This window comes from Sarcophilus harrisii, chromosome 2, assembly GCF_902635505.1.
Source record: "Sarcophilus harrisii chromosome 2, mSarHar1.11, whole genome shotgun sequence".
Taxonomy (NCBI): Eukaryota; Metazoa; Chordata; class Mammalia; order Dasyuromorphia; family Dasyuridae; genus Sarcophilus; species Sarcophilus harrisii.
In genome coordinates this window covers 197745087-197863210 of record NC_045427.1, presented here as the reverse complement: position 1 = coordinate 197863210, position 118124 = coordinate 197745087, and the positions used below count along the sequence as shown (strand labels likewise).

Here is a 118124-nt window from a genome sequence, read left to right as displayed (position 1 = left end):
CTACGGTTTTTAGTTATCAACTCCATGAAAAGTATTCTCAAATATTCCCTGAAGAAAGGCATACTAGTTATAAATGGGTAAACTGGGCATCTTCCATCTGTCCCAAGGCAACCACTTAAATCTGTTCCAACACAGGGCATCTTTCTGCCAGTCCAGTCCCTTAACTCAATTTCAGGCCTCTTATCTCAGCTGCAACTGGCCTTTGAGAGTAAAGTAGTTGTGCCCTCTTTTCAGTGATGAACATTATCATACTTGATTATACCATCCACATCCTGGTCACTTAGAATTCCTTTAGATCATCATTCAAACTGAACTCCATATCCCTTATCACCCAATTCCTTATTTCCATCCCCTTCAACCCTCCCATCCCAAAATTTCATCCTAATCCCACCCTGGCTGCCTGCTTGTGTTCTCCAGAATACCTGTTTCACAGGCAGCAAACTTCATTGTAAGTTTTTACCTCATTTACTCTTTCCATCTACTAGCTATTATTGAAACCTTCAGTCATATCTGACTTTTTGACTTCATTGGGGTATTCTTGGCAAAGATATTCAAGTAATTTGCCATTTCCTACTCCAGCTCATTTTACAGATGAAGAAACACACAGTAAATGTGGTAGGCCAAATTTGAATGAGGAAGGTGAGTCTTCCTGACTCCAGAGCTGGCACTCTCTCCATTATGCCACCTAGCTTCCCTACTGAAACCTGACTCCCCCCAAGGACATATCCTCCCTGGCTAATTTTTCCAGTAACAGCTGCACCTTTACTCATTCTCAGATCACTGTCAAAAGTTGTTTTTAATTTTCACATTATCTCTTGAATATATTATCTTCTCAAAAGCCACAATTTTAGCTCAAGGCTCTATCATCTCTCTCCAGTATTGAAATAACTGGTGGGTGCCCTCCAATTTTCATCTGCTACTCTTCCTGATTACAACTCCAGAACAAGATACCCTCCATGCTTAGCCAACACCCCTGGTATTTCCTCCTATTCCCAAATCTTGACTTTCCCACCTCTTTTTGTATGTTTTCTCGTTTATAAGTTCTTTGAGGACAGGGAACTGCTTCCTTTTGGAGTCTCAGCTCTGTTTAAGGCTCTTTTCAAGTAACTCCCCCTACTCAGACCTTTTTTGATAGTCAACAAACATTAAACACTGACTATGAGCAAAGCATTGCACTAAGTACTAGAGATGCAAATATGAAAAAGATAGTCCTGCTCTAAATCAGTTTACAATCTATAACAGGGACAGAAAACACACAAAAGAATAAAAAAAGGGTATGTGTTGTGGAGATGAGACAGGTACCTAGTAGGCAGAGCATAGTGGAAAAGTAAAAAAAATACACATACACACAGAAAATCTAAAATTAGTATTTTGGGACAGGAAATGAGATTCCTGTCTTGCACTCCCTTCTTAAATGGAGGTTTAGGAATTCATTGTTCCTGTCACTGCTACAAATTACCTCTTCCCATCCTTGCTAGATTCCTTGTATATATTCTCTGTTTATCTTTGTATATATAAGATAAAATGTTAGAACCTCCTAGGTTGGCTCTAATTTCATTTTTGCCTATGTAATCCCAACACCTGACACATTGTCTGTATAAAGTAGATTATTTTATAAATGCATATAGGTATTGTCAGCTACTTACATATAAATCCTTGAGGTCAGGAACTATCCTTTAATTCTTTGTGTATCTATCAATTCCTAGTAAACTGAAGACATTTTAATAAATGTTGTTAAGGAATAAATACAGCTTTACCAGGCTTTACAATATTAAAAGGAGAGTTAGTTGCCTGCAGTGACAGAGATTATTAAGTATATGCATGGATAATTTTTCAACATTAACCATTGCAAACCTTTGTGTTCCAATTTCCTCCTCTTCCCCCCTCCCCCCCACTCCCTCCCCTAGATGGCAAGTAATCCAATTATGTTAAATCCAATATATGCACACATATTTATACAATTATCTTGCTGTACAGGAAAAATCAAATAAAAAAAAAGAAAACATAATGCAAATAAATAACAATGAAAAGAGGGAAAATATTATATTGTGATCCACACTCAGTTCCCATAGTTCTCTCTCTGGTCAAACGTCTCTTGATCTGCAAATGGACTAAGCTTTAAAACACTCAGCAGTTTAGGCCAATCATAATTTTAGTGGTTTTTCAAATACTGTCAAGGAATATACAATAGCTAATAATATTCAAAGAGCTCATCAGTCTAAGACTACAGTCAGTTACTGCTAATTCTAGTTTTAATGCAAGGAGATAGATGGAAATTCCCTATTTTCTTTATTTCTAGATTTTCCTTTTTTCCAAGGACAATATACAGAAGATGTAAAACTAAAACATGCTTACTTTGGAGTAAAATAAAGTTACATTGAAAAATCTCCATTTAAAAGTATTATTATAAAAGTACAGCGGATAGGCAAGGTAAAAAAATTAATCTGAAGGTGATAGTTTACTTACTTTATGCTAAGTCTAGTGAAAAACATCAACATTGACTATTTCATACTTTCAGGTTTTTCATTAAGATATAGTTCAAAAATGAATGAATGAAAAAACATTGTGTACTATTTGCAAACTACTGTGCTAAAACACAAGCAATATAAATAGAAAACCTTGTAGTTCCTGCTCCCAAGAATGTCACATTTTAATGAGGGAGATATTCAGTATATTTTTGGCTTAATAATGAGTGGTTAATTGATTAACCATGATTAATTCCCAGAAATTAACTGCCTTATAATATTCAGATTTTAAAATATTTCACGTTTAGAAGAACTTCTGACAAGTAGTAAAAGTACTGTTAATAAGATATTTGTGGATTTTCTTTTTAAATTAAGATATTATTTTTGTCATCTGGACTGTGATGGGAATCCCTCCACAAGACTTACCCTGTGTATCCTTGTGTGGAGGTGATCCTGTGTTCTTAAAGGCTATGCTGGCAGGGAGAGATGGAAGAGGAACACTAGCTCTGACAGATTTTTACTATATTGGGAAGGCTTTGAGTAATATCTTGGAATAGGTTATATTTACTTTCCAAAGGTTAACTACTGATTATTGCAAAATATGAAACAGAAAAATATAAAATTTTTCTTTATTGCTGAAGAGTGGTGGAAAAGGAAGGGGTAAAAGAATCTAGGAATTAACTCATTATTGGTATTCTAAAATATGATAGTATTATCCAATGAACAATAGATGGAAATATTAGAAGAACTGATTGGTATTAATTTTAATTTTTTTATTTTAAAAATATTTTTATTCTGTTTGCTATTATATTTCTTTAAAAAATAATTTTTATTTAAAGTTTTGAGTTCCAAATTCAAACTATTCCATATTAGCCATTTTGTACAAGAAGACTTGAATAAAAGAAAAAATGGGGGGAAAAAGTAAGAAATAGCTTCAGTCTTTATTCAAATAATATCAGTTCTTTCACTGACAGCATATGCTTCATCATTTGAACTTTAAGATTTTCCTGAATCATTGTATTAATGGTTCTTCATCACACACTATTGCTGTTACATATACAACATTTTTCTAGTTTTATTCACTTAATTATGCATCAGTTCATGTAAATTCAGGTTTTTCTGAAATCATCCTCCTTGTTATTACTTATGGCACTATAACATTCCATTACAATCATATATCACGGTTTGTTTAGCCAATCCCCAATTTATGACCTTCACTTCATTTTTCAATTCTTAGCTACCACAAAAAGAGCTGGTATAAATATTTTTATACAAGTAAGTTTTCCCCACCCCCTTTTTGTGATGTCTTTAGAACATAGATCTAGCAGTGGTACAGTTGGATCAAAGAATATACACAGTTTTATAATCTTTTGTGCATAGTTCTAAATTACTCTTCAGAATGGTTAGATCACTTCACAAGTCTGCCAATAGTGCATTAGTATTTAAGTTTTCCTACATCCCTTCCAACATCCATTTTCCTTTTTTTGTCAAATTAGCCACTGTGATAGGTGTAACATGGTACCTTAGAATTGTTTTAATTGGTATTTCCCTAAACAGTAATGATTTAGAAAATTTTTTCATATGACAGTAGACAGCTTTGATTTCTTCGCCTAAAAACTACCTGTTTCATATCCTTTGACCATTTATTATTTGTGGAATGGCTTGTATATTTATGAATTTGCCTCAGTGCTCTCTATATATTTGAGAAATAAGACCTTTATCAGAGATACTTCCTGCAAATTTCCCCCTCCCAAGTTTTCTGCTTTCCTTATAATTTTAGTTGCATTGGTTTTGTTTGTGGAGGCCCTTTTTATTTTTTATAATCAAAATTATCTATATTAATTTTATAATGCTCTCTATATCTTAATTTTAAATTCTTCCCCATTTAGTAGCTCTGACAGGTAAACTATTCCATGCTTTCTTAATTTTTTTATGGTATTATCCTTTATGTATAAATCATGTACCCTTTTTGTTCTTCTCTTGGTATACAGTATGCAATATTGGACTATATCTATTTTCTGCCATATTGTTTCCCAGTTTTCCCAATAGGTTTTTTATAAAATCAAGTTTTTAAAAGCTTGGACCTTTGGATTTATTATATACTAGATTACTGTGGACATTTACTATAAAGTAATTTATACTTAATCTATTCCATTGATCCATTTTTATATTTCTTAACCAGTACTAAATGGTTTTGATATTTATCACTTTATAATACAATTTGAGATCTAATACAGCTTGACTACCTTTCACATTTTTTCATTGATTCCCTAGATATTGAATTTTTGTTCTTCCACAAGGATTTTATTACTTTTTTCTAGCTCTATAAATATAATCATTTTTGATAGTTTGGCATAGAACTGAATATATTAATTTAAGTATTTTTATTATATTGGCTTGAAAGTATATTAATTTAGTATTGTCATTTTTATTATATTGGCTTGACCTACTATGAGTAATGAATACTTTTTCGGTTGTTTAGGACTGACTTTGTGTGAAAATGGTTTTGTAATTGTGTTCATATAGTTCCTGTATTCTCAAGTATTTTATATTGTCTACAGTTATTTTAAATAGAATTTTTCTCTTTATCTCTTGCTGCTGAACTTTGTTGGTAATATTTAGAAAAGCTAATGATTTATATGGGTTTACTTTGTATCTTACCACTGCTAAAATTATTAATTTTAAGTAGTTTTTTTTTTTAGTTGATTCTCTAGGATTTTCTAAGTATAATGTCATATTGATATTATTGGGCTTTTTGGTCTCCTAATCTTTAGGGGTGGGGGCTGGGTCAGGAAACACAGAATCTTCTGGCTTTGGCCTACCATCTTCCACTCTTAATTCACCTGGAGATTACACCTTAGCTTTTACTTTCTGGAACACCACCCTTAATTCACCTGGAGATTACTTATGGAGGTTGCTCCATATGGCCTCAGGTCATGGAATCAACAAGTACTCCTTAATCTTATGGGATAGGAGATAGGATAAAAAAATCTGTCTTCTGTCTCTCAATTCTCTGCTATTATTCTAATCAGGATCCTAACACCATGAGAATTCTCAGTGTCACAATAAACCCTTTTTTGCCAACTTAACTTGGAGATTGGGACTGCGAATTTTTTCACAAAAACCTTCAATACCGACCTGGGGACCCCCAAATGCTGTTAAGGTGTCTCATCCCTCAACAATAACATCAACAAAGAATAATAATTTTATTTCATCATTTCTGATTCTATTTCCTTTAATTTCTTTTTCTTCTTGCTATAGGTAACATTTATAATACAATGTTAAATAATAGAGGTGATAATGGGCATCCTTGCATGACCTCTGATTGTATTGGCAAGGCTTCTAGTTTATCCCCATTACACATATGTGCTGATAGTTTTAGATAAATATTACTTATCGTTTTTAATGAAAGCTCTATTCTTGTGTTCTCTTGTGCTTTTAATAGGAATGGGTATCTGTATTTAGTTTCCTGGATCTATTGAAATATTCATATAATCTTGTTGGTTTTGTTACTGACATGGTTAATTATGCTGATAGTTTTCCCATTATTGAACCAGCCTTGCATTCCTGGTATAAATCTACCTAGTAATAGTTTATGATCCTTTTGATATATTGTTGTAATATCTTTACTAGTATTTTAATTAAAATTTTTACATCAAGAGCCATTAGGAAAATTGGCCTTTAATATTCTCTGTTTTGGTTCTTTCTAGTTTAGGTATTAGCACCATCCTTGTATTGTAAAAGGAATTTGGTAGGATTATTTTGCTAATTAAAAAAAAACTTGTATAGTACAAAAATGATTTGTAACAATTAGAGTAAATTGTTGTCTAAGTATTTGGTAGAATTTACGTCTCCATCCATCTGGTCTTGGGGATTTTTTCCTTAGGAAGTTCATTGATGATTTGTTAAGTTTCGTTTTCTAAAATTGGTTTAAGTATTTTATTTTTTATTCTGTTAATCTGGGTAATTTATATTTTTTGTAGATATCCATCCATTTCATTTAGATTGTCAAATTTATTGGCACATAATTGTGCAAAATAGCTCCTAGATGAGTTGGAATGGTCTTCTGATGAAGAGAGCCATCTGCACCCAGAGTGTGGGAACTGAGTGTGGACTGTAACACAGAATTTTCACTCTTTTTGTTATTTGTTTGCATTTTGTTTTCTCTCATTTTTGTTTTCCTTTTTCTTGTGCAGCATGATAATTGTGGAAATATGTATAGAAGAATTGCACATGTTTAACATATATTCGATTACTTGCTATCTAGGGTAGAAGATGGGGGGAAAGAAGAGAAAAAAATTGGAACACAAGGTTTTCCAAGGGTAAATGTTGAAAATTATTCCTGCATATATTTTGAAAATAAAAAGTTTTAATTAAAAAACTCCATAAAATAGCTCCTATTGCTCATTATTGGTTGTGAATTTTTGATACTAGTAATTTGATTTTCTTTTTTTCTTTAAATGAAATTAGCCAATGGTTTGATCTATATTGTTTTGTATGTTTCAAGAAAACTAGCTTTTAGTAATCTCTCCTTTGATTTTCAGAATTTCCAGTTTGGTGTTGAATTTTTTTGATTTGTTCTTTTTCTTGTGTGTTGTTAGTTGCATGCCCAATTCATTGATCTGTTTTTTGTTTTTTTTTCCCCTACTTTACTGATATAAGCGATTAAAGATGAGTACTACTTTGGCTGCATCCCATCAATTTTGAAATATTTTTCCAGTTTTGATATTTTCAAAGTAAATGATAGACATCAGAAAGTTGATGCTAAAACATAGGATGGTTCACAGGTTCTCCTTGAAGAAGCAAATAAAGGATTTGTCACTCATCCAAAGTTTTCATCACTCATCCAAAGACAATAAGAAACATGATTTCATGGACTATTTTTAGTCAGTTTTATTGCAATGTTCCCACAAGACTAATGGGAAAATTGCAGTTTACATAACATCTCTTGTAGAAGATAAAGAAGAAAAGAAATTCTATTAAAAATTCAGTAAGACTTTTACTTTTAAAATTAAATTGATATATACTTTGATTTTTGGTAATCTTTATGAAAAGGTACAAAGTAGCTTTTCTATAGAAAATGTTAGTAATATGGTTCAGGAATAAAATAAGATGAAAGATTATTATACTTAGAGAAGCTTCATATGGGTCTGGCACATAGAATGCTTAAAAAATCTTTAGTGATTATTTGAGAACATCATAGGGTGCCGAACATGAAAAGCATTGAGTATCATCACAGAAAATTAGACAATTTTTTTTTTTATTGTTGACAGGAAATAATTCATTTCTGATGTCAAAGTTATTCCTGATTTGAATGGCTTTATATAGTCAGACCATCAACTTCCTAGAGAAAAGGTCAGGAATAAAACAATTAAAGTTTAGGTTTGATATTAAAATGAAATAAGATAATCTTAAGTCATTCAGCAGTTACTTATTCAAAGTATGGAAGGGATATTTAACAAGGATAATATAACACTTAGACTAGACTGGCTCCTTTTTGCCCTTCCCTATTCCATCATGCTTCATATGGCTTTTTTCTTTTTTCTTTTTTTGCTGAGGCAATTGGAGTTAAGTGACTTGCTCATGGTCACACAACTAGGAAGTGTTAAGTGTCTGAGGACAGATTTGAACTCAGGTACTCCTGACTTCAAGACTTGTACTCTATCCACTGCATATCTAGCCTCCCCATGCTTCATATGGAAATACATCTGATCATTTATGGTGATACATGTAACCCTGGGTCATCCTCCCTTCCTCCCCCATGTCTCATAGGCCCAAACTCCGTGGAGATAGCCCTAAAATTTTTAATCCCCTTAGGTGAAAAAAAAAGTCACATCAATGTAGCTAGAGACCACCAGAGAGGGGCATCAGCTGAGACGTGGCTTGAGCTTTAGCCTCTTGGATCAACCAAATCCTTAGCATATACTCTTTACTTTTTGGAGAAAAAAAACTATCCAAACCTATATGAGATTGAGGTGGGAAAGATGGGGAAGAATGATCCTTTCACGACATACAAGGAAAATGGAATATAGAGGAAAGAAAGGACAATAACATAGATTATTACAATCATTTTACCTGTGAGTTTAACTGAAAAAAGTTATTAAAAACTGCCATAGTCAGCAAATACTTTATTAAATAGGTGACAGCAAAGGACATCACTAGTTTAGAGCATAAATATTTGTAAAATCTTACCCAGAAGGATTATGAAAAATAATGAATAATAATGCCTCACAGAAAAAAAGAAAAATAGTGGAGGTAAGAACCATTCTTAACACAGTTTGCTAAGAACCTAATTTAGTAAAGTCACTGAAAGAATATTTAAGCATGAAAATGGAATATAGAAATAGAGGAAGTCTGGAAAATCAATCTATTTATTAATCATTGTCTCTGTTAAGTCACTGGGGATACAAAAAGAGGCAAAAGAGAGACCCTGATGCCAAGGAATTTACAATGTAATGGGAAAGACAACATAACCAAAACCAGATATATACAGGATAAATAGGAAGTAATCAACAGGGAACACATAAAATTAAGAGGAGTAGTGGAAGGCTTCCAGTAAAAAAAAAGGGTTTTTATTTGAGAACTGAAGCTAGGAAATTCAGTAGGCAGAATAAAAGAGGGAACATGTTAGCCAAGTTTTTTTATGATAAATTTTATCAAGGACAGAAAAAGAACAACAATCAGGTTAATCTTAGATGTATTTATGGAATTAAAAATAACATTGGAAGGAATAAAAATAAGAAAAGCAGTTAGGCAAGACCAAGTATATACAAATAAGGTCCGTAATATTGGAGGCAACACAATTTTGAGAGTATTGAGAAGTCAATTTTTAAAGTACCTAAAAGGAGAGCAAGATAAAAAAAAAAAACTTCTAGGACGTTTTTATTCCCAAAAAGGTGAACAATAAGACTATTTTACCATCTCTGCAAAATTTTTATGAGAATAATCAACATATGCCTCAAGGCCATCCTCCTGAGATTATCTGAAGAGAATAGGCAATATTTTATGTAATATTCCACAGTGAATTACATTTTTATCATCATGTAATTGACCAAAAGATGTCAAAAATACAAGATCCTACTGTACTTATTGACTAAAAGCGTATTTCATTAAGTACAGCAAAATACCTTAAAGACTTTCTTTACAAACTGTACCCAATAAATAAGTCATAATTATACGATTCCTTGAGAAATCAAAGATGTAACTTTGTTTGATGATCATTGGATCATTTATATCAGATCAGACAAAACAAGGAGATTGTTTTCTAAAGCTGTTCTAACACGTTATTGAGAAAACTCAGTGCTTATAATTGATAAGATCCTCTAGATACTTCCATCTGAAGATTACATATACCAAATGCATCAAAGGCTAGCATATTGCAGAGCCTCCTTGTTGATATTCATAAGTCAAAAGACCTGATTCTAACCATCCCCACAGCAAAAATTAGTTGAATGGAATGCCCATTTTCCATAATACAATGTCAGTATATATGATCTTGGCCAAAGGCTGGGCCAAAATTTGAATAGAATTGCTTTTAGGAATTCCATATTCCTCTTAATGACCACAGACTATTACATGAAATTAAGGCCCATCTTTTTTTTTTTTTTTTTTTTTTTAATATCAGTATTCTTACCTGTGTTGTATGACTGCATTATAAGTGCACTATTATTTTGTAAGGGTTGAAATTGAGTATCACACAAAAGGCAATAGAGAGTTCTTCTTGGACATAACAGGCTATAACATATTCTAAACAAAGAATTAAAAAAACAAGCACAAAGATGTCAAAGGAGCATGTGATTCGAAAATATGATGCACTAGTCAAGTGGAGAAAGCAAGAAATAACATGTTATGTTCCATTGGTTTCTTTGTAGTGTCAAAAGAAATTGAGTAAGACCTCAAACATGTTGTGTGGATCTCTTGTGGCAAAAAAAAAAAAAAAGATCATAGGGGTAAGAATCACCATAGGAGAGGCATTCACTGATACACTGCTCCACATCCATTTGCAGGAAAAATTTTGAGAAAAATGAATTACTGAAAGTCATCCCAAGAGTATATGCTAACATATTAATAATGTTAACAAATAAGTATGCTCAATAATTAGAAAGATGAAAATGACAGTTTCATCACATTATATGATCATGCAGATGGAAGTTGCTGTGATTTTTCAAGAAAATTGTCAGTTTTGCTATGCATGCCCTTTCTTTCATCCAGCCGTGTCTCTCCTAGGCCTGTATCCCCGAGAGATCATAAAAAAAGGGAAATGGACTCACATGTACAAAAATGTTTTTTGTGGTGGCAAGAAATTGGCAATTGAGTGAATGCCCATCATTGGATGGCTGAATAAGTTAAGGCATGTGAATGTAATGGGATATTATCATTCTATAAAAAATGACAAGCAGGCTGATTTCAGAATCATGAAGTGATAAGTGAAGTGAGTAGAACCAACTTCACAGCAACAAGATGATTATGTGATGATCAACTGTGATGGACTTGGCTCTTTTCAACAATGAAATGATTCAAAGCAATTCCAATAGAATTGTGATGGAAAGAGTTATCTGCCTCCAGAGAGAGAACTATGGGGACTGAATGTAGATCAAGCATGGTATTTTCTTTTTTTTTTTTTTTTGGATTGTTGGTTGTTTAAATTTTTTTTCTTGTTTTTTTTTTTTCTTTCATCTTTTCATCTGATTTTTCTTGTGCAGAATGACAAATATGGAAATATGCACATGCTTAACCAATATTGGATTGCTTGCTATTTATGGGAGGGGGTAAGGAGCAGGGAGGGAGAAAAATTTGGAATACAAGATTTTGCAAAGGTGAATGTTGAAAACTATCTTCACATGTATTTGTAAAAATAAGAAGTTATGCAAAAATAAAAGGGATAAAAATAGTTTTGCTGTAATCAAAAATTTTATTATTTAGGTATGGGTTAAAGGATTTTTTGTTTAAAAAATGTCTAAAATCAGGACCAGGAGATCATTATATACTTCAACAATACTATATGATGACCAGTTCTGATGGACCAGGCCATCCTCAGCAACGAGATCAACCAAATCATTTCCAATGGAGCAGTAATGAACTGAACCAGCTATGCCCAGAAAAAGAACTCTGGGAGATGACTAAAAACCATTACATTGAATTCCCAATCCCTATATTTATGCACACCTGCATTTTTGATTTCCTTCACAAGCTAATTGTACAATATTTCAGAGTCTGATTCTTTTTGTACAGCAAAATAACGTTTTGGTCATGTATACTTATTGTGTATCTAATTTATATTTTAATATATTTAACATCTACTGGTCATCCTGCCATCTAGGGGAGGGGGTGGGGGGGTAAGAGGTGAAAAATTGGAACAAGAGGTTTGGCAATTGTTAATGCTGTAAAGTTACCCATGCATATATCCTGTAAATAAAAGGCTATTAAATAAAAAAAAATAAAAATGTCTAAAATTTTAGTAATATCTCTTTTAAATAGATTAATTTGGGAAATTAAGGATTGACATCTCAGGTTTGTTTTTTTTTTTACCTAAATTTTGACCTAAAGGTAGATAACTGCTATTTTAAGGTATGTTTAAAACATGTTTAGGAAAAGGTACCCTTGTATAGTCAAGTCATATATATATATATATATATATATATATATATATATTCCTACTAAAAATTTCCCTTTAGACTCGTCAGGATGTCTATAATAAGAATTTTAGTTCTTTGAAAAGAGTGACTGTTTAACTTTTGTTTCTCTATTCAATGTTTTGCACAGTATATATGATACATGATAAGGATTTATTTATTAATACTTGATTTTTAAATTTATTCACATGGAAGTGACCTTAGGTTCTTAAAGCCATGCTATAGAAGAGATTGAACTATGGCAGGTTGGAAGCCTTTCTGGCATTGAAGTAAATTCTTCAATTTGAAAAGGCTACTATCCAAGACCATAGTGGAGACTGGTGCATGATTTTTTGTTTGCAGAAGATTGTACAGTCAATGTGACTGCAACAAAGTATGGATTGATTCTCTGCTGCTAATTTTATTCTAACAGTTAAAACCAAAAAAACACAGGTAATCCATCAGCCACTGTAGAGGGTCACAGTCAGTGAGGAAACTCTGGGTGAGGTATAAGACCCTTCAGCCCAGAGAGAACCTGCTAACAATGTCTGGTTCGGCTCCCCATCTCCCCTAAGGGCTCTCAGCCTTCCTGAGAAGTCAGGGGGCGGTGACAATCTGTGTTGAGATTGAAGCAGAGTGATACCAGGTGGCAAACTACATACTATAGCAAGTTGTTTATGTGGTCCCACATGCACAGTGTTGTTTTTCTTATATAATGGGGAAAGTCCTTGAAATAAATGGACTCCATTTTTCCACCATCCTCAGGAGTCCCACCTCATCACTTCTCCAGTAGGAAGATATATCTTAATCACCCTGGCATGGGGGCTCTAGAAAACAACAGTATGTCACCCCAACTTGGGGGCTCTAGAAAGCAGGATACATTTGGTGCCTAACATGGGGCTTTAGGTGGGTTCTATACAAATCAGCTCAACTGACAGGATCAGCTGAGTTCAGTGGAGAAGTCCTCGTGACCTGGAAGGGTAAGTATAGAAATAGGCAAGCGGAAGAATTAGTAAGGGATTAGTCTAGTTTTTTCTACCAAAATGAGGCAGACACTAAGAAAAGAGCCTCCCTCCTGAGGGAAATATGAAGCAGGATTAGCTACATCAACAGAGAAGCAAGGTTTGTTGGTTACTGGGAAGCAGATCACTGAGTTCTCAGATGCTCTGGAGTATCCGTGGCTTTGTAAGGGGGACAGTTTGGAGCCAGAGATGTGGAAGTTAGTGGGAAAACAACTGAATACAATGGAGTAAAATTAGTTTTAAAGAATCATACAAGTTTTAAAACAAGAAAAGATTTTAACTTGGGTGGTCAAACCAGGAAATATGAGAAAAACAAGCAGAGGATTGGTGCCTGTAGCCCTGGAGGATACAGAACCTGGGGCAGAGCTAAGGAAGTCCTTTTTAGTATTTTACTGATTTATATTGGTTTTTCCTACTCTAAGAGGTTTGCAGGGCATTGCTAGTTCGGTGAGGAGAGAGTTAAATATTGCCATTGCCTATTGGGCAGAAAAGGAATTAAATACCTTGCTGATGAGCTTCCTTTTCACCTTCAAAGCTCATTTTCAATTCTGCCTACACCTGAGCATGTGTCCTTAGGATAGTCCCCATCTGCTGATTCTCCTCCTTCAAGGGTGGGAGGAAGATGAGTAGGAGGGGTAGTGACACCATAAGCACTGCTCATGAAGCACTTTTGCCCATCCCCTATTTCCTCATGACAAGAAATAGGGCTTTGCTCCAGGGCCCCAAGGCAAAAAACACTTGGGGCATGACAGCAACTATTACACCCAGAAACTCTTTAAGCAAGCCTGTGGGGCTTGTAATTAGGGAGAATAGAGCTGTGTGCAGCTGGGACTACTGAGATATCCCCTAGAGAGCTGAAACCTGTCCCTGTACTGCCTATAGATCCCCTGCCTCCACACTCTATTGGCTTGACCATTTTACCTCCTGAGAGTGCTTACAAAACGGTATCTATCCATACACTGATCTGGGAAACTGGAGAACATGTAGCTAATATCCTAGCCACTGGCCAAATATTGCGGCAATATGTCTGGCATAGGAGGATCAATAGCAACTGAAATTGGTGCTATCCCTCTGAGATGGAAATTTGAAGACATCAAGATGCTCCTCCAAAAATGAGAGGGAGAGCCACAGATAACTCTAGAGAATGTCTAAACTTTATATTAAAACCTTTTTGATTTTTGATGGAAATGCACTGGCTGTGGCCAACAGGTTTCATAACTGGCAGGTAGGGCAGTGTATAGTTTGAGCAGCTCTACTATCTTTAGATAATAGCCAGATGAATTGGAGAGATCCAGAAAGTGGTGAATAGGAGACCAGATAGGTTAACTGCTTGGGGGAAGAGGGTTTTCTTGTATCTCAACAGATGGAGAAGGAACCTGAGAGGAGGAAAAAGAACCTATCAGAGAGAGACGGAAAAAGAGAAGACCCTTGAAACAAAGACCACCCAAGAAACATCAGATGGTTTTATTGCTGACTGTGCCCACCGCTGAAAAAGCCTAACAGTTAACCTTTTGTGTACTCATGAACATCAAAAATAATTCTCAACAAGACTAATGCAGGACTTCAAAACTTCCAGGGATTATTGGATTCCGACACATGAAATGATGGACAATAGATTGGCTTTGGAATGTCTCTTGTCTGCCGAGGGAGGTGTATGTGTGGTTGTGAATTTATAGTTATTTTTTACACCTTCCTTCTGGGATTCATGAAAATCTTATATGGTATTTTGATTATTCATATTGTTTGTTATGTTACTACTTGCTTGGATGATATTACAACTTGCCTGTGTGATCCTGCTAACAGATTTAACCACTGGTATATACCTGCTTTGATTAAAACAAAAAGGTAGACGTAGAGGGTGACAGTTAGTGGGGAAACTCTGGGTAAGGTGTAAGACCTTTCAGCCCAGGGGGAACCTGCTGACAATGTCTGGTTCGGCTCCCCATCTCCTCTAAGGGCTCTTGGCCTTCCTGAGAAGTGAGGGGGCGATGACATTCTTTATTGAGAGTGAAGCAGAGTGATACCAGGTGGCAAAGTACATAGCAAGTTGTTTATGTGGTCTCACATGCACAGTTGTTTTTGTTACAGTATATAAAGGGGAAAGTCCTTGAAATAAAGGGACTCCATTTTTCCACCATCCTCAGGAGTCCTGCCTCATCACTTCTCCACTAGGAAGGTATGGGGGCTCTAGAAAGCACAGTGTGTTTTGTCACCCCAATTTTGGGGCTCTAGAAAGCAGGATATTTTAATCACCCTGGTGTGGGGACTTTAGAAAGCACAGTACGTTTTGTCACTCCAACTTGGGGGCTCTAGAAAGCAGGACACAACAAGCCAGCATCACATTATACATGAAACCATCAGGTTACAGCAAAATGAGTAGTAGAATGAGCAATACAATGTACCATTGATGTACACATTGATAGAGGTTGACACGCATTCCAGAGCATTTCAGTTTTGGGGAGGCTCCAAAGGAAGATGTGGGAGAGGAAAGATATTACACTGACTACCAAACTGAAAGTCTTGAGAACCATTGTGCTGACCTCATTGTTGTATACTTGTGAAACCTGGATAGTATACCAGCCCCATGCCAGCAAAACTTAATCTTTCCCTTTGAATTGTCTTAGGAAAATTCTGAAAATCACCTGACAGGACAAAATACAAAAATTGAGATCCATTCTTTAACTAAAGTGCCAAGCATTCCAAGTCTGTTGTAGAGTTTACTTTGATGAGCTGACCATGTTGTTCTAATGCCAAACACATACATGCCTAACAGACAGAGAACTTACAGACAACTCACACAAGGCAAGTGCTCATAAGGTGGTCAGAAAAAGCAATACAAGGATACTCTCAAGGTCTTAAGAACTCTGGAATTGATTATATGACATGGGAGACACTGACACAAGACTGCCCAGCATGTCAGAGAAAGTACTGTGCTACATGAGCAAACTCAATTGGATTAGCTCAAAGAAATGTGAGATGGACAAATTTAGAGAGCCCATTCCCAATGTTCATATGAACTATTTGTGCCTAACCTGTGGGAGAGTACTCCAAGTGTATATTGGTCTGATTAACCAGTCAGACACATTATCATTTGACCCTAACATAATGATACCATTTTGGTCCTGTCAAGAATGAAGGAAAATAATACATACATATAAGCATGTATTTTTTAATTTTTTTTTTACCACAGCAACTCTTGAAAAATATCCTTCAAATTGTGGAGGGACTAGAATATGTTGTAGAGAGAATGCTACAACAGATCTTTGCAGTATGTAACTACTGTTTAAAACAAATGCTCAAATCCATTATTTCTCATGGGTAAACCACAGCTAATAGCAAATAGTTGAGATGTTAATAATCTTAGACTGTCAGCATCTTCTACTTACTAACTCCCTATAAGTTTGAGAGCTTTTACTAATATAATACACATTGATTTTCCCTCCATTCAAATATAACATACATTTTATTAGAGTAGAGCAATCTTTTTTACTTTTATTTTCAAAATATATAAATTGATAATTTTCAATATTCACCCTTAAAAAATCTTGTGTTCTCATTTTTTCCCTCCCTTCTTCCACCCTTTCCCCTAGATGACAAGTGATCTAATATATGTTAAATGTGTAATTCTTATATATATATATATATTTCCACAAATATCATGCTACCCAAAAATAAAATCAGATCAAAAAGGGAAAAAAATTAGAAAGAAAACAAAATGCAAGCAAACAACAACAAAAAGTCAAAATGTTATGTTATGGTCCACATTCAGTTCCCACTGTCTTCTCTCTGGGTGTACATGGCTTTCTTCATTAGAAGACCATTGGAACTGGCCCAAATCATGTCATTGCTGAAGAGAGTCATGTCCTTCAAAAATGATCATCGTATAATCTTGCTGTTGCTGTGTATAAATGATCTCCTGGTTTTGCTCATTTCACTTAGCATCAGTTCATGTAAGTCTCTCCATGCCTCTCTGGAATCATCTTGCCAATCATTTCTTACAGAACAATAACATCCCGTAACATTTATATAACATAACTTATTCAGCCATTCTCCAGTGATGGGCATCTACTCAATTTCTAATTTCTTGCCACTACAAAAAAGGCTGCCACAAACATTATTGCACATGTGGGTCCCTTTCCCTCCTCATGATCTCTTTAGAATACAAGCCCACTGAAGGTTTTTATGACCAAAGCAGAACTAGAGATCATTACTGATCACAAAATAGAAAATTTCGATTATACCAAACTGAAAAGTTTTTGTACAAACAAAACTAATGCAGACAAGATTAGAAGGGAAGCAATAAACTGGGAAAATATTTTTACAGTCAAAGGTTCTGATAAAGGCCTCATTTCCAAAATATATAGAGAATTAACTCTAATTTATAAAAAATCAAGCCATTCTCTAATTGAAAAATGGTCAAAGGATATGAACAGACAATTCTCAGATGAAGAAATTGAAACTATTTCTAGTCATATGAAAAGATGCTCCAAGTCATTATTAATCAGAGAAATGCAAATTAAGACAACTCTAAGATACCACTACACACCTGTCAGATTGGCTAAGATGACAGGAAAAAATAATGATGATTGTTGGAGGGGATGTGGGAAAACTGGGACATTGATGCATTGTTGGTGGAGTTGTGAACGAATCCAACCATTTTGGAGAGTAGTTTGGAACTATGCTCAAAAAGTTATCAAACTGTGCATACCCTTTGATCCAGCAGTGTTACTACTGGGATTATATCCCAAAGAGATTATAAAGAAGGGAAAGGGACCTGTATGTGCACGAATGTTTGTGGCAGCCCTTTTTGTAGTGGCTAGAAACTGGAAACTGAATGGATGTCCATCAGTTGGAGAATGGCTGAATAAATTGTGGTATATGAAAATTATGGAATATTACTGTTCTGTAAGAAATGACCAACAGGATGATTTCAGAAAGGCCTGGAGAGACTTACACGAACTGATGCTGAGTGAAATGAGCAGGACCAGGAGATCATTATATACTTCAACAACAATACTATATGATGACCAGTTCTGATGGACCAGGCCATCCTCAGCAACGAGATCAACCAAATCATTTCTAATGGAGCAGTAATGAACTGAACTAGCTATGCCCAGAAAAAGAACTCTGGGAGATGACTAAAAACCATTACATTGAACTCCCAATACCTATATTTATGCACACCTGCATTTTTGATTTCCTTCACAAGCTAATTGTACAATATTTCAGAGTCTGATTCTTTTTGTACAGCAAAATAACGTTTTGGTCATGTATACTTATTGCGTATCTAATTTATATTTTTATATATTTAACCTGTACTGGTCATCCTGCCATCTAGGGGAGGGGGTGGGTAAGAGGTGAAAAATTGGAACAAGAGGTTTGGCAATTGTTAATGCTGTAAAGTTACCCATGTATATATCCTGTAAATAAAAGGCTATTAAAAAAAAAAAAAAAAAAAAAAGAATACAAGCCCACTAGAAAAACTGCTAAATTGAAGGGTATGCAGCTTGATAGCCCTTTTGGCATAATTCCAAATTGTAGAGCAATCTTTATTAAGGAATTTTGCAAGTCCCTTTTCCAGTTTGATGCAAATTTGTTGATGAAATGATAAAATAATAATAATGGAACATAGTGTTTTTGGAAATGTCTGAGAAATTCCTGAGAAAAGTGGAAGTCTTTTTTAAGGATAGTATTGTGCTTAGTAAGGGTTCAAAGTTAGTATTCCTTATTAAAACTACAGATCATCTGTAATGCTGATCTGTAATGTGATTTTACATATTTCATCTTTGAAAATGTCTTTCCACACAGAAACAAAAGTTGCTATTAGTCTGAGCATATGATTTTAACTGAATAAATTCATCATTTGAAAAGCATTTAAGAAATTCTATAAGATTCTTCTTGACATCTGCCTTTTAGCATGGCAAAACATTTTTATTTATTCAATTCAATATTAAGACAAATAATAATTTACAATCTGCAAGGTACTTTGCTAGGTTCTGTGATTACAAAAATAAGAGGGAAAGGGACCCACATGTGCAAAAATGTTTGTGGCAGCCCTTTTCATAGTGGCAAGAAACTGGAAACTGAATGAATGTCCATCAAATGGAGAATGACTGAATAAATTATGGTGTATGAATGCTATGGAATATTATTGTTCTGTAAGAAACGACCAACAGGAGGATTTCAAAGACGCTTGGAAAGACATACATAAACTGATGCTGAATGAAATGAGGAGAACCAAGAGATCATTATACATGGCAACAAGACTATACTTCGATCAATTCTGATAGATGTGGCTCTCTTCAACCATGAGATGATTCAAATCAGTTCCACTTGTGCAGTGATGAAGAGAGCCATCCACACCCAGATAGAGGACTGTGGAAATTGAGTATGGACTACAACATAGCTTTTACACTGTTGTTTGCTTGGATTTTGTTTTTTCAGGTTTTTTTTTTTCTTTCTAGATCTGATTTTTCTTATGCAGTAAGATAACTGTATAAATATGTATGCATACGTTGGATTTAACATTTAACATGTATTGGAATACCTGCCAGCTAGGAGAGGGGGTGGGGGGAAAGAGGGGCAAATTTGGAACAAAAGGTTTTGCAAGGGTCAATGTTGGAAAATTACCCATGCATATGGTTTTGTAAATAAAAAGCTTTAATTAAAAAACAAAACAAAACAAAACAAAAACCCTTCCTATTCTTCTTGGCTCAGTCCGTTTGCTGCCTATTTTGTGAAATATTTCTTATTTTGTGAAATATTTCTTAATCTCCACAACTACAGAGCACATTTTTTTAATTGAAGTTACCATATGTTACTTTGCATTTTGTTAATTTGTCTCTATTATACTATATAGAGTTTAAAAATCAAGGATTTGTCTTTATCATCTTTGTAGCCTTTGAATTATTGCCTATACAAGGTTTTCTATTTAGTAGGAAGGAAAACATTTGTTGAATTCAATTAAATTAAAAGCTTAACAGTATTACAGATTCAAAGGTGAAAAGTAACTTAGATCATATAATTTAGCATCTTCATTTAAGGAGGCTTAGAAAGGATAAGTATCTAATCATATATAGTAAATAAAGTAGAAATGGCAGAACTGAATTCAAACTGAATCCTAACTCCAAATTTGGTCCTCCTGTCTTTGTCCCATGCTGCTTTCCCTAGTATTATTTACCAGGAAAAGTTAAAAATACTCAATGACCAATTAATTTTCTTATAAAAAAGTGGGTTTTCTGATGAAAGCACAACAATATAATCTATTTCCAGGCTGTCAGAATACAGACATCACCAAAATGACAAAATAAATTCCTTCTAACTAACTTTAGATAAAGTCCTTTTTTTCTGGGTGGAAAGATATGGCCTATTTTTTCTAAAACCACAGTTTTCTTAATGGAATTTCAAGGTCATGTAATCTAACCTATGCCTAAACAAAAATCCTCCCAACAAACCTGATTTGTACATCTAACTTCTACTTGAAAAACTCTATTGAAGGGAAATTTACCATCCCCAACATACATTAGTTTTCAGTTTTATATATGTGTGTGTGTGTATGTGTGCGCATGTGCACACAGACATATTAAAAAAAACTGAATGGGTTCTCTGCAAGTTGCTTGGCATCATTAAGTGACAATATCTTAAGAGATCAAATACTCAAATCTTTTAAAAATCTAACACTACAAAATCAAATTTGACTTCACAATACCTTACTTCACTTGAGAAATGTAGAATAAAAATTACTAGATAAATTATTTTATTTGGAATAAAAAAGTATTAATTTGTGTCACATCTTCATGTTATTTTCTCAATAAAATAAAATATTAAGATGCAAAGCACGATATTTCACAAACTTTGTGAACTATGAAAAAATTTTTTTTGAATCAACAGTTCTAGCAGAGCACTTACCATCACCAAATTATAGAGAAAAGATGAGATGTGAATTAACTGTTTCTTCTTCTTTCTTTTGTTTTGAGATTATTTAGGTCCAACATACAAAAAAAAAATTAACCACGAAACTTTGTATTTAACCATGTAAGTCTCCCCACCCTCTGCCCTTTTTTGCTGAGGAAATTGGAATTAAGTTTCTTGCTCAGTCACATAGATAGGAAGTATTAAGTGTCTAAGGTTGAATTTGAACTCAGGGCATGCGCACCATTTAGCTGCCTCTAACCATGTAACATTAACATAACAATCAAGTAAATTCTCAAATGCTGAAATGATTTCAAAGTGAACTTACTGACTGTATTTTAATCTTTCCATTTACTGCTTTTTGAAATAAAGTTTCAGAGGTCACAATAACTGAAAATAGCAACGTGAATCTATCCTTACTGAAAAGAAATGAGAAATACTAGACAAAAATAGTCTATTTTCCCATAGCAGTTTTTGCTATCTATATCTATATATCTAAATGTTGTATTCTTTATTATTCTTCTGGGTGTTCCCTGAGCTCAAAACGTGGTTGTATGATATGTGACAGATACAGACAAGTAGGCACTCTTTAGAAATGATCTTTCAACCTAAAGATACCATGAGTTAATGATTAGTTTGTTTCTTGCTTTGTCCAAACACCTGTTCTGTCCCACTGCCACAAAAGGTTTATCAATAGCAATTAAAGTCAAAAGTTTATTTTTTAATAAATCAACCAATGGGCAAAACAGAAAATCTCAAAAGGAGCACCATTTAAGCTTGATTTTAAAGTTAAAAACACCTGTTTCTGTTAACAAGTACTACAAAATGATTACTTGAAACAAACACTATTATGTTTTGTTTTGCTTTTTGTTAAAGCAATTGCGGTCAAGTGACTTGTCCAGGGTCACACAGCTAGGAAGTGTTAAATGTCTGAGGTTAGATTTGAACAGTCCTCTTGACTTCAGGACTGGTGCTTTCTATCCACTGCGCCACCTAGCTGCCCCCACTATTATGTTTTAATTCAGGTTTTGTAACATGTTTATGAAAAAAGATGCTTTAAAGTAAAATGGAAAAACAACCTAAAAATAAGAGTCATTTAGCATTAAAATATACTACAGGAGAATGTGATTTTTAAAAAAGTAAAAATAACTTCAATATATTAGCACAGTGATAAGATGTTCTGATATAAATACTTGTAATAATTTTAAATAAGAAAAAAAGGAAAGTTTTTTTCTTTTAGCAAATATAATTAGGTAAATGTCTGTATTACCATTAATGCATATCCATCCTATTGTAACTTAATGAAATGATAAATAACCATGAAGGACATCCAAAAAGGATGTCACTAAAAGGTATATTCATAGGAGTGAGAAATCAGAGAGACATTTGGGTATATTGTATATATTGTATTGTATATTGGGTATATTGGGTCTTCAAACTACTCTTGAACCCTTAAAAATTCAGAAGTATCCCTAAAATTAAAATGAATTGTTTGACACAAATCTAAGTAATTTTAAGATGCTTAAAACAATTAAGACAATGAAAATGAACGCAAAAGATCCTTTCAAATGCTGACTTATTTCCCAAAGTGCTAAGAGCTTCTTGGAAACTAAGGCTAATTGTCTCAACACATTAGTTAAAATGTAAAAATTAATTTGATGAACTTTAATTGTCAAAAAATTTCTATTATGAGATTCTGTCAGTTTCTATCACTTGCATATTATTGTTTTGAAACAAAAACTGTTATGTTATAAAAAATTAAGTGAGATTTCCTTTAGAGACTTTTTGAAAATTAAATTAAATTGTATAAGAATACACCTGTTCTTTATGCTAAATAGTGAGAAAATGGGTATGCTATATTAGAAGCAAATAATTCCAAACTAGTATCTGATGTGTTAAAAAATATTGGCTCTTTCACTTTATAATTACTATGATTACACCACCCAAAACACAGCCAACTAATTAAAGTCCAACTACAAATAGCTAATAACCATTTATCATCTACTTTTAGGTAAAGGATAATAGGAGAAAATCTTTTAGAAAAATCAAAAGTGTTTCATTAAAAAATTATATCTAGAGGGACAAATTTTCATTTTTAACACATGTATGTATAAATAAGTATATATTCATGACCAACTTCCCCCTGCCCGCATCCCCCACTCTCCAAAGACATTTTTCTAAATCAAGTATGATACTTCTTACTACAAATTTATTCTCTCCAGTTGTAACAATAGCATATAAGCACCACAGATAATGCTGTAAACAAAATTTTAACAAGTAAACTAAGGGCAAATATCCATTTCCCTTTATTACAATATTTAATAGATGATGATTTAAGAGTTTCTATTTACTACAATTTCATTTTCATAATTAAAAATTCAGGCATATTTATACAAACAAGAAACAGTTACATATATTTTTAAAAAAGCAGATTAGCTGGGTCTAAGACTTTTAGCATACAAAGTGAGCACATGAAACCTATAAAATGTTACTGTATGCAATGTATAAAAAAATCCAATACCTTTTATTTTAAAGCTTGGTTCAATAGATTAATCACTAGTAAGAATTAAGGATGGTAGTTTTGCTGGCTTATAAGTATTCCTGTAAACAGTCTGAAAGAAGCAAAAAATTAGAAATGTTTAAGTTAATAACTTACCCCCTTTTTTCCTCCTTCTAAACCAGTGTAACAGTAGTTAATGTTGGCTCTTAAAAAAACAAAACAAAACAAAAAAAAAACAAAACAAAAAAAACAAAAACGATTTCAGGAGAAACAAATTAGGACCAAGGAAAAGCACGGTTGTTGATTCTTTACAAATATATTAAAAGGAAAAAAAAATATTGTACTCCAAATGTGAATTGGGCTATAAGATGTGTAAAAAATTAAGTTACTACTTAGTTTTGCTGGAATTTTGCTGCTGTCAAACTGATCATTTGGTAGCAATATAGCAGGAAAAAATATAAGGGGTAAAAAAGTCCCAAGTGCTTAATAATATATTTACAGATTTATGCAACTAAATAACCTCTAATATTGAGAATGTTTTTTCCTATTCTTGTTGCATAGGGAAAAAGTTCATTTGGCACACTGGATTGAATTTTGAAAAATAAAATAAACTTACAGCATTTGGCATTCTAATTAGATGTTATAGTTAAGACAACTGTTGGATAGGGGAATGAAAAAAGTATGTTATGAGGAAAAAAGTGAGAAGACACAGGACCAAAGAAAGGGGCCTATGCCTTTTACTATTTGTGTCTCCGGAATACTTTCATCTGTAACAACATATACAAATTATTATTCACACCATGATTAAACTGCTAGAAGATCTTAATCACTTTTTATTGTGCTCTAATTTACAGTACCCAGCAAAGAAACCCTGACTATAAAGGCAAAGATGCCTTAAACAGCAAAAGTATTCTATTCACATTGTATGTTTTTATTCAAATTTGCTTTCTGGTTCAGTTTCAAGTTTAGTGCACAAATAGTTGTGAGAATCTGTAAGATCCCATAAACTCAAGCCGAATTTCAGCAGTTTAAACCAGCTGCTTTCACAAATGTTTTTTTTCCCCTTGGCAGGTAAACATAATCTCCTCAGTTTCACACAAGTACTTCTTTAAACTGTTGTATCTCCAAAGTCCTTGTTCCAACGGATGTATGCTTCTAGGGTTTGGGGGCTCACACTACGCTTTATCTTTTTCAAGGATTCAGTGAAATCAGATAATCGAATATTTCTCATCTGTATTTCAAAGAATAAGAACAGAAGATTTTTATAAATACATAAAGAATTATCACATATTTTCTTTAGCATGCCCACCCAAACCTAAAATTATTAATTTTGTTCATTAATAATTACAGACAGAGATATATTTAATTACAGATAGAGATATATTTAATTTTATATACTACATTCTTCAAAATATTATATAAAATATTTTTATTAACACTAATGTTCTAACCACACAAAGGGAACTTAGTACATAAAACTAATTCTGAATTATTATGTCTCTTATAATGAAGGTACATCTAAAAGCAAAGTTAAAGCACTTTTGTGCAAATCCATAATTTTAAAGATCATTATGAATAAAGTCAGCATGAACATCTGAAAAATATGGGAGGCTGCATGGCAGGTGGAAAGGATTCTAGACTCGGAGTCAGTAATTCTGAACTTCAAATTTCCTTGTATTACCTGATTCAGAAGGGTTCCAAAAGAAAAATAATTGTAAATTCATGTAAAGAGCTTCATAATCAAGTAGTATAGTTTCCCAAATACAATTATTTGATATTTAATTTTTTTAAATGAAAGCCTCATGCAAAAGAATAAAATCTGAAAGAACCCTATCTTTATTACTTCAGTTCTTCAAAAAATTTCTCCTGTGTGGGTTTTTCTTCTATCAAAATAGGCCTCAGCATCTCCTTGCTTTAGGCTTTAGTAAGCTGTTTACTTAAAGTTGCAGTAACAGGAAATAAAAAGAAAGAAAATCACCAGTGGCCATGGGGACACTTTGGACTATGCTGATACTGATACTCTGATTTTACAAGTCTTGTATAAAAAGATTCTAGGAGCATTCCAAAGTGAAAGCAAAATTTACCTTACTTGATAAAATGCTAGAATAAAATAATTCAGATAAGCCATTTGATTTTTTTTAATTTTAAAGAGAATGATAAAGCAGTATACCTCACTGGCAGACATATTCTTCACTTGTTCTGGTTTCAGTTCTACAAAATATAAACAAAATTTTTTGTAAGAAATGCAACTAGCGTATCTATTGCATAACAATAAAATATAAATATATATTGAGAAGAGACATTATAATTTTACCATTACATAAAATTCCTTGAAATGCTGAAAAAAATAATTCTTTTACTGAATATCTTTGAGGTACCCAGTTATTATGCACACTGCTAAAGCATGATGGATTGTTCTTTCCCTTTTATTAATTTTGGAGAGCACAATGTCATTCATTTGGAAGATCATTCAAATATTATTCTAATTTGTTTCAAAATAGCAGAAAACACCTTTGTAAATAATCTTGGTTCTACTGTGACAAGATTTGAGTTGAATAGTTAAGATAGAATTCTTTAAAATATCAATAAGTCTGAAAGTTGTCTCAAAGCTGTCAGCCTTCCTTCTCTTCAAGATTCATCAGAAGTTCAATGGCAAGACAAAAATCAAGATGACTATTGATGGCCCAGGATGCAGCAAATAACCTTGGTGTTTTTGATGTATGAACAAGCTCTAAACTCTCCACAGCACCTGCTTCAGTTACCTTTATGGCCATTTGAATAAATTATTCTCATCTATTCCTTCTAACAGGGGAAATCTTCCCTCTCCGGGGACTTACAAATACTAATGAAATTCATATTTCATTCCCTAAGGCCACTCCCTAAAACCTATCCATAAATTTACCAGGATAAAGAAATTCACTCATTCCTGATTTTGAGAATAAAAGCTGTAATTCAAATAGAAAACTTTCTACATTATGACCAAAATATCCAGAAAACATTAGTAGAGTTGTCAATAAGGGGTAGGAGATTTCCTGTTGACATCTATATAATGAATGATTAATATTAATCAAATATGGAACAGACCTTGCCAACAAGAAACTTACATTCTAAAGAGAGATATAGAACACATAGGACTGTCCTGGATGAAAAATTAAGTCAGCACATTAAAAAGACAGAAACCAGAAAAATGTGATTATATCTCTCCAGTCTAGAAAATGAAGAAAGAAGAATCCTTTGTTTCTTTTTACTAGTGGAATGTTCGTGTTAATGTTTTATTCTTTTATAGGCTCTTTTTGTTTTTCAATTTAAAAACCAGCTGCTGCTTAGAAACTATACCACATTTTCTACTCATGGCAATGCCATCTCTCAGAATGATCTTTGTAAGCAAAAAAAGTCTATTATTGGAAATTTCCTGTTTTAAATGCTTTTGGTGTCCATAACTTTCAATAGCAGAACATTTGCAAGGTGAATTTCAAAAGACAGAATAAAACAGATAGAAATGTTGTACATGTTGCCTTACCTCGTATGGGACCCAGGGCTGCATCTTTTGCAAGTGCTGTTAAATCACTTCCTGAGTATCCTTCAGTCATTCTTGGAGAAAGGAAAAGTAAAACACCAAAACACTTATACCAATGAAAATATTAAATCTCAATGATGACAAGTCTGGCACACTCTAGTATAGCTGTTTACATGGCATGATCATATGGTTCACCTGCCAAAAAAATAAAAATCTTCCACATTGGTTTGAAGCATCTCTGTTTACTTTAGGTTAAAGTATCTCTTCTATATTCAGAAAGGTCCTACAATATATGTTTACTGGGAAGGGCAAAATCTTTAAGCCACTAATATTCATTACCACATTAACAGATCTATTAACATAGATTAACTACTATTCTTGACAAAAAAGACTTAACTAGAAGGGAGAAGAACACAACTCAGAGCGGGAATGTGGAGAGAGAGAAAAAGGTTGTTATAAAAAGCTTTTAAGAAAAATTATAGGGTAACTAGATCAATAAAGCAGCACTTTTGCTTTGACAAAAAGTGTTATGGTGAATATTAAGTAACAGTATACTTTATCAAAAGGAGAGAATAATTTCAATTTGTCACAGTATTACATTAACTTTTTATCTACGACTATAAATTGGGGCAGCTAGATGGAGAAGTGAATAAAGAACACAGGCCCTGAAGGTAGGAGAACCCCAGTTCAAACCCAGTTTCAAATATTTAACACTTCCTAGCTTTGTGTCCCTGGGCAAGTCATTTAACTCAATTGCCTCACCAGGGAAAAAAAAAAAAAAAGACTACAACTGAAAAGCAGTGATCACTTCCTTAGTTGTCACCCTTTTTTAGACTGAGAAATTTTAATGTAATCTCAGATATTTAGGTATATAAAATAGGTATACAAATCAAACATTTACTGATAATAAATCACATTCTGTGACCCCCACATTTAATTACATGATTCCATATGGAGTTGCAATTCACATTTTAGCAAGCTTTGCTCTAGAGTAAGGAAGAACCCATTACTTCCAAAGTCAGACCATTTATTTCACAACTGAAGAACCTCTTTTTTTTTGGGGGGGGGGGAAAGACGAAAGAGTTTTATTAACGCCTTTTGTCTGTGTTACAGTCTTTTTTGGAAATACTCTTACTTTTTAGTTTCTCTGCCCACACTACTACCACTTAACCCTCTCTTATAACAAAAACAGATAAACAAACAGTACATCTGACAATAAAAAGATTCTGCCCCTAGGAATTCCTCAGCCTTCTGTCATATGTGGGAAGGAATTTTATGTTTTCTGGGAATATTACCAATTTTTTGAGTTACTCAGAATTGAGTCTTTTCAATTAGTAATTATGTACATTGTTCTTTTGATTTTGCTTATTTCATTCAATACTAGCTGATACAAATTTCCCATCTGTAGTAATTATGTACATTATTCTTTTGATTTTGCTTATTTTATTCAACACTAGCTGATACAAATTTCCCATCTTCATATGTCATTTCAAAGATTGTCTACTTTAAATCTACTCATTGTACCTTCTAGTTCTGTACTTGTGCCAGGTAGAATAAATCAAATTCCTTTTTTAATGGCAGCCCCTCAAATACTTGATATCTTGATAATACTATATCATCTTTCTGCCAGTTCCTTCAATCAATGCTCCTCTGTTAATAGCCCCTGGTTTGACTTGCTAAAGAAGTTCTTTAACTTAATAATCTTTTCCTAAAAGTCCTACTTAGGACTGAATATAATACTTCAAATATAGTCTAACCAAGGTAGAAAAGAGATCACTATTAATGTAGCCTAAAACATGCATGAGCATTTTATGCTTCCATATCCATAACTCAAACTGAGCTATCAGTTCAATAAAATTTCTAATTGTTTTTCAAAAGAACTGATACTTACTTTATGATATTCACAAGTGTGTTTTAAATAATTTCTTTTAAATAAACTTATCAGATTTAACCATCTTTTTAGCCTACTAAGCTCTGTTTGGATGCTATGACATTCAAAGTGTCTGCTCCCACCTTTGTGTCATTTGCTCATCTCACAAGAAAGCCAATTATTCTTTTATCCAAGTCACTGTAGAAATATTGAATACTATAGTTATGAATAGCTCCTTACAGCATCTATTATACCTTTTTCCAAGTTGACAATCATTCAACAAGTTCTGAATTAGCCTATCCATTAGTTTCAGTCAGTAAATAAGCATTTCTTAAGCACCTATTATATATATCAAGTACCATGCTAAGGATTAAGGATAGAAAAAAAGCCAAAAATATCAAAATGTCCTTGTTCTAAAGAAGTTAGCCTAACTGGAGAGATTATATGAAAATAAGCATACACAAACAAGATCTAGATAGGATAAATACAGGTAAGTTAACAAAGGGAACCACTAACAGTAAGAATGGGTTAAGGCTAGTTGAAGATAACAAAATTTTATCTGTGACTTGAAGGAAGACAGGAAAGCCAGGAGGCTTAGATGAGGAGGAAGAGAATGTTGGAGGGTAGCCAATAAAAATGCATGAAGACATGAAGTATCATATTCAAGGAATATGAATCAAGAAGCCAATGTCACAGGATCACAAGGTATATGGGAATGAATATGGTATAAGATTAGAAAAGTAGAAAAAAAGCCAAATTATGGAAAGCTTGCTGCCAGTCAGAGAATTTTCAATATAAGCCTGAGTGGACAGTCAGTGGAGTCTGCTGAATAAAAGGATGACATGATAAGAATTATAAGTCAAGAAGACCAATTTGACAGGTAAATGAAGAATGGAAAGGAGTAAGCAGAATATCAAAGTAGGGAAGTAAACTAGAAGATTATTGCAGATATAAAGAGATGAAGGCCTACAGCATGGTAGTGATGCTATTTGCGGAGAGAGGGACATAGGGAGGAGAGAGGGGGGAAAATGAGGGACAAGAAAAGGGGAGGGGAAGAGAAAGAGAGACAAAGAGATGGAGAGAGAAAGAGAGAGGAAATAATAACTGAGCAATTTAGATTCACTACTATAAAGTCATACAAAACATTCCTTTTGAGAAGACAAATATTTAGGTAGAGATTTTACATTATATAGAAATATGCATCTTCTTATGATAAAACTTATTTTAAATCAAACAGAAAACTACTTCTTCACAAAAATGCTTAAGTAATCCAAACAGAATTACTCACCTAGCTAGCTGAGCTAGCTCTTTTTGGGTCAATGGGCTTCCTTGTTTGCTTAATAGATTTTTTAGTAAAAGCAGTCTAGTCTGAAAAGTGAGGAAAAAAAAGTACAAGTCACAAAAACCATCAGCTTAAAATAATTCTAAGAAACAAATATTTCTAGTCAAATGATTTTCAGGTTTATATATCTAAACTTACTCTCTCTCTTGAGCTCCATTCCCATATCGCCAACTATTTACTGGGCATTTTGACCTGGATACCTCATTAGATATCTTAAATTCAAGATGTTCAAAATAGACTATTATTTTTCTTGCAAAACCTTCCTCTTTTCCCTACTCCCCCATTGAAGACACCAATGGAGCAATAAGCAAATACTTATTAAGTATTTCCTATGTGACAGGCACTGTGCTGAGCATGAGGAAAAACAGAGACAGAAAAACAAAGGTCCCTGTCTTCAAATACCTTACAATCTAATACGGAAAACAACATGCCAACAAATATAAAGCAAGCTATATACAGGATAACTAAAAAACAGTAAACCAAAGGAAGGCATTAGAATTAAGAGGGACTAGGGAAAGCTTTCTGTAGAAGGTGAGATTTTGGTTTGACCATTAAAAAGCCAGGGAGTTCAGAAGACTGAGTAGAGAAGGAGAGTATTCCAGGCATAGGGTACATCTAGAGAAAATGTCTAGAGCCAAGAGATAAAAGGTCCTATTCCTGAAACACTGAGGAGGCCAGTGTCACTGGATCAAAGAGAATCTATCAGAGAGTAAGGTATAAGAACAGTGGAAAGGTAGGTGGGGGATAGGGTTATGAAAAGTTCTGAATGCTAAACAAAGGATTTTGAATTTGCTCTTGGAAACAATAGGAAGCCACTGGAGTTTACTGAGTAAAGGATGACATAACTGGATCTAAGCTTTGGGAAAACCACTTTAGAGACTGAAAGATGATGGACTGGAGTGGGGAAAGACTTGATACTGGAAGGCCCATTAGGTGAGGAGGGCCTGAACTAGAATGATAGCGGCATCAGAGGTGAAAAGGGAGTATTTGAGAGAGTTGCAAAGGTGATATTCACAGTCTTCTCAGCAACAGATTCTGCGTGTGTGTGTGTGTGTGTGTGTGTCCAGGATGACTCCTAAGTTATGAACCTGACAGACTGGGATGACAGTATTGCCCTCTACAATAATACAATACAATAAAGAAGGTAGAGGGGAGGGTTTAGAGGAAAAGTTGAACTCTGTTTTGGACATAATGAGTTTAAGATATCTTTTGGACATCCATTTTGAAATGTCAGGAAGACAATTGTAGATGTGAGACTGGAGATCAGCAAAGAGAAAAGTAGATGTCAAAATCAGCATAAAGATGATAATTAAATCCATGGGAGCTGATGAGATTAAGACAGAATCCTAGAGGACACTTATGGGTAAAAAAGATAATCTGATTGAAGTTCTAGCAAAAGAGACAGAGGAGTGGGTAGAAAAGTAGAAGGAAAACCTGGAGAAGAGGGTATTCAAAAAATCCATAAAGAAGATAGAATCTTGGAAGAAAGAATGATCAACAGATCAAAAGCTTCAGAGAAGTCAAGGAGAATAATGACTGAGAAAAGGCCAATGGATTTGGCAATTCAAAAGTAATTATTAACTTTAGAGAGAGTAGTTTTCATGAATGGTAAAATCAGAAACCAGACTGTATGAGATAAGAAGAGAAAGAGCAAAGAGAAAATGGAGGCACCTATTATTGAAGGTCTTTTTGAGGAGTTTGGTTATAAAGGACAGAAGAGATATGATAACAGAGGTGGAAGGTTCAATTTTTTTCAGGATAGGGAAGACATGGCTATTTGTAGGCAATAGGAAATGAGCCAGTAGAGAGGAAGAGACTAAAAATAAGCCACAGACAGTAAGGGAAATATGTTAATAATGATCAATTGTAAAAGAGTTGGCTCCTCTGATCAAGATCCCAGCTTCTTAAATTGTGATTTGTGACCCCATCTGGAGGTCTCCTAATTGAATGTGGGAATTGCAAAATTATCATTTTTTATTAGTAAAAGTTTGATTTGTATACTTATTTTATATATCTATCTACCCAGGGTCATGTAAAAATTTCTCAGGCAAAAAGAGGTTGAGAGTGAAAAAGTTTAAGAAGCTCTAATCAAGACAATGATACAATTCCAAAGGATCCATGATGAAAAATGTTATCAACCTCCAAAGAGAGAACTGATGGACTAAGACTGTAAAACGAAGTATACTTTTTCTTTTGTGTGTGTATATGTTTTCTTTTACAACATAGCTAATAAAGAAATATATTTTGTATGACTTCATATGTATAATTAATATATTGGGGAGGAAAAGATAAGGATGGAGAGAATTTGGAACTCAAATCAAAAAAAAGTTTTAATATACATTATAAAAGAAAAACAAAGAAATGAAATAGTGGGAATAATTGAAGAGATAATCTGTTAGAAAAGATGGGATAGAATGAGACAGAATAGGTATAGGGGTTAGCCTTGGTAAAGAATAAGGCTACAACATCATGTTAGACAGGGATGAAAGAGAAAATAATGGTTGAAGCCTCAGAGTGACAAGAGATGAGGAAGAAGGAATTCATGGTGAATGCTCTCAATTTTTTTCTACAGAATATGGGACAAAGTTCTCAGCTAAGTGAGTGGGGGAGCAGTAGTCATGGGAGGTTTGAGGAGGAATGAAAAGATTCGGAACAAACACTATGCTGTGGAAAGAGGAACAGTGAATTGATAAGGCAGGTATAATAAGGCTATCCAGCAGCAATGAGGGCCCATTTGAGGTTCTGTAACATAAATTTTAGCGGATCTAATTAGAATGGCTGCATTATATTCTCCACCTTCATTTAGCAGGACTGAAGGTGGTGCATGGTAGCAGTGATCCAAGGCTAAGGTTGGTTGGACATAATTGGCAATATGACAAAGAGGGTTAGGGATTCAAGAAAGGAGGATAATAAAGAGTTGAAATGGGGAGGAGGAGAGAAGAAAGTGGCTGGTGCAAGGGAGATAGTCTGAAAAAGAATTGAGGAATCAAGGGACTGAAGGCTATAATTCAAATCAAGAATAGGGTTATGTTAAGATAAGCCTAGCAACCTTGTTGTCATCCTCAATTTCTCCCTCAAACTGATGTCATACAGCCAATCTATCACCAAATGTTGCCACTTGTAACTTCAAAACATCTCTCCTATACATCCACTTCTCTCCATTCTCTACCCTTGTACAGAACCTTGCCTTTTGCTTGAAGAATTATAACAGCCTTGTCTCTTGTCTTTATTCTCTCCAATCTAACCTCCACTCAGTTACCATAGTGATCTTCCTAGTGATCTTCCATAGGTCTTACTATGTCATCATCTTCTTATTCAATATATTCCAGTGGCTCCCTATTACCTCTGGGATCAAATGTAGAACACTATGTTTGGGCTTTAAAGGCCTTCATAACCTGGCTCTTTCCTAAATTTCTAATCTTCTTACATTAGATTTTCCTCCTGTACCATCCAATCCACTTATGCTGGATTACTTGCTGATCCTGGAACAGGAAACTCTTATCTCCAATCTCTAGTCTCCTTGCTTTTGCCCTGGATATCCTCAATGTCTGAAAAGTTCTCTCAGCTCACTTCTTTGCCTTCATTTCCATGGATCCTTTCCATGAGTCCTTCAGGACTCAGCTCAAATTCCACTTTCACAAGGAGTCTTTCCTTCCCCCCTCATCTCCCATCCACCTTCTTCAGTAAAAGCCTCTCTCCTATAAGTTTATCTTCCATTTGTTCTGCGCATATATATGCGCAGAACAAATGGAAGATAAATCTGAATATAAAGAAATGAGATAGTTCTTGCCCTCAATTAGTTTGCAAGCTTAATAGCTTTCAAAGCTAGACAAAACACATATATAAGTAATACAAATTAAAATATAAATGGAAAAGGAAGTACAGGACAGACAGATCACATCCAAACATAGGATGTATGGATGGGGACCAGAGAATCATCTTTCAGGAGACTATGCCCAAGGCTGAACCTGAAAGAAGGCAAGGATTAGAAAGGTAGGGATAAAGGATGGAAAGGCTTCCAGGTGTTGGGTATCAGCTAACTGGGTATCAGATGGGAAAAGAAAAAAAAAAAGAATGATGATTAAAAATGGCAGGCACTCACATAAAACTTTAAGACTTGCAAGTGTTTTTTACATGCATTTTTGTCATTTGATCTTAACAACTATGTGAGGCAGGTGCTAATACAATCCCTATATCACAGATGAGGAAATCAAGCAACAGAGGCTGGCTTGTCTAAGGTCACATAGTTAGGAAATATCTTGAATCTTTAGATATGAAATATCTTGGACCTGACTCCAAGTTCATCATAGAATAGTTTAAATGGAACACAGAATTGGTAAGTGGAGTAGTATAATGTAAGTAAAGAGAAGCGACACAGGTTGAAACTCGGTTATAAAAACACTCGAATTCAAAGTCAAAGCATTAAAGTACTGAAGGTTTTTGAACATGAAAGTGATATGATCTGAGTAGGAAATAAAGAAAAATCAAAGTAATGGGTTATAAAAGATGACCAGAAATAGAAAGACTAGTCAAACAGCTATTATAACAGACAAGTTAGAATTAGGATGGTCAAGTAAAAAGGAAGGGGTAGGTAGATTTGAAAGTTATTAACACAATGGTAGGAAACTTAGAAAATGATAGGCGCAGAGAATAAGTGGTGATAGGAAAGGTGGGGGGAAAGGGGAGAGAGAAAAAAGAGTCAAAGATGATTGTAATTTCGAGCCTAGGTGACTGGCAGGACAATGTTATCAATAAAAATTGAGACATTAACAGATTTGGGGGTAGTGAAAAGGAAGGGGGGTAAGTTCACTTTCAGATATATAGTTGAATTTGAGATATTCCTAAGAAGTCCAAGCACAGATATTCAGATTGCAGTTGAAAATGTTTAAAAAGAATTTGGAAAAGTTTGGGGCTAGAAGTAAAAGAATAATTTGAGAATAATTCCCATATATTCTCAAAGTTAACTGAAACCATGAGAGTGAATGAGGTTACCAAAAAAAGAGACCAAAATTAAAGCACAGAGTCTATTTAAATGCTATATTTGTAAAAAAAAAAAAAAAAAAAAAAAAAAGAAAGAAATCTCTGAATACCCAGGCAACATATGATCCCTACCTCCTCTTACCTTTGTGCCTTTATGGCACAAGAAACCATTCTTATGACATAAACTATTGCAATTAATTATTTATCTATTCATAATGAGATAAGTTCTCCTACCAGAATGTAAAATCCTTGAAGATAAAAACATTCTTACTCATTCTTATTCATTTTATTCTTTTGACAAAAATCATGTACTTTACTTACCAAACACTTAGATATTAAAAAAAAAATTCCCTCCTTTCTCAAAAGTATCTCAACTTCTGCAATGGTGTAATAATTAAATTGAAACTAAGTAACCTATGTTTTTTTTTTTAAAGAGGCACTTGCAAGTAAAAATATATACTTACCTCCTCATTTGGTAAAGACACATACACTCGTTTGATGAAACGCCTAAAAAAAAGTTTTAACCAATTAAGAAAAATTTGAATTTAAAATGTTAAATTCACCTAAAAATAAAATGTAAATTTAAGATATTTTAGATAAGTCTTGAAGAAGGTTCTATAGAAAAATTATTGTATATAATTTCGAAAGACTTGGAGACACTGACCAAACATAATCCCAGAGTCCTGATGATGAAAAGTGTTACCCAGTGACATATAGTGTGATGAATTCAGAGTACAGTCTAAAGCACATTATTTTTTCAAACTTGGCCAGTGTGGGAATTTGTTTTGCTTTAGTATATACTTTTATAATAGATTTTGTTTTCCTTGCCTTCTCTAAGGGTGATGGAAGGGGTAAGGGAGTGAGAAAAAAAGAATGTAAACCTGAAAATAAAAATGATTTTTTAAAAATAAAAAATGTTTTAAACAGGTGCTTTTTTATCCATCATTCACTGTTTAAATTTAACTTATCTACCTGACTTACTATGATCATAAAATAATGGTGTAACTTTTACAAGAGTCAAAAATGGGTCCCTGAAGCAGAATGGCTGAACTATAACATATGACTCTAATGGATTATTCTTGCACTATAATAAATGACAAATGTAAAGGAACTCTTGAAAGAAGCATGAGAAAAGTTATATGCCAGTAAAACAGGCAAAACTAGAAAAAGTATAAACATTGACCATAATAATATAGATTAAAAACAACACTGAAAGACAAACAAAATGATTAATTGTAATGGCTTTTTTGATTATAGGTCAGGTAATAGGTGAGGGACTATGAATGTTGAAAGTTGCAAATACTTGCAACAAATATGTTTTTATTGTGCATAACTTTTTCATTGTTATAAGGGATGTTCAATGGTAAGAGTTTCTGGAAAGGACTGTGGTATTAGAACAAAAGGCACTAATGGCAGCTTAAAAAACTATTAGGTAGTACTGATCTCTTTTTGGTGATAGTAAAGACAGCAACATGCTGTCTTTACTATAAAAAAAAGAAATTAATAAATTCAAAAGATATATTAAGCTTATAATAATTTGTAACTGAATCAAAATATATTTGTGAGAAATTCTCAAAAATTGGATTTCTATAAGATGTTCCAAATTTCAAGGTAATGTAGGATAATAAACACTATTGACCAATCAGCTTTCAGAAGAAGGAACTAGCCTAACTACAAAGTCCTGATAAAGGGGACTGGGCTAGAAACTGGCTTAAACTGGTTAGGTCAATGACTGGGAAAAGCCTTTTCTTCATTGTGTTTGCTTAATTGTTTCATTACATATTATGTGACACACCTCAAAGTTGAGCTAGTTGCCATTTTTAAACATGGGATGTTATGACTAGGGAGGAGGAACATGTCTAAGCAACAAGAAGGGATCTGGCCAACCAGAATTCTGAAGGGAGGAGTAGGACTAATTCTAGAGTATAAAAGGTACTTTTCCTTTCTGTATCACTACATGAATTCATATGTAATTTTTACACACACTTCTGCAGGAGTCAATTAAAAGTTTAAACTGTGTTATTTATCCTGAGGTTGTTCATTTATTGCACCTTTTTGGGGATTCAGAATTTTATAACAATATGGGGGCTCATCCGGGATGGTATCATCGGATTGGGGTTGACCACACTCCTGAAGAACAAAGTGAATACCCCTTCCAAGTTTGTGGCTTTGTTGTTTGGGCACTTGTCTACTCCATAAAGAAGGAGATCCAACAAAAATTCAACATTTCAAAAGGGTGAGTCAGAATTAGCAAATGATAAGAAATTATAAGAAAGTGTTAAGAAAATGATTAAAAGAGGAGTCAATTAGTCTGGATTAACTAAGCTCTACTAAATACACTTGACTTAGAGATGGAGAAGGAATTCAAAGGTACCTAAGATAGGGAAGAGACTGGAGGAGTCTTTCCAGGCAAAGTTCCCTAAAGTAGTTCAATGGGGAAGGATGTGACAGTAATGGATAAGGACATTTGGGCAGAAAAAACCCTAAAATAAGGGATTTAAGATATACAAGCCTTTTCTCTCTCTTGTATTTTTTTGGGGGGGGGAACACTAAAGGATAAGAGAAGGGTCATGAGTTATAGAATAAGCTGTTTTCATTCCTAAAGATCCACCCCTGGGCTATCTCTTCAGACATTGAGAATTATTTGGCAAAGGGAATGCTTGGTCCTGGAACTAGAAAAATTACCTGAGAAAGGATCTTTAAATTATAATACATCTTACTTTATAAGTATTTTAATTGTATTTATCTTGTCATTTTGTCTGTCTACACCTCTGTGTTTGCAGAATGTCTGAGAGCAAGATTCTGTTATCTTGAAAGATTTTAAATGCAACCAGAAAGAAAAACTTTTAAGAGGCGCAGTTAGGAAGAACACTGGGAAAGATTTATTAACATCCCTGATTATCACCTTAAAAGGGCAAAAACTTGACTTCTTTCCTGTGAATCCAGCATTCGCCAAGTTGGGTCTACAGAAATAAAGTTAATTAAAATTGTATAACTGCTAAAAACATTTTTGGCAGATTCTAGAGGATGGGGTTTGAGATGGAATGTGGCAATTAGTCTAAGGTACCATTCTGTGGAATTTATTTTTAAGGATTATTATTTCTAAGGAAATTCTATAGAATATATAAATATGTTCTTGAGCTTGAATCTTGAATTTTGAGTTTGAATGTATTATAGCAAATCAGTATATATATTCACATAATTCCCATTTATATTTTAATACAGAAGAAAAAAGTGAGGGTAAAGGTGCTAATTCTCAATTAGAAAAGAAAATGTGGCTTTAGGTTTGAAAAAAATTAATTACGCTCATCTGCTAGTTAAGTAGTCCTTATGACTAACTTAAGAGGAGTTAAGCATTTGTGTGAAGCACTACGTTAAAAAAAAAATTAAACATTAACAACAATATGGTCTACCTTCAAAAAGTTGATATAATTGATAATCAAAGAGGATAAAGGAAAAATCACAAGAAAAAAAATAATTATCAATTCTTCATAATTAATGGATAGAAAATCAGGAGGAAGAAGAGAAGGCAAATGAGGGTAAAGTAAAATTAAAGTGTAATGTAGCTTTTAAAAATACAGAAAAGACAAACAAATATTTACCTAAGAACAGCCTCATCAAGCTCTTGTGGCCTATTAGTTGCACCCATTACAAGGACTCTGTCATCTCCAGCAGACTGTACCTATGAGATGAATCAAAAGAAATTTTTTAAAGGTTTAAAATGATATAAAAGAATACATATTAATAATAAGATAATACACACAAAAATCATATTTGGAATTTTGGTTATTTAGAATGAAAATCTTTATGTCAAAACAAATAATAAAAATCACAAGCAACACTTACACCATCAAATTCTATTAAAAACTCAGTTTTTAAACGTCTACTAGCATCATGTTCTCCTTCTCTTCTTTCACATAAAAGACTATCAACTTCATCTGAAAAAGACAAAGATGATACCATTATCAATGACCAAACTATCCAAATCATTTAAAATTATTTCTATGAAGTTTATTTCTTGTTTTAAGAGCTAAATGTTAAAAGTTATTAACAGAGGAAAACCAATTTAAAATGATCATGTACTCTTTAACATGACTATGAACTTTTCCATCGTGAATGATATTTGATGGTTATGACTAATATCTCTTCTCCTCCATAAAAGTCTTATTCCAATGTCCTCTAGGAGCACAGAGAAATATCTGGGCTTTTTAAAGACTTATTCAATAGATAAACTCTCTTGTTAGTTCTACCATGCTGAAAATGTTTGAAGTAACAAAGTAGGTCTGCTTTTTAAAAAATGTTTTATTGATACAATTTTTATATCTGTTTTCCAATGACTAGTTAAAAATGAATTCACTGACTATATCAATGTATGAAACAAAGAAATACCAAAATAGCCTTCAAATTTACTATTGCAGCCATGGTGACAGTGGTAGGAAATAATGAAAAGAGTGCATGAATCAAATAATTAAAACTATCTTACAACAAAAAAGTTCTAAGACAATATTAATGTAGCTGTTGGTACTTTAAATGTGAGGTTGTTGATTTCTGACTAGGTGTCCATTGAACTGAAACTGAAAATACTGGTAACATTTAAAAGAATCATATAAATACTGGGATTTTCATTATAAAACCAAAAGATATATGTTCATTCTTGAAAGACTGTTCCTAAGTTCTTTTAAGAAGGAGGTTTTCATTACACACCTGTCAGACTGGCTAGAATGACAGGGAAAGATAATGTGGAGTGTTGGAGGGGATGTGGGAAAACAGGGACATTAATACATTGTTGGTGGAATTGTGAATACATGCAACCATTCTGGAGAGCAATTTGGAACTGTGCTCAAAAAGTTATCAAACTGTGCATACCCTTTGATCCAGCAGTGTTACTACTGGGCTTATATCCCAAAGAAGTCTTAAAGAAGGGAAAGGGACCTGTATGTGCCAAAATGTTTGTGGCAGCCCTCTTTGTAGTGGCTATAAACTGGAAACTGAGTAGATGCCCATCAACTGGAGAATGGCTGAATAAATTGTGGTATATGAATATTATGGAATATTATTGTTCAGTAAGAAATGACCAATAGGATGATTTCAGAAAGGCCTGGAGAGACTTACATGAACTGATGCTGAGTGAAATGAGCAGGACCAGGAGATCATTATATACTTCAACAACAAATCTATATGATGATCAATTCTGATGGACCTGGCCATCTTCAGCAATGAAATGAACCAAATCAGTTCTAATGGAGCAGTAATGAACTGAACCAGCTACACCCAGCGAAAGAACTCTGGGAGATGACTAAGAACCATTACTTTGAATTCCTAATCCCTATATTTTTGCCTACCTGCATTTTTGATTTCCTTCACAGGCTAATTGTACAATATTTCAGAGTCCAATTATTTCTGTACAGCAAAATAATGGTTTGGACATGTATGCTTATTTTGTATTTAATTTATACTTTAATATATTTAACATGTATTGGTCATCCTGCCATCTAGGGGAGGAAGTAGGGGAAAGGTTGGCAATTGTCAATGCTGTAAAATTACCCATGCATATAACTTGTAAATAAGAAGCTATTAAAAAATTTAAAAAAAGAAAAAAAGAAAGAGGTTTTATGACACCTACAAAAGCTAAAAGAAACATAATTTCAAAGGATATCTCATCATCTTGTACTATAAAACATGAGGACCATTTTGCAAAAGTATCACCAAACACACTGGCAATTTATGTGATAACTTCTGTCACAAATGATACAATGGTAGAGAAATTTATGGAAAATTTATTAAATATTTCCTAAAATAAATCAAAGTATACTTTAATTTGAGGAGTCTTCAATGAAAAGATGACTGCAGGAAAGGATGGTGAAAAATATGATTCCATTATCTTGAAAGATATAACAAAGGTCAAAAGCTCATTTTTCTATTCAGAAATCACATGCCTATAAATTATTAATATATTCTTCAAGAAGAGAATCATGAGACTCTGGGCATGGTAAAGACTGAATGTCATCATAAAAAAAAATGAAACTTTGCAAACTTCAATAGGTAAAAAATGACTGATTACTACTAATCTATACGCAGAGATCACTGACTTGTTAAGTTATAAAGGTCAAAATCCAATAAATTTAGAAAAATAAAAATGAGAAAAAAATGCTTATAATATGCTAATATTTTGAATCTGACCTACTTAACTAACCCTTTAATGCATAAAAATGGAAATAAATAGACAAAGACACAATTACCATTTCCATAGTAAATTTAATCAAAATAAAGTCAATTGCCACAATGAGGAAACTATGAATGGCAGACATTTAAATATCCATAATTTGAAAAACACACATAATCCCAGCTATCAGGGATTATTGAGAGAATGAAGCTGATTGATCTCTCAAGTTTGAGATTTTTGAGGTGCACTGGAATACGCCCACCAGGTATCTGCACTAAACTGAGTATTAACATGATGAACTCTGGAGTAGGTGTGAGATGAAAGGAGAGCCAAAAATTATCCTAAAAAGGGGTGAACTGGTTCAGATCAAAAATGAAGTATATCAAAATTTCCATTTTAATCAGTAGGGAGACTGAGCTTATGAGAGAGATGGGGAGACAGAATAACAGAAAGGAAAGGAAAGGACAAAGAATGAAAAAAGGAAGGAGGAGGTAAAGAATTACATAATTTTTATAACAAAAATGGTGACAATTTAGAAGTTAAAATCATGATACCTAATATAATTAATGAGACTATAGAAATGGCACTAAAGAAAAGAGATGGAAAACTAAGAGACAACCTTAAGGGCACTGAAAGATCAATTCTGTAAGGAATTTGAAAGGGGGGAAAAATCAAATATGTTATTAAAAGAAAAGAAAAAGAGAACTAGATTATTAGTAATGACCAATTTGTCTGTTCTTGCAACTCCACAATAACTTTATGAGAACTTACATACACAAAAGACATTCTTGATGAAGAACTAAGAAGAGAAGGTAGATTACAAATTATACTTTGTGACAGACAATTTTTTTTAGTCAAACAGTTGATTGAAAAGTATCAAGCCTAAAAGAACCCTGCTTGTTGAATGAAAAATCATCTACTCTGGCAGAGGAATTCTTAAAGGTTTCCTTCATCAAAATGTCTCCCAATCATATATTAAGATCATACAAAGTTTCTTGAAAGATGCAACAATAAGATTAAGTATTGACAATCCTCTGATTATTAATATTAAGTGAGGCATAAAACAGGGAGACATATGCTCACCAAAGATGTTTGTCACTGTCATGGAGGATGTCCAGTACAAAGTCCAAATGGAAGAGTGATTCCCTATAGATGAGGTCCTCCAGATGCTCCTGTTTGTGGATGATATACTGGAGGGTGCATCAAACCCCATAACACTGCAGAGCAGCCAAAATGAAATCCACAATCACTCAAAAGAGTTTGGCCTAACTATCCATGCAAGAAATATAAAGTAGATGAAGAATTCATATCGACCAGGCTACAATATACAGTCATTTGGATTATCTATAGAGCATGTCACATACTTTAACTAGCAAACATGGTAGATGGACAATGAATTGGGCTCCAAATTGAAAAGGAGAAAGGAATGGACAAGATGCCTATACTGCTCTTAATTACTATAAATTTCCTCCTCTCATCCCTTTTAATATGACTATCTTTTTAGTAATTTTTCACTATAAATCATAGATAAGTCATGAGGAATCAAAATTCTAAGTCAAGGTTAATTGTAAGGTGTGTGATGGTAAACATACTGCAGCACATTATCAGTGATACACTATGTACTCAAAGCTATGTAAAGTCTAACAGAGATTTCTGAATAGAAAAAGTGGTTGACCTGTTATAAGTTATTTATAGATGGATAGCCTACATGCTGCATGGGCATACATATAAAATCAAAAGATCTAGTTGGAGCTCCTCAGCATATTGGGTGAATCTCTTGTAGAAAATTTATAGAAAGGCATGAATAAGAGTCAAGCAGAAAGCAAGAGTTTTTGATAGGGTGCTATGTGTACCCATATTTTAAACATATTTAAGTACTGAAAGAATAAGAGCCCGACAATTCCAATAAATTTGGGATGGAAAATGCTAATTGCATTCAGTGAGAACTATGGAGACTGAATATGGATTGAAGTATAGTATTTTCATCTTTTTTGTTTGCTTTGCTTTTTTCTTTCTAGTGATTTTTTCCCCCCTTTTGGTCTGATTTATCTTGCACAACTTGAGAAATAAAGAAATAAGTTCAAAAGGATTACACATTTAACCTATATCAGATTATTTGCTGTCTTGGGGATAGGAGAGATAAGGAATAGAAGGAGAAAAATTTGTAACACAAAGTTTTACAAAAACGAATGTTGAAAACTATTTTTACATGTATTTAGAAAAATAAAATACTATTGAAAATAAATAAATTAATAGAATAAAAAAAATAAGAGCTCTATCATATTTGAAGAAAGGGAATTGCTAAACGCTATTTATCAGGAAAACGGGTCTTACCTATGAAAATTATAGAAGGTTGAAGTTCTCTAGCCACGGCAAAAAGAGCTCTTACTAATTTCTCTCCTTCACCTACCTAAAAACAAAGTATTAAACATTTTGTTACACATTTTGCCTCAAAATCATTCATATTCTAAGACTGCAATTTTAGGGCAAATAGACCTGATTTTTTCCTTTGTTTCAATATAAATTTAAGGAGCAGAGGAAGAAGGAAATATCAAGATTTAATTCAAATTTGAAGATTAAAAACAAAAAAGAATAACGCTTTTGTTTTCTTTCCCTTGTGAACAAAAAAAATTTGGGAGGGTGAGCAAAGAATAGATGAGTATATAAGAATTAGTATTATATATAATATATATATATATATATTTAGGGGGGGGAGGATGAAAGAGAACACATTTCCCAATGAATAATACCTGTGAAAAATTTGGAGGCAGTTAGTATCATAAATACCAACAGTAGACAATAAATTTCAGATAATTCCTTTATTGCCAAATTCAGTCAAGTTAGGCCTTGCTCAAATGCCTTAATAATGCATATGGAGCCTTGGCATATAGACAAGCCTAGCTGGAAATATGTTTCTGTGATACATCTCCTTTCTTATCTTAACTCTATCATCAAAAGAACTTGGTATTTGGTCAAAGAGACTTGGCTCAAAGTTACAGATATTCAATCTTTGTACAAAACTGCTTTAATGATTGTTTTACTTTATATATTTCATGCAGTAGCTAAGTTCTAATAGGGTAATGACTACTTAAAAAAAAATTATTCTAAATGATTAAAAAAAAATCCAGCATGCTACATCTCACGGTGCCTTTATTTTAAACATTTAAATTGTGCTAATCAAAATACTTCCAAAATTTTAACTGTTTTCAGATCTTTTTCTAAAAGCATTTTCTTTTGGATCTGCTATTCTTCCTTTAATGAAGGAAATACTTCTAGTTGTTACAAGATCATGAATGGTAATTTTTAAGCTGGTACATTTTAAAATATAAATTTGCAAGTTAATATTTGTCTGTGTATACAAAATTATCCATATTTACCATAGTAAGAAAAGATATGTGACAAATATTTGTAAAAGATTTAAGGGATTTCACTTGCTCACAAACTTATCAACATTCAATATTCAAAAGCTTTTGTTTAAAAAAAAGGCTACACAAGCTAATTGTACAATAATTCAGAGTCTGATTCTTTTTGTACAGCAAAATAATGTTTTGGTCATGTATACTTATTATGTATCTAAGTTATATTTTAATATATTTAACATCTACTGGTCATCCTGCCATTTAGGGGAGGGGGTGGGGGGGGGGTAAGAGGTGAAAAATTGGAACAAGAGGTTTGGCAATTGTTAATGCTGTAAAGTTACCCATGAAAAAATCCTGAAAAAAAAAGGCAAATAAAAAAAAAAAAAAAAAAAAAAAAGGCAACAACAACAACAAAAAATAAAAAAAATAAAAAAAAGGCTAATATAATCTTGGACTATGTTAATGGAAATTTAATATAATATAATTTGGACAATGTGAAATAATATAAATTATACATTTTAGAACTGGAAGGCACATTAAAAAACACTAGTTCAACCCTTTCATTTTACAAATGAGAAAAGTGAAGTCCAGAGTTTCCAAAGTTTTTCAGTTCTTCTGTATCTTATGTTGCTCACACATTTGCAATAATATGTTTAGTTCTATCAGTTTTTTTAAAAAGTATTGACTTGTATCCTCAGAGGTTGGGAAACAAATATAATGAAAAAAGGCTAGGCCCTTTGATTTTTAAGGAACAGTTAAAGAAACTGGGCATATTTAGCTTTGAAAATAGTCTAAGGACAATTATGGTGAATTTCATCAAAAGGTAACACATAGAAGAGAGTACAGTCTTATTTTGTGCTACTTTTGAAGGCTGAATAAAGAGTTAGAAAGATGCATATATCTGAATTCAATATAAAGAAAAGCTTTGTAATAACTAACAGTCCAATAATTGAACAGGCTAACATGCTATCCTTAGAGATAAGATTTTCTCAAGGGCATTTAAACCAAGACTGGGAAGTCATTTGAATATGACATTAAATTGGTTAACTTCAAAAGTCTTGGTACCCTAATAAACATTTGTCCAACTGAATTTGTAGGATAATTTTTAGAAAGTACTAGTGGACAAATCCACTATCAGAAAACAATTTTAGTTCAGCTGCTTTAAGAATTCATTTCACTCACCATGGGTACAAAACTTATATGCATACTTTCATCAAAGAAATCTACAATCAAAACCACATCAATATCTAGAACAACCATAACATTGTATGACTTCAGGGAAAGCTGAAAGGCTTTCTTCCTCAGAATTATTTGATCCCCTGATCTGCCATCTATAGCTAAAATTCCACCATTTTCTGTGGCTTAACATTTTAACTTACATTAAAATCCAAGTTATCTCTGGGAAAGCTAATATAGTACACACATTTACATATCTAAGTATAAATGAAATTAAAGTTTTTATATCAAGTATAACCATACTATAAATTTTATTTCTTTTTTTTTTTGCAAAAAGAAACAATTAAAAAAGTTACATATACAAAGTGACGAAATCATCTTCAAACGATTCCTCTTAGTAAAACACAAGGTATCTAACTTCTGATATAGACAATGTATTATTTTCCTAACTATTTAAAAGTCTTAAGTTTTACTAGCTATTGTAATTTTTCATGTTTTTCATACTACTATGTAATTTTAAAAAGGTAAATGCTACTGGAGATTTCTCTAGTAGAATTATAATTCACCATGCTAATCCCGGCTTGTATCACCTCTCACCTGGACTACTGAGAAGCCTACATTTCCTCTTGACTCAAGGCTTTATCTACATCAATTTTCCTGGAACTCAAGTCTGATTTTGTTACTTTCCTACTCAATATACTCCAGTGACTCCCTATTTCTCCTAGGATAAAACATTAAGCTTTAGTGTGAATAGCTACATTTTAAAAGCTTAAGTACCTTAAAACTGCCCTCAGATTTCCAGGACACCTTGTATAAACCCTTTAGTTTGCACCTAAGATCTTCACAACATAGCCTCTTAGTACTTTTCTAGTCTTTTTACATTTCACTAAACAATACACTCCATCTTCTATTTTGTGTTTTGTTCCCTATGCCTGGAATTAATTCCATTTTCATCTCTGGCTTATGCCTCAAGTGCTTCTTGTTCTAGTATTATGGCCCCTTTCTCTTACTGGTCAGCTCTACTCAGAACCTCCATTTGGAGGAAGGATTCAGACTAGTCATACTTCATCATCTAGACTTCACTATAATCCATAATCCCACCATGGCTATGTCCCTCCTTAAATTCCTTCTATTTTTCAGCTTTTTTATATCTTGTTTTCCTCCACTAAAAAGTAAGTTCCTTGAGGTCAGGAGCTCTCTTTTTGCTTATATTTGTATCATCAGAGTTTAGCAAAGGGCCTGGCACAGTAGAAAGGTTGTTGATTCAACTCAAGTACCAACTTTTCCAGATAGCCATTCTTGGTTTCCCTAGCTATTAGGGTTAATACACACTCTGCCTATACTTCTATATGTATACATTTATTCTCCAATTAGAAAATAAACTCCTTGAAAGAGGCGAATTTAGTCTCTGAATACCCTGGTACTTCAGCAATATCCCTTGCACATGGCAAGTCCTTATTGACTGACTGAAAACAAAGTAAAAGTCAAACTAAGATATTCACGATTTTGCCTGACATCGTGTCTATTGTGTAACATCAGACAATAGTACTCTTAAAGCTCTTGCCATTGAATGTACTAATATCAATTAAATTCTTTTTAGAATATCATCATGGACATCATAAAGCAAAAGCAAAAAAGAGACAAAATTGGGATATATATATATATAACAGGATGGAAATAAGGGTGAAGCTTAGGAAAGCTACATATAAAACCCGAGTATTGGGGTTGGGGAGAAAAGAGTTCCAGAGAATCTGGGTGTTTCCTTTTTAGTAATTAATATTATCTACTTACTCCCTTCCCCTTAGGATAAAAATAAAACCTTTATCCTGGAATGTAAACCCCTCTGCTATCTGGTTACTATCTAGCTCTCCAGTCTTATTTTACTTTTATTTATCTTTATGGAAGTTTTATTTCAATCAAACTAATCTATAAATTATTCCCTTTATAAATGACTCCATCTGCTGCCTACTTTATCTTTGCTGAAGCAGGCTCCCACTTCTCCTCACTTCTGCCTCATAGAATCCTTAGCTTCCTTTAAAGGACATTTCAGATTACCTCTTTTTCTTTTTCTTGCTAAGGTTAATTGGAGTTAAGTGACTTGTCTAGGCTCACACAGCTAGGAAGTGTCACTGGGCCACCTACTCACCCTGAGGTGCTATCTCTTGAATGAAATATTCCCTGATCTCCTCTCACTAGTGCTTAGTGTTCTCTCTCTCTCTTGAAGATACTTTTTATACATTATTCATATTTTTGTTTTTTTATTTACTTTGTACATATTGTATTCTCTCAGAAGACATGCAAGTTCTTTGAGGGCAATGATTGATGCTTTACTTTGTATACTTGATGCTTGCACTTAATAATAACATCTGTTGAAATGATATGGCAAAATGATTATGTTTCACAAAAGGGAAATAATGAGAATAGAGTGACAAAAACAAGTGAACTTACTAGTTTTAATTCTATAACTTATTGCATCTTTAAAGTAAGTAAATTCCAAGAAAATATTCTTATTTACATTATCATTATTAGCATTTAATATGTTAAATTTATATTTTAACAAATTAATAAATATTGAAAGTAGTTACTCACATATTTTGAGGTTAAACTTGCAGCACTTATATTAAAGAAAGTTGCATTGGACTCTGCAGCTACTGCTTTGGCCTTTAAAAAATGTAAAAAAAAAAAAAAAAAAAAGCAAGTGTAAAGCCACATATTAAAATAAGGACTTAGCATCACAATACCCTATTTTAAAAAGATCTAATTTGGGATGTTAAAATAGCTAACAAAGATTTTCTCAAAATTGAAGACATAACTATGGATATATTATAACACAATTATGATTTTTCTCTTTTAAGCAAAAAGGGAAACTTCCTCTTAAATCTTTTTTATCAAAAGGGCTAGATGGAAAAATTCTAAGAGGATAATGGCTTTTCTCCTTTCTATTATGATAATGCTACTTTAAAATAAAGGGAGTTGAGTTGCCAGCAAAAAACAGTGCCAGGTTATTTCCCATTCTCTTTTTTGGGGGGCAAAAATCTAAGAAAACAGAAAACATTTGGAAACATAACATGAAAAAGTCTTGGCAACTATGACAACCAGGTTTCTGTATAAACATTATACAATTCTTGCTAATTATTTTTTAATCAGCTAAATAGCTAAAACCTAAAAAGTATTCAACACAGTAGGGTACATATGGTTATATACTGTGATTTGGTCTAGATATGATTTCACTGGTGTGGAGAACTTATGATGAATACTTGTTCCATAGACATAGACTGGCCATGCAATTTGTTGGCTAACAAAGTTGCGTGCAATCACCAACTGTGACTCCCAATGGTACACACTAATATGTTTTAGAGGCAGAACTTTAATCCAGGACTTTCTAACTTCAAAGCCAGTCTTATAGCCACTCTAACTTGTTGTTTATTATACCTTTTTATATAGAGCTTTTAAAAAATGAAATTATTCCACTATTTCTTTCAGCTGTCCAAAAACACATACTGAGCAGATTACATGCTAACCTTTATGTGAATCTTTTTACAAGATTTTTAGGAGAAAAGGTGGGAAGCAGAAAAAACATAACAAAAAGAAAATAGTTATCCTTTCCACATCATGGGGATACAGCATCCCTGCAATCTGGAAAATGTGCCTAAAATTTTTTGACCCTCTATTGTACCACAGGAGAGTTCTGAATTTTTTTTTTCTTTTATGGGATGTTTATAGTACCTTATTGTAAAATTTGGGCTAAGTATTTGGTCACAGATTTTGTGTTATATGCAGCTTCCACAAAACTCCCCCCACCCAAACGCCTATTTAATGTTTTATAGATGTTAAGGGCTCTTAAGGAATCCCCTGAATTTGTCTTTTTGAGTTGCCATATTTTCCAGAAACGTTGGATCCAGAGCATGCAGGAGGCATGTGTCCAAGATGAACCCTGCACCACCCCCATCCAACATAATTTATTCTTTATACCCCAAGCTGGATTCCTTCTGTGTCCTTTGGAAGCAAGACAGGCACCAGTCTGTACCAGTCTGGGGAAAATGCTTGGGTAATTGGGGTCCTTGGAAGACAAGCAGACCTCTCTATCTTGATAGTCTAGTGGTTCCCAAGGGAAAAGAATGCAGCTTTTGCCACTGCCTTGCTCCTCTCCTCTGGGAGGGATTGTTGCACCTTTCTCCTCCTGTGCCAACCCCCTTCCTGCTTTCTCTTCTTCCTTTGGCTGTATTGTCATAAATATGCAAACTTCCATAAGGACTGTGAATCTTTTGAGTTCCACATGCATGTTCATTTTTCTTGTAATAAACAAAGTTTTCACATAAATCTCATGACATTGTGATTGTCTGTTGACATGCCTACCTGTGATATATTGAAACTAAAAACAGGAAAACAGAGATGTGGAAGGGATAAGTGTACTCAATTACAATTAAGGAAAAACTATGAAATACTACACAGGATGCAACTATTAAGAAAAATAATTACTACTGATTCTCCAACTCATTTACACAGTTCTCTAAGGAACATAAAAACTTTCTTCATCAGTAAAATCAGGACAATAACATTTGCATTATGAATCTCATAAGGTTATCATAAGCCAGTTTAGGCATAGAACAGTTTAGTTGACTTGCCAATGATCATATTATTAAATGAGAAAGGAGAAATAGGATTATATGTCTAACTCACCTTTTTCCATTATTAAACCCTCTCCCGCTTTAGTATTATTTTATAGTTACATTACTAACATTGCTGGATAGTAATAAATCTTTTCAAAGGAAAAATCAGAGAAACTAACTAGGAAAGAAAAATAATTTCTGGAATATATTTCCAAATTTCCCAAATATAGAAGTTTCAAAAATATAACAGCATTTCTTACCAGCATAGTTTTTCCATTTCCAGGTGGGCCAAATAACAATAATCCTCGAGCTGGGGCTCTAAGTCCTGTGAATAACTTTTAAAAATACAAGAACATATTTTAATTTAAAACTTTGCTCTACAGGTAGATGATAATCATTAAATCTAGGGAAACAGTTACTAACCAAATAGAAAAGATTACTTTACAAAATAAAGATAAACATTTCCTAATTATTTTCATTCAGACATAAGACAGACAATGTCAGAATTCGAAACCCAGGAAGACAGATGTTAGTAAAGAGAACAATACACTTTTAAGTAGAAAAAGCAATATGATATGAACAGGTTACATAAAAATGAGCTAGTACATATCAACTCACTAGAGACTATCACTGACTAAAATTTTGAATTTATTTTCAAGTTAAATCAACAAATCCATTCATGCCTCCATATTCCTCACTCCGTTCCTTCTTTCGAAGCCTTACCCATCTCAAACCTTATTTCCTCTAGGGAGGCATTTATAGCCTGGATGATCTTGAAAATTCCAGGCTTCAAAATTCCAACAGCACTTATATTTGAATCATTCATTTGAAATCCAACATCATAATGCACTATGACATTTACTTCTATTGTTAATTCAATTATTAATTTGACCTCTTATAAGTTTTTATAATAATATTTTTATATTGTATTTTAAGTTGCTTCTATTCCCAATTAGATTATAATTTCCTTAAGGTTAAACATTATGAAAGAGAAAAAATAAACAAGAAATTCCTTATCTTCAAAGACCTTATACCAAGTGATAGAAAGAAAAGCAAACAAATAATTATTAAGGTGGAAAATGATTACTGCCACAAGAGAGGTATATATAAAAAGATATGGAAGATAATGAATAGAATATTAGACTTGTAGTTAGAAGATCTGAACTTGAATTCTGGCTTAAATATTTACTAGCTGTGAGATTCAGAGTAAATCCTTTAATTATCTAAAATTCAGTTTCCTCATCTGTAAAATGAAAATAAGAAAGATCACCAGTAAAATCAAAATAAGAAAGATCACCAATCTTCTAGTGTTATTTTGAGAATATAACAACAGCAGCGGCTAACATTTACATAACACCTACTATGTGTTAGGCATTATGCTAATAAATATTAGACAAATTATCTTATTTGATTTTCATAACAACCTTAGGAGGAAGATTGATAATATATGAAATATATGTAAAACCATTGCAAAGACTGATTAAAGAATCACCTTCTATCAATCTAGAAACAAACAATGCTTGAATATCATCCATTCTTTTGAAATCATTCAGACTGTTTAGATTATCTGTTGTGTTACCCATAATTCTACAATAATATAAACATAATTGTCATAACACTGGCATGTTCCTTTATTCGATCTTAGTTACTGTTTTGGGAATATGCCTAGTAACAAGGTCATAGAAAAATTTAATTCTCCTGTTTTCAACAGGAATGTTCCTGAAAATCTGAGAGATGATAGAATCATTTTTCTCCATAATTCCATTACAGTTTAGAATTTTCATAACCAAAAAAAAAAAACAAAAAAAAACCTCAGGAAGTATTTAAAAATTACATTTAATGAATTACAATACTTCAAGGAATATTATCTTAGTCTTTAAGCATTTGATTCTCTCACATAACTGCTGACAGAAGTTAGTCAAATTGATATGATTTGGCTACAAATGAAGGCACAATCATGTGATCTACAGCCAGAAGAGGTCCTCTCATTTAAATTGTTTTATATACAGATGAGGAAACAAGAAAAAGAAGTTAGGATGACTTGCCTAAGACCACAAAGACACTAAAGTGACAGAAAAAGAGGGAATTTGAACTAAGTCCTGTGACTTAAAATGCAGGGCTCTTTCCACTGCCTTTCAAAAAAATAAGCTCTCATTCTCCATAAGAAGTATACAAAGAAAAAACAAAAGAAATAGTTTGAACACTAAAAAGAATAACTTGCCTTGATTAGTACTATTAAGTTTCCTCAAAAAAAGTATGAAGACTTAACAAGTAAGGCTTCCCCAAATTCTTCTATTTGAAAAGAATGTTTATATTTTTGTTTTGAAAAGCACAAAATAATCTTTTAAGTTTTTTGGTAGTGCTCATGAAATAGAAACACATATATACTGCATGTCTTGTTTTATTAAGTGTTCAAATTCAAAACCCTAAGATAGAGTGTGTGTGTGTGAGTGTGTATGTATGAAATATATATGTTAAGAAGAACCCCAGTCAGCAAACTGTTAATTTCCACATGGCAATTAAGAAGTATATTGGGAATTCAGATGTCTCTCTACCTTTCACTGTCCCTTTCTTCACTTTTGAGCTCAGGGACTTTGGAGAGTTAATTCCTAAGCATTATTAAGGCCAGATTTCAAAGAAGTTCTCTTTTATTTTTCTAATTATGATTATTTTGATTTAATTTATCAAAACATTAATTGTTTAGGATCATTCTATTAAGTTCCCTTTAAAGCCCCTTTCAGCTAATAGTCTATAATCCTAAAGCCATAAAACAATTTTTAATAACTGAAAAATGGTAAATATTGTTTCTTCACCTACATAACAAATCATTTTGCACTAGCACATAGTATTGTGATTTCTACTCCCTTATCTATCTTACTATTTTTCCCATGTCATAATAGTACATTACATGTGAATATAATTGTACTATTCACAGTGGCATTTGCTTACTGTCTCTACGAATGCCAAATTGCATGATATTAGAGGAAAATGTTAATGATTTCCTTACCTCAGGCCTAAGAGAAGGAAGAATAACAATTTCTTGTAATGCTTGCTTTGCTAACTCTTGTCCAGCTATATCATCAAATTTGACAGCTGTTCCACTGATAAAGAAAAAGAATATTAATCTCATGTTGGAAATCTATTCATAGTTATAGCTAAATAATCAATAACTAACAATCTATCAGACATTTAGCAATTTTCATGTTTAATTTAAATATTTAACAACAGTACAAATCATCTTTACCAAGTAAAAACTATCATGAAAATTAAAAATATAAAAAGTATATAAACATTGAACTTTATTTACTCAGAATGCACACTGGTCATTGAATAAGAATTTTAAACTGATGAAGAGAAAAAAATTCAATAATATAACTTACTTATCAACAATTTCATTCATAATAAGATTAGCAAGATTACTGTCCACATTCCTAAAATTCTTCAAGTCTTTCTTTTTTCGAGCAGCAGTCATAGGGGTTGAAGGCTTATTTGTCCTATTAGTTTTGGGAGTGCCCTTAAAAAAATAAGGTTTTAAATTGTGAAACAAACACAATCTAACATTTATATTCCTTCCTAACAAGTTGTCCTTAAGGTTTCAGATGGTTAAAAATTTTAAACCGTGAAATAAAAATTAAGCATATGCTCACTTATAAAGTCACTTACTTCTTTCTGTCAGTTAAAATTTATTTTTGCCCACCACACTAGCAAAAGAATATTTCAAAATCAGATTCTCTATTCCATAGATGCATAGCTTTTCATCTAAGTATTTCCAATCTGAAGTATCATACTTAATTTAATCCCAGCAGAACTTGCCTAAATACTTTTTCACTCTGAACATATTTATTGTAAGGCAGGTCTGGGGTAAACTTTGTCCAAAAGAATTTAATTGTTAAATATTAAAATTATCTTTTTTGAAATCACAATTTTATATATGAAGTAAATCTCACCGGCTAGATTAGATCTATAAGAAACATTACTGTACATCTCAATGATTGGAAAATGAGAATTTCAAATGAAAGTGGAATGCTATGTAAGTAAACACAATATATGAAGACAAATTAGACACTCAAGAATCAAAATTAGGAGTCCTTTTAATAGTAAGTTCCCAACTGCACTTTAAATGAAATCTAATTTCAGAAACACAGCTTGCAACTTTACTTTTTTTAGGAACATAACTATTTGGTTACAGAAAGCACATATGTATAAAATTTGACACATAACCATTTCTAAGTTTCCTCTTGTGGTGCCACAGAAAGTTAGGCCACAATTTTAGAGTACCTTATGAGATGTAGTTGCAGGGACAGTCCCCTGTCTAGCTGAAGAAAGCATGGATAGCCCACTACAACTGGGTGCTCTGTGGTGACCTGAAAGACCTGTGGATGCAGTTTTTGCAACTGCTTTTGACCGAGGAAGTGAATTACTAGTGTGTGTTAATGGGTCCTTTCTTTTGGGAACAGCTCCACTTTCTAAAAGAAAAAAGTGAAAACATTTAATAACAGGTAATTCTATAACAGTTAATACTTAAATACTGCAACATGTTTACTAATCAGTCTAATATTCAAAATCAAACTATAATCACACAAAATATTTTCTCTACTCAAAATAATTAAAATTGCCCCTCAAAATCTAAGAAACAAAATATATAAGATAACTGTTTTATAACACTGGAGTATAAAAAGTGGTACTGAACTAAGTTCTAAAATTTCTAGTTCTCTTTCTGGTAAGATAATGGAATTAAATCCCTAGCTCAGGGTCACATAGCTAATAAGTGCAAATGTCTGAGGCTGGATTTGAACTAAGGTTGTCCTCCTAATTCCACAGCCAGTGCTCTATTCACCGCACTACATGTCCCATAGGCATTTTCAAAACACAAACATCCTAGCATTATAAATAAAGCTAGTATTTATGATAAAGACAATGATTATATAATATAAACTGCATTTTTATTAAAATTACATGTTAGAAACAATACATTTTAAAAGATCCACATCAGTTTAGCTGCAGAGTATCCTTAAAATCCATTATTCAAAATTTCATTCTTCTGTCTTACATAAAACTATTGTTTCATGTAAAGTTAGGTTTATGTATGTTAGGTTATATTTAACCTAATACTCAAAATTAAAGATGGAACTTTAAATTACCTAGTATGGCAACTATTGTACGCCTATACACCAGGGCAACTGGTATAGCTAATGAATAGGATTATAAATTTAAATTCTTCTGACATTAAATGGTTTAAAAGGACTTAACACACATACACATACAGATGTGTGTGTGCACATGTACATATTCAATATACAATAACCTATGCTCAAAGATTCCCCATTTGATAAATGGTCAAAGAATATGAACAGGCAGTTTTTAGATGATGAAATTTTAAAGCTATCAATAATCACAAAAAATGTTCCAAATGTCTAATAATTAAAGAAATACAAATTAAAACAATCCTGAGATACTACTTCACATCCATCAGATTGGCTAACGTAACAGAAAAGGAAAATGCTGAAGGCTATGTAGAAAAATTGGGACACCAACGCACAACTGGAGTTGTGAAATGGTCCACCATTTTGGTGAACAATTTGGAACTCTGCTGAAAAGGCTATAAAATCATGTATACTCTTTGACTCAGGCATATCATGACCAGGCCTGTATCCCAAAGAAATACACAATATACATACACACTATACACACACACACACACACACACACACACACATACACACACACACACACACACCTCTTTTTGTGATGGTAAACAACTGGAAATTGAAGGGATGATCATTAATTGGGGAATGGCTGAATAAAACAATTTATGTGATTATGAGAGAATACTATGATGCTATAAAAAATAACAAGTAGAATGGGTTCAGAAAAACATGACAAGACTTACATGAGCTTATACAAACTAAAGTGAGCAGAGTTAGAAGAACTGTAACAATAATCAATTGTGAAAGACTTAGCTACCACATCAAGACAGCACTCCACAACAATTTGAAAGAACTCATAATGAAAAATGCTATTCCCCTCCAAAGTGAGAACTAATGAATTCTAAGTGTATATTGAAGTATATTTTTAAAACTTTCTCTCTTTTTTTTCCCCCTCAGCATGGAGAACATGAAAATGTTCTACATTACTGCAGAGGTTAGAAAATCTGAATAGGTGTACTTGAATCAGGCAACCAAGCACTTAAGGCTAATTACCTATTCAATATGAGACAATGAGTCTATTAGCATATGTTTGGACAAATGGCTCCTCTCACAGTTGATGCCTGGCTGAATGTTTGGTGTTAAAATAATCCTAGGCAAGGATTAGAGGGTGGGGTGAGAAAGGCCAGGGTCTCTTTGTGGCAAGAGCAGGAGGAGGGAGGCTGGTGGCTCTGGACTTGAAAATGCAGGATTCTGCTTGCCTGCCTCTTTCACTTCTTCTCCTAAAGACCAAGGACTTTGATTTATCCTGACTCTGACTGACCCTGAAGCTCTCTAGAGAGCTAGCCCATACTTCACACATGACTACACATGTATAATGGGTATCATGCTGTCTGCTTTCTTGATGGGTAAGGAAAGGACTAGAGAGAGGGAAAAATTAATCAAAAAAAGAATGTTTAAAAAAATATAAGACTATATGCTCAATTTTCAGAAAGAAAGAAGAGCAGAAAATCCCCAAAGCAATTATTTTGGATTTAGGAATGTAAGCAACTTTAGGTCTACTATCAAAAGCCTAGCAGCCTGAGAAAACATAAGCAGAAGTTCTTCAATCATATTATAGAAGGAAAAATGCAAATAATTTTTTATTGATAATCAGTGATTACAAATTCTTCTTCAGTTTTCATTTCCTGGGCAATCATAATGGTGAGAATACTGAGCCCAGTATTCATTTATTAACTGACAGTAAAAGGAAGTTTTATATGAGAGTACAAATGTCTTCCCAAACTCCTAATGTCAATCAATAATTAATTTAAACCCTTGCTGGACTTTTGAAAATTTCCTATCCATTTAATTTATTAACAAATTGAGCTCATATAAAGTATAGTAACATTTAATATACAAAGAAATTGTCATTTCCTCAGTGTAAGTTAATTCTCAATGTGAATTTTCCCCAACAAAACAAATTACAATGCATCTATGACTTACTCCTGGGGAAACTGCTTTAAACATAAAGTTAAATATTCACCTAGAAGTCCATAACAGTATTAAGTATCAGCAGTAGCATTTTATTCTAAGTGTTTCTAACGCCAATCTCTAACTTCAATATGTAGCATTTTATTAAAAAATTTAACATTAGTCAAATACATTAATAATAATTCCTTTAATATTAAAACAAAGCAAAACAAAAAAACCCTCTCAAATCTTACTCCTTACTGATAGTATTCTGGGTAAACAAATCTAGGCTTAACCAAACCACATCTTTCACAATTTAAAAAAAAAAACCTGATTACATCTTCTCTCAATTTTTATCCTTATGTAGCTGAAGAATTCTAATTGTTTCACTCTATTCCCTATTGTCTCTCTGCTTACTCTCTTTCATGTTATTGTTACTGTTCAGTCTTTTCAGTTGTGTCTGACTTTTCATAAACCATTTGATTAGTTTCAAAATGGTTTCAAAAACCATTTGGGATTTCTTGGTAAAGATATTGGAGTGATTTGCTTGCCATTTCCTTTTACAGATCATTTTACAGATGAGATTACTGAGGTAAACAGGGTAAATGACTTACCCAGGATCACATAGCTAGTAATTGTCTGAGATTGCATTTAAACTCATGATTTACGGACTCCACTCCTGACTTTTTTTTTTCCTAAGGCAATCGGGGTTAAGTGACTTCCCCTTCACACACCTAGGAAGTAATAAGTTTCTGAGGCTAGATTGAATTCAGGTCCTCCTGACTTCAAGGCTGGTGCTCCATCGGCTGGTGCTCTATCCACTGTGCCATCTAGCTGCCCCACTGTCCCGATTCTTTATCCACTGTACCTCCTAGATGTGCCTATAAAAGATTCTTAAGTAGTTAAAGTATGAGGGCTACAAGGAATCTACTTTTTTTCCCCCCTTTATATAGTTTCATAAAGACGTGAAAGATCTTTATGAAATTATATAAAGGGGAAAAAAAGTAGATCTAGAAGAACAGAGTAACAAAAAGAACAAATGGACAAAGAAAACTAATGAAGATGAATACAAATTGTCATAATACTCTATATACTGAAATCAACAGTTATTATAAACAAAATTAGTGCATTAGTGTTCAATGTAAAATCTTCCTTCTCTACTAATTATCTTGTCTGTTGGGAGATCCCCTTTCTATTCAGATGATAATGCTTTTTAACTTTTTTTTTTTTAACCTCGAGGATCTCTGATTTTAATTTGGGTAAGGGTCAATGTCCCACACAATACAATTTTCACCTTTTAAAAAATCTATTTTAAAAAAAATGTTTTTTCTGAAAGAGTGCTAGTTGGGGAAGGAGGGTTAATAAAAATGAATTTTTGTGTTGTTATGGTGCTTAAAATTGTTAAAAGAACTGTTCAAGTTCTTAAATGTAATTGATCCCTATCTTTTGCTCCTATTCGACTTTGGGCACAGTTTATTGCCACCTTGCAGTATCTGTCCAACTAATGGATTGATGTATTGATGGACGGGCTGAGTAGACCACCCATCTAGTTGTATGGCATGCTTTGGAAAATAGGAATTTTCCAATCATTTGGCTTTTCCTATGTGGATTGCTAGGCTGAGCTCTTTGGAATAACTATAAATTTCATTGAAGAAATCCTGTAGTATTCTTGGGCTTGATGCAATAAGAGTAATATCACCTATAATCTATAATAGTTTTTTTTGAAATTTCATTTTTATTAAAGGTTTTTATTTTCAAAACAAAAAAAAAATGTTTACTTTTTTCTTGTGGCTTTTCCCTTTTGTTCTGACTTTTCTTTTATAACATGACTGATATGGAAATGTGTTCAAATGATTGTACATGTATAACTTGTATCAAGATTGCTTATGTGTGGAAAGGTGAAGAACTTACAGATTAAGCACATATTGATCAGAGACTATTAGCTAAAGTAGATCAAGTCTATAGGCCTCAGTTTCAGCTTCTCCAGAGTCACGTGATTTTAGATAAGGCCTGGACTACAGTCCATTGTCCAAAGAAGGGATTAAAAACATATATGTGGCCGAAGAACCTGTATATCACCTTGTTTACTACATTCCACTGACCTACTAGGGGAATACAGACTTATGTGACCAATCACAACACCACATAGAGGGTGGGATTTTGGAGGTTGTCTGAAATGTATAAAAGCTGTGAACATTTTCAAGGGAGTGGCTTTCTCCTGTTGTGAATTTGGCTCACAGACCAAGATGGGGTCCACTTCTCAAGATTCTAATAAATAATTCTGCTTTCTATGAGTTATCTCTGTAGTAGTCAATTTGGGTAAGTCTTTTTGTCACAAACACTATCTTTAGGAGGGAAGAAAATAAAATTTGGAACTCAAAATCTCACAAAAATGGAAATGTTGAAACCTACCTTTATATGTAATTGTTAAAATGAAATAAGTTGCTATTAAAAAATAAAATGCTATTTTAAAAAAAAAAGAAAGAAAGAAAATTGCTTAAAGACCATGGAGAACTTCACACTTCTCAGACTGGCTAAGATAACAGGAAAAGATAATGATAAATGTTGGAAGGGATGTGAGAAAACTGGGATACAATTCATTATCGATGGAGTTGTAAACTGAACCAACCATTCTGAAAAGCAATTTGTAAATATGCATAAAGGGCTATCAAACTGCATACTTTGATCCAGCAGTGTCTCTATTGGCTCTGTATCCCAAAAAGATCATTAAAAAAGGGGAAAAGACCCACATCTGCAAAATGTTTGTAGCAGCCCTTTTAGTAATGGCAAGGAACTGGAAAATTAGTGGATGCGCATCAGCTGGGGTATGGCTGAATAAGTTATGGTATATAAATAGAACGGAATATTATTGTTCTATAAGAAATAATGAGCAGGATGATTTCAGAAAAAAGCCTGGAAAGACTTACATGAAGTAATGCTAAATGAAGTTGTTAGGGACTTTCCTTCTGAAGATTGCCATGTATGTATGCCATGTCAGCTGGTAGGGTAGACCCAGGAGGTAAAAAGGGGCTTGGTCTCTGAGGCAGGAGGCTGTGTCTTACAGGTATTTCCTTGAAATGGTGGGGAGTGTGTTCTTTTGCTAGATGTTCTTTTGCTAGATCTTTTCTTAGGACACAGCACTAACTCCGGGTATCTCCCTTCTGCGGATCCACCTACGCAGTGCTGAGTGGGCTAGGCATGGGGTAATCTCAGAAAAGAGTAAATATAAAATAACCAGCTTTGAGTCCATAGGCAAAAAGGATGTGGAGAAAAGTAGAGAGAGGCAGAGATGTAGAGAGATTTAGGGATGAAGAGAGGGAGAGAGGGAGAGAGAGAGAGAGAGAGAGGCAGAGAAATACATATACTTGCAAATCCAATAAACTTGTGATGGAAAAAGTCATCCACATCCAGAGAAAGAACTATGGAGATTGTATGTGGATCATAACATAGTAATTTTCACCTGTTTTGTTGTTTGTTTGCTTAGTTTTTTCCCTTTCTCACCCCCCTTTTTTGATATGTTTTTTCTTGTGCAGCATGACAAATATGGAAATATATTTAGAAGAGTTGCACATGTTTAATCTATATTGGATTACTTGCTGTCTAGAAGAAGGGAGAGGGAGAAAAATTTGGAACACAACGTTTTGCAAGGATGAATGTTGAAAACTATCTTTGCATATATTTTGAAAAATAAAAAGCTATCATTATATATAATGATAGCTTTTTATTTTTATATATTTTATATATTTATATATATATGACTATGGAGAACTTTTGCAAAAGGAATGAAGATGTTGAAAACAAGTATATCATATATGGAACTTTTATTTCATCCCAAACCCTACAGTGTTTTATACTGAATAGATAACCTAATAAAAGGATAAAAACTTCTAAAACTCAAAAAACCCCATTATAAATGGATACTTCCATTTCAACAGATTCATAATCTCATGGGTATAGGTTCACTCTTCAACAGTGATAACACAACTCTTTCATCTTGTGAGAGACTAGTCTAAATTCTTTTATAAATTCCCTGAGAGGACCTATCTAGCCCTGGATGCTTTTGATTTTTTTTCCCTTTTTAAAAATATAATAGTATATAATTACTGATTAACCAACTTCCCTGTTTAGTCACAAATATTTTTAATGGCACCATTATGTTTTAGAGCTGAAAAGAACCCTCTGATTATATCTAATACTGTTTTAAATTACCTAACAATGTTCATAATTGTTTTTAATTATAAGCAGTATCAATTTAGACAAAAGCAGAGATTACTGTATAACAAAGATAGGATGCAAAAAATATCTCAAATTTAGCACATTAGGCCATATCTAATACTAAAGAATTTAAAGGATAAAGTAAAAGATCTTAAACTTGAATTCAAAAAGCAATTTTAAAAGTACAAATAGGGGAAGTCATGCTTTAAACTATTTCAACTGAACAAGATCTGGAGATTTTGATGCACCTAGGTAGAACAGTGAATAGAATACCAGCCCTGGAATCAGGAAGAGCTGAGTTCAAATCTGACCTCAGACACTTAGCACTTGTAACCCTGGGGAAGCCACTTAACCCTTACTGCCACAAAAAAAGAACTCCCTCCCCCAACCTAGAGATCTTAAAAATAAAATAAGAAAAAAAAAAAAAAAAACAAATAAAAAAATGCAACGTGGAAACCCAAAAGAATACAGCCAAAAGAATAAAGAAAACAGTGAAAATCACAAAGTAAATTCCATCAATATAACTACCATATCCAAGAGAATAGTGGCCAGGACTAAAGAAAAAATTGTACTAATGGACTCTGTCATGCACAAAAAATATCTAGAATACTTACTGTGGATAAATGTAGACATTATATTTAAGAATAAAAAAGCTAATTCTGAAAGTGTATAGTGATTACCTAAATTAATTTACTTAGACAATATCATACCTATTAAACTATCAATTACTTTAAAGAGTTAAAAAATATAATAATAAAATTCACCCTGAGTAACACAAGATCAAGAAACATAAAGCATTAATGAAAAAAAGTGGGAAGTTGGGGGGAGGGAAGGCTAACAGTTACCTGAACTTAAATTAAGAAACTGCCATCAGCAAAAGGATTTGATATTGAATTAAACACAGAAAGGTTGTCCAAGTAAACAGACTTGGAACACAACATTTAGAAACAAATGGACATAGTAGTATAATATTCATATGCAATAAGCCAAAAGATGAATGATAATTACTGGGATAAGAACTCATTGACTGACAAAAACTGCTGGAAAATCTAAAAAGCACTTCTAGCCAAAATTAGTATAAATCATCATCTCATACCATAAACCAAAGATAAGCTAAAAGTGGAGAAATATAGATATATTTATACATGCAAATATATATGTATATATATGAATGACTTTGACATTAAAAAGTCAAATGATAAAGAAATCAGTGGAGAAAGAAATAAATTGCCTTTCACAACTATACTATACATTGGTCAGGAAGAGTTCATGACTAAAGAAAGAGAGAAGATCACAGAAGAGAGTGGATAATTTTGATTGCATAAAATTAAAATGGTTTTTGCATAAGCAAAACCAATGTAGTTGACATCTGAAGGGAATTTATGAGGGAAAATATTTTTGTAGCAAATTTCTCTAATAAAGGTTTCATATCCAAGATATATAAGGTACTGATTCAAATTCTTAAGAGCCATTTCCCAAGAGACAAACTGTTAAGGGATATGAACAGTTTTCAGAGAAAGAAAGAAATTCCAACTTTCAGAGTTGTATACTGAATTTGTCATACACATAAAAAACAAAAGCAAGTTCTATGTAATGGACATTTGGATCTTTCATGTCCACTGAATATAGAAATGTTTGTTTTATTTGGTGTTTAAGTTGAGGAAAAAAATATGGAAAAAAATTTAAAAGCAACAAATGAGAATGCAAATAGTTTGTGAGCAGGAAATGAAATGCCTTGACATCATAACATGAGGATTTTTTTTTTTTAAAGGAAATCAAGATGCTTGGTTTAGAGAAGAGAAGACTAGAGAGGACATGGCAATGGTGTTCAAGTATCTGAAGGATTATCATAAGGAAAAGTATTTGTTCCATTTTGCCACAGAGGATAAATCTAAAAGCAGGGGGTAGAAAATTCACAGAAGCAGATCTAATGATACATATGGTGTACTTGCATAGTTTTTAGTCAGAAAAAGTAGAAAAGAGCTCTCACAAAAGGACTCCAATCAAAACGACTGTTGGGTAAAGGTATAGAACTAGATGTTTTCTAAATTTAACTAAATGAGCCTCTGAAATCCCTTTCAATTTTGTGGTTCTGTAATAATCTAATCAAATTTATGGTACCAGCAAAATTTGATAGTAAAAATGATATTGTAAAATATCCCAAATCAGTTCAGCAAAATATCTGCCTTTTAGAGAATTTCCTATATCCTATATTTTCCTATATTTCCTATATTTCCTATTATCCTTCCTATAGTTCAGTATTTCATAATCATTATAAGAGAGCCAGGGAGGTTTCTAACATCTAATCTAAATTGCTCAATACAACATTTTACAGTGAGCAATAACTTTCACTAGACATAAAAGGGGGGAGGAGGAAGGTATACAAAACCATCCAGATAATGATACAAATTAATAGATTAAAAATTCTATAGCATTTGATTTCTTCTTAGTTTTGCCATCCACTTACCAATCAAGTATAATAAATTTCCTCTGTTCCAAAAAGATTCAGTGGAATTGTTTGAATATTCTAACTTCTTTTGTTACATAAACCTGACTTCAAAATTTATTTTAAATGATTGATAAACTATATCTAAAGATACATATAAAATATATACATTATATTAAAGCATATTTAGAAAATACAAATTCTAATTCTAAAATAATGAAAACAGTGGATATCACAAAGTAAATTCCATTATATCACTACCTTAATCCAAAAGACACAAAAAATACAACTTTCGTGTCCTTTTCAAGAATATGAATTTCAAAAGTCAATTAAAAGGTGTTATTCATATTAAATAGACTATGCACAAAACCATAAAGGAGAACAGAAGCAAGTAACTATTTTGCCTTTTAGTTAATACTGTCTTCTTAATATAAGTTTACTTATATATGTCATCAGCAATAAGAAAATGCAAGGGAAAAATATGTTACTTAATGTTAAAGAATAAACAGAGCCTTATGAAAAATGTAAAACTAAAATAAAAAACTAAAATTTCTTAAACAGAAAAACATATTCTCTAGTTAAGTGTGAGATTAGAGTTTTTAAGTTTGCTTGCTAGTCTAACAATTTGCAGTTATAAGAGAGGTGCTCATTTACATAAGTGTCAGTTAACCCAAACCCACCTGACTGGAGATGTCCATTGCGGCATGTCAGGTTAGTAGTGTCATTATAGACGTCCGTTTGTGACTTGGGAAATTGTAAAACTGGTTGCAGCTTCTCTATGCAACAAATAGAAAGGGAGTAAAAAAATACAAAATAACCAAAAAACCCAATAAACAAATAAAATGTGCATATAAGATCAAATAGATTTTAGAGTTTAGCTTTTTTTGCATTTATATAAAGCATAATTTCTAGTTAGCACAAAAAATAGGCATATTGAAAATAACAGAAATCAGCAACTACAGTACTTATTTGTAGGCAAAAATGAAAGGTTATTAAATTATAAAAAGTCTAGTATTTGCTTATTATCATCATTAGTAAATACTTGTTCAGCACCTACTATGGATAAGAAACTGAGCTAGGCACTACAGATAATACAAAGAAGTCTAACACAGCACAATTCCTATTTCTTAAGATTTCAAAATTTACTTGGAAAAGTTAAAATATGCAACAATGAAAAAAACTACAATACTATATACCTACATATGAAACAAGATAAAACAGAAGAGTTTTTATTAGAGGGACATCACAGTGGGCTAGGTGACATGTAAACAAAAGCTTTATATAAAAGAGAGCTCAGACTTGGATCTTGGAATGTAGCTAGGATTTTGATGAGCAAAACAGAAAAGAAAAATAACCCAAAAGAAAATGGAATTAGAAAAATTACATCAGTACAGACAAAAAAAGGAAAGTAACCCCCCTCCCCTTTTTAGTGTGGTATCATTCTGTATGAGTCATGAAGAAACCATGATCTCACTTTACAATTTACATGTTACATTTACACTTTATACTTACAATCAAGTAAGCAAAACACAAATTCTGTGATAAAATTCTTTCTGATGATGCAAATCAGGGTTATTATTGCCAGAAAACTTTATTCACAATAATTCTTACACCTTAATGTCACATCTTATTTCATGAATAACTCACATATATTTGATTTAATGATGGAACAATATATATATGCACTACTATTATTTGTCTTCAATCCTGCTCTCCAAAGAAAACTAGAGCTATTAATATTTCTAGGAACCAGTGCCCTGAATTATCTGTACAGGGTCAAGGAAGAATCCTGCTATTTGTGTGATAGGCTTGGCTCTTTTCAATAATGAGGTGATTCAAAGCAATTCCAATAAACTTGGGATAGAAAGTGCCATCTGCATCCAGGGAGAGAATTAAGAAGACTGAATGTGGACCAAAAGCATATTTTCACCTTTTTTGTTGTTCGTTCTTTGGTTTTTTCCTTTCTTGTGTTTTTTTCCCCTTTTGATGTGTGTGGGGTGTGTGTGTGTGTGTGTGTGTGTGTGTGTGTGTGACATACGAAATATAGAAATCTGTTTAGAAGAAGTGCATATGCATTGTTGGTGGAGTTGTGAACGAATCCAACCATTTTGGAGAGTAGTTTGGAACTATGCTCAAAAAGTTATCAAGCTGTGCATACCCTTTGATCCAGCAGTGTTACTACTGGGATTATATCCCAAAGAGATTATAAAGAAGGGAAAGGGACCTGTATGTGCACAAATGTTTGTGGCAGCCCTTTTTGTAGTGGCTAAAAACTGGAAACTGAATGGATGTCCATCAGTTGGAGAATGGTTGAATAAATTGTGGTATATGAAAATTATGGAATATTACTGTTCTGTAAGAAATGACCAACAGGATAATTTCAGAAAGGCCTGAAGAGACTTACATGAACTGATGCTGAGTGAAATGAGCAGGACCAGGAGATCATTATATACTTCAACAATACTAGATGATGACCAGTTCTGATGGATCAGGCCATCCTCAGCAACGAGATCAACCAAATCATTTCTAATGGAGCAGTAATGAACTGAACTAGCTATGCCCAGAAAAAGAACTCTGGGAGATGACTAAAAACCATTACATTGAATTCCCAATCCCTATATTTATGCACACCTGCATTTTTGATTTCCTTCACAAGCTAATTGTACAATATTTCAGAGTCTGATTCTTTTTCTACAGCAAAATAACGTTTTGGTCAGGTATACTTATTGTGTATCTAATTTATATTTTAATATATTTAACATCTACTTGTCATCCTGCCATCTAGGGGAGGGGGTTGGGGGGGGTAAGAGTTGAAAAATTGGAACAAGAGGTTTGGCAGTTGTTAATGCTGTAAAGTTACCCATGTATATATCCTGTAAATAAAAGGCTATTAAATTAAAAAAAAAAAAAAAAAAAAAAAAGTGCATATGTTTAACCCATATCGGATTGCTTGCTGTCTTGGGAAGGAGAAAAATAAAATACTATTAAAAATTGAATGCTACTTTCCTGAGTCATTAAAAACACTTCTGCAGCTCTTTTTTAGGGGAATCAAGAGGAATATATATATATATATATATATATATATATATATATATATATATATATATATATATATATTCTCCCCCTACTTTGTATTTCAAAAATTCGCTTTATGTCATTTGTTTGGAAAATAGTTCCCTGTTTTGTCAGAGAAATTATCTTTAGTTTATGATTATAAGAATAATCACAACCTTGGTATCATCTGTTTCAAAACATTTAAATTATTTATGATTTATTTTTTAAAATACCTCTAGCTACACATTAAAAACCTTTACAGTAAACTAAGAAATCAACATCCTTCTAAATTAGATGAATGTTTAAGTAAGATATTCCATAGAACAATTTAAATGACATTTTTCACTTTCTATGCAATTACTTTATACTTTTCTAACACAATTAGATAATCAAAAGACATTCCATGAAGTTGACAAAATTAAGAGTGAATTTGAGCCAATGTAAAATCTCACACACACACGTGTTCAGCTATGCCCCATCTATGCAAAAGGTATTTCCACACAAAAATTCTTTTTTATTCAAAATATTGCTTTAAAAAACAGGTTCATTTTTCTTTAAAAGCTTTCCATAACCATATGTTATCAATCCACTAAAGCTCATAAAATGATCAAATGTTAGAATATGAAGCTATTTTCTACTTCTAATCTCACATTTTTATAGATGAAGAAATTGAGGCCCAGAAACAGTAGAAAGATGAAATTAAGAATTAGGACTTGGGTCTCTGATTCTCAGTCCAGTATTCTTTCCACTGTTTTATATTGTCATTCTATGGCTCTTTTGAAATAAATCTTCACCCTAATACCAGATTTTATCAAAATAAAAAATTAAACATACTGGTCTTAAAAGCTAATTAAAACCCAATTTTACTATACTATATAAAATGTATTAGTCTCTCAGATTATAGAGGAAATATACTCTACACAATATGGCAAATGGCACCCTGTATCTAGAAATGAAGTATATATTTGGGAAGAAAACTCATTTTTCTTTTAAATGTCATTAACAAGTATTTATGCCATTTAAGTTATAAATTCTTAAATAGCATACTGAACGAGCACTTCATTTTCATCATGACAGAAATCTACTTTTTCAAGCGGAACAAACTTATCACTGCCTCATTTTCTAACACAAATACTCTATTCTTCCATAAACTGTCCCATTTGGCTTATATACTGTATTCAATAGCAGAATGTTAATTCCATGAGGACAAAAGTTGGTTCATTTTAGTTTTTGCACTCACAGCACATAATAGACGTTTAACAAAATGTTTGAATTGAATTCCAGGAGGCATAGAGGTATAGAGAAGAAAGAGACCAAAGCTGATAGAAAGGCTGGAAAGGTTATCTATTATAGGAATCTGGTTGCTATAACAAGCTCAATCTACTGCCACCTGACTGCAACAACACTGGAAATCACAACTTCATAAAACTTACATGAAAACTAGGTTTAATACAAGAGAAACCAACATGCATGTAAGACACCAAGACAGAGAAAAGAGTTCACAATTCTTACATAAGTATGCATATTTATGACAAAAGGACAAAAGAAGGAAGACAGCAGAATCTCCAGCAAAATGGGTATGGTTTGGGAGAAGGTCCAGTAAAGGTTGGAAAAGGACAAAACCACTCCTGAAAGGAGAGAAGCAAGGTGATGGCAAAAGTCACATTATTTTCCCTTGAGAACTGCTAGATCATGAAAGATAGGATGGTCTCCTTATTTATAAGGATCCCAGCTGCAGAAGCCTAGTGCAAACTGTCTGGCATCTGTCTTGATTCCAAAGCTCACACAAGGAGTCCAGTTTGAGATGCAAATAACAAATTATGTCAATTGGCAGGGGGAGGGGGATGGTAAGATAAGGGGAGGGAAGATTTCCATGACACATTCAAAGCCTCTTGCATGCTCTGGATCCAGTGTTTCTAGAAAATATGGCCACTCAAAAAGACAAGTTCAGTCTTTAACAATAGTGAGATAGGGACTAATATGTCTTGGATCAAATCAGCTTTACATTTTGTAGTCAAAGTTTGGTGAGAGTCTATGGAGTAAGCACAAGGGAAACACTGGTTGAAGGTAATAGGCCTGAAATAATAAGATGATTGATTCGAAGGAAACTAGGAAGCCATGTAGTACTTATTCCTGAACAAGAATCTCCTCAATAGCTACTCAATAGAACTTGTTGGACTTTGCTTGAAGACCTCCAATGAAGAGAAAAAACATTATCTGCCCATATTGACTTTTGAACTTCTGTAATTGTTTTTAAATTTTTCTTGACATAAAGTCTAAATCTGCCTCTGCATATTCCAACCCTTGCTCATAGTCCCGCCTTTTAATTTCCCTCAGGCCAATTCTTCAAATACTGTAATATAGCCACGTTCATTCAAATCTTTTCTTCATCAGTTCAATATTGTCTTAATTGATGCAATTCCACAGTCCCTTGTGAATCTGAATTTTTAAAGTGTGTCCAGTTTCACTCTTGCTCTATCTGTATTGTATAAATTAAGCTTTCGCCTAATTACCCATCACTTTAGAAGGAAACCCAATGGAGAACATATGGCATTTGGGACACAATACTATTTAGAATATCAACTAAAAAAACAAAAACAAACAAAAAAAAAAAACTGTTAACATTTAAAGCTTTAACTCAAAACCAGTATTTTCTCAAAGCTTTTTATCCTTATCATTTCTACCTATACAATCTCTTGGGCATTCATCCTGACATACCACCTAGTGAAGACCTTTGTCACCTCTTACCTAGACTACTTGAAAATTTTCCTGGCTGTTCTACCTCCTCTATCTCCACATCTTTAATCAATCTTTCACAATGCCAAACTTATTTTCAAAATGCTTAGGTCATTCACCTTTCAATGGCTATTGCCTCAAGATATGTAACCCACTCTTTAGCATTGTACTCATGGTCCTCCACAATCTAGCGCCAACCTATCTTTCCTACTTTTTCTTCATACTATTCCCCTTCACATATCAGGCCCCAGAAAAAAAATGAATTTATAAATATTTCCTGATTTCATCTTGACCTGCTTCCCACAAATGGACTAGGATTGTCTACTTCAGATTAAAGACCTACATCTAACATTATACTTCTAGCAGTATAGCCATCCCTCTCATCTCCTCTCCCCAAGCCCATTTCAAAACTTGGACTATACTCTTAGTATGCTAGGTGGTGATAGGTTAAGTTTTCACTTTTTATTGTTCAGAAGTAGGCCATCTCTACACTAAACTATACAGCCATCATCCTCTTTCTCTTCTTACCAGAACCTTGGACTCCATTCCTGGAACTCCAGACTCTGAGCTTTCATTTTGCTAATCAGACTCCCATACTACTTTCTAGCCATCCCTACATCATGCTGCCTATTCCCCTTCAAGTTATTTCTCCCTATTAAAATCTAAATTCCTTGAGTGAAGGGAATTAAGGAATCTGATCAATGAAAACAATCAACAATACTCCAGGGCTGTGAAGTCAAACTCAAAATAGAAGGGGGTTACTAAATCATGCTTAAGGATCCTTGTGGGTAACACACTGACACAGAAAACATTTAAGAATGATATCTATATTCTACTATATTATCAAAAGATAATGGAACTTAGCAGGATTGGGAAGTAAGCCTGGGATGAGCTGCCACTGCCCACTGCTTCCCTGGTTGCAAACTAGTAGTGTTATAACTAATGCTCTTTAAGAATAAAAGAATTGTTTATTCTTATTCTTACGAGAAGCAGGTGTATTCTCAAGGAGGATACACCAAATACAGAATCAGGAACAAGCTTTATTCTGCTAATTTGGTTCTTTATCACTCCCTTCAATGTTCAAATTGGTCAACTTTATAGTCAAGAGTTAATTGCAACTAGTCAGCTTTACAATCCAAATTACAATTAGGTCAGATTTACAGGTAACAATTGTAACCTGCACAATTGTAATCAGGTTACAACTGTTCGGTTTCCCAATCCTCTTTATTCATCCATTTCATATGTCAAAAGCAGGGGTCCTCAAACTTTTTAAATAGGGGGCCAGTTCACTGTCCCTTAGACTGCTGGAAGGCCGGACTATAGTAAAAACAAAAACTTTGTTTTGTGGGCCTTTAAATAAAGAAACTTCATAGCCCTGGGTGAGGGGGATAATTGACCTCAGCTGCTGCATCTGGCTCGCGAGCCATAGTTTGAGGACTCCTAGTCAAAAGGCTTGTATGGGGCTCTATCTCTTTGCTCTTGGCTTCAATATGAAGTGTAGACATTAGGCTCTAGCCTTTATCTCCTCCATAATCCAGTTGCCTGGTTCTGCTCCTGCCTGAGCTTCCCTGGACCACGACCAACACTGAGCTGCCATCTAGCCCCACAGCACTCAGGGAGGATTGGTAGGGGACTTCACCAAGCGTTCTGATCAGAAGAGATTTTGCATGAAGTTCCTTAGGATTCCAGAAGAACACCTGAAACAGCACTATGCTGAACTGAAGGACAGGTCATTTTCTCTGGGCTTATGAAGAACATGAACATGGGCCTGTTGTAGCCTGGTCTGAGAAGATTTGAATGTGGTAAAATATGTAGAATGATGCTGGGGGATACAAATTCAGCTGATTCCAAGCCAGGTAACATTCATAGAGATTTCCACATTCAAGTTGGTAGGATCATTCATGGTAGTGATTCTATAAAAAGTGCTGAGATCAGCCTGTGGTTTAAGCCTGAAGTTATAAGTTATAGTTGACTATAAGTCTTGTACTCATGAATGAGTCTAGGAATAAGGATTTTAAAAGTGGATCTGGATTGTACCCATTCCTTTTAATAGCTACAGTATGCTTGCGTATATCTTCATTACTGTGTGTGTGTGTGTGTGTGTGTGTGTGTGTGTGTGTGTGTCTGTCTGTCTGTCTGTCTGTCTCCATTCCTGAAAATGCCATTTCATGCCAGGGAACTAAAACAAATTGGAAGCATCATTTTCTAAAATACTCTAACCCTATTCAATAAAACTTTGGAAATGAAAAAAAAAAAAAAAGAAATAAAGAAAAAAAGGTTTGTGACTTGTCACTGACACTAGTCAGTTTGAGCTGGTTTAAGCTTAGATCCCTTTGTCAGGAACTGTGTTGTTTAGCCAGTTTCTTAACTTATATGGTGACTGATTGAAGACACCTTAACACATATTTCACCCCTCCCTTATCCTATTTTGACGTTATCTGTGAAAAACCTACTTCTCATAGTTCACATTATTATTTATTTTGTTAGATTTACACTTAATTACATTTTAATCCAGTTATCTACACTAAGGAGTGTTGTAGGTACAAGCCTGGTGTGTAACATTTCGACTCAGAAAGACCAACATTGGGTAGAGAATGCTGACAGAGAAGGTAATGGTTTCAAGGTTTAGCCTGGGACAGCTACTTTTGGATATGGCCAATGAGTAAATACATATTGAATAAATCTAACGAATATTTTGTTTTTTCTTTTTTTTTTCCTACCCAATTTAGGGAGAGAGTTTTCAGGAAGAAGGGAAGCTAAAAATAGTACTGTTAAAAGAATTAGAAAAAAAAAAAGAGATAGTCACTGAAGTATCATTTTTAAATGCACAGAAGCAAACAGAAATACAAAAGAATATGGAGAAGCAGGGCAGCTCTAAAATCAACACGTTAAATATGTTATGTGTTTAAAAAGAAAAGCAAATGTACATAAAAGCCTCACTTTCATATGTAATCTTCATATGTACCTAATATATAGAAAATTTCATTTTATTTGTTGTTTTTGAGGTAGGTAATTTTAAAAAAGATTTTTTTTTAAAGCCAAATTAATTCCTAAGGTCTCTTTTGATTCTAATATCCCAATGAACCGGCTGCTGTAAACATCATAAGAATGCCCAAAACTCAAATTCCAATCTATTAAAATTCAAGCCAACCTGATTACTAAGTTAACTGATATCCTGACCTTTATATTTACCAGTCTAAGACTGCTATAGATATTAGTTTGCTCTGAGACCATAAGCAGATTAATATTTTCAATATGAACCAGCATTTTAAATAATTCTAGAGGTCCAGACAGAACATTTATGTCCCAGTTATCTAACATAAATCAGGTGATTTGTATTTAGTATTGACATATGCTAGGCTAACATAGCATTCTCAGCTTCCTTCCATTTCTGTAGACAAAACATAAGGAAAGACACTGCACATACACAGTGACTCCCCTTTAGCTTTACTTTGCAGGGTCAGACAGACAGGCACCATGGCTGGTTTGTGGTACAACCTGCACATACCTCTAGGGTAGGTTGAATACCAACTACCCTTTTCTCACAAAGCACAAAGGACTACAGAGCTTTTGTGCTCTAAGCTAGCTGATATAATACACCTTGGAACAGATTTTGTTAGCTAACAGGTAGGTCATCAGATTTTTCTCAGTGATAATGCTCTTCAAATGCACCATTCAGAGGCAGGTACTATTTGTGTTGGTAAAAGACATGAATTAGAGCAAACAAAACAATGATTTTAAAATGTCACCTTCATCAATTAACTTTAAATTCAAAGAAAATTGTTTGCAAAATTTTTTTTTCTTCTTCTCAGGTTATTTTTACCTTCTTTCTAAATCAGATCTTTCCTGTGCAACAAGATAACTGTATAATTATATATAGTTATTTAACATATACTTTAACATATTTAACATGTATGGGACTACCAGCCATCTAGGGGAGGGAGTGGGGGGAAGGAGGAGAAAAGTTGGAACAGAAGGTTTTGCAAGGGTCAATGTTGAAAAATTACCCCTGCATATGTTTTGTATATAAAAAGCTAAAATAAAAAATAAAAGAAAAGAAAATTGTTTGCAAAAATATCTAAATTTGCCTAAAAATGAAGACCAGAAATGAACGAAAACTATTTTAAGTTCATTTTCATTATCCACTATTAAAAAGTTCTACTTGTTACTGAAATACATAGTGGAGCCTATTTCTGTGTATTTTCTACATGAAGCCCTAAAGTTCTAAAGATCTCAATTTATGGAAATCACAGCAGAAGTAAAACTATTCCAATCAAGTACATTGTTAGTCAAGAAAAATCAGCTAAGACACCTTTCTCCAAGAGAAGCAAATGCCCTGTTTAGGGAACTCAAATTTTTGAATTTACAAACAAACAAAAACTTCCTAACATAGCCAGGGAACAATTTAAAAAGGAGTGCAAATAGATTTGCTTGAAGTTAAGTGAAAAACGATTTGTCCAGATAAAAAGTTCTACAATGGAAAAATAGTATTGCCAAAAAAACTCTGCTTCCCATTGCTTCAAGACAATTCCAATAGACTTGGGATGGAAAATGTCATCCACAAGCAGAGAGAGAACTTTGGAGACTGAATATGGATTGAAGCATAATATTTTCACCTTTTTTTGTTTGTTGGTTTGTTTCCTTGTTCCTTCCTGTGATTTCTTTACTTTTTATCAGATATATAGGGAAATATGTTTAAAAGAATTGCATTTATTTAACCTATATCAGACTGCTCACTCTCTTAGGAAGGGGGAGTACATACAGCAGGGAGGGAAAAAAATTTGGAACAAATAGTTTTGAAAAAATAAATGTTGAAAATTATCTTTATATGTATTTGGAAAAAATACTATTAAAATGTCTTTACTGCTTCAATTCTCACTTAAGAAAATATTTGTAAATGAAGGTTTTTCTCAACTAAATAATAAAATATTTTCCCCCACCCAAAACAGTATGGATATGGAATTCCAGGACCCTATACGAAAAACTCACAATAATGGAGCCTTAAGAATAATTACACCAATGTCTTTAGATACTTGAATTGTAAGTCTCCAGCTAGTAAAGGAGGTGAAAGAATGCAAGATTTGCAATCAGAAAAACCTAGGTTTAAAGCTCACCTTTAACACAAACTGTGCAATGATGATAGTTCTTCCAGGTATTGACCTCTCTCAGCCCATTTCTTATGTATAAAATAAAAAAGTTTTAGTAGATGGCCTCATGTCCTTTCAGCTCTAAAAAGATGATTCTCATCTATAGTGCATTCTTCAGAGTTGTAATGAAGATCAAATTAAATAATATGCATGCTGTGATGGAAAGACTGGATTTGGATGGGCAATTTGAGTTCAAATCATATAACCTTGGGCAAATCAACTTCTCAGTTTCTTTATATATCAATTAAAGAGTCTAGACTAGATAAAAGCTTCCTTCCTTGATCCTACATATTTTGTAACCACTAAAGTGCTTTATAAATATCAGCCGTTCCAGAAACTGGAAACTGAGTGGATGCCCATCAACTGGAGAATGGCTGAATAAATTGTGGTATATGAATATTATGGAATATTATTTTCTGTAAGAAATGACAAGCAGGATGATTTCAGAAGGACCTGGAGAGATTTACATAAACTGATGCTGAGTGAAATGAAGAAGACCAGGAGATCATTACATACTTCAACAACCATACTATATGATGATCAATTCTGTTGGATGTGGTCCTCTTCAACAATGAGATGAACCAAATCAGTTCCAATAGAGCAGTATTGAATTGAACCAGCTACACCCAGAGAAAGAACTCTAGGAGATGAATATGAACCACTACATAGAATTCCCAATCCCTCTATTCTTATCCGCCTGCATTTTTGACTTCCTTAACAGGTTAATTGTACATTATTTCAAAGTCCGATTCTTTTTATACAGCAAAATAACTGAATGGACATGTATACATATATTGTATTTAACTTATACTTTAACATATTTATCAGGTATTGGTCAACCTGCCATCTGGGGGAGAAGAAGGGGGGAAGGAGGGGAAAAATTGGAACAAAAGGTTTTGCAATTATCAATGCTCAAAAATTACCCATGCGTATATCTTGTAAATAAAAAGCTATAATAATATATATATCAGCCATTGTAACTTTCTTTGAATAACAGTATTTCTTGAATGTCTGTGGTAGAAGAAGATGGCTAACAATATTATCCAGTACCAAAATTTTCTATGGCATAGCATCTTGTAATTTCAATGACATGGATTTGTTTACTTAATTCTCTCCTCTTATCTTAATAGAATATGGCTAAGTGGCTAATAAGAAAAAGATATGCTCATTACAGGGATAATTTCCTATCCTGGAAGATCAGCTTTGGCTTAGCAAGTCATCATATTCCTTTGTCTCTCTGATGGGAAGGTGGGTCCATCAACTCCAAATGTCTCTTTAAAAGGAAAGATAAGCTTAAGCATTTCATTTCTCACTTGGCTGCACTACTACTTCTCCAATTCATCTTCCTGCCATAGCATGCATTCCTCCTCTCCTTTTGAGGTTAGTTTTGTGTACTGTCTTCCCCCACTAGACTGTAAGCTCCTTGAGGGAAAGAGCTCTTCAGTCACCCCCAACCTATATTTATATTCTCAGCTCTCAGCATGGTGGCTGGCATATAGTAGACACTTAAATATTTACTGATTATTATTATTATTTCTATTCATCCAGATGAATTAAAATGTAATAGCATCTGATGCTTATGCTACATAAAGTGATACCTTATTATCTACAAAGTATTCTACCCATATTATTTCCTCTTCAGATCAATGTCTAAAATGAAGGCAGCACCAGAATCCCTAATCTAGAGAGATAAATTCATAACTAAGAAATTAAATAATTTACCCAAAAATCACACAGCTAGCAGAACCAGAATATAAAATTAGATCCAATTCCAAACTTATGTTATACCATTACAATTTAAGTAACTATGTATTAAATAACTACACTAAATTAATTTTCATCTCCTCATGTTGTCTTATATCTTTCACAATCAAAATCCTAGAAAAAAAGCTGTCTGCTTTTACTGCTTCTTTCTTTAATCTCCATCCCTTACAATCTGACTCCAAACCCATTATTCAACTAAAACCAGTTGTCTCCAAAGTTATCGATAACCTTTTCATTACCAAATTCAATGGTCTTTTTTAGTTCTTATTCTTTGTGATCTCTCTGCAATATATCTAGATTTTCTCTCCTGGAAAATCTTTCCTCCTGAATTTCATGCCATTTCTCTCTTTTGATTTTCTTTTTATCTGTCTGACCACATGTTCTCAGTCACTTTTGCTGGGTCTTCCACAAACTTCTCAAATTGAACACATCCAATAAAGAACTGATGATCTTTCCATCCAAAGGTATCTCTCTTCAGAATTTATTTATCATTTCAAGAGAATTAACATTCTTCCAGTTATACATATTCACAATTTTAATTCCGCAATCTCACTGGCCCCCCCAGTCTATCAGTTGCCAAACTGATTTCATTTTTCATTTTTCTCCACATTTCAAGTTTATTATATATTCTGCACTTACAAAACTACTGCTCTGTTTTGGGCCTTCCTCACTTCTTGCCTTGGAAATTCCAATAGTTTCATATTTGGTTTCCCCCCTTCAGTTATCTCTATACTCCAATTCATCCCCCACATAGTCCTACACAAATTCTAGCAGCTTTTTATTACTTCAAGGATCAAATATAAACTCCTCGGACTAGAATATAAAACTCTTCACAATATAGCTTCTTTATCTTTCAGTCTCCTTAAATATTATCGCCATCCACATACTCTACTATTCATTCAAATTGGTTTGCTTCCTGTCCCTCACAGGAAATTTTATCTTCATTTTCCATGCATTTGCACTAGCTGTCCCTCCCCCAAGCTTAGAGTGTTCCTTCTTCCTAACTTTGGCTTTGTGAGTCCTTGGCTTCCTTCAAAAATTAGTTAAAATCAAATCTTTCATAGATTTGGGTAAATTATTTAATTTCTTTTTAGGGGGTTCTCCTAGATATTAGTGCTCTCCCCTCAAAAGTTACTTTCCAACTATTCTCTATATAGTGTATATCTCTATATGGGTGATTTGCTGTCTTTTTCATTAGGATGTAAATTCTGTGAAGGCAGGGATTGTTTTTGCTTTTATTTCATATATAGGGTGCTTGTCACAGTACTTGACACTTAAAAATCTTTAATAAAAGGTTATTTATTGATCAGCAACCACATATAATCTCTTAACTCTTCTAGGTCTTCTTCTCTTATCTTTTTACTCTCTCATAACATCCTCTACAAATGTCATGTGTTCAATTATCTCAAAACAATGATTTATAGATTTAACGTAAGCCTAGTCTCTTTCCTGAGCTCTAGTCTCAGAAGACCAATTATCTATTGGACATTTCTGACTAAATATATTCCATAGGCCTCTCAACTCAACATGTTCAAAAACAATTAATTATCTTTCCCTTGAAATCAATCTCTCTTCTAAATTTCATTATTTTTTCAAAGATACTACCATCCTAGTCATCCAAGTTCACAATTCCAGAGTTAATTCCAATCCCTTAATCTTCCTTACCAAGACATAGCAATTATATGTCTTATCAGTTTTTTTATTCTAGAAAGTAAATCATAGCACCCTCTAGTTTAGGGCTTCATTACCTCTCAACCGAGACAACCGAAATACCCTCCCTAATTGTCTTTCCTATACCCAACCTTTTTCTTCTCTAATCTCTCTTCAAGGTAGATGGCAAAATGCTATATCTAAAGCACAGGTCTGACCAAGTTATTCTCTTACTCAATAAAGTCCAATGATTCCCTAATGATCCTAAAATCACAGAAGAACTCTTCATTAATATTTAAACACAACTTGGATTGTGATCCAATCTACTTTTCCAGCTTTTTTATAAATTATTTCTCTTCGCATGCTCAACAATCCAGTTAAAGTGACTTGTGCTTCCTCAAACAGTACAGTCTATCATTCATATCTTTGCCATTGCACCAATTAAATTTGTTAGATGATTCTTGGGAGTTTACTAGTTTGAGCATTCTAACATTAGCAAAAAAAATTTAGTTTCCTATTTATCCATACTTATTCCCTTGGTGGTTTTTTGTTTTTTTGGTAATATTGCTGTAGCTAGCAATTCTAGCACTATGTTATATAATAGAGGTGACTTACCCTTTGATTTATTCCAAATATTTTGAAAAGGCCTCTAATTTTTTCTTATATTACAGAATGTTAGATTTTGATTTTCAATAGATTCAATTCACAATATTAAGGAAAGGTCCATTTACTCCTGTGCTTTATAGTTTTAACAAAAAATAGACATTAAATTTGTCAAGAACTTTTCAGGGTATCTCAATATGATTATATGATTTTTTTTTTATTAATATGGTCTTTAATGGTTATCTTTTTCCTTCAATTAAAATCAATCTTATATTTGTGATATAAACACAACCTGGTAATAATATTAAATTTTAAAATGTTATTGTAGCATCTTTGCTAATATGTCAGTTAATATTTTTATATCAACATTCATGAGGAATACTGGTTAATGTTATTCTTTCTTTGTTTTGTCCTTCCCTAATAATTTAGGAAGATAATATTCATATCATTCTGTACTTCATTTTTCAACAAGTTATATAAAATTGGAATTACTTTTTCATTTTAATGAAATTCATTTATAAAACAGTCTTGAGTTGGGTTTCTTTTTCTACCTTTGGGATTTTTAAGACTTAGTCAATTTCTTTTTCTGATATTGGGTTAAAGAAACAATTTCTTGTTAATCCAGTTAGTTTGCTTTGTATGCAAACATTCATCTATTCAATCAGTTATTACTTTTGATGGATTGCAACTGGACCACTTTAATAGTTTCCTTTAATTTCATCTTCAATTGCCGAAAATATTACTTTTTTGGCTTTCTTTTTATAAATTGGATTATATCCACGATCAATCTTATTAGGTTAAAAAAACTGTTCCTACTCCTATTTATCAATTACATGTTGTGAGGTTTTTTTTGCTTTCGTTTTTAAAGTTCCCATTTTGGTATTTAGCTAGAGTCTTTTGATTTTTGCTTTTGTACTTTCAATGGAATATCCACTTTATTCCTCTCTTTAGTTGATGCAAATGTTTAGAGATATAAATTTTCCCCTTAGAATTGCTTTGGTTGATTTCTAGTCATATGAAAAAAATGCTCTAAATCACTATTGATTCGATATGCAAATTAAGACAACTCTAAAGTACCACTTCAAACCTCTCAGATTGGCTAGATATTAGCAAAAGATAATGACAAATGTTGCAAGGGATGTGGGAAAACTTTGCATTGGTGGTGGTGGAATTGTGAAATGATCCAACCATTCTGGAGAGCAATTTGGAACTCTGCCCAAAGAGCTATTAAACTGTGCATATCCTTTGATCCATCTGAGTCTCTCCTGAGTCATAAGGGAAAAGGACACACATATGCAAAAAACATTTGTAGCAGCTCTTTTTTTAGTGGTGAGGAACTGGAAATTGAGTGGATGCTCCTCAGTTGAGGAATGTCTGAATATGTTTTGTTATATGAAAGTAATGGGATATTATTGTTCTAAAAGAAATGATGAGCAGGCTGATTTCAGAAAAGCCTGTTAAGACTTACATGTACTGAAACGAAGTGAAGTGAGCAGAACCAAAAGAACATTATATGCAGTAATAACAAAATTATGTGATGATCAACTGTGATAGATTTAGCTCTTTTCAACAAAGAGGTAATTCAAAGGCAATTCCAACAGACTTGGAATAGAAAATACTATTCTGTTGCCAGAAAGAGAAATATGGAGACTGCATACTATTAAAAAAAGATACTATTTTAAAAATACTGTGTATCTTATGTTTCTTTCAATTTCCCCCCAATTTTTTAATTTAATTTTAGTATTTCTCACTTATCTCATAAAATTGTTGCTTTTTGTTGGCTTGTTCTAATTTTCAGAGAGTTCAATTCCCAGATAAGATTTAAAACCTTATATTTTAAGTTATCTTGGCTCTTCTTTCCTACCTTACTGTCATTTCCTAAAAATTTAAATTTTATATATCATTTCACTTCTTCCAGGTACTCCTGAAGTGCTTACGACTGGGACAATATTTTTTCTAAAATTTTATTCTCACCTGGTTTGTTTGTTTAAACCTGGGACATTTTTCAAGCCATATAACTCCTTCTTTCTGTTAAGTCATAACTCCAGACTCAGCTTTTAGATTGAAGCTTGGTGTGTGAATCAGATTCTCTTGGATGGTACAGGCAAATCCTGCTGCCAATTCTGAATTTGATGACTCAGATTTCTTCTAAAAGAATTCTTGGGTTTTGGCTTGGATTTGACTGATTTTGCATGATTCCAAATCTGGATTTGTCTCTGTCTCTGTTAGTTTGATAGACTACCACCAGACATTATAGACTGCTGATAGCAGGCCTCCTGAAAGACTTTCCCAGTACTCACACTAATTATTTCTTCTACTGAGGCAAGAGTGTGGGCTGCCTGGGCACTTTAGTGCCTGAGTACCGATCTAGCCTTCTTTCCTGAGCTGGAGTGCTGATCTGGCCCTTCTATAAGTCTATATTGCTTGAATGCTCTGTGTTCTGCCTACCCTGGGTTTTCTCTGCTCAAAAGTTCCTTAAGACTCTGGCAGTCTTTCTATAAAGTCCTGAAATGGATGGAAGGGCTTACTGTATTTTTTTGGTTTTCTTTATCATTGTTCCCTTATGGTTTTCTATAGCTATTAAAATAATTTTTTTAAAAAGCTTAGCATATTCAGCTTTTGTTAAGTGGACTAGTACAGAAATTGCTTTATATCTTAGCATTAGGTATTCAAATTAAAAAAAATTTTTCAACTAATTTTCTCCCATAGGAGCATTATGTAAATTTCAGTCACTTAAAACTCTTCCCCTTATTTCTTTGCATGAGACTTCATCTGAAAAGACAGTTAGGCTACTCTCTCAACAGACTTCAAATAAAAGTCACAGCCACCTACTTAAAATTATCCAATTTGCTACATATTTTAGCATGTCATTAGTATAATTTCCTGTTTTTATAAGTTACAGAAAAAAATTACTTTTATTGTACTGTATGTTTAATATACTAATATTAGCTAAACAAGTAAAGCAGGTTTATCAGAAAATGGTTTTGCTACAACATTTTCATACTGTTTTCTGAAGAATGATAAAATAGCAATTATTCTGATTGAAACATGTATAGAATTTAAGAATTTTATGGTGGGAGGTAAGGGAATAACACTGATTAAAGCAGGCAGATCATCCTTAAGTTATAGAAAGATATCTCAGTCATTAGACAGTTGTGGGGCTTCTTTTACTTTGTTTTTCAAAAGTTTTTTTTTTAATTATCACTAAAAATAATAATTTTTCTTCCCAACTCTCCCTCCTATACTGACAAACAAAATTTTCAGGCAATTTTACTTTTTTTTTTGACTGCGGGGGTTTGAAAGAATATTTAAAGTGGTTAAATATTAAAATTTGAGTTTTTATATATTTTTTAAAAGGATATCAAAGTTTTACATTCATGCAAACTAAAACTTACATAGCTATCATTAAGTCTAGCGCCCCAAATATTAAGAATACCTAAAAGTTGTAAACGGTCCTTGGCCATGACCAAATTAGTCATCATTTTAGCTTGAAGGCGCCTAGCTCGATCACACTGATCACCTAAGAGAGGGGGAAAAAACAAAGCAAAATTAATTAAAATAGCTGTTTCTTTACAGAGATACAATCCAGGATTTCACACACATTTCACACACACACACAATATAAATCAAATAGAATTTACCTTTTGAAGTAACTTTTTAAAAAATAATTATTTAAATCAATAGTTTACAGAATAAAGTTCAGGTATAGCAAAATAATTGAAATTATTTCTTGCAGCTGATTAATGGAACTTGGCTTATTGTGACATTATTTGTTTCTTTGGAAATAAATCACTGTGTTATTTGGAAATAAGTCACTGTGTTCAAAACCATATTCTTATTCTTAACCATAAAAGGGGCTCTGCACATTTGTTAAGGCCACAAAAAACTCAAGTTATCTAATTTTCACTGGGACTTCGCTGTTGCATCAAAATCCTTTTATTTTTTCCTGACTTGATCATTTTTATAATCTTCAGAACAGTTCTTTCAAATCATCTTCCCTCCAGCAAGGAAACTCATCTCTTGCTTTGCCAAAAGCCTGTCTTTTGTGAGCTTCAATTTCTTCTCCTTCTTCTATATCATCTCAAATAGTTAGTTCTATTCTTTTCTAAGGTCAACCCATATCTACTTATGTCCTTCTTGCTATGCTTTCTATATTCTTTGGGAGTATATCCCTTCCACCATCCCTCCAGCTCTGAACTTCATTCATTTTTTTTTATCAGCTCCTTCCTTCGTTGAATCCACTCAAATCTCAACATTCTTTTTAAAAAATCCAACAAACAATCCCCCTCACCCCCCCAAAAAAAACTCAAAAAACCCCTTCACTTGATCTTGTTATTGTTTTCTTGTCCCTCTGGTCTATTTGTTTCTCTTTCTCCTTTTCACAACCAAACTCCTAGAGAAAAAAGCATCTAATCTCATTGCCTGTATTTCTTTACTTATTTGTTTCTCAACTTTTTTCAATCTGTTTCAGTCTCACTACTCAATTTAAACTGCTCTCTCCAAAACCACCAAAATCTCTCAGCTTACTAAAGTCTCTCAGGTTTCAACCTTCCTGACCTCTTTGCAGCTTCTAATACTGCTGAACATGTCCTCTCTTTTATGGATATACTTCCTCACTCATCACTTGGTCACAATACTCATTTCCAATAACAGACATTCAAATCCCACTCTCTGAAATCTCTTTTAAAGTTAGATAAAAATTACTTTAAAATTTTATGTATTCACTACTCCCTATTTTGTTATACATAATTAACTGCAGGAGAGTGCATATTAAAATTCTGGTTTCTAATTTTAACAAGGGAAAAATGAATTGAATCATCAGGAAAAAAAAAATCTCATAAATAATCACAATGTTAGAAAGCTATGTTTACCAAGCCAAAACAATACCTTACCTTGTCCTGAGACTACAACAGCTATTCCTTTCTCTAGCTCTTCGATTCCTTTCTTATACCATTCCACAGCTTGATCCTTTTGTCCTGCTTTAAAATGGAAATATTTAATATTTACTAAGCACCAAAAAGACTACAGAAGATCAGAGAAAGAAACTTAACTATAATTTTTAAATAAATTAAAACATGATTCAAAATAATACATTACCTGAAAATCTAAACAAATTTGTTATAAAACTCCAAATACATATTCAAAAACAGTAAATAAAGGCAAATTTTTTAACCCAACACAACTAACGGGAGCCTAACTTTCTAACCTCAGCTTCATTACGTTAAAGATTACATAATAAAAACTTTTATAAGATAAATCAAGATTAAATACATTTTCACTGAGACAACATACTCTAGAAAGAGTACTGATCAAGTCAGAAGCCTTGTTTAAATTTTAGCTTTTTCATTTTACTAACCACAGGACTATTGGCAAGTTACCACTTCTTTGCATCCCAGTTTCTCCATCTATTGGCAGACAGTATTTTTTCCACTACCTTCCTGATAGGGTTAGTGTGAGGAAATGGATTTGGAAGAAGAAAACCATTATGAAACCAATTTAGTTATTATGTTTCAAGGTCAACTCAATGAGATTTAGTTATTATGTTATTATAATTTTCTCATTGCTTTTATTGTTTCATAAATAACAACATTTAAGAAATAATAATAATAACCTCAATCTCCCTGACAAAGGATTAGGCACAAAGAATCTTTTTTAGGTACAAAAGCAGTATCAGAGAACAGTCTAAGGACAATGCTATCGTAATAGCAGCTAATAACAGTATCAATAATAACAAAACTAGTCAACTATCAGCTCTGCATTGGGGAGGGGGCATTGAAGGGGAGGAATGAGGTTGTGTGACCACTGCTACTGTCAATTCATGCCTGGATTACATGGAAGCAGGGAGGTAGCAGAGGGATTTATCAAGCAATATGCCACACACTGCATTTAGAGTTTAACCTCTTCTATTCTACTGCTGGAAAGTTTCACTGGTAATCCACTGATAACTGCAGGTAACATAAAAGTTGAAAGGTACTGCAATATAGAAAAAGTATGTCAATTTATGATCTATGATATTTCAATTTGCCCCAAATCTTTCTAAATTCTAGGGAAAATGTCGAAAGACAGAATCTCAAAATCTTTTGTATAGCATCTCAAGGTTGGAATGATTCTCAGAGGCCTTTCAATATATACTGTATGTGAAAAAGAATCCTATAATTGACAAATGGTTATCTAACCTTTTGCCAGGGAATCCACTATAAGTCTGAGGATTTAACTTTGATCTGAGTGACAAAAATTCAGTTCAATTAAACATTTATTAGGCACCTGTGAAATGGCATGTGATAAGCAAAAAATAAAAATAAAAAAATTCAAAAGTCTTTATCTCAAAGTATATATTATATATAAGCTAATAATGAATTACCACAAGGGATTAAAGTTATAATTTCTCCCCACAGGAGCAATTCAATCAATCAACATTTATTAAACTACTACTATAAGTTAGGTACTGTGTAGGTGCCGAGAGCATGAATACAGAGAATGAAACTATTTCTACTCACAAAGAGCTCTTAGGATTAAATAACTATTTTACAATTTAAAAAGATTAAGGATATCACTTCTTAAATTTGTACTTGAGAATACCAAATTTCTAGTAAAACCTTTGGAAATAAAAACTACCAGTTATTATGCCAAGCAGACAAGTGAATTTATGATTATAATAGTTAAAAAAAGTAATTCAGATTTCATTTAAATAAATTACCCTAATATTTGAATTTTAGAACTTTGTAAATAAATTAATAATAATAATATTAATAATTAATACTTAAGTTAAATTGGGTTTTAATACCCAGAATATATACTGCTATTTCTGACTTCTACTTTAAAAGTAGAGATAGAGTGTAAGTGTGATTAACTGGAAGTTTGTTGTTATTGTTTTAAATTTAAATAAAAGCACCAAATTAAGTTAATTAGAGAAATTATAAAATAACAAAAAATAGCATTAAGATTAAATTTACCTTAAGTTTACACTAAGATAATTTACCAAGAAAAACTATAACAGTTTTAGATACTTAATCTTGGAAACTTTAGTACTGTACTAACCTGAAAAAACTAGTATCATTCAATGTAATGGCCTTCTGCTTTCAAAACTTAGGTATTTTTACATAATTAAACCACACTTCTAGCATCTGTATTATCATACATCAAATTGTCTGCTACTTTTAGGAATTTGTCTATTGGGATTAAGTGACTTGCCCAGGGTCACACAACCAGTAAGGGTTAAGTGTTAGAGGCCACATTTTAACTCCAGTTCTCTTGACTCCAAGGCTGGTACTCTATCCATTGCCCCACCTAACCATCTCTACACATCCTCCTATACCCTGCCATATCCTATTCCTTCCTCCTTATTTCCTTATAGATTTTGGAGAGTGCCATCCTTAGTGTTTGTGTGTGTGTGTATGGTTCCCTCTTTAACTCATTCCTGATGTGAGTAGGACTTCAGTAGGCCTCCTCCCCTATCTTCTGTGTCCATTCTTGCTTTTGCACCTCATTTGTATAGCAAAATAAGTGTTTTTACCTTTTCCTATACAGTTTTGCTTTTTATAATCACATCGTACTCTACCCCAATCTTTCTTTTGAACTATCCAATTACAAATGACAATTTTAGAGATATGGTTTACATTTTCACATATACAACATTAACAGTTTGTTCTTGTTGAGTCCCTTGAAATTAGTCTTTGATGTTGGCGCTTATATGCTAAATTTTCTATTGAGTTTGCAACAAAATTCTGAAAATCTAATAGTTTGTTAAATGTTGATTTCCCCCCACATTTAATATTATATTTAATTTAACTGGACATAATATTTTCAACTGCAACCCTAGTTCTTTTGATTATAAAAATGTAATATTCCAGGACTTAAGATCTTTTTTTATAGTCACTGTTGGTATACATGTATATGTGTGTGTATGTACGTATGTATGTACATATCCTATTGTGTTATGTGTATGTAAACAAATTTATTTATGATTAATAGTCTGGTTAAGGGTGGGAGGGCTGAAGAAAAGAGAGAAAAAAAAGTATCTTTTCTTTGATTCCTTAAGTTTTCTGCTATGCACTTTTTAACTTAAACAGATCTGAATACAACGTGTTTGATTATTATATACAATTTCCTGAAATGAAAATGTATTGTTATATATTGTGAATCCTCTCATATGTTCCACTGTGCATAACAATGTTCTGGGTATGGTTTTTTTTTTCTATTTTAGTTTCTATTTTTTATTTAAGTTTTAAGTTTTTAAAATGGGGAAAAATAAAATCATTGCACCACTTTTAAATTAAAATTAGCAAAAAAATTAAAAGCTGAAAAAATTTTATCAGATAGTAATGTTTACATATCAAATCTATGTCAATTCTAATTAATTTAATCAGTTATAGAATTCCCAAATTAAGAACTATTATCCATTCTATTTTCAGAAATTAAAGTACAGACAAGATGAAAAAAGTGTGAATAGAACATTATGAATTAGGAGAAATCTAAAATGTCACAACAAAGTGTCCAAAAGAATGCAATAAAAGCCTCAGTCAGCATTTTTTGACTGGAAAGATGTGATAGCCAAGGCAATACTAATTTTAGAGTACAAACTCATTTGCAAAACAGCACAGAGTAGTGATGGAAGATTACTAAATTTTACTTTCTAAGAGAGTACAAATCAATAGCAGCAGAGTCACAAAGGGCAAGAGATGATTAGATCATCAGAGCAAAGATTTTTCTAAAAGAAACTATCACATGCTTCAGAAAGATTCTGAAGGACCAAAAAAAAAAAAAAAAAAAAGATACAAACACAGAGGCACAATGAATTAAACCTAAAATTTGAATGATGCTTGTCCATTTATTCCATTTTTGTAGGAAACTATGTGCACCAAAGATCTAGTCTCAGAGACACAGGAGCAAAAAAGAATCTCAATGAGAAGAAGGAAAGGATTCAGAGCCTCTACAAGAAAAAAGTCAGGGGGGGAAGGGAGGAAGGGAGGGAGGAAGGAAGGAAGGAAGGGAGGGAAGGAAGGAGGGAAGAAGGGAGAGAGGGAGGGAGGAAGTAAAGAAAGAAATGCAAATACACACACATACATACTTTGCAAAGATGAGAAAAGGGAAAAACATCAGTTATTGGAAGGGCTACAGGAGAAGAAATACGGTAAGGTATTGTTAGTAAAACTGAATTGCTCCAATCATTCTGTAAAGCAATTTGGAACCTTGACCAAAAAGTCATTAAAACTATTCATTCATACCTTTTGACCCAGCAATATCAAAATTAGACACATGCTCCAGAGAGATCAAAGAAAAAGGATAAGAAGATATATATTTAAAAAATATTTATGGTTACACTTTTTTGTTGTAATGGGAAAAAAAGGAAACAAAGTAGATGCCCACCAATTGAGATATAGCTGACCAAATAATGGCATATGGGGGAAAAAATAATGAATAAGACAGATTCAAGGGAAGAGAGATGAAATGGTGCAGATTACAATAAGCAGGCAGAGGATCTATTTATACAATGACCACAAGAATATAAAAGAAAATACTTCAGAGTCCTGACACTGATCCAAGTAATGATCTTTAGGAGACTGATAACTAAGAAAGCCTCCAAGTTCTTGACAGATAGCTGATGTACTAGGAGTTTGGAATGAGATTTGTATTTATAGATACAGGTAATGTATTGATTTGTTTCACTTGACTATAATTAGTACTCTAGTAATAACTTCCATTTCACAGGGAGGTATGAGTAATACTAATGATACTCCCTCCCCCCAAAAAAGGAAGAAAGAAAAGTATCAGTGAAACATTTAAAAATACACATAAGAAAACTTTAAGCAACAGCTTTTTATGAGGAGAATTTTGTTAGCAGGACAATTAAAAGTTTTTTTTTCTAAGAATTCATTCCTCAATTCCATTATTCTTTGCATACAGAAATGCTTATGTTTCTTATTTGCCAAGTTTATAATAAAATTTATTTTTTTCATCCTGCCATCTGGGGGAGGGGGTGGGGGGTAAGAGGTGAAAAATTGGAACAAGAGGTTTGGCAATTGTTAATGCTGTAAAGTTACCCATACATATAACCTGCAAATAAAAGGCTATTAAATAAAAAAAAAATCATCATTCACAAAAAAAATAAATAAATAAAATAAAATTTATTTTTTTTTTTAAGCAGGAAAGGAAAGAATGACATCCAACACATTTGGTGGTCTAGAGCAGGAAGGAACAACCCAGGCTCCCTTCAATTATACTTTTCAGCAGCTCTGTTTCTTCAGAAGAGGTGACATCATTATAGTAGAGATGTTTATATGTCATATTTGAAAAACATTATATAAAGCTCCTTTTTAGGAACTAAATTGTTGAGCATCTATTGATTGTACTACAATACTTGGAGGCTAAATCTACTCCAATTTGGGATTAGAAGTCTCTTTACTTCCTTAACATGTAGTAGCTGCCCAAATACAAGCATTCCTTTTAATCCAGCAGGATCTGTATTCTGCAGAGATTATAAACAAGGGAAAATGACCCACATGGGCAAAAATGTTTGTAGCAGCTCTTTTTCTAGTGGCAAGGAACTGGAAACTAGCCCACTAGCTGGGGAATGGCTGAATAAGTTATGACATATGAATGGAATGGAGTATTATTGTTTTATAAGAATGATGAGCAGGCTGATTTCAGAAAAACCTAGAAAGACTTACATGAAGTGATGCTAAGTGAAGTGAGTAGAATCAAGAGAACTTTGTATACAGCAACAAGATAATGTGATGATCAACTGTGATGGATTTATTTTTTCAACAATGAGGTGATTCAAGGCAATTCCAATAGATTTGTGATGGAAGAACTATCTGCATCCAAAGAAGTAACTATGGAGAATGAATGTGAAACAAAGAAAGCACAGTATTTTCATCTTTTTGTTGTTGTAATTTGTTTTTTTCTCTCAATTTTTTTTTCCCTTTTGGTCTAATTTTTTTCTTGCACAGCATAATGAATATGGAAATATGTTTAGAAGAATTACACATATTTAACCTATATTAGACTTCTTGCTCTTTAGAGGAGAAGAAAAGGGAGAAAGGAGGGAGAAAAATTTGGAATACAAGCTTTTGCAAAGATGAATATTGAAAACTATCTTTGCATATATTTGGAAAAATAAAAAGCTATTATTTTTTTTTAAGTATGGTGGCTGCATAAATACTCAGTTTTTTTTTTTTTAAATCACCACAAAAAAGCTGTGGTTCTCCTTTATTTGCTATAGACATCTTGGGAATAGATCTGAAAATCTTAATCTACTAATTTCTGTTCTGCTTTACTAAATCATAAGATAAAGGCAATAATGTCTCATCACATCATAATGAGTTCACCTTGAGGACCAGAGTCTAAAACACCAAATTTCTTGCCACCAGAATTTCTTTTTTTTTTTTTTTATTATAGCTTTTTATTTACAAGATATATGCATAGGTGATTTTTCATCATTAACAGTTGCAAATCCTTTTGTTCCAACTTTTTCCCTCCTCCCCACCCCTTTCTCTAGATGGCAGGTTGACCATACACATTAAATATGTTAAAGTATAAGTTAAATACAATATATGTATACATGTCCAAACAGTTATTTTGCTGTACAAAAAGAGTTGGACTTTGAAATAGTGTACAATTAGCCTGTTGCCATCAGAATTTCATCCAGAAATAGGGCCTCTACTGTTAGGTTTGATCAGTAGCTGAGGGCAAGTTCTACATTCAAACAAATTTCTACTTGTGTATATCCCTTTATATTGATAATTGAGGGGAAAAAAATTAGCTATAAATTCAGTCAAGCCCTGGAGACATAGTCACCAACTATTTAGAAAATTTTACATTAAAAAAAATCCAATCTCCCTTCCTGGTGCTTTAGAGAAAATCCATTATCACAGTACTTTTGAGCACCAATAAAATGATATTATTTCTCTCAATTATGGCTAGTAAACTCTCACTTCCTCTCCTAATCCTTTGGATTCTGAGTCACCAATATTCCTAGGTATTTTTATACTTTCTCCTGCTACCACTTTCCAGTCTTTCATCTCCAACCAACTAGGCGATAACCCAGCATCTGGATCTCTTTGGCCTTTACTTTCTTTTTTTACTGGGATCCCTGTTCTCTTAAATATTTCTTTGTTTTAGAGACTCAAGAAGTTCAGCACCTAGATTCACAGTATTCCCTTTCTCCTTGTCCTCATACTTAGTAACTTTAATAACCCACTAATGTCCCTTCAAAGCAATCAAGCCTCTAAATTCTTTAATCTCCTTACCTCCCATGACCTATATCTTCATTTCATCTTGGCCAGAGTGATGGTTATGTTCTTGATGTAAATCAAGCATTTATTAAGTGTTTAATATGTGCCAGATATTGTGATATATACATGAGAATACAATAACAAAAATGTAATAGTGCTATTAAGATGCTTATATTTATTCTATCACTATCATCCATAATTGTTCTACTACCATAATCTAGAACTAAGTTTTTTTCTCTCAGCTCACAACCTCTTTTTCTTACCCTATCTCCCTCAGTCTCTGTCTTCCTTAAATCTGTTCTTCATCAATGCCATGAATTACAATCATTTTAAAACTCCCTTCTCTGTCTCAATTTTCTTCTTTTGAAATTTTGACCTGAAAGTTTTATAGTTGAACTATAAAGCATTTTCTACCCTTGAATCCCAAGGGTAGAACTATCACTACTTAAAAAAAACACCAACCCTCAACACTGCCATCTGCCTGGCTCACATTCTGCTGAATGCAAATAGAAGAAATAATAAAACAGTGTTAATGATTCCACTAAAACTTTTAAGTTCTAATCTCAACTGGATCCTCATGCTGCATAGCAATTCTTTTATATTTCTCTGATGATTATCAGATTCTAAATAGCAACTATTCCAAATCTATTTTCTTAAAGTCTTCTAAATGACGCATCTGATGTGTCCTACACCATTTCCAGGTGTGGCTCAAACTAGGTTAAAGTGCATTTCCTAACTGATTTCCATGTGCTGCTGGATTTATTTTTTTTTTAAATATATATGTAAAACACATGCCTAGTTTTGTAAGTAACTATACAGCTTGCAGATATTCTTTTTTTATGGTTTGGTGGCTTTGTTTCTATCTGAGTTTTATAGTACTGCTCTATAATAGTGGTGTCAAATTCAAACAGAAAGGAATCTGTATAGCCCCCATTTTGACTTAGAAAGCCACAAATTAATATTAAATATAACTTGTGATATATTTTTATTTTCTTAAACATTTCGTTATTACATTTTAGTCGTTTCCATCCATTTGGCTTGCAGCCAGCTTCCAGTTTGACATGTTTCACACCAACCCTTCTAATTCTCCATCTCACTTAAAGAAAAAAGAACTCCTACTATTCCCCTCTAATCTACTTCAATTCTTTGTCCTCCTCTACAGTAGTCCCAGATGAGAAGGGGACTTTTTTTTTCCAAGGTAAAATCCTACATAAATACACTTGATTCCATTTCCTCCAGGAGTCTTACTTCGTGGATCATCCCATTCCTTCTCTTTCATCTTCAATATCTTTTCATATACTAAATCCTCACCTATTATATCCCCAGTTCTTTAAAGAATATTCTTTTGCCCACCAAATACTCAGGGACAAACAATATCATGTTTATATCCCTTCCTTTTCACAGTCAAACTTCTAAAAAAGGAAATTAGATTTGTCAGCCCACTCATTTTTTAATCTCATTCAGTTTTCCAATCACACCTCTCCATCCAATCATCCAAACCACTCTTTCCAAAATGAACAATCTTAACTGCTAAATCTCCGTCATTTTTTCTGTTTCAATACTACTTATAAATATAATAGCTACCATTAATATAGTGCTTTGAGGTTTGCAAAGCACTTTGTAAATATTTTACAACTATCACCTCATTTGATCCTTGCAACCACACTGGGAGGTTGGTACTACTTTATCCACATTTTTATATAAGAAAAAACTGAGACAGAGGTTAAAGTGATTTAACCAGAATCATAAAGCACTTATGTGTGGAAGGCCAAATTTGAACTCAGATTTTCCTGACTCCACATACTTTTGCCCACCAAATACCTAGGGACTGTTCATCTACTGTGCTATCTGGCTGTCACCACTTTACTTCTCTGCAGTTTCTGAGACTCACCACTACCACCTTTCTTCTTGGTTTTTCTTACATCTGGTAAGACCACTCCTATAATTGCTCTTTTTCTCCATCAACAGCTATTCCAATTCCTAATCCATGACTAGATCTCCCCCAAAGATTTTTGCTATATATTGGATCCTGTTCTTTGTATTTTTCCCCTCAATGATATTTTAGTTTTCCAATTACATGTAAAGAATATCAAGTACTTATGGGTAGATCAAGCTAATATAATAAAAATGACAATTCTACCTAAATTAATCTACTTATCCAGTGCCATATCAATCAAACTGCCAAGAAATTACTTTATAAACCTAGAAAAATTATCATAACAAAATTCATCTGGAAGAACAAAAGGTCAAAATTTCAAGGTAAAAAAAAGCAAAGGAAGGTGGCCTGTGTCAGACCTAAAAATATAATATAAAGCAGCAATCATCAAAACCATTTGATACTAGCTAAGAAATAGAGCAGTGGAATGGGTTAGGTTCACAAGATAGAATAGTATATTAGTAATGTAGTGTTTGATAAACCCAAAGGCTCTAGTTTCTGGGATAAAAATTCACAATCTGACAAAAAATGCTGAGAAAACTGAAAAATAGAAACTAGGAATTGACCAACATCTAATACCCTATATCAAGATAAGACTGAAATGATTTAGATATAAAGGGTGATACTAGAAACAAATTATGAGAACAAAGGATAATCTCTCAGATCTGTAGAGAAGGGAAAAATATATGGCTAAAGAAGAACTAGAGAACATTATGAAATGCAAAATGGATAATTTAATTACATTAAATTAAAGAATTTTGCACAAAATCAATTCAATCAAGATTAGAAGGGAAGCAGAAAGCTAAGGAAAAATTGTACAATCAGTGTTTCTGATAAAGGCCTCATTTAAAAATATATAAAAAGAAGTGAATCAAATTTACAAGAATATAAACCATTCCGCAATTGAAACGATCAAAGGATATAAACAATTTTCAGACAATGAAATTAAAGCCATTTCTAGTCATATGAAAAAAAGCTCTAAATCACTATTGATTAGAGAAATGAAAAATTAAGAAAACTCTGAGGTACCACTACACACCTCTCATATTGGCTAAAATGACAGGAAAAGATAATGATAAATGTTGGAGAGGATATGGGAAAATTGAGACACTAATACATTATTGGTGGAGTTGTGAATTGATCCAACCATTCTGAAAAACAATTTGGAACTATGCCCAGAAGACTATCAAACTGTACATACCCTTTGATTCAGTATTGTCTTGATTGAGTCTGTATTCTAAAGAGATCATAAAAAAGAGAAAACAACCCACATGTATAAAAATACTTGTAGCAGCAGGGAACTGGAAATTGAGTGGATATCCTTCAATTGGGGAATGGTTAAAAAAATTATGCATATGAATGTAATGGAATATTATTGATCTAAAAGAAATGATGAATAGGCTGATTTCAGAAAAGCATGGGTAGATTACATGAATTGATGCCGAATGAAGTAAGTAAAACCAAAAGAACACAGTAACAAGATTATGGGATGATCAACAGTGATGGACTTGGCTCTTTTCAACAAAGAGGAGATTTGAGACACTTCCAATAGTCTTATAATGGCAAGTGCATCCACATCCAGAAAGAGAACTATAGAGACTGAATGTGGATCAAAGCACAATATTTTCAGCTTTTGTTGTCTGTCTAATTGGTTTTTTTCTATTTCATGTTTTTGATCTGATTTTTTTTTTTTGCACAGCATGACAAATATGGTAATATATTTGGAAGAACTGCATATATTTAACCTATATCTGATTGCTTATTGTCTTCAACATGGGGGAGAGGAGGGAGGGAAAGAGAAAAACTTGGAACACAAAATTTTGCAAAGGTGAATGTTGAAAAAACTTGAAAAATCCTGGCAATATTTGGAAAAATAAAATAGTATAGAAAAATGAATGCTAAAAATTTTCTTGACATATAACATGAAAAAATAAAATACCATTTAATAAAAAATAAAAAGTGAAGGTCTTTTCAAGGTAGAGGACATGTGGACATGTTTGTAGACAGTAAGAAATGAACCAGGAGACAAGGAGAGATGGAAATAAATGATAGAGTGGAAATGACAGAGGAAGCAATATGCAGAGGAAATGGGATAGAATGGGTTCATTTGAACAAGTAGAGGGGATAAAGCTTGGTGAGAAGCACTTAAAGACAGGGATAAAAGAGGAGATAGTGACAGAAGGCCAGGAGAAGAGGGAGCTCATGGTAAATGCCCCAGCTTGGCAGAGAATAATTGATATGATAAAGTAGTTCTGGGGACTTAAGAGAGGAAGACATTGATTCCCAATGGGTCAAGATGGGAAGAGAAGAAAGTGGCTACATCTCCAGGGGAAATGACCTAGAAGAGAAATAAGGAGTCAGGGGATTGGAAGTCATTATAGCATGGATGAAGAGTAAGAACTGCAAGGGAAAGAAAAGGAAGGAATGAAAAGCCAATAAATTATGGTTGGATAAAATTCTGAAAATGGTGAACATCGAAGTGGTATGTTTTGCGAATGATAGCAAGTTCAAGAGTATGACCATCTTTGTGTGTGACTGATGTAGGGTAGAGAAGCAGCTCATAGGAAGTGAGTAGGTTGAAGAACTGAACGGTTAGTGAGCCTTAAGGAGAATCAATATGTATGTTGAAGTCTTCTATGAGGACAGGATTTAGAGTGGAAAAAAAAATGGGTTGTCAAAAGCTAAACTCTTTGAGAAAGGAAGGGAAGTAACCTGGAGAAGAGTTGTCCAGATTTTAATTGGGTGGTTAATAGAAATAATGTGAATCTCAAAGCAAAAGAGGTTAGTGAGTGATGAAATAGGGGGAGAATCTGAAAGTGGCAATGGGGAACAAGGAATATTCCAACACCCCTACATCAACCAATGAGCTGAAGGGAATGAAAAGTGCAGCAAATATTAGAAAGGATAACCCAGGAGGTTATGTCAGTAAGGGGAGGTAGGTTTCAGTATTTATTAATTAATAGACAGAAGATATGAAAGAGGAAAAGATTTAGAACAAAGGGAAATATGTTACTTATAGAACAATCATTCCAGAGGATACAGTGGAAGGATTTTAGAATGAAACTCTGGAGTGGGAGTGTTGAGGGAGGATGGGAATAAGGTTATAGGAGACTGTAGAGTGGGGTTTGTATGATGATCTACAGGGGTTCAGAATCAATGTAGTATGAAGAATATGATCAGGTATGAGTACTCGGGTATGATTTACTTATTTTTGAGTAACATTTCCCCAAAGAGGATGATAACCAGGAGGCAAGCAAGAGCAGAATAAGGAAGGAAGGACAAAGGTAAATGGTCAGAAAAGAAGCTCTGCATCACTTACTAGTCCTCCTCCTTTCCTTCCAAAAAGTAAAGATTAGGCAGAAAAAGAGTATAGAAGATGTAGAACCTGCAAATCAGGAGAAAGAAGTTTTGTTTTCCATCAGCTTTCCTTTTCCTCTCTCCTTAAAGGGCAGGCACAGAAGGAGATGGAAGGCCTGAAGACAAAGGGTAGGTTCTTCCTCTTTGCCCCAGAGGTTTCCCACATTCCATTTGGGAGATCTAGGATGCCAGCAGGAGGTGGAAGTTGCGTTGTATTAGTACAGATGGAAATCATTGCTTTGGGACAGGGGGAAGTCCTTTGAGACAGATGGAAACCACCTAGCCTGGTCTGTTGCCACCTTCCCCTTAGTGAACCACACTGAACCCAAAAGGAGATAGGAGACACAAGGCAAACAGTCATGGAAAATCTTACAGAAGTTGCTCTTATAAGCTCCATTTTGAGTAAAGGTTAATGCCAGCCATCCTTCATTCCTCTTTTGGCCCTCTTTCTGTCTCTCCGACTACTTTTACAGCTTGCCTCTAAGTGAATATTATCATTCTCTCCCTCCCCATCATGTCCCCTTTACTTTCAGCACCCTATAGAATGTAAGCTCTTTGGGGCAGGAACTATCTTTTTGATAATACACTCAACACTGTTAGAACCTGTGTTTATATAATAAGAATCTGTTCCAATGTGATTGATATTTGAGGGAATACTGTGAGCATAACAAGAATTTCAAGTTTGCTTCTTCATGACTTCTTTCACTAGAAGCTGACTGAAAAAAACCCATCCCAGATGGAATATGAGAATGACTACCACTAAAGAAATATTGGTTTAATATCTACTTGGGGGAGAAAAAAAGGCTTCTTGACTGTACTACACTCTTTTTTTTCTTATATACTGCCAATATAATGACAATTTCATTAGAATTAATACTGTAAGTAATACAAAGAGTGATGGCAAGAGAGATGACTAATTACTTCTAAATCTATTCAAGGTAAGATTAAGTGAAAAGGGAAGGGGAATAAGCATTTAGATGGGGATCACTATATGCCCATCACTAAGCACTTTTTTGCACATATTATCTCATTTTTATCTCCACAATAACCCTACAAAGTATGTGATATTACTGCTCCATTTTATAGCTGAAGAAACTGATGCAAAGAGAATGACATGTCCAGGGTCACACAATTCAGAAATGTGCCAGGCTGAATTTGAACTCAAGTCTTTGTGATTCCAAGACCAGAACATTGTGCCACTAGCTGCCTTTTTTTTTAATTGTAGAAAGAAAACAAAGTTTAATGTAATTACACTATGATATACTACCAATTTAAAAATTTTTGAAAAACAGAAAAATGGATCAGTTACATAGTAAGACAGTGATAAAAGATAGTCATTCATTCTTATTCATTGTTTTTTCTTTTTAGAGAATCCTGACAGGAACTTAGAAAAAGTGTTATAATACTTCATGAATTAAAATTAATTTTAAGATACTAAAAGCCCTAAAAAAAAAGACCTTTAGCATGCTGGGGAGAAATCTTTTATGGAAGGACATATAAAGAATCATACAGAATAAGATGAAAAGGCACAAAAATGTTTCATTTTGTACTACTGGGGGGAGTATTCACACCAATGAGATCACTAATACACAATAAAAGTATAAACTATCTTTTGATTTCATTGTTTTTATTTGGACATCATGCTATGGTAAAAAGTGGTTTGGGAATCAGAAGGATAAGCTTAAATACTATGTCTTACACTTCATCAGCTGTAGGACTATAGGTAAATCACCTCACTTAACTATTTCTTCATATACAAAATGTAAGACAGTACTATTGGGACTAATTACAGCTCAAAAAGCTGTAGTGAGAAAGTACTTCATCAACCATGAAATCCTCTGCAAAGGTGAGCTATTATGGGGCAGCTAGGTGGCACAATGGATAGAGTACCATCCCTGAAGTCAGGAAGACCTGAGTTCACATCTGACCTTAGACACTTAACACTTCCTGGCTGTGTGATCCTGGGCAAGTCCCGTAAATCCAATCGCCTCAGCAAAAAAAAAAAAAAAAAAAAAAAAGAGAGAGAGAGAGAGAGAGAGAGAGAGAGAGCGCGAGCTTCTCTAGATTCTTTTTTCACCTGTCCCAAATAAGTGTTAAATTAGATTACTTGGCATTCCCTTCCAGTCTTCTTCCCTTTCCCTCCCAAATTACAATAGCTCACAAACTCTTATTTGCAAGTCCTTAGCCTTAGAATAAGAAAATTTATTTTTAGATAACTTGTGGCTTAAAGTAACTCTTTATAAGTGATAGATGTCTTATTATAAGAGAGCAGTGTCTGTCAGTGTGATATAATGGAAAGAGATCAGGGTTCAAGTTCTGACTTGTCTCCTGGGGCAGATTACATCACCGATCTGCTCTGAACGTCACTTCAATTTTTTTTTTTTAATCTGTAAAAAGGCCCTTTACCTGTAAAACTTCACGGGGCAGTGAAAAAAGTGACAGGCTACTGTGTTTTTTCTTTTGAAGATTCCTCCCTTGCTATCCCATATGTAACAGAAGGGTAGAATGGAATATCTAATTCTTTGGTGGTGGAAGCTTCTTTCAGATCTGACCATGTCTCATTTCCGTGTTTTCTGTACCTTGAGATTGCCTCTTCCTAATTGCCTCTGTGATTAAATACAAAGTTTTCTCTTTAGCTTTAAAGTCTTTTACCAAGAGGTTCCAAGTGATTTTCAACTTTAATATGTATTACACCCCTTCAAGTACTGCAGTTCAACAGTTATCACCACTGAATTTTCCCAGCTTTCTCCAGGTGCTGGCTTTCCGAAGTTAATTTATATATTTTTATATTTACAGACTGTCTCCCCCAAATTAAGGTAAATTCTTTGAAGGCAAAGACTCTTCTTTGTATCTCCAGCACTTAATATAGTACCTCGTACAGGTTAAATGCTTTAAAAAAATTATTTTTGATAAAATGATTCTGAACCACAGTGTTTTTGGTCTTCACAATTACTGCATCTTTCCTCCCCTCTATGTTTGAAAAGAGACCAGTGACAAAAAGTTACTGAGAAAATCGTGGTCTATTTTTTTGCTTAACAATCTAGAAAGAAGTATAACTGGGCTTGAAATGGAAAAATAAAATAAAACTTAGACGATTATAAGAAGTTCTGTAATTCCAAAATAATTTCCACATTGTTTCTAATTAAAATTCACATTTTATAATAAGGTGATCCCTGTTAGGTTTTCATTCTAAATAAAACTCGTTTTTGATTCTAAATAATTGCTTAACATTCATTTAAAAAAGTCTGAGTACCCAATTCTCTCCCTCCTTCAAGCATTCTACATTAAGAAGACAATCTGACATAAATAGGTTTAGACTTTCCCCACAATTTGATCATTTTGTCTCTGTATCTCTCTCTACATATGCAGGGCCACACAAACGCTCCCCAACTTTCTTGGGGGAAAGTTAAAATTAAATCAAGTTAATAACATCGGGAATAAAAATTATGCTATGAAAATCGACGTAATTTTCCTCAAATACAATGTCAAACGTTGAAAATACACTGTCATTTTACTGATTACAAAGGGGGGGAGGGGCGGAAAACAGCGTCTGTTAAGCTAATGCAAATACACTTTGTATTTGTAATAAAAACACTATTTCCTTCGTAAGGTCCCCGTCTAATTTTCTCCTTTCCTATTACAATATCCGCTCTAATTGAAAACCAGCCATAATCACCCATCATGTCACTGAGCTCCTTTTTTTGGCAGCAGATCCTTTCCGAAACCTGACCTGGGCCGGGGGCCACAAAACGTTGGTCCGGCCTGACGCTGCCGCGGTGTGGTCACCCGAGGGCAGTCGGCGCGGCCATCTCGCTGGGCTAAGAGAAAGCTGTCATGCAGCCGCTTGTCAAGCAGGGGGTGGCGGCCGGTGACAGGGACGCCCTCAGGTTCCCCAAGGGTCAGGGCCGCTTAAGAGGGCGCGAGTCGCGCAGCAAGCGGAGGCAGAGCGCGCCCCTCGGAAGAACTACGGGCGACAAGTGGGCCCCCCCAGGGAGGGGGTTGGAGGAGAGGGTGGCCAGTCCCAGGTGGCTCGGGGAACCTCTTAACAAGGGACTTACGCAGAGAGCCCTAGACCGCCCACTCTTTACCTTTCTCGTCCTCGTCTATGCGCAGGGCGAAGGATATGTACTCGAAGGCCTGCTTGTGGAAGGCGCGCACTCGTTCGGCCTCCCCGCCCGCCGGCACGGGCTGCGGGGCCGGGGCCGAGGCCGCCGCCGTCGCCCCCGGCCCGGTGGCCGCCGTGGCCGCCGCCCGGGTGCTCCTCTTGGCGGCCATGAGGGCGCGGGAGAAGCGCTGGCAGAGCCACACGAAGAGGAGCCCCAGGTGGAAGGCGACGAAGCGGAGCAGCGCGAAGGTGGCCAGCAACGGGCACGAGAAGTAGCACAGGTTCCGCTTATGCGGGGACGGGCCGGCGGCCGCGGGAGGGGCGGGGCCCGCGCAGGGGGGCGGAGGCCCAGCGGGCGCGGCGCTGCCGGAGCCTTTCTTCTTTCCTCTGCCGCCCGGAGAATTCATTCACGGCCCCCGCTGCCGCCGCCGCCATAACCCACAAACGGCGACCGAGCGGCGGCGGTGCTGGTGTAGGTGTGGACGACAAGAGAAAAGGACAGAGCAGCTAGGCTTGGTAGCGGCGGGCGAGTCCCCCGAGCTCACGCTATCGGCGCACCTCGCCCCGCCCCTTCCCTAGGAAAGGAGCATCACCTCCCCTTCTTTCGGCCCCTCCCCAGCAGGCCTAGGTGTCGGGGCTCTGTCCCTGTCCCGCCCCGCCCTCTCGGCCACAGGCTCGGGCAGTTGAGTGGTCACGCGCACGTCCTGCCTCCTCGTTTTCCGCTCATAGGCTACAACTACGAGGCGGACACGCGCACGTTCCACACGTTCTTAGTTTCTGTCTCTCATGGGCGCGCCTCGGTCTTTGTTGACAGAAGCTCCAGTGATACGCTTGTGCAGTCCCGCCTACTCCCCACAGGCTCCTCCTTCTGTAAAGCTGAAACTCCCAGCATGCCTTTGCAGCCTTTTGGGGTCAGCCTGAACTCCAAATTATCTTTGCTTGTTGTTCGGTGCTTTGCTAACTAAATAATGGTTAACATTTGGAGCGCTCTAAGATTTGCATCTTTTAGATTGCAACCTTAAACCAGACCCATATTATCGTCTCCGTTTTGTTCAAAGAGCGATTTGTCCGGGGGAACTAATTAGCATTTGTTAAGTAACTGCTATGTGCCGGGTACTAGAATAAACACTGCTTATACTTAAAGAGGTTTCTCTAATTTTTTTTACAACATTATCCCTTGCACTCACTTCTGTTCCGACTTTTCCCCTACCTCCCTCCACCCCTCCCCCGGATGGCAAGCAATCCTATACATGTTAAATATGTCACAGTATATCCTAGATACAATATATGTATGCAGAATTGAACAGTTCTCTTGTTGCACAGGGAGAATTGGATTCAGAAGGTAAAAATAACTCGGGAAGAAAAACAAAAATACAAACAGTTTACATTCATTTCCCAGTGTTTTTTTTTCCCTTTGGGTGTAGCTGCTTCTGTCCATCATTGATCAATTGAAACTGAGTTAGATCTTCTCTTTGTTGAAGAAATCCACTTCCATCAGAATATATCTTCATACACTATCATTGTTGAAGTAAATAATGATCTCCTGGTTCTGCTCATTTCACTCAGCATCAGTTCGTGTAAGTCTCTTCAGGCTTTTCTGAAATCATCCTGCTGGTCGTTTCTTACAGAACAATAATATTCCATAACATTTATATACCACAATTTACCCAACCATTCTCCAATTGATGGGCATCCATTCATTTATGGACAAAACATTTAACCTCTGAGTCTGTTTCTTCTACTATAAAACAGGAATAAATCTGTAGCATTCTATTCATAGATTTGTGATGATCAAGTGAAATAATTGCCGTAAAGCACTTTGCAACCTATAAATCTCTTAATAACAATAATGACAAAAATTTATATAGGACTTTCAAGCTTATCATGTAAGTCTCTCCAAGCTTCTCTGTATTCATCCTGCTGGTCGTTTCTTACAGAACAATAATATTCCATAACATTTATATACCATAATTTATTCAGCCATTCTCCAATTGATGGGCATCCATTCATTTTCCAGTTTCTAGGCACTACAAACAGGGCTGCCATAAACATTTTGGCACATACAGGTCCCTTTCCCTTCTTTAGTATCTCTTTGTGGTATAAGCCCAGTAGTAGTACTTCTGGATCAAAGCGTATGCACAGTTTGATAACTTTTGGGGCATAATTCCAGATTGCTCTCCAGAATGGTTGGATTCGTTCACAGCTCCACCAACAGTGCATCAGTGTCCCAGTTTTCCCGCATCCCCTCCAACATTCATCATTATTTTTTTCCTGTCATTCTAGCCAATCTGACAGGTGTGTGGTGGTATCTCAGAGTTATCTTAATTTGCATTTCTCTGATCAAGAGTAATTTGGAATACTCGTTCATATGAGTAGAAATAGTTTCAATTTCATCATCTGAAAATTGTCTGTTCATATCCTTTGACCATTTATCAATTGGAGAATGGCTTGATTTCTTATAAATTAGAGTCAATTCTCTATATATTTTGTAATGAGGCCTTTAGCAGAACCTTTAACTGTGAAAATGTTTTCCCAGTTTGTTGCTTCCCTTCTATCTTGCTTGCATTAGTTTTGTTTGTACAAGGGCTTTTAAATTTGATATAATCAAAATTTTCCATTTTGTGATCTCTAATGATCTCTCCTTCTTTGGTCACAAATTCCTTCCTCCACAAGTCTGAGAGGTAAACTATCCTATGTTCCTCTAATTTATTTATGATCTCGTTCTTTATGCCTAAATCATGGACCCATTTTGATCTTATCTTTGTATATGGTGTTCAGTGTGGGTCCATGCCTAATTTCTGCCACACTAATTTCCAGTTTTCCCAGCAGTTTTTGTCAAATAATGAATTCTTATCCTAAAAGTTGGGATCTTTGTGTTTGTCAAACACTAGATTACTATATTTATTGACTATTTTGTCTTGTGACTCTAACCTATTCCACTGATCAACTAATCTATTTCTTAGCTAATACCAAATGGTTTTGGTGACTGCTGCTTTATAATATAGTTTTAGATCTGGTACAGCTAGGCCACCTTCATTTGATTTTTGTTTTGCACTAATTCCCTTGAGATTCTTGACCTTTTGTTCTTCCACATGAATTTTGTTGTTATTTTTTCTAGGTCATTAAAATAGTTTCTTGGGAGTCTGATTGGTATGGCACTAAATAAATAGATTAGTTTAGGGAATATTGTCATTATTATATTTGCTTGGCCTATCCAAGAGCACTTAATGTTTTTCCAATTATTTAAATCTGACTTTATTTGTGTGGAAAGTGTTTTGTAATTTTGCTCATATAATTCCTGACTTTCCTTTGGTAGATAGATTCCCAAATATTTTATGCTATTGACAGTTATTTTGAATTGACAGTTATTTCTCTTTGTATCTCTTGCTGTTTTATTTTGTTGGTGATGTATAAAAATGCTGAGGACTTATGTGGATTTATTTTGTATCCTGCAACTTTGCTAAAGTTATGAATTATTTCTTTTTTTTTTTTTTCAAATATGCTAAAGGTATAATTAGAATTGTACAAGATTATTGAGCAGTTACAATAAGAGACCACAGGTCTTGGAATCATTTCTACAGACAAGCAAAAGAACTAGGCCTGTGGCCAAAAATATCATATCCACCAAAATTACTATAATTTTTTTTTTTTATTTTTTTTTTAATTTATTTAATAGCCTTTAATTTACATGATATATACATGGGTAACTTTACAGCATTAACAATTGCCAAACCTCTTGTTCCAATTTTTCACCTCTTACCCCCCCACCCCCTCCCCTAGATGGCAGGATGACCAGTAGATGTTAAATATATTAAAATATAAATTAGATACACAATAAGTATACATGACCAAAACGTTATTTTGCTGTACAAAAAGAATCAGACTCTGAAATATTGTACAATTAGCTTGTGAAGGAAATCAAAAATGCAGGTGTGCATAAATATAGGGATTGGGAATTCAATGTAATGGTTTTTAGTCATCTCCCAGAGTTCTTTTTCTGGGTATAGCTAGTTCAGTTCATTACTGCTCCATTAGAAATGATTTGGTTGATCTCGTTGCTGAGGATGGCCTGATCCATCAGAACTGGTCATCATCTAGTATTGTTGTTGAAGTATATAATGATCTCCTGGTCCTGCTCATTTCACTCAGCATCAGTTCGTGTAAGTCTCTCCAGGCCTTTCTGAAATCATCCTGTTGGTCATTTCTTACAGAACAGTAATATTCCATAATTTTCATATACCACAATTTATTCAGCCATTCTCCAACTGATGGACATCCATTCAGTTTCCAGTTTCTAGCCACTACAAAAAGGGCTGCCACAAACATTCGTGCACATACAGGTCCCTTTCCCTTCTTTATAATCTCTTTGGGATATAATCCCAGTAGTAACACTGCTGGATCAAAGGGTATGCACAGTTTGATAACTTTTTGAGCATAGTTTATGAATTATTTCTAATAGCTTTTTAGTAGAATCTCTGGGGTTCTCTTATCATCTGCAAAGAGTGATAGTTTGGTTTCCTCATTACCTACTCTAATTCCTTTAATCTCTTTCTTGACTCTTCTTGCTGAGGCTAGCATTTCTAATACAATATTGTATAATAATGGTGATAGTGGGCAACCTTGTTTCACTCCTGATCTTATTGGAAAAGGTTCCAATTTTTCCCCATTGCATATGATGCTTACTGACGGTTTTAAATATATGCTCCTGACTATTTTAAGGAAAAGTCCATTTATTCCTATCCTCTCAAGTGTTTTCATTAGGAATGGATGTTGGAATTTATCAAATGCTTTTTCTGCATCTATTGAGATGATCATATGGTTCTTGTTAATTTGGTTATTGATATAGTCAATTATGCTAATAGTTTTCCTAATATTGAACCAGCCCTGTATTCCTAGTATAAATCCTACTTGGTCATAGTGTATTATCCTGAGGATGATTTTCTGTAATCTTTTTGCTAATATTTTATTTAAGATCTTAGCATCAATATTCATTAGGGAGATTGGTCTATAATTTTCTTTCTCTGTTTTCAACCTACCTGGTTTAGGTATCAGGTGTCAAAAAAGGAATTTGGTAGGATTCCTTCAATCCCTATTTTTTCGAACAGTTTATATAGCATTGGAGTTAATTGTTCTTTAAATGTGTGGTAGAAGTCACATGTAAATTCATCTGGTCCTGGGGATTTTTTTCTTAGGGAGTTGGTTAATAGCTTGTTCTATTTCTTTTTCTAAAATGGGAATGTTTATTCTATTTACTTCCTCCTCTGTTAATCTGGGCAAGCTATATTTTTGAAGGTATTCTTCCATTTCATTTAAGTTGTCGAATTTATTGGCATAAAGTTGGGCAAAGTAACTCCTAATTATTGCTCTAATTTCCTCTTCGTTAGTGGCGAGTTCTCCCTTTTCATTTTTAAGACTAACAATTTGATTTTCCTCTTTCCTTTCTTAAAGCAGATTTACTAAGGGTTTGTTTATTTTGTTGGTCTTTTCATAAAACCTTAGTTTTATTTTTTTATTAGTTTTATTAATTAATTCAATATTTTTTTACTTTCACTTTTATTGTTCTCTCCTTTTATTTTTAGAATTTCAGTGTTTAGAATTTAGAATTAGTGTTTGACTGGGGGGGGGGGTTAATTTGTTCTTTTTCTAGCATTTTTAGTTGCAAGTCCAATTCATTGACCTTTTCTTTCTCTATTTTATGCAAGTAGGCCTCTAAAGATATGAAATTTCCCTTATTACTACTTTGGCTGCCTCCCACACATTTTGGTACGATGTCTCATTATTGTCATTTTCTTGGGTGAAGTTATTAATTATGTCTATGATTTGCTGTTTTACCTAGTCATTCTTATTATGAGATTAGTTAGTTTCCAATTATTTTTTTGGTCTATTTTCCCCTGGCTTTTTATTGAATGTAATTTTCATTGCATCGTGGTCTGAAAAGGAGGCATTTACTGTTTCTGCCTTACTGCATTTGAGTTTGAAGTTTTTAATGTCCTAATATATAGTCAATTTTTGTATAGGTTCCATGAACTGCTGAGAAGAAAGTGTACTTCTTTGTGTCCCCATTTAGTTTTCTCCAGAGATCTATCAGATCTAACTTTTCTAGTATTCTATTTACCTCTTTGACTTCTTTCTTATTTATTTTGTGGTTTGATTTATTCTCAGAGTACAAGGTTGAGATTTCCCACTATTACAATTTTGCTGTCTATTTCTTCTTGCAGCTCTCTTCATTTCTCTTTTAAGAATTTAGATGCTACACCACTTGGTGCATATATATTTAATATTGATATTGTTTCATTATCTATACTACCCTTTAACAAGAGATAGTGCCCTTCCTTATCTCTTTTAATTAGATCAATTTTTGCTTTTGCTTGATCTGAGATCAGGATGGCTACCCCTGCTTTTTTGACTTCACCTAAAGCATAGTAGATTCTGCTCTACCCTTTTACCTTTACTTTGTATTTATCTCCCTGCTTCAGGTGTGTGATTTCATTTTTCAGGATGTTTGGCTCTCGATCAGTAACTAAGCTATTATGGTTATTCATGATGTTAAAAGCTTTCTTGTTTAGTTTTTCTGTACATTCTTGTCATTTCTTTATCTCTTCTACTTCTGTTGTTCCAATTAATTTTGTTTTTTTATGTTTATTTTTATATGAAACATTCTCTTGATATTTCTAATTTTCTTGAAGAGATCTTTTGTTTTTCCCATTCTTTTATTTTTTGCATTACTTATCTTGAAAAACTCATCTCTCCTTGTTATTCCTTGGAATTCTACATTCAGTTATTTTGTATCTTTTCTTTTACCTTTTGCTTTCTTTCTTTTCTTGGCTATTTGTAAAGCCTTCTCAGACAACCACTTTGCTTTCTTACTCTTCATTTTCTTTGGGATGTTTTTTGTTGCTGCCTCCTGTACAATATTGTAAACTTTTGTCCCTAATTTTTCAAGCACTCTATCAGATCTCAACCTTTAAATCTATTTATCACTTCTACTTCATCTTCATAAAGGATATAATTGATATCATACCTTTGTCGTCTGATGGTTTTCTCTATTTTCTTCAATTTAAATCTGGATTTTGTAATGAACTTCTCTACCCTTTGACTGCAAAGTATACAATTAGTCTTATTTGGATATTGACTATTTGATGATGTCCATGTGTGGAGTCATCTTTTCTGTTGTTGAAAAATAGTGTCTACTATGACCAGCAAGTTATCTTGACAAAACTCTTAGTCTCTATCCTGCTTCATTTTGTATTTAAGACCAAACCTGCTGTTTTAATTATCTTTTGATTTCCTACGTTAGCATTTCCTATGATGAATTTTACATCTTATTTGATGTTGCTTCTAGAAACTATTGTAGGTATTCATAGAACTAATCAATTTTGGCTTCTTCAGCAACAATGATTGGAGCAGAGATTTTTATTACTGTGATATTGAATGGTTTACTTTGGATTCAAATAGAAATCATCCTGTAATTTTTTACATTAAAAACAGAATGCTTTTTTTTACTCTTTTATTGACTGTGAGGGCTACTTTATTTTTTCTAAAGGATTTTTTATTTACAGTAATATATATAGTGATAACCTGATTTAAATTCTCTCATTCCCATCCTTTTAAGTTTACTGACACCCAAGGTTTTCTTTCCATCTCCTATTTGACATGTCCAGTTTACCTTGATTCTTAGATCTGGCATTACAGGTTCCTACAGTAACACTAATCTTTATAGCATTAGACTTTGCTTTTATCACCAAACACATCTGCAGCTGAGTTTCTCATGAAGGAGCCTCAACTGCTTCATTAGCCCTGGAGCTACTAATAAGCATCTTTCTCTCCTCCCCAATAGCATGTGGGATACCTTCTGATCTGAAGGACTCATTTTCAGGTATATGTCTTATCTTTTATCATTTTAATACTTTCCATGGGGTTTTCTTGGCAAAAATGGTAGAATGATTTGCTTTCTTCTTCTGCTCTGACAAAAGGCTCACCTCTGGGAGGGGGTGGTAATTCATGGACTACTTAATTGATCCAGAATCTTCTTATTAGCTTTCTCCATATACACACACCTCACAGAAAGATAGCAACTGATATAATTCAAAAGCATTGCAAGTTTTTTGTTTTTCTCTAAGAGGAGAAATATAGTAAGTACGAGATTTTTTTTCCTTTTGCTTCTTGAGTATACTATCTTCCTGGAGGTATTTGTGATAATACTTTGGATCTGATAACTCCAGAGTTGGTGGAAACTAGAAAAAGAGAGAACACAGCACTGGCAATCAGAAAAACAAGTAGGCAACTTTAAAGATTTTGTTCTCTTCTTGCACTAGGAAGATCTTACTGAAGAACTAGCGAACTCTATAGACATACTCAGAATGATTCAGAAACTGTTAGACAGTATGGCCATACTGAAGATCCAAGAATCATAGCAAATGACAACAAAGTTGAAACAGAGCAAAGAAGGATATACTCCATCTCCCATTTTGACTAGCAGAGTGTAACAAGTCAAAATAATGCATGAAGGAGCCTCCATCAAAGGAGCCCTTATATTCTGGGGTAAGGATTATCCAGAATGTAGCTACAGAATGTGGTAAGTGTAGGAATGATCATACATGATGAGGTTTTAATGTTTAAAAAAAGACAAATATGTGCCCTTTGATTTTATGAGGTCTAAACCTCTTTAATTCCCCTCAAGAAGGAAACAACATGATTAGTTATGCAGGCAAACTTAAAATAGCTGAAAGAATTTCAATAGTTTGCAGTTGGAGACTTGGAGTTAGAAATACAGGAAGAATCAGGCCCCTAGAAGAGAATCTTTATGGTAGTAGCAATGATAGGATATAGGAAGAAAATTTAGATAAATAATTTAATGAATGTTTGCTATGTGCCAGGCACTTTGCTAAGCACAAGGGATATAAATTCAACCCAGAAAGCAATCCTTACCCTCAACGAACTCATATTCTTATGGATAACTGGAAAGATGGGACTGAAGATAATATATACATGTAGGATATAGAAATTGTGAAGAAGGAGGAAAAAACCAAAAGAATCAAGTTAGGAGTGAAATAAAACTAGGTAACTTCCTAAATTAATAATATAGATAGGCAGTCATCAATCAGGAAATGGAGTCTCTCTCTCTCTCTCTCTTTCTCTCTCTCTCTCTCTGTCTCTCTGTCTCTCTCTCTCTCTCTCTCTCTCTCTCTCACACACACACACACACATACACACACACACACACACACACACACTACAGACACACAGATCTTTCCTATCCCTGCTAACTCTTTAAATTCTGCTCCATAACTTGTCTTGCTATTACTTAATCTTCCCCCACTCAAGAATTCCTTCCTTATCTAATTCCCCCACCCTTTGCTTCTCCATCTGCCCATCACTCCTCCTTTATTCCTTATAGATTTTGGAGGGTGTTATACCCTTCATAGTATATATGTAGTGATGCCTATTGAACCCATTTGCCATGTAAGTAGGTTGTCAGAACTATGGACCCTCCTCCCCCTTCTAATACCTCTGTGTCTATTCTTCCTCTGCATCTCATTTATATAACATAATTACTATTTTCACCTTAACTCTATCAATCTTTCTTTTGACTTACTGTATTGTTGATATGAATCTTAAACATAAAATTTACATTTTGCATTTAAAAAAGCATAGACAGTTTGTCCATGTTTAACAAATTAGTTCTTTAAAATTGATCTTTGGTACTGGTTTTTATATGTTAAATTCTCTGTTAAGATTGCATTTGGCTGATAGAAAGTCTGAAAATCTGTTGAAGGTCCATTTTTTTTCTCATTCAAAATTATAGATAATTTTTCTGGATATGACATTTTTGGCTATAGGCCTATTTCTTTTGATTCCCTAGTTCTTTGAAATAATATTTTTGGCCACAGACCTAGTTCTTTAGATATGATACTAGAAGTGGTCTTTTATTGTAACTGTTAAGTCTTGTACAATTCTAATTGTAGCTCCAGTAAATTTTTTCTTGTTTTTTGCAAAATTTGCAATAACATTCCTATGTGTTTTCCATAGAGGATCTCTTTGAAGTGATCGATGGATTTTTTTTTCTTTTTCAACTTTCCCCTCATGTTCTATCACTCCAGATAATTTTCTTGGATTATTATATATATATATATATATATATTTTTGCATTATTATGTCAAAGTTCTTATTTTGGTCATGGCTTTCTGGAAGTCCAATTTTTCGTATATTTTCTCTTCTTGATCTATTCTCCACTCTGTCATTTTTCTTATAAGATGTTTCACATTCTGTTCTATTTTCTCATTCTTTATATGTTTTGTTATTTCTTGGTCTCTCATAGCCATGTCCATCAGAATTGATCATCATATAATCTTGTTGCCATGTACAACGATCACCTAGTTCTGCTCATTTCACTTAACATTAGTTCGTGTAAGTCTCTTCACACCTCTCTGAAATCATCCTGTTGATCATTTCTTATACAACAATAACATTCCATAACATTCATATACCATAAATTATTCAGCCATTCTCTAACTGATGGGCATCCACTCAGTTTCCAGGTTCTTGCTACTACAAAAAGGGCTACCACAAACATTTTTGCACATGTGGGTCCCTTTCCCTCCTTTAAGATTTCTTTGAGATATAAAGGCAGTACATTTAGGGGAGGGGGTGGGGGGGTAAGAGGTGAAAAATTGGAACAAGAGGTTTGGCAATTGTTAATGCTGTAAAGTTACCCATGTATATATCCTGTAAATAAAAGGCTATTAAATTAAAAAAAAAAAAAAATAAAACATTTAAGTTTAGTAACTAAAAAAAAAAAAAAAAAAAAAAAAAAAAAAAGAGATATAAAGGCAGTAGAAACATTTCTGTATCAAAGGGTATGAACATTTTGATAGCCCTTTTGGGCATAGCTCCAAATTGTTCTCCAAAATAGTTAAATCATTTCACAACTTCACTAACAAAGTATTAATGTCCCAGTTTTCCCATATCCCCTCCAACATTTACCATTGTCTTTTCCTGTCATTTTAGCCAATTGAAGAGATATGTAGTGGGGCCTCAGAGTTGTTTTAATTTGCATTTCTCTGATCAATAGTGATTTAGAACACCTTTTCATATGACCAGAAATGGTTTTAATTTCTTCATCTGAAAATTGTCTGTTCATATTCTTTGACCATTTATCAATTGGAGAATGACTTGGATTTTTATAAATTTGAGACAATTCTCTATACATTTTAGAAATGAGGCCTTTACTAGAATCTTTGAATATAAATTCCCCCCCCCCCACTTTATTCCTTCCCTTCTAATCTTGTCTGCATTGGCTTTGTTTGTACAAAAACTTTTTAACTTAATATAATCAAAATTATGCATTTTGCATTCAATAATGTACTCTAGTTCTTCTCTGGCCACAAATTCCTTCCTTCTCCACAGATCTGAGATGTAAACTATCCTTTGTTCTTTTAGTTTGCTTATAGTATCATTCTTTATGTCTAAATCATGAACCCATTTTGACTTTATCTTGGTATAGGGTGTTAGATGTGGGTGAATGCCTTGTTTCTGCCATACTAATTTCCAATCTTAGTTTTTGTTAAATAGTGAGTTCTGATCCCAAAAGTTGGAGATTTTGGGTTTGTCAAACACTAGATTACTATAGTCATTGATTATTTTGTTCTGTGAACCTAACCTATTCCACTGATCAACTACTCTATTTTTTAGCCAACACCAAATGATGACCAGGCTTTTGGGCCTGATACCTACTCATCATTTCTTATAGCATAATAATATTCCATCATAATTACATACAAAAATTTATGTAACCATTCTCCAGATGCCCATAAATTGGCATTGGAATGAGAGAGAGAGAGAGAGAGAGAGAGAGAGAGAGAGAGAGAGAGAGAGAGAGAGAAAGAAGGATTTACCTATCAAAGGTAAGCTTGTAAAATCTCTAGCTGGCTAATCAAGAGGAAGGAGATTTGCCTGTCAAAAGATAAAAGTAGAGAAATTATATCAGATAACTTGATCTACAAATATAAAGAGGAGTTACAGATGATTTACAACTAGCAGATAGCTATAAGGAAACTGAGATGTAAAATCTTTTACTAGTGATTAGTTTCTTATCTGACTTAAAATATTTGGAAGTCTCAGATAAACTATGCTGTATGGAATGTTTCAGTCATTTATGTGATTTTCCTTACAAATAAAAGGCCTCTCATTTCTAAAATATATAGAGAATTGACTCAAATTTATAATAGCCATTCTTCAAATAATAGTCAAAGGATATGAACAGGCAATTTTCAGATGAAGAAATTGAAACTATTTTTAGTCATATGAAAAGATGCTCCAAATCACTATTGATCAGAGAAATGCAAATTAAGACAACTCTGAGATACCACTACACACCTCTCAGATTGGCTAAAATGACAGGAAAAGATAGTGACGAATCTTGGAGGGAATGTAGGAAAACAGGGACACTAATACATTGTTGGTAGAACTGTGAATGGATCCAACCATTCTGGAGAGCAATTTGGAATTATGCTCAAAAAATTATCAAACTCTGCATATCCTTTGATCCAGTTGTTTTCTACTGGGCTTATATCCCAAAGAGATCTTAAATGAGGGAAAGGGATCCACATGTGCAAAAATATTTGTGGCAGCTCTTTTGGTAGTGGCAAGATACTGGAAACTGAGTCTATCAGGTGGAAAATGGCTAAATAAGTTATGGTATATGAATGTTGTGGAATATTATTGTTCTGTAAGAAAAGACTAGCAGAATGATTTCATAAAGGCCTGGAGATGCTTACATGAACTGATACTAAGTGAAATGAGCAGAACCAGGTCATTATACACAGCAACAAGAAAATTATACGATTATCAATTATGATAGCCGTCTTCAACAATGAGATGATTCAACAACAATGAGATGATTCAAACTAATTTCAGTTGGTCAGTGATGAAGAGAGCCATCTACACTTAGAGAGAAGACTGTGGGAGCTGAATATGGTTCACAACGTAGCATTTTCACTCTTTTTGTTGTTTTCTTTTTTTTTTCTGGTTTGATTTGATTTTTCTTGTGCAGCACAGTAATTATATAAATATGTATGTATATATTGGATTTAACATATATTTCTATCATGTTTAACATATATTGGACTACTTGCCATTTAGGGGAGGGCATGGAAGATTGGAACACAAGGTTTTGCAAGAGCTAATGTTGAAGAATTGTCCACACGTATGTTTTGAAAAATAGAAAGCTTTAATAAAAACAAAATTAAATTAAAAAAAAAAAAGGGCTCTTCTGGAACCAGATAGAAAGGAAATTGTAAAACTCTTATGATACTAATTTGACTCTCACAATGATCTTATTAGATGGTCAGTTAGTCAACCAGTCCCTCTCTTTCTCTCTCTCTCTCCTTCTCTCTCTTTTTCTGTCTCTGTCTCTCTGTGTGTATCTGTATGTCTTTTTCTCTCTCTTTCTCTTGTTCTTTAGTTCACACCTATAATTTCATCAGTATGTGGAACTTCCAATATGCAAACTTCCCTTACAGATTCTGCAGATCAGAAACTTATCTATAATTTGAAGTATTATAAAATAATCTGTAAAGATAAGAGAAGAGATAATTATGGAGTAAATCTTCTGGAGGAATCAGGAGGTGGTCAAGAGAACAAGTAAGTTTGTCCTTAACAAGAAGGGCTACCTCTTCATCAAAGTCTGGAGTAAAGGAGAAAAGGAAAGTAGATGACATCTAGAGGAGTTGAAATATAGAGCAGGAGAGGATATAGTAGTGAATAGCCTCTATTTTCTCAGTAAATATAAAGTGAAGCCTTTTGCAGATAGGAAGAGGAGAGTAGGAACATGGAAAGAGAAAAAGGCTTGAAACAGCTGCCATAGAGATATGATAGTGAATTAAGTGTAGTATGATAGAAATTCGACAGATAATACTGTCAGATAACAGTCTGTTGGTCAGTGATAACAAAGTTCCTAAGACAATAATGAGGTGCATATCAAACCCCTCCTCAACCCTGCCTCTAAAACCACTCCTCAATTCTACCTCTAAATCATAAAATTAGCATATCAGTGACTTGAAACACCTGATCTTTTTCCTATAAATTTATTTTCTTCTTCCTGGTTCTTTGCTAAAATCCTTTTGGAACTTAATCTGCTTCAATTGGCATTGCAATTATACTAAACTTTGCCCCTTGACTGGATCCCTGACTGGATATGGGTTCAAACCTGCAAATTCTTGAGATACCTTACCACCCCAGTCTGTGAACCCAACCTTCTGCACCTCAACAGTTTTTCCCAGAGTGTCTCTCTACTCTTGATGCAGATGTTTTTATTGTCCCACCTTATAGACACTTTAGCAAACCACTTCTAAGCTCTCTTAGAATCTTTGGACCTTTCAGAACTCTTAAAGTTACCTGAAATTGGGTACTTCTTGGGATATTCAACACCTAAGATCAGCCAAAAAAAACCAAACAGACAGGGACAATCATCTACTCCCAGTTGACATGACCAAATGTAGAGATGGAACCACCTGCTCTGTCCTCACTTGGCTCTCAGAAACTAGCTCAAATTAGTTCTGCCTCACTGTGCCTTGGAAGAAAGGAACTTGATGTATTGGAGGATTGCTTCATTTGTTTATCTACTTAGTTCCAGCTCAGTAGTTTATTAGGAAACTTTTCAATATCCCATAATATAAACCTTTAAATCACCCATTGCTAGAAGCAGGTTACTAAAGTTCCCTGTGATAATAAATGCTCATTGACTTATTGATTGACTGGAATTAATCAAGGAATGTCTATGCTTGCAATTTTTTTTTTATTAAAGCTTTTTATTTTTCAAAATATATTCATAGATAATTCCACAACACTGGCTCTTGCAAAACCTTGTGTTCCAGTTCTCCCCCCTCACTCCCTTCCTCTAGATGGCAAGTAGTCCAATATATGGTAAATATGGTAGAAATACATGTTAAATCCAACATATGCATACATATTTATACAATTATCTTGCTGTACAATGCTTACCACTTTTAAAAGTGACTTTATTTTTCCAAATACATGCAAAGATAGTTTTTAGCATTCACCTTTGTAAAACCTTGTGTTCCAAATTTTCCTCCTTTCCTTCTTTCTTCCCCCTGAATGGGACTAGGGGAAGATTTCTCAAAAAATCTATGAGATTGAGTGGGTCAGAGCCTAGGCCTAAGTTTCAGGAAGTCACATCCCCTATTCTCAGAAGAGTGTAGGGAAAAAGAAATCAGACTCTAGGGCTAAGCTTTAGGAAGTCACATATCCCTCAGGAAGTAGACAGCATTGCTGACACTTGGTCACTTCCTTTTCAGTTCATCCAATGAACTCAAGACTTTTGCTATTTAACCAATTCACTATTTCAGGGTAATCAGACTAGGCACTATGCTGGGAAATGGGAACTGGAAGGCTCAGTGTCTGCCCAGCTGGTGCTGCTTGGACCTCTCTTTGCAAGCACTGAATTGTGGGGTTCTTTTCCCAAAACACAGCCAGGTGATAAAAGAGTTCAGATATTTTATTGTGTCCTTCAATATAGCCCAGTTAGCTCAGAGGCCTATCTCTCCACTTGGTTCTAAGAGCTCTGCCCGAATGTCTCCAAATCCAAAGGTTTGTCCTTCCGACTCCAGCCAGCACCAAGGTAGAAGATACAAGGAATCTCTCTTGCCTCAGAGAGGGCTTGTAGGCTTTCTTGCAGAGTGCTCCTCTCCGACTCCTGGGAATGCTCCCAAGAAAAAACTCTCAAGAAACTCCTTCGAGTGGCTTACTGGAACTGTATTTATGCTACTTCTCCGAGAGTGGGATTGTGGGATATCTCCCAGCATGCTCTCTGGCCCTAAGGGAGGTGTGAATTCAGATATCTCTTTCTAAACCCTGAATTCTCCCAAACGTGTGAACTCCATTGAGTACTTAGATACTTATGAGCTCTCTAAAGGTGTGAACACAAACATTGTTTCCATCAGTTGTACTTAGTACCTTGTTTCAAGTTCTGGCCCAAAATATCTCCTTCTAAGATCAAATCAATCATATTGAACCATGCCAAATTAGATAATTATTGTCTCTATCAACTCCAATGTCTTAACACTTTGTAAAGATTCCAACATCTCCCCTTTTCTTTTGATTTAAAACATAGGGGGTCATGACCTCCCTGACTTTTCATGAAGGGAGATGAAAACACCAAAGGAAATAGAAAATCATATCAGATTAGCAGGTTTCTAGAGGGGCTCACTTGAAACAAGGTGTACATAAATCCACCAATATGGGAGGCATTACACATAATTACATAAGCACACAGCAATATAACACAGGCTAGTAGTAATATAACACACAACATGAATTAACATGAGAATTTACACATTTACATATTGTCCATTAGTTCATGTGCCAGGAATCCAATGATTCCTGTAAGCTTTGAGGTAAACAATTTTTCATAACATGAATCAACATACAACATTATACATGTCCATAACTCCTAAAAATAGTCTCAAAGAAATCTGTTTTCCATTAGTTAATGTGCCAAGAATCCAATAATTCCTGTAAGCTCTGGAGTACTGCAATAGTCTCATTAACAATTTTTCATCTCAAGGAAATCCAATGATTCTTGCTGGTTTTCAAGAACTGAAAGAGTCTCATCTTGTGTTAGAAAATCCAATGATTCATGAAGATTTTAAAGTTCTTTTAACAGTCTCATTGTCCGCCATGCTCTTTCGCTATCAGATGTTTCTTAAATCTTCTCCTTTGTTTAGAGGTTTTTTCTCCTTTTCTGTTTCTCTCTGATGGACAAGGCAAATACGGCTCATTGGCACCCATCTGATTCCTTCTCCTCCTGTGGAGATACAAGCAAATCCTCTTCCCCAAGCAGTTAACCTATCTGGTCCCTTCCATTCACCACTTTCTGGATCTCTCCACATCACCTGGTAATTATCTAAAGATAGCGGAGCTGCTCGCACTGGACACTGCTCTTCTGGTGGGTTATAAAACCTGTCTGCTGGAGCCAGTGCATCTTTATCAAAAATTAATGGTATAGAGAACTAAATTTAGAAGTTCTCTAGGGTTACCCGTGGCTCCCCCCTTTCTTTTGTTGTTGGAGAAGTGTCTTAATGTCTCTGTTTCTTCTTTCTATGATTGCTTGACCTTGAGGATTAAAGGGTATGCCAGTGGTGTGTAAAATCTTATACTGTGCACAAAAGTGTTCAAAATGTTTGGAGGTATATGCGTGTCCATTATCTGTTTTTATTTCTTGTGGCACACCCATAATT

At 33.9% G+C, this 118124-nt stretch overlaps 1 protein-coding gene across 11 annotated transcripts; it reads right to left on the bottom strand.

Annotated features, from left to right (window-relative positions):
• Nucleotides 1-7097: 7097 nt before the first annotated feature.
• SPAST (spastin) lies at nucleotides 7098-101591 on the bottom strand. 11 transcript variants are annotated; one of them, XM_031951236.1, is made up of 18 exons: nucleotides 100853-101582; nucleotides 84131-84217; nucleotides 82675-82758; nucleotides 64965-65060; nucleotides 54805-54992; nucleotides 53907-54040; nucleotides 53534-53627; nucleotides 50787-50861; nucleotides 48506-48577; nucleotides 43716-43791; nucleotides 39065-39156; nucleotides 38821-38900; nucleotides 35683-35725; nucleotides 30185-30264; nucleotides 27030-27100; nucleotides 25680-25720; nucleotides 23531-23621; nucleotides 7098-7809 (listed from the first exon to the last, which is right to left on the bottom strand). In XM_031951236.1, exons 1-17 carry the CDS (start codon nucleotides 101274-101276, stop codon nucleotides 23559-23561), a joined length of 1800 nt encoding a protein of 599 aa, XP_031807096.1. In that variant the 5' UTR covers nucleotides 101277-101582; the 3' UTR covers nucleotides 7098-7809; nucleotides 23531-23558. The 11 variants fall into 11 exon arrangements, with proteins under 11 accessions (XP_031807096.1, XP_031807095.1, XP_031807100.1 ...); XM_031951235.1 differs by lacking the exon at nucleotides 7098-7809 and having other exon boundaries at nucleotides 23202-23621; XM_031951240.1 differs by lacking the exon at nucleotides 7098-7809 and having other exon boundaries at nucleotides 23202-23714; nucleotides 100853-101581.
• Nucleotides 101592-118124: the final 16533 nt, after the last annotated feature.

What these genes read in the sequence shown, in the direction of transcription:
- SPAST (XM_031951229.1), bottom strand. Translation starts at nt 101,276, where the DNA reads ATGAATTCTCCGGGCGGCAGAGGAAAGAAGAAAGGCTCCGGCAGCGCC. An exon ending in CATAGACGAGGACGAGAAAG is followed by an intron (nt 84,218 to 100,852) that starts GTAAAGAGTGGG and finishes TCCATTTTAAAG; the next exon opens with CAGGACAAAAGGATCAAGCT. An exon ending in TGTTGTAGTCTCAGGACAAG is followed by an intron (nt 82,759 to 84,130) that starts GTAAGGTATTGT and finishes CCCCTCTCTTAG; the next exon opens with GTGATCAGTGTGATCGAGCT.